The sequence below is a fragment of the Elgaria multicarinata genome, chromosome 2 (assembly GCF_023053635.1).
Source record: "Elgaria multicarinata webbii isolate HBS135686 ecotype San Diego chromosome 2, rElgMul1.1.pri, whole genome shotgun sequence".
In the NCBI taxonomy this organism is placed as follows: Eukaryota; Metazoa; Chordata; class Lepidosauria; order Squamata; family Anguidae; genus Elgaria; species Elgaria multicarinata.
Genome location: NC_086172.1, coordinates 125,375,465 through 125,519,643, shown reverse-complemented (window position 1 = coordinate 125,519,643; position 144,179 = coordinate 125,375,465). Strand labels below are relative to the sequence as shown.

General features: G+C 42.9%; 2 protein-coding genes across 5 annotated transcripts; both read right to left on the bottom strand.

Annotated features, from left to right (window-relative positions):
• Positions 1 to 18,453: 18,453 nt before the first annotated feature.
• SRSF5 (serine and arginine rich splicing factor 5) lies at positions 18,454 to 22,933 on the bottom strand. 2 transcript variants are annotated; one of them, XM_063117593.1, is made up of 8 exons: positions 22,806 to 22,928; positions 21,982 to 22,129; positions 21,218 to 21,288; positions 20,999 to 21,097; positions 20,825 to 20,894; positions 19,610 to 19,683; positions 19,202 to 19,312; positions 18,454 to 19,094 (listed from the first exon to the last, which is right to left on the bottom strand). In XM_063117593.1, exons 2-8 carry the CDS (start codon positions 22,105 to 22,107, stop codon positions 18,845 to 18,847), a joined length of 801 nt encoding a protein of 266 aa, XP_062973663.1. In that variant the 5' UTR covers positions 22,108 to 22,129; positions 22,806 to 22,928; the 3' UTR covers positions 18,454 to 18,844. The 2 variants fall into 2 exon arrangements, with proteins under 2 accessions (XP_062973663.1, XP_062973664.1); XM_063117594.1 differs by lacking the exons at positions 18,454 to 19,094; positions 19,202 to 19,312 and having other exon boundaries at positions 19,668 to 20,593; positions 22,806 to 22,933.
• Positions 22,934 to 53,195: 30,262 nt separating this feature from the next.
• SUSD6 (sushi domain containing 6) lies at positions 53,196 to 122,781 on the bottom strand. Of its 3 annotated transcripts, none has more exons than XM_063117590.1 (6): positions 122,652 to 122,781; positions 86,103 to 86,300; positions 66,419 to 66,616; positions 64,916 to 65,054; positions 60,767 to 61,197; positions 53,196 to 59,315 (listed from the first exon to the last, which is right to left on the bottom strand). In XM_063117590.1, the coding sequence occupies exons 2-6, from the start codon at positions 86,221 to 86,223 to the stop codon at positions 59,290 to 59,292; spliced, it is 915 nt and encodes a 304-aa protein (XP_062973660.1). In that variant the 5' UTR covers positions 86,224 to 86,300; positions 122,652 to 122,781; the 3' UTR covers positions 53,196 to 59,289. The 3 variants fall into 3 exon arrangements, with proteins under 3 accessions (XP_062973660.1, XP_062973662.1, XP_062973661.1); XM_063117592.1 differs by lacking the exon at positions 122,652 to 122,781 and adding an exon at positions 88,645 to 88,675; XM_063117591.1 differs by lacking the exon at positions 122,652 to 122,781 and adding an exon at positions 86,864 to 86,883.
• Positions 122,782 to 144,179: the final 21,398 nt, after the last annotated feature.

Sequence of the window (144,179 nt, the reverse complement as noted above, 5' to 3'; positions counted from 1 at the left end):
TGTTTGAGGATAACTGGCACTGGAGGACAAAGGTAATTACAGCCACTCCATGTGTGGGGAAGGAAGGTTTGTATTTTGAAGTGTGAACCAGGACATCAAGGGCCGGGAGAAGGGGGGAGAGATCTTTCTTGGGTTGCTGCCCTGAATTTAAGGACAAAAACTGAGTTGGAGGAGTGGAAGAAAGGAGCAATGTAGCCAGGCAGGAAGGCAGCTGCACAGAGGATAAGGAAGCACTTTGCACATGCCCCTGATGATACGTGATGTTGTCCCCTTATGGTGACATTTTGTAACTGGATGGATTTTATTTATTATGAGTAATTTACAGATTGGTTATATGCATCTATATCCCACTTTATAACCCTCAGGAGTCCCAGAGCAGCTGACATTTGACACTTAAAACATCCACTTGCCAAAAATAAAATACTGAAATAGCATAACATAGCAAAAAGAGATAAAGGAACAATTGCAAGCACATAGCACCAGGGCCAGTAAGATAAAAGCACACCATAGCAGCTAACAGTTCTGGACAGGTTTTTGGTGCAGAAAACCTCAGAGGCAGTGCTAGAAGAGCCTCTCTGGGGAGGATATTCCAAAGACGGGGCAATACCTGTCTCGGAGCATCACCTGCCTGATTTCAGATGACAAGGGGACCAGAACAAAGGTCGTCAGAGATTATCTAAGGCTTGGGCATTGTCTTGTGGGAGTAAGTGGTCCCTGAGGGCCATTGATCCCAAGCCACTGAGGGTCAAGCCAGCACTTTGATTTGTCCCCAGAAATGGACCGGAAGCCAATGCAGTTATTTCAAAGTTAGGGAGATATGATCAAAATGCTCAGATATGTGAACTATTCTTTCTTTATTTGTTTGCGTACTTACTTACTAGCTCAATGCCCATCAGTATGGCTGAAGAGTGAAGGGCTCATGGCTCTTCAAGCCATGAGCAAGGTGCTCTTTAGGGTGCAGTTCTTTTCCTTGACTCACACTCCCATAAAGCAGAGGTGAGGAACTTGTTTACGGAATTGCTCCCACTGGGTTCACAGAGTTCCGTGAGTCTCTCAGCTTGGGGAAAGGGACTTGCTCTAAATGTGCTAAAGTGGTTCCTCCAGACACCGACCATGTCCCCAGCTTCACACATTTCTCATCGTCCCCATGGCGATCCAGAAACAAAACAAATTATGACAAGTAGCATAGCCAGTTTATAGAGGTTCATAGACCTTTAAAAAAATCTAAAATTTAAAAGTTATAGCTTACTTTTTAAACACATGCACGCAAAGCAGCAACTGAATGTCTGACTCCAGGCACCAGCCAAGGAGCAATGCACAGGCACTGCCTCCATTCTCCGAACCCAGACCCACCTTTGGGCCTAGACTATAAGCCAGGCCTATGTCCCCATCTCCCTCACCCATGCAGCAGACATTTAGGACCTGTAGGGAGAGGAAACATGCACTACTGAGTAGAGCCAGGCCCAGTACTCGGAATACAAATATCAAGCCCAACATCACCACTATTCTGCCATGTGATCCTGGCAGCCTCCTGTCTTGATCTGTCCAAGTCTTGACACAGGACACCATTAAACCAGGTAGGCCAGATGCTGCAGCACCAAGGACAGTTCCAAGTGGGCAACTTGCTCCAACAATGCCTGGGACCAGACTGCAGCCTTTTATGCCTTGAAGTCCAAATCCCCCCTCTCAGGCTCCAACCCCTCACTGAAAGGTGGAAGGTCTTAAAGTGGCAGGCCTCTGGCCTGAAGACTAGCATGCCGTCATCTCTCCGTGGACTCATGCTAGGCATGCTGCTTATGTTGGCATTTGGAACCCTTGAAAGCAACTATGCTGGCCTTGTTGGAATTGGGTCCAAGGACTGCTGTACCTGGTCCAGGCTCAGGGATCTCCAGCTTGGCAATCTCCAGCATCTTGCTGGGGGGTCTCTGGTGTGTTCTATTGGAGGATTTTTTGACTCTGGGTTCTCTGGCATCTTGGGCTTGGGGATAGCTGTAGTTCAGTAGTGCCTCTTGTCTCCCTTGTCACATCAGCCTCTGTGTCTGGGTCACACCTAAACTGCAGGGTCATGAGACCTGCAAGAGCATAGAATGCAGAGTCAATGTATACACAGTGCCGGTCAACAGGTCCTCAGTTTCCCTGGAGGAGACACCTTCCTTCCTTACTTGAGGCTTGGTTTGGCCTGTCTCTTTGCAACCAACTTATCCAAGTAGATGGAAACAAGATGGACACTGGGTGTAGACAATTATTATTATTATTATTATTATTATTATTATTATTATTTACATTTATATACTGCCCCATAGCCGAAGCTCTCTGGGGGGTTTATATTGATTCTTCCCTCCCCTTGCATGAGCTTGCAGGTGGCTGGTTCCACAGGATGAGAAAACAACAGGGCTAGGCCCAGAATGAGAACGAGGCCAGACACTGGTCCACCCTCTTTAGAGGGGTGAGCAATGAATATGCATTTCTGGCCAATCCCAGCAGAGAGTGAAGACTGATTGCCTCCATCATTCATTGCTCACACAGGGGTTCTGATGTGCATGCCTACCCTAAAGGACAGGTGGACACCTCACACCAGAAGCCCATGTGACAGAGGGGCAGCAGCTAGCAATTGCCTTTTCTATATATGATTATATTTCTAGCCTGCTCAATCCTAGAAAGTAGATCTCCAGATGTTTTGAACTTCAACCCCCAGCATTCCTAATCATTTGCCGTGCTGGTAGGGGCTTCTGGGAGCTGAAGTCCAAAACACCTGGAGATCTACCTTTTGCCCCGCCCATTGTAGAGGTTCAAGGAGGTTGAGATGTTATACAATACAAAGTTAGCTGAGTTTCTGTCACTGCAATATATCTGGAGATGGTTCATCAAGTCAACCTTGAAAATACTACCCCACTCACCAAGGATGCCTTCTGGTGTACCCACCTATATAATAAGTAAAACAGCAAGTTTTCTGCTTTGGTATCATGTGAACATAAAAACATCATAATCAAATAACATTTAAAAGAATAATCAAGTAACATTTGCTACTAGCATACACTGAGTTTTTAAATTTGGAAACTGTAACATTAAAAGCCGGACTTCTTTAAAACACCATTTAAAAAAATAAATAGATGTCTTTCTTTCCCTTTCAAGCAATGCAGTGGGGAATGGGGAATGAGAGCCCTTCCTTACCTCAAAGGGGCAAGGGGCAGTGGGATGGTAGACACTCAGAGTGCTTCCACATGTCCCAGGTACCACAGGTCAAAGATCCTGGTGTGGGAGGATGGGAGGACTCATGAGGACACAGGTTTTCCTGAGTAACATGAAGAATAACGATTTGTTCCAGCTTTAATAACAGGAAACTAAAACCAGATTGCCATAATTTGAGGCCAGTGCTCACACCAATTGGTTCGCCCTTCGCCCTTCAGTTCCAGAATATTTGTACTATTATCTCTAGCAGGTTAGATACATTTGGCCATGATTCATCCTGAGAATTTTTGTTTTAAAATTATCACTATGGTATATGCAGTCATCCAATTTTCAAGCAATGAATAGATTTTTAAAAAAAGAAAAGAAAAGTTAGTTCATTTGTTTCAACTCAGAGGATGCAGAGTCAATGTACACACAGTCCTGGTCAACAGGTGCCAGGTTTAAATGGAAGAGGCACCTTCCTTCCCCCAGACTTGGTTTGGCCTGTGCTGTGCTCTTTGCTGTAGCGTGTTATTTACATTTGTATTGTATTTTACTCTTTTAACCATTTGTAATCCACCCAGAGAACAATTGTTATTGGGTAGATTAAAAATGCAATCAATCAATCAAATATTTCTCTCTCACTTGCTCCCACCACCGTCAATGCTTTTGGTCCAGGTTGCTTCTCGGAGGCCTTAGAATAAGAAATTAGGACAACAAACTTTGTTCCTAAATCCACAGATCCTCACACACAGCAGTGGCTTCTACCATCCTCCAAGAGGGAGCAACATGTGGGTGAAGGAGCAGAATCTAAATGCAAAGGTAAACTCGTTTTCTTGGACCAGTTTAAGGAAGTTTTCCTCACAACACAAGGCAATATGCTTTGAACAGCAAGATGAAAACACCATCACTATTGTGTTTTGTCTGAATACCAAAAGCATGTGTTTGCTTTTTTAAACTGTCTGGAAGTTAAACCATCTCATAATGTAACACAAGATGGATTCAGACCATTAGTTCTTTCCCAGCGCATAATGGACTCAATCGTCACTAACGTTACAGCATGTTCCATCCAAAATGTGATTGGTAAGATTGTTTGATGATTGTTTCTCTACTGGCACACTCAATCTGGGCTGACAACAAAAAATCACTGCTACAGACATGAAGGAACTCCACCAGTTTATTTTTTATTTATTTTATTTATTTATTACATTTTTATACCGCCCAATAGCCGAAGCTCTCTGGGTGGTTCACAAAAAGTTGTATGAATCATGCACACACACAGTTGTATGAATCATGCACACACACACCAGACACACTAGTTCTACTGCATCCCACCACCCGTGAACTTTCAAAGGACCAGTTCACACATCCACGCACAACACTTAAAGTACCCCGGATTACTGGTAGCTGAATGTGTTTACTAACTCCAATGAAAAATATTATCTTTGAAGCAATGTGTGAGATAAGATGAAGTCTCCATCTTTGGTGTAAGTTCTGTGATGAACCATTCACACACGGTAAGTCATCACTTGATGTCACATTTGTCAAGTGAAGAACATGTGTATCAAACTAGCCCAAAGCTAATGTGTATATAATATTGCATTGGTTGGAGAACTGTTAAAAAAAAGGGAAAAAAAAGAAATCCACATGGAGGCTTCCCTTGTGATTTTCTTCTCCTGCATACATGTTAGAAGGAAGGTTGATTAAGTGAAAGTGATAGACACCCAGCTGGATGCTTTCTCCATCACTTTTTTTTTAAAAAAAAAAATTACTTCCATGCCTCCACACCTATTTCCTGATTCATTTCAGCTCCTGCCCTCCAGCTGCAGAGGGTAAGAAGTGGCTCAGTAGGGTGCTACAGTGAGTCTAGCCTACAGATCACCACATGATTTCTCCTAACAAGGAAGGAAAGACTTTTAAATCATCCACTGTCTCTCCCACCCATGCCCGGGTCAGCACTCCCATTAAAATACTCCGGAAGTGTGAGAATGTGTGGCTCTATTTTACTTTGAAGTGCACTAAAGTCATTAAATTTGGGTCCCATTGTGTCAGGGTGTTAGAAGACACCTGGTGTAATTTCATTCTCAACAGCTGGCATGCCACCTGCAACACCTAGGGGAGCAGCACCTGCGGGACCTCATTGCAAATATATTCTGTTTTGGAATGAAATGCAGTCAGGCTTGGCTCCTTTGTGTATATATGTACTGTTTCAGCTCCAAAGGGCTTAATTGGCACCAAGGCTGGCAAAGCACCTTGGATTGTGCCTTTAGAGTTCCGGCTGGTTCTGACTGAAATGCAGAGTGGATTCACCGCCCCACAGACATTGGAGCCACCAGTCTCCACTGAGCATACCTAGTATCCTGTTCTTACATGCTGATATGCAATGTTTTCTTTGCTACTGCAGTTTTCATTAACACCACTGTTATGTTAGACTTTTTCTTAATAGATGACTTACCATAGATAAATGTATTTATTTATTTTAGATTTCTCCGACTGGGTGCCCTCCAGAGATGTTGGACTACAACTCCCATAATTGGGTGAGGGTCATTTATTGACTAGAGGCCAACGTAGCTTGTCACCCCAATGTTAGGGACCACAACAGGTAGAACTTAGAAATCTCAGCTCTGTATGCAACTATCCCATTAAGACACCAGAACTAATATTAATATTAATTACTACTGCTTAAGAGATTTTAACCCACCTTTCTGGAAACACAGCCTGCACATGGAGGCTTACAATATTACAAAACGTGAACATATAATTACAATTAAACAAACATACACAATAGTAGCTGCAGCAGCTAATGATTTTTAAACAAGAAGTATAGACTGGAACAAGTGAGTCTTCGGGGTTACTGGGGGTGGGGGGGTTAAACAGCCAGCAGTAACAAAGCCATATGTATCTCCCTGAGGAGGGAGTTCCATAGATGTGGGGCCACCACTAAGAAGCTCTATCCCTTGTAAACCCAGCCTAAAGACACTTGCTCTTAGGTCAAAGCGCAGAGCCTCTGATGCTAACCATAATGCTTGGGCAGGCTTCTACAGGCATAGGTAGTACTTTACATGTGAAGAAACTTTACATTGGAGCGCCTTCCTGGGTGATGATGTCCAGACTCTAGACTGGCTATACCCATCCAGGTTGGCAATTGGGCCCTGCTAGACAGAAAGGCCTCTAAAAAACTTCCAGTTTGGCTGGAATTTTGCCTGAACAATAATAGTTTTCCTGGCTCTGTCTAGCGTGTTTCAGTATGTTACTTGGCTCTAAGTGCTAGCTTCATCTCCAACTCCCTGGCACAACTCCTGGCTCCTTTCTGAAAACTGCCTGCACCTCCCATCAAACCAAATGCAGCCCACACCAGTCCCATGTCATGGACTGCCAGGTGTTCGACAACCCCTCCTAGTGGGGCAGCAATACCTGGTGGTTTACTGAGCCTCCATTCGTCATTCATGCCTAGTGGGCTACATTCAGCTTAGTTAGCTGAAAGTTTATTTATATATTTATTTATTTATTACATTTCTATACCACCCAATAGCTGGAGCTCTCTGGGCGGTTCACAAAAATTAAAAACATTCAAAGTATAAAACAACAGTATAAAACCATAATATAAAATACAATATAAAAGCTCAACCAGATAAAAACAGCAGCAATGCAAAATTACAAATTTAAAATTTAAAATTTGGGCAAAAGTTGGGCAGGTTTTCTTTACCAAAATTGTCCACACCTCTGCGTGCTCTCAGCATCCACACAGAAATGCCCAAAATATTGGTCCATGGAATCTGCACAGTAGGAATGGCATCTGAGCTGCCCTTGAAGACAGTGGGGCTGCCCTTGAAGATGGTTCAAAACCTACAGCTTGTTCAAAGAGTGGCGGCCAGATTGATAACAAAGAATGTCTTCACACAGGGGGAAATCATGTTTGCTTACCATCACCTCTCTGCCCGTGCATTTGTCCCTCATTACTTCCTCTTTTGAAAGAGGAAGTAAACAATGTGCTTGTGGCCCATTCAGCAGGCCGTTTTGATCGAGCTGCTTCTCCAGCACACAGCAGGAGATAGCAGCAACTTCCGTCTTTAAAAATAAGTCAGACTTACTGGGTGGGTTTTTTGTCATGCAAAGAAGGCCGGGAGGTGAGCGGGAGGCAGACGTGAGAGGGACCCACGAAAATTCCGTGAGTGCCCAGTAATGAGCATGCAATAAAATGGCTCAAGGGCAAGAAGGTCTGGACATATAACACGTATGTTGCCCCCCTTGCACTGGCTGCCTGTATGTTTCTAAGCCCAATTCAAGGTGCTGGTTATGACCTTTAAAGCCTTACATAGCTCAAGACTGCAATTCCTGATGGAGCACCTCTCCTGGCATGAACCTACTCATACACTACACTCACTGTCTAAGCTCTTCTCCAGAGAGACGTGGCGTACGGAAAAAGGGAGAGAGCCTTTTTTGTGGTGACTGCCAAATTATGGAATGAACTCCCCAGCAAAGCTCACCTAGCCCCAATATTGTTATCTTTTCAGTACCAGGTTAAAACCTTCCTCTACTCCCAGGCATTTGGCAGCATATGATAGATTTTTAATCAGGCCATGGGATATTGTTTGGATAGGTGTGTGAGTGTGTTTTCTCTGGCTATATGTTTGTAGTGAAATTGTTTTTCTATAATGCATAGAACTGTATTTTTAAGGTACTTAATCTCTGTAAACTGCCCAGAGAGATTTGACTACTGGGCAGTATAGAAATTTAATAATTGAAATGAAATGAGCTGTGGGATCTTCAGTGCTGGTACAAGTGCTGTTTCTCCCATGCCAAACCATGCCTAGTTTGTGCCTGGCCTGTTCCTTGCTTCTTGCTGTTTGGCCGTAGGAATACAGACACCAAGAAACTCTTGCCATTTCTAATTAATGGGACTGAAGCCTTTTGGACACCCTATCCTGGCCCTGTATCATTGTCTTTTTACACCATAATGTGTGATGTATGAGGGAATTGGTTTCCTTAAGCCAGATGGGCAGCCGGCAGCCCTCAACCTCATTTCAAAAGCCCTCTGCGAGCAATCAGGTAAGAGCAATCACGTAAGAGCAAACTGTCCCCACCCTGGCAGCCTTCTAGGGAGGAAGGAAGAGAGAGAAGGGGTGGCAAGAAGGGAAAGAAAGAGAGAGAGAGAGAGAGAGAGAGAAAGAGAGAGAGAGAGAGAGAGAGAGAGAGAGAGAGAGAGAGAGAGAGAGAGAAAGAAAGAAAGAAAGAAAGAAAGAAAGAAAGAAAGAAAGAAAGAAAGAAAGAAAGAAAGAAGCCCTGCATAATTTTGGTTCTGGCCTAGGTTAGCCAGGACCATCCTCTATTTGAAGGGCTGTCTTGTCCAATTCTGGTTTAAAGATAAAGGACCATCAGAACTGTTGCCCATCAACAGCACCAGAACAGGTAGGCACGCAGGTCACCGTCTTCCATACTGTGGTGAGATGAACTGTATTTCTATTTCAGTTATAATAATCATTGCTCATTTTGCATCTACAAAACAAATTAGCACATGCCAAAGTTATGTACAAATCACTCTCCTCTCTTTTGGTGATGCATTCCCTCTTTTTTGGTGGTTCATAAGTGGCACCCTACACCAGCATGCAGCCCCCAACAAATGTCTCCCGAGGAATTGTGGCCTTCAACAACAACAAAAAGCAGGAGTGGGTTTTGTTTAGAAAGAAGGTAGAAAAGGACTGGTTACACAGGGTGAGAATATCATCTGCAGTACCCCCTATGAGAGCATTCACTTGCAGTTCTTGTGGTTTCTGAACCAAGCCAGAAACCATTCTATAACTCTCAAATCTCCTAATCCAGTTTGGCCATCTACTTGAATTTTGAAAATCAAGTTTTTGAAAAGGAGCCAATTGTATTACAAGATCCATAGCTGTGTCTTCTAACTCTCACTTGGCACTTTGATAATTCCAAGTTCCCTTTCCTTTACTAGGAATGTTCTCTCTCTCTCTCTCTCTCTCTCTCTCTCTCTCTCTCTCTCTCTGACTGGGTTCCGATGACATAAGAAACAATTTAAATAGCCGACAGTTGGTTATTTAACTCAGCATAGGTTATCATGTGAGGGAGTTTTTTACACAAAGGTTGTTAGTTTGATCAAAATAAACAACACAATTAATGAATGCTAGGCAGAGTTGGCTATTTGAACTACTGTTGATAATTGTGTCATGTAGGAGGCACCGTTGGTTATTTCCTCAGCCACCATTGGTTATTTCATCAGCCACAGAGTTGCAAGAAAAGAGAAGTCAACGAAGTGGCTGCCACTCTAGTCCAACCAGCAGAATACATTTTCAGCAGCAATGACTGATGGGATACTAGCAGGAGGACTGAGGGGGAAGAGAGGGCAGAGGATGAGTGAGTCAACTCAGCATGGACTAATAGTTAACTCAATAGTGATCTTAATCCACACCACAGTTATTATCATTTCATGTGGGGAATACGCCCTAGATAAACAACTGTCAGGTTGATTATTACCCCACCATTGACTATCATGCTGTCCAAATGCTCCCTCCCTCCCTCTCTCTTGTACTTTCTTTATTATGTTGCAATGGTTCTTCCTTGCTCTGGTGCAGTTGTTTTTAATACCTTGCGTCCTTAGTTTTCTGCTCACCCCTCTTGCATCCTAGAGTTCCCCTGGTCAACACAATTCTCCTCTGCTGGTCAAGAAATCATCCCTCTCTAACACCATGTAGACAGTATGAAAAAAAAGACATGTTGGAAGGAGAACCAAAGTGCCTCTCCCTGAGACGATCGACCTTCCTTTATTGAACTTCACCTCTTTTTCCTATTCTCCCTTTAAACCATAAAAGACAAAACAAAAACAAAACAAAACACCATTAACACTATCCTGCTGTACAGGCCTCTGGGAAATGAGGGCTGGAGTAGGGGAGATGCATTTTGAAGTTTTAAAGAGAGAAACGGAGCTGCATTAGTCTTTGAGAGAATTTATTTCAGCTGCTCTCAGGAAGGAGGACAATGGAGAAAGCTTGCTGTCCACCATGATGAAAACAGCAATTTGGAGGATTGTATGTTTAGTCCTAAATAGAATGAAGCAAATTACTGCTGCTTAGGAGAAGCAAGTCAGAGTGTTGGGGCGAGCCGTCATTTTGTTTTGACTGCATTAAGGATTTTGGGAACTTTCCAGTGTTGGATTTGGGTAGCAATTTAAGTATAATTTTGAAGTTCTTTGCCAGCCATAGAAAACATAGTTGCCATGGAATACAGGGCAATTCATTAAGAGTCTCCACTATAAACAAATCCTGCATGCTTCAAGGCACAAGCCTGAAGGCACCTGAGCCCAGCCATTGTGAACCAGATGCCTTTCGCCCCTTCCACTGTGTTTAAGGGTGAGGATGGAGTGCTCACTGTTCCACCTGTAACCAGATCATTACAGCAATGTGGATCCATATCGTCCCGGGGCTCAAGGAATCAAGGAAATAAGACAAGCAGGAGTTCCAATGGATGTTGACGCCTGTCCCCTTATTGCGTTCTTCATGTACCAGAATATTTACACATCTGCATGCACACGCACACACACAAAAATGACTTGATTGCTCCTGTTAGTCAACTTACCCACCTTCTTGTATTAACATTTTTGGCCACTCAGGAAGCTCAAGGCTGGGAAGGTGGCTCTTCCTGTCTTACCTCCAAATGAGAATGTCAGACACTATCTGTGGATATTAATCAGTGGAGGCTGGTGACTCTGACTTTGGTGGGGCTGTGAATCCATTCTGGGTTTCAGTCAGAACCAGCCAAAACTTGAAAGGAGGTGTCCATGTTTCTGAGCCTATTCTGGGAATAGGGTTCAGGATCCTGGATAGTTCCTTTAGAGTTCTGACTGAAACCCAGAATGGATTCCCAGCTCCACCAAAATCTGAGCCACCAGCCTCCACTGATAAGCTGCACCATACAGGTGCAGCTTTGTGCATAATCGGTCTACCCTCACCCAGTTTGGTGGTTCTGAAAAAACCCATAGCAGCAGGTGCTTTTTCTCCCTTTCCAAAGCACCCAATGATTTCATTCATTGCCCCCTCCCCTTCCTGCAAATTTTGCCCCATAATGAAACCCTAGATTGCAACTGTGACACAGCTGAGATGTTGTGCAGATTTGACTCCTAGTAGACGTCTATGTACTGGGGACTGAAGTGCTCCCTGTACAGTTTCTAGATCAGTTTGTAAGGATTTTTCCCCTAATCACCATAAGATAAAAGCCCTTTATAAATGTAATCTTGCTATAATTTCACTCTGAAGCCCCCTAATTGGTTTAGAGACTTATTATTGATCCCTGCAGCTGACAGAATGTGCCACCCCCCATTTGCGCTAATCTCGTTAGTTCTGTTTATAGCAAAACTTCCCGAAGTACCCCCTTGAACAGATAATGACTTCCTTTGTACTAAGCTGCCCTTTGTTTGCTGTCAGAATGAGCAGATGGGAATTAAAACATGTCTCTAACAATGATGGCCTTCCAGTGTAATTAAAACAAGACGAATTTTTCAAAAAATACAGCCCCTTTTGCAGGGGGTGGGGCGGTGGGGAATGCATAGATGGGGTTTTTTGTGGATGCTTCAACTGTTCCTACTTCAGGGCGTACTTCTCAAAGGCTCCCCGTTTTGCTGAGCCCTTGGTTGGTTTAAATTAGGGTTTCCCTCCCACCTACCCTGCACCCTACAATTCTACAGAGCTCTGAGGTTTCTACCTGTTCAGCTGCTGACAATTGTGAGATATTCTATAGATACAATCATAGAGTTGGAAGAGGCCTACAAGGCCATCGAGTCCAATCCCCTGCTCAATGCAGGAATCAATGTACACGGAGTTCCCAGGTAGTCGCCCTTCCAGAAACTGAGCAGGCCTAGACCTGCTCAGCTTCATCAAGGCTGCAGATTTGATCCCCCTGCCCTGTCTTCTTGACATGTTTCGTGGCTGAAATGCACTTGCCTGTGTTCAGATGTAAGGAAACGATAAGATGCAAAATATGCTTCTGGGGACATTGTTGGTCCAGACGACTAATCTTATTGTTGCCATACATGGGCTTGGAGTCATGTCTGCATTTTTTAGACTTCGGACTAGAAACAGAATCATTTTAATGGAACATTTTCTACATGGTAGATGCATCATCCTTCCCAATATAGTTTTAAGGTAAGGAACTTATCCGTTCCATCCACCTTCCTTCTCTGCTTGTTTGCACTTAATGCAGTTAATCATTTGTGAACTTTGACCTCTCTAAAAAAATTCATTCGTTTCCAACTTTTCAACATATCTCAGGAATCTTGATAAGGAGAAGTTTTTGTTGTTGTTTTAAAATGAAAATATTTGGGGAAGAATCGTCATTTTAGCTGTTCCAGAGCAAGATAGTGAATATGGAGCCCAGTTATCCATATTATGTAAGGGAACTGCAATTATATTTTCAGATGATTTCTTCAGTATTCTGGTCTTTAGTTGTTTTGGGTTCCGGAAACATCTTCAAAACTTTACGCCTGTCCCACCAGCATATAGGTGGTCAGTGCCGTTCTCTCAGCATAGGTGTAAGATGCTGCCAATTAGGGCTGTGCAGGGACCTCCCGATCGACTCTGGATCCTGATCCGGACCTTCTACATTGGGTCCAAACCACTCTGGATCGATTCAGTCCTCTTCCGAACCGATTCAGAGGTCAGGATTTCCCCCCCATAAACTTGCATTGGAAAAGAAAAATGCCTATAACTTTGTTACTTTTTAAGATACACACATGTAACTGGGCACCATGATAGCTTCCACATAGGACCTTAGGCATGGCCACTTTGAAAGAAATCGGATCATGCCCTGATTTTTAGGAAATTTTTAAAGTTAAACCTCAACCACAATATCCTTCAGAAATAAAGTGTATTGAAAAGGAGATAGTGAAAGTGCATCTCAGGACAATATTAGCACTTCAAAGGGAACACAGTGCAAAGGGAACACCAATTGGGTTCCATGGCACTAGAGAGAGCCCTCCAGAGTGATCATTTGATGGCCTATTTCATCTCGCCATTCCAAGATGAAACTAAGGCCTCAGCAGGATGACTGAGTCTATCTACTGGAAAATCCTCCAGAGCATTCAGGAAGCCATTGGATTCATAGAATCATAGAACTGATTCAATTTGTCTCCAGGAGCAGACCATCCTAATTAGTTCTCCCACACACTCCTGCAGTGGGGAAAAGGAGCTGCAAGTCCCAATGTCACCAGGAAGTGCTTTGACCATGATAACAGGGTTATTCCAAACCCTTCTACTTCAAGACTATACAACTCTCTGCTCAAGGGAAGACTCAGTTGAGGGCATGTCCTGCTCTGTATATTGGGCCAATGGCAAGTTGGTTGCCCTGGAGGCCATAATGTCCTCAGCTAGAACTTCGCAAAGGCACTCAGTATAAATGCTGATGTCACCCAGGACCACAGCCCAAGGATTCTCCAACACCATGTTTGATGCCAGCTCAGTCAGGGAAGCTGATGGATAGTAGGGTGGATAGTATATCAGCAGCATCTCCAATTTGTCTCTATGGCCCAACACTGAAGGCCCAATACCCAAATGTCAAACTGAGGGAGATGGAAGTCCTATAAACCACAATGCTCCCACCTCCACTCCAAACCTTCTGGCAGATAGGGCTGGGTCAGTTCAACACCAGCCAATTTGCCCACCCAAGTCTCAGTGATACATGCCATGTCACCCCACCCCATCCACGATTGTGAAATGACCAGGCACTGAAGAGCAGTTTAATTAGTGTGTTAGCTCCTGTTATTAAAACTGGCCTTATGTTGCCATACAGACAGGTTGAGTGCTCCTTGTTACAAAGTTGTTATTATTATTATTATTATTATTATTATTATTATTATTATTATTATTATTATTATTTATTGACATGTATTTTTTTTAAAAGAATTGTTTGCTTGAAATGGAAAGAAACTAATGTGAAAAAAAATAGTGCCGCATTGCCATCTAGTGGTGTTCATGCACCATTCAGAGTCTGGAGTTGAAAAAACTCTCAGTTGGGTGGGGATGACAAACAGCAGGTTTGAACTCCAGAAGGTAATTTGAAGCTGGGGCTTGCAACCCTCCCTCCCTAACCCCTAAAAAAATTCCAATCAAAAAATCACAAATATATAGTTTTCAAGATAGGCTGAAATGGTACTGTATGGTGTTATAAACATTAATCTCACTTGACGAGGGGTCTGTCTTGACGACAGCACATTGGCACCGCGAGCCCCCAAAACCCCACGCTTGCAGTCCTGTGGGGTTGTCCCCATGCCAAGGAGTGAGTGCGGGCTTTGCATCCATCAATAGGAGGAGGAGCCACCACTGCCCTGTGCACCACTGCTCCACACTCCGCCGAGCCACCATGTGTTGCTGCACGAGTACCACTGTGCGTTCCTCCCCAGGTTTTTTCCACCTTACCTTGTGGGGCTTTTACCACCAAGCGTTTCCTTCTCCCCATGCTGGAGGAAGCGTGGAGTCATTCTAGCAGCCATTCAGCTCACTGGTCCACCCCTGTCCAGGCAGATGGCAACCAATTCGGGGTCACCATCTGCCCAGCCACGCCTCTGTCATGACTCCGGAGCAGTGACAGATGGCAGATGCACCATCGTTGCCTTGCTCCAGAGAAAAAAATTGGGGGTAAGTCCCGCCTTTTTTATTTTGGAGCTTGGGGGGAAGCCCTGGGGTGGCTTCGCAGTGGCTTCCGCTTCGTATAAACAACACAGCGCCACTGCGGAGCCACACTGGGCACTCCCCATACAAACACTATTCCAGTACCTTCGAAATAGGTTGCATTTTAAGAAAGAAAAATGTTTGAAGCATATGCTCATTTCTTTTATGGACCAATTCTGTCAATTTTTCCATAAGAGCCAATTCTAGTACAACATCCATTCACCGGGAACTTGGCACAGTTACTGATTTCCAAACATTTTTCCAACATACTCTTTGCAGCCACCCAAAGGTAAACCATCAAGTCATCAATCCCCAGACGAAGTTGAGCGGAAGCCCTTTTGAATCATTTGTGTCACAGTATTTGAGGCCATTCAAGTGGCTTCTCACAGAGTTTCAGGCCAAACTACACGGGATGGTGGTGGTGGGAGCCAGATCAGGAGCAGTGGCATGGCGGAGGGCAATTGAATCTTTTGCCCCTGACCAGTCAGGGAGCTGGTCAGTTTCGGGAGAGCCCTCATTGGCACCAAGCCAAGGGAAGTGCAGACCTACAACAGCTGTGGCCAGCCTGCCCAGCACAGAAAGACAACTATGCAGAGGCCCAGGCAGCAGGGATGGGGGCAGCTTACTTGGGGGAAGAATGCAGGGGGGTTAATATAAAACGAAGGCAGTGAGTAGGGACACTCATCTTTGCCCCAGGGTGGCTACAAATCCGCTCTGCGTCAGTTATATGATGCAGCCACTGATTCAGAGCCACCCCAGGGCAAAGAGCCGAAGATCCACAGCTGAAAAGTTGGGTATTTACCCCAACTTTTTCTGCCTGAGGTCAGCGTGGCTCCTCTGTTGTCTGTCCTCCTGATGTTTTGGATCTCAACTCCTATCAGCCCCAGGCAGAATAGCCAGTGTTCAGGAATGCGGAGGGTTGTAATCCAAAACACCTGGTTGGCACTTATTGGGGGAAGGCTATCCTAAGGATTTCAGGGCCTGGGTTGCTGCTCTATAGCACTGCTCCCATTCACTTAGTGTTGGATCCAGGATCTGCCTTCAGTGAAAGGGAGGGCTGTTCACAGAAGGTCCCTCCACCCAATTTAGGGATCCCTCGCACACACACCACAGCTCATCCCATTTAGCAGGATCTCCTGAATCTCTATTTAACATTTTCAGGGGGCTAAAGGGGCTGTTGTGGGAAGGAGTGAGCAGTGAAGTCCATCCCACCAGTGCAATTGATCCAGTACAAAACTAGATTCAACCCTTAGCCTTGATTAAAAGGAACAGCTACTTGTGAATGTTATTGGTGAGATGTTGAAGCGCTATGCATATAAATACAGCCCTACAAGTTTCCTGCCCAGGCGCAGTTGCCAAAATATGCAGCTTTTACCATCCTTAAGATAGCCTTGACCCTGAAGTCACTTGGCTGCTATTCTTCACTTATCTGTACCTGCTGTTCCAGTTAAGAGGGCCTTTCTCCTAGTGATCTTCAGTTGTTATGAAAAAATTAAATCAAAGGGCAAGTACCACCTGCAAGCACCTCCTTCGCACACGTGGTGGACAAGTTTTGGCTCAAATGCCACATGTAGTGACTGGGGTAGGGAGGGAGGCCAGAGGCAACATCACGCACATGCATATTCTTAATACACACACCTCAGGAGGGCAGGACTGGGAAGCTCAAACTGATGGAGATAAATGGGAAGGAAACCCTTGGGCTCACAACAGGGAAGAATAGGCCACACCTGAAAAAGGATATTGTCCAGTTGGGAAAAGTGCAGAAAAGAGCAACTCAAAAGATCAAGGGGCTGGAGCAACTCCCCCATAAAGGTTAAATCAGGGACTGTTTTAACTTAAGAGAAAAGGCAAGTGAGGGGAGACGTGTACAAAATTATGCATGGTGTGGAGGAAAGGGATAGGGAGAGGTTTTTCTCCCTCAAGAATCATCCCATGAAGCTAAATGGTGAGACTCAGGAGAGAAGTGCATAAACTATGCCATTTTTTACTGCAACGTATAGGGATGGCTACCAAATTAAAAAGCTTTAAAGGGGTGTCAAAAGATATACACTGGAAGGTATACATTAGTGGCATATAAATAAAATCTAGAGAAATTAAGGGAATAAAGCTTCCAACTGCTACTTGTCATAATGGTTGTCTACAACTTCCACTATAAAGACTGCCTCTCCCAATGCCAGTTCCTGGGGAATATAAGAGGGCTGCTATTAAACTCATGTCCTGCTTGTTCCTCCCAACTCTGGCTACTGTGGGAACTAAATGTTTGACTAGAAGTCTTTGATCTGATCTAGCACATCTCATTTGTTTGTATTCTGCAAGCTGCCCTGGAAATGTTTCTGGAATTGTTAGATGTGCACTTCTAATTAAAAAAACAAGCCCATCCCTCAGTAATGGGTTGCCATATGTTTATAAAGTTCTTAAAGATACTTTTACATTAGTTGTTTCATAAAACATGTTTTTTTAAGGACATGCCAGAGCCCCTTAAGTAGCAGCAGGTAAACAAGGGGATGGTGGGGGGAAAAGGCTACATCACCATCCTAAGTCAAAACTGCACACGACAGCACTGCATAATATACATGTTAACTTCTTGGTTGTGAATGGCAAGGAAAATTTACCATGAACTGCATGTAACCAGAGATTGCAGAACTGAAGGGAAGCACTCTGGCCACATCCATCAACCAGAAGACTATTGGGGGTGCCTTGATTGCTTAATTGTAAGCCTCCCCAAGAATCATTTGATTGAAAGGCAGGGTATAAGTCTTCAAAATAAAATAATCCATAAATAAAATGGCAGGCACAAGTCCCAACATTTCCACATACCCTGATATTGCCATACTAAGAACACCTACCCAGCTATCCAATTTCTACATGTCATGCTTGTTACAGGCACTACTATAGACATTTTCGTTGCTAACCTTAAGCCAATATACTCTACATATAGTCAAAGGTGTTGTCTTTATTTTGGGGTAGCTCAACTTCAGTACATCAAAACCTGCACCCTATCTTGCAACTACAGCTTAGCCTTCCCTAACCTGGTGCGCCCTCCAGATGTGGTAGACTAGTTCTCGCCAGCCTGTCCGCATAACTGGTGTCTTGGATGGAGTTGTAATCTAAAGCAATCTGAAGTGTTAAGTGAATGTTAATGTTGTGGCATGAAATATGGTCACCAGTGTAGAGACCTACGGTACCTTTTCTAGCTTTCCCCCTTTTTGCAAATGTATTTTAAGATGCTACTTCATAGAGCTGCAATTTTAAATGTATTAAGTATGAGTAGAAACATAATGCTTCCCCTATCCAACATTGGCTTTTTAGTTTATAATTTTAATGCTGAAATATTGAAGAAACTGAAACTCACTTGAGAATACCGAGTGTATAAGATCAAGCTTGAAGCAAACCATGGTTTAGAAGTTGCCTTTTTGGAAGGCTTACCTGATTCCTTGGCCCAACACTTGCAAGATAGTAGAAAGTACAGCTCAATCATGTTAGAGCAATTAATGTAATTATAAACTAACTACAACTTTTAAGGAAAGTACACAGTTTTAAACATAATTTTTATTATCAGTTTTCACTAGTATGGTTGAGAAACCTGGCCAAAGAAGGCAAATGATTGGATGCAATAAAAATCTGAAATAAAGCTTTATTTACAGCTGGTGTAGAGCTCTATTGCCAATTTAAACATTTAACACCCTGAAATGCCAGTTACTAGAGTACACTGAGAACAAAAGTGTTCAAAAGTAGGGGTTTCTTTTAAATACAAAAAAAATTAAAAGTTTCTTCAAAGAGCTCTAGCAATATACATAAAGCTATGCACTTCTGACTTAATGAAGTGAGCAGGAAAAGGATTATCAAAAAGACAATACAATTAGTTCAATAACTTCTTGGTGGTCCACATATACAAAGCTGTTAAACCCCTCCCTCCCCCTGTTCAGTCCCTCTTTCCCAGAAGTCACATACTTACCACAACTATTAGCAAGTATGGTTTAGAGTCCCCAGGGCAATCTATTTATAGATCAGTTGCCACTGTCAACAGATCTTGACCTTGAGCGTGATCTCTGGCGATCCACAGAAGCTGGAGACTTTGATCTACTTGAGGAAGCACGTTTTTGGCTTTTTTCAGGTACAGGCGATCTACTAACTGAACGTGACTTGCTACGGCTCCTGCTCCTGGATCTGGTGTAAGATTTGCGGCTTCTGGAGCGAGAACGGCTGCGAGACCTTGAAGAACTCCTGCTACGGGACCGAGACCTACTTCTGGACCTACTAATAAAATTAAGTGCCCATTTTAGGTTGCCAAGTATAGAGAACACGTACAAGCTTATGCTGAATGGCAATATGCAAACCTAACATTTCTCAATTAGAGTTCTTACCTGTGCCTTTTGCTGCCTTCAATTAGTTTAATTTTCCTTCCATTAATTTCTTTACCAGAAAGCTTTTCAATAGCATTCTTTAGATCACTGTAAGAGGCAAACTCAACCACCCTAAAAATAAAACATGGTATACAAGTCATGTATCAAACTTGTACATTGATGGTCATGTATCAAACTTGTACATTGATGGTGCTATATAATGTACATTGATGGTGCTATATAAATAAATAAATAATAATAACTTCATTCCAAGCACTTTTTAAAACAGTCATCTCTTCTACTAGACTCTTCCCCACCAACATACTATATATCACAGTATATTATGATTACTCTTTAAGGTATTTTTGTGAACTGCTCAGAGAGCTTTGGCTATTGGGTGGTCTAAAAATGCAATAAATAAATATTTACCCTTCATTTAGTTTGGGCCTATGTGCATCTGCAAAGGTTACTTCCCCAGCTTGTCTCATGAAGTCTTTGAGATCCTAACACAAGATCAAACTTGTTAGACATAGAAGCAGACAATATTTATGAATAATATTTTAAAAATTACTACTGCAAGAAAAGATGTTAAAAATTAAAATGTGGCAGATGCCACACTTGTAGATAATTCTATTATTTGAAAGAATACATCAGGGCACGAAATAAATGAAAAACGCATTATTGCTTTAAGCAAAATGCTCAATGCTCAACTTTTAACATTAAGTTATTTGTATATACAACTTTACTGAACTGAATGCAAAGACATTTATTCATAGCAAAAGGATTCTGAAATGTTTTATGATTAAACAGTACATTTACAAAAAACACCAGTTATTTTGTGCCCCATATGTCATTAAAAATATAGTTTACTTTACCTTCATTAACATTTCCCTAGGCTAGCCAAGCAGCAAACTGCATTAAGCGATCGAAGATACCGTCATGGTACATGCCCGACTGGCTCTTCGCCAACCATTTGAAGAATACTACCCAGTCGATGGAAGCCTTTAATCGCACAGCCCTCCCTATTAGCAGACTACTGACGGATCCAGACATTCTCTAATCTTGTGCAGTTACACCAAGGACCACTTTACTGCGATCAGGATTCCAACGACCACCTAATGCGTATCTTTCAACTCTCTCGATCACGATCTCTTATTTCGAAGCGTTACAGGAGGAACAGTTCTCAACTTAGGAATCAGATCTCGTTAACTTTCGGGGATCGCTGCAACCCGGCACTTTAAGGAAGTGCATCGATTACGTCTAGACCGGCAAACACAGATCTAGAGGTGGCCAACTGATACACTGGAGGAGCTGACTGGAAAAGTCAACCAGGCCCAACCAAGAGTGACCAAGACAGAACGATTAGGATAACCCACAGGCACTCCTCGTCATAAGGCCAACGACACAGATAGGCTGGCAAATAAAATGGATTTTTAAAGTGGTTAAAATGGATTTTGAAAACAAGGTAAAATTACATTAAAATACTACTATTAATCTACTTTTGAAAAATGTATTTAAACATTAAGTATTAATAATTTTGATAATGTTTTAAACTTAAGATAAAAATTAGTTTTAGTATAAAAACATTTTACATATTACATTCCCATTTAATGAAGTCTAAGAGATAATCATGTTTTAACAAACCTGCCAGCTGACTCGGGACGACAAGTTTTCTACAATGAGACGGTTTTCCGTTCTTACAGGGGGAGCATTTCTGGTGGGGGCAGAATTTAGTTCGTTAGTTATGCCTACTAAAGACTGAATTAAGCACCAACCAATTCCTCTAGACAGCATTTAGCTCTAGTCACAGGTACATACCTTCTATCATTTCGTGGACGGCGGCTACTAAAACGGTCAGAGTAACGTCCTCTGCCTCTTCCACCTCTAGACCTGGCCCTTGCATGTTCAATTGTAACCCTGGAGAGGAAAACAGTTAAGTCAAACCACTGTATTCAATTACTCAGATTGACATAAACACTCAGATCAGAAAGGTATTTACAGTACTAAGTGTTAAGTAAACCTATCATAAAAATGTACCTCTCACTACAAAGCTCTTTTCCATCCAATTCATAGACTGCATCATCAGCATCTCTTGGATCTTCAAACTCCTGTTAAAAACAAAAACCTACAGCATCAGAAACTTACTGTGCTGACTCCATATACAACTTTGTAATAACCTATTTCTTAGATTCTAAGACGCACATTTTCCCCATATAAACATCTCTAAAAACAGGGTACATCTTAGAATCGTAGGTGTGTCTTTTTTTTCTTTTGGTGGTACTGAAATTAGTGTGCGTCTTACAATTGATGGCGTCCTATGATCGAAGAAATACAGTATATACCAAAATGATTTTAAGAGCTAGTCAATTTACAGACAGGCTGTAATCCTATGCATTTATTCTCAAATCGCAACTCAATTGGACTTATTTTTAAACGAACATGCATGGAATCACACTGAAAGTTGCATTATCTGGCATCGCATATAGTACTTCAGATAGAACATTTTACTTGTCTTTCCTTTCATTCTTTCCTTTCTCTTCTGCTGCTCCCAGACTGTGGAATGGTCTGCCGGAGGAGACGCGTCAACTTAACAGTTTATTAGCATTCAAGAAAGCTATAAAGACTGATCTCTTCCAGCAGGCCTATCCGGTGGAATTTTAGGATGTTTTTAGAATATCTTAACAATGTATATTATGTTTTAATTGTTTACTGTTGTTCTCCACCTCGATCAAGGTGGAGAGGCGGATAATAAGTTGTTGTTATTATTCCTGGTTGTGCAAGGGCAATTCACTTCCACTTACCACAAATCCAAAGCCCCTTTTGAGATCAATATCTCGGATGCGTCCATATCCCTTGAAAAATCGCTCCACATCCTTCTCCCTGGCTGCTGGATTCAGCCTTCCGATGAATACGCGACAGCCACTCATGGTATCACTGAAGATGGACCAGCTGTAGAAGGGACAAGAGCGATAAAGAGGCAAACCATAAACCGAGACGCTCAAAACCCGTGGACAAGCGAAGGCGTGCGGGAAGATGGCGGCCACAAATATAGGTCAGCGGCTGGCACCGCCCGCTCGCCCGATTGACTCTGCCGCAGTCCCGGCTCCGCCCTTCGCTGCCGCAGTGTGACATCTGGGAGCCAAGCAAGCTCCGCTCCAATGCCGACTGCTCGTTCGAGTTCGCGGCCAAGCACCGCCTCTCGCCAGTCCAATCAGAAAACGCCACATCTGCTCCGCCTTTTTGTGACATCGCGCCAACAGCCGGGCCTCGGTGAAGTCACCGACAAGCCGCGCATGCGCTCTCCTGTGGCTCGAGCCTGGCGATATTAAGTCGACGCCATCGCTTTCACAAAATGGCGGCCGGGCCGCACCTACCATTTCGGCCGCAGTCCCGACAATACGGCTTTTACCCCCTGTACGTAAGGAAGTAAGGCCCCACCCGCCCTGCCTCCCCCCCCCATAAAAATCAAGATTGAGCTCTGCCTCTTTCCTCCCACGCTTAAGAGCTCGAAAACGAGCTCTGCGCTTAGTCGCACGGGGGGGATTTTTCTTTCTCACGGTGATGCTACCATTGCGCTTCCCAAACTCGCCCTCTCCCCCGAAAGATCTGATAATTCATCACAAACCTGCACTTATGATCGTCTGCTCTTGGTAAATGGGACGCCGATGTCGAACAAGACTGAGAGTCAAAACAACCCAACCCTTTCCGCTCGACGTACGATTCGCGACTGGCCGACTCGATCACTAACTGCGCCACAAAATGGAACCCCTGCCACCACGTGACCCAGAAGGCACGTGACGCCCTTGCGACTCAAGGATTGGTGGAAAGTGGCGGAAGAATCTAGGTCAGCCGTGGGGGAAGCTTTTGGCTTGGCTGAGTCATGGGAGGAAAGGAGGCCGAACAGGTTAAATGGGTCTTTGCGGATGCGCAGTTCCGCCTCTCTTCCCCTCCCCCTACAGTTTGATATGTTTATTATTTCCCAGCCAGACAAAAGGGGGTCGAGAGAGGCGGTCGTCTCGCCGTCTAGAATGTGTGCTTAAGCTTTGTAAAGACTCGTTGGCAGGGGAGGGAGGTGTAACTCAGAGGCAGCTAGTCCAGACCCAGCGATGGTGACAATATTGCATAAGTAGCGAGCTGAGGAGGAGAGGGGGGCGTCTCCCTGTTCCGAGGTGCTAGCCACCCCCCCCCCAGCATCGTTTGGCACGTAAACCTGAGGTCGCTTGCTCTAAGCCCGTCGAGCGCAACTGTATGTATGAAGAGTTCAGCGGGGTTTCAACCCCGGTGGTAAATGCGCCTGTGATTGCAGCCTTCTCCGTCCCCCCGTCACGACAGGGAACCCATATTCGGAGCCAGGGTGCCAGTTTTGTGTGGCATCAAACGATGTGGGAGCTTTAGCGCCTTCCCTCTCGCACCCTTTTGCCCGCCCGGTTTGGCACAGCTGCAAAGCGGCCGCCTTCCTCCGTGCTAGACCGCACCGCCACAAACAACAGTAAAGCCAAGGTGCAGCTTTTCGCAGGCTTCAAGAACACGCCACTTTCCCGCCTGGCTCCCAATATCTTTTGTTTTATTGCCCTGACTTCTCCAACCCCTTCCCATAATCTCAACTCTTTGTTTCAATTTACACTTGGTTGCGAAATCTTGCCCAAGTGTTACAGGATGAGAAGACTGCAGCCTGAAGCTTCAGTTACAGCAAGGAGTTAACATTTAATTCCTTATTTAAGGCTTTGCTTCTCGATCTAAGATGTGAAGCTTTATAAAAGTCTAAGGCAATGATTAAAAAGGATTCTGAGTAAATTTATCAGTCCCAAGCTAAAAGCAATAAAATAAAACAAGATGCATAGGCATGAATGCAAACTGAAATAATCCAGAAGTCATTACAAACTTCGTGCTAATTTTAGCTGCATTTGTAGCAATATTCACATGGATAAAGGAGCTTCTGGCCAAGAAAGTGTCCCGCTTATAGAGGTTGACTGAGAAATTGAACGTGTCCAAAGAGCTATACAGTACAACAGACTAAAGTAGGCTTCAGATTATATTCGTTCAGTATAATGATGTGCAGCTCTTTAACTTAATTGGTCTTTAGAGTGGAGAAGTTCCCATTTTTTCACCATATAAACCAGCAATCATTGAACTAATATTTTGACCTCTAATGTGGTAATACTGCTTTGAGAAAAACATATTTCCAAGTATCTGAATATTTTATTAAATTGAATGTGTTTCAGTATACCACAAACTGTATAATTTGATGCTCAATGGTCAAATATTTCCTAGTTTCATTCTAATAAATACCCGGGAGGTATTTCTCATAATAGCTTACATTATCTTTTGAAAGATAGTTCTGAAGTAGAACCTAACAACATCCATATTCTTAAGAGAGTGATTGCACCACTTTACACTATTGGTGTTGCACTTTACACTATTGGTGTTACACTACCACTACGTTAATTGTGCTGTTGGATATTGCCCTAAAAATGATCTCCAGATTATTCAGCTGCTATATTATTTGTTCCAAAATACCGTATTTCTTCGATTGTAAAACGCACACTAATTTCAGTACCACCAACAGAAAAAAAAAACCTAAGACACACCCGCGATTCTAAGACGCACCCCATTTTTAGAGATGCTTATATGGGGGAAAAAGTGTGTCTTGGAATCGAAGAAATAGGGTAATAGAAAAAGAGCCAGTTCACCCACTTACTCTCCTTTTTCATATATGCTTCAGGATCCTTAGGAGTTATTTCTCTAGTGCCACTGATGTACATGGTGTTTTACAGAGTAACATAAAACAGTCTAAGTTTACATAGCATGAGAGATAGATGAGGGTAAAAAAAGGAAAAGGCAATTACAGCTGATTTCCTGCTAGCTCTGACTTGTCATATATGTTACTTCCAAGTGCAGGAGATTAGAAATCAAATTGAACGTGTTTTCATACAATCTTTCAGACCACTATGTTTTGTCATATCCCTCATTATTTGAATGGCTTAAGCTTTTGCCTCCATGAGTATTTCTGATTCAGGCAGCAGTAAAGCAAATATAGGCTTTGGGGGGAAATGGAATACAGTCCATTAGTTTGTATCTTTTAAAGATAGTGCTTTGGAAATAAGCACTACTTGGGAATGTAGAGGAGATCTGTATGCTTAGAAAGGAGAAGGGCAGAAGAAGCTGACATGAACTCTAGCACAAGCATGAAACTCCTGTATACAGCACAAAGCACGGTGGCCAGGTGCACAGTGGATCCTCTTATGCAAAGCAGACCCCAGAAAAACAGCTGATTCAGTTGCATTTAGTTTTCTACCAAGGGCATCAGAGCTGTTTCACTCAATAAGGGCACAATCCCTCCAGTTAAGCAATCTAAGTTGTAATCCTATAGTGGAGTGCAGAACCTATTTCACCCGAAGGCCAAATTCCATTTCGGAGAAGCTTTCTGAGATTGCATTTCAGTAGTAGGCAGAGCTGAATGCAAAAGAGAGAGGCCAGAAATACCAGCATATATAATCTTAAAGCTCTTACTGCTAGTAACTGAGCCTTAGAGGAATTTCAACTTTTTAGAATGGGGGAAAATCTGAGAAGCCACAAAACAGTTGAGGGAAGGGGGCCTGGCCATCAAGGGAACCCCAGAAGGCTTGATTGGGAACACCAGGTGGATCAGATTTGGCCCCGGCCCTGAGGTTCTACACTGCAATCCTGTACCCACTTACCTGGGAGCAAGCCCAATTGGTTTCACTGGGACTTAATTGGAGTAGATATGTATAGGATAAGAACTCCCATTTATTTCAGTAGGAAAGTTAAGCAAATGCTTAAATCTAAAGTAATGGGACATTGATATATTTCGTTTTGGCTTCTACAGTAAACCACAAAATATTTTATGTACATCTGCATTCTGCAAATGCATGGCTGCCTCCAGCCACATGTATCATAAGATACATATGCCATGGAACTGAGGTTAGCAATAAGTCTTCGCAATTTTTATTTACAGAGGCAAACACCAATATGCCATTGTATAGTATAAGAAATGGTTTGCAGTCCTTTTTAAATAAGATTATTTTATTTTATTTTTATTTTTTTATTTAAGGATTTTTATGCCGCCATTCAGCCAAAAAAGGCTCTCACAGCGGCTTACAAAAGTATTTCTTGACAGTCCCTGCCCACAGGCTTACAATCTAATAGATATGACACAAAAGGAAAGGGGACTGGGAGGGAGGAGGCGGAGGAGGAAAAGGAAAGCAAATTCAGGCACTGCAATCTTAGTTGTAAAGTTCAGCAGTTACAGATGACAGCAGGAGGGAGGGGGCTCTCAGCTGGAGCTGGACCCAGGCACGGTGGAGAGGTGCCTGGCTGCTGCTTCCTCCCTCACTGGTGGCCTCTGCAGAGAGTTGATAGCAGGAGGGATGGGGCTCTCAGCTGGAGCTGGACCCAGGCACGGTGGAGAGGTGCCTGGCTGCTGCTTCCTCCCTCACTGGTGGCCTCTCCAGAGACAGTTGGTAGCAGGAGGGAGGGGGCTCTCAGCTGGAGCAGGACCCAGGTACGGTGGAGAGGTGCCTGGCTGCTGCTTCCTCCCTCCTGATTAATGTGAATGTATTTAGGACTGGGCTTTAATGTAATTTGGGGGGCATTTTTCAATTCTTCTTAAAATGTCTTCAGGGCTTCTGCATCTGCAAAAAATGCTTGCAAGGGAGAATTCCACCAGCAATGTAGTAGGAAAAACTGCAGCGGGAAAAATAGTCTTCCTATCCAAATCACAGGGACTTTCTAGATACTTTTTTTTTTTTTAGTATAGCGTTCACTTCTGTTGTGAAGGAAAACTAAAATTTCTTAGCAATAAACTGTATTATTTTGTTGGTGGGCAAATAGGGTTTCCCAGAGCAAGCAACTGCAGAGGTATAGCAATGTTTGTTTCTTGCAGAAATACAACCAAAGGTCTTTTGACACTTGAAACACAAAGGGCGCAATCTATGCATGTTCAGAAAAAAGTCCTACAACGCCCAGCATGGGGAATTGTAGGACTTTGTGTCTGTGTAAAGGGCGCAATCCTATCCAGATAGTCTCCAGCCTCCAAAATCAGATGCTGCTGACTATCCTATGCATGACTGCTGGAGTATGGATGGGTTCCTCTCCTTCATGCTTTGGCCGCCCTGCATTTTTGCCTAGATGGGCAACTTCATCTGCCCGTGTGTGGCTTCAGGGAGGGGAGGGAAGGGGCCTGGAAACCCAATAGGAAACTGGCTAAAGCAGCTTCTGTGGTCTTTTCCCTTCCACGCCCCTGAGACCACCCTCCTTATTCCCTTCTCTGTGCTCTGCTGAGCGCCGACACATAGCTGATGTGTCAAGAACTGCCGGCTACAAGAGAAATGGGAGGGAGAGCAGTTTCTGGTCACCGAGGTTGGAACCCTGGTTCTGACCTCAGTTCCCAGAAACCAAAGAATCCTATTATTATTATTATTATTATTATTATTATTATTATTATTATTATTATTATATTTATTTGTATCCCGCCTTTTGCCCAATGCTGGGCCTTACAAAGTTTAAAATATACATGGGGGGGTGGGAGGGAAACAAAACCATAAACAATTAAAAATACACAACAAAATTATAAAACATTAACATAGATGGAGGGCTGGATTATTCTCCAAAGGCCTGCTTGAACAAAAAAGTTTTAGCCTGCTTCCGAAAGCCCATCAAGGAGGGAGCCAGCCTAGCTTCCCCAGGAAGAGAGTTCCAGAGCACCGGAGCAGCCACCGAGAAGGCCCTCTCCCATGTTCCCACCAAGCGTGCCTGTGAAGAAGGTGGGACTAAAAGAAGGGCCTCTCCAGAAGATCTCAAAGCACGGGCAGGCTCATAAGGGAGAATACATTCTTTCAAATAACCTGGACCCGAACCATATAGAGCTTTATATAGGTCATAACCAGCACTTTGAATTGTGCCCGGAAACAGACTGGAAGCCAGTGGAGCTGTTTTAACAGGGGAGTTGTGTGCTCCCTGTAACCAGCCCCGGTCAACAATCTGGCTGCAGCTCTTTGAACCAGCTGGAGTTTCCGAACACTCTTCAAAGGCAGCCCCACGTAGAGCGCGTTACAGTAATCCAATCGGGATGCAACTAAGGCATGTGTCACCGTGGCCAGGCCCGACACCTCTAGGAACGGGCGCAGCTGGCGCACTAGCTTTAACTGTGCAAATGAACTCCTGGCCACCGCTGAAACCTGGGTATCCAGGCTCAGGGCTGAATCCAGAAGTACACCCAAGCTGCGGACCTGCGTCTTCAGGGGGAGTGTAACCCCATCCAACACAAGCTGAATCCCTATTCCCTGATCTGCCTTTCGACTGACCAGGAGCACCTCTGTCTTATCTGGATTAAGCTTCAATTTGTTCGCCCTCATCCAATCCATTACTGCCAACAAACAGCGGTTTAGCACAGAAACTGCTTCCTTGGAATTGGGTGGAAAGGAGTAGTAGAGTTGGGTGTCATCAGCGTACTGGTGGCACCGCACCCCACAACTCCGGATAACCTCTCCCAACGGTTTCATGTATATGTTAAATAGCATGGGGGTCAAAACAGAGCCCTGAGGCACTCCACAGGCCAATGGCCAAGGAGTCGAACAGGAGTCCCCCAGTACCACCTTCTGGGTCCATCCATCCAGGAAGGAATGGAGCCACTGTAAAACAGTGCCTCCAAGACCCATCCCAGCAAGGCAGCCCAGAAGGATACCATGGTCAATGGTATCGAACGCTGCTGAGAGGTCCAGCAGGGACACACTCCCCTTGTCCAGTTCCCGGCGAAGATCATCCACCAAGGCAACCAAAGCTGTTTCTGTCCCATAACCAGGCCTGAAACCAGATTGAAATGGATCTAGATAATCCGTCTCATCCAGGAATCCCTGGAGTTGGGAGGCCACCACACGCTCCAATACCTTGCCCAAAAATGGGATGTTGGAGACTGGCCGGTAGTTATCCAGTACAGTGGGGGCCAAGGAGGGCTTTTTCAGTGTGGGTCTTACCACTGCCTCCTTCAAACAGGCTGGGACCCTTCCTTGGCGAAGGGAGGCATTGACCACTCCACTTACCCACTCAGCCAGTCCCCCTCTGGCAGCTTTTATAAGCCAGGAAGGGCAAGGATCTAGTATACACGTGGTGGCTCTCACCAATCCAAGGACCCTGTCCACATCATCGGACTGTGCAAATTGAAAGGTATCCAATAATACTGGACAAGCAGGTGCCAAAGTTACATCCACTGGATCTGCATCAACAATAGCATCCAAGTCAGAGCGGATCTGAGCGATTTTGTCTGCAAAGTGCTGGGCAAATTGGTCACAACAAGGCTGTTGAAAGGTCTGAAATCACTTTTTGGGGGCCAGAGTGTAGAAGGCCCCTGACCACCCGAAACAGCTCTGCTGGATGGCTCTTTGCAGACGCAATAGTGGCAGAGAGTAGGCCTTCAAATAGGCTCTAGCCTGTGTTCGATCCGATTCACTCCGAGTTTTCCGCCAACGTCGCTCTAGCCTCCGTCTCACTCGTTTCATTGCTGCCAGCTCACTGGAAAACCAGGGGGCTGGTGTGGCTCCACAACGTGAGAGAGGGCGCTCAGGAGCAATCGTGTCCACTGCCCTGGCCATCTCTGTATTCCAGAGATCAGCCAGGGCATCGACAGAATCACCTGCCGAGGCAACAGGAAAATCCCCAAGAGCCATCAGGAAACCATTTGGATCCATCAGCCTCCTGGGGCGGACCATCTTAATCGGTCCTCCACCCCTGCAGAGGTTCTGAGTGCCAGCAAGTCTAAACCCCACCAGGTAGTGATCTGTCCATGACAACGGAACTATATAAAGTTCCTCCACTCTCAGATCCCTGTCATCCCATCCAGCACAGAAAACAAGGTCCAAAGTGTGCCCAGCAACATGGGTGGGGCCAGATATTACTTGGGACAGACCCATAGTTGTCATGGCGGACATGAAGTCCTGAGCTGCTCCCGACAGGGCAGCCTCAGCATGGATATTGAAATCCCCCAGAACAACAAGCCGTGGGGACTCCAACACCAAATTTGAGACTATCCCGGCTAGCTCAGGAAGGGAGACTGTTGAACAGCGGGGTGGACGGTACACCAACAGAATCCCTATTCTATCCCGGGCACCCACCTTCAGATACACACATTCGAACCCTGCAGACTGTGGGACAGGGCACCTGGTCAGGGGGATGGAATCCCGATAGACCACTGCCACTCCACCTCCCCGCCCTCCAGGCCTTGCTTGCTGCTCGACAGAGAACCGTGGTGGGCAAAGCTGAGAGAGATTAACTCCCCCAGCTTCATCCAACCAGGTCTCTGTGATACAGGCCAGGTCGGCATGCTCATCCAGGATCAAGTCCTGGATAGCAGTTGTTTTCCCATTAACCGACCTGGCGTTCACCAGCAGCAATTTCAACCCAGGGTGTGGATGGGAGGTCTGTTGCCAGGGCCATCCAAATTATTTGAATTGGGGGGAAGTTTGGGGACAACCAACACCCTGTCATTGCTCTCTCTCTCTTATGACAGTGCAGCTGTCTCCCCGCCCTGTATCTCCCTCTGCCCTGTATAACTGTGATGGCTGCTCCCGGATTCCCATCATCTCCTCCACTCCCAGGAAAGCAGATGTTCATGACAGCCTGGCAGAACCCTCACACGACGGAAGCAGGCCGAAAGTAGGGGGGGGGGAGAGGAGAAAAGAAACAAAACAAAACAAGGGGACAGGCCCTCGCCCTTGTGTACTGCCCTGAAGTGGCTTCCCCAAATTGGCAAACCCCTTTGGAGTCCCCCTTTCGGCGGTGAGCCCGCCCCCAAAGGAGCCTGCCTCTTAAGCTCCCAGTCCCCCAAAGTTGTTGCAGCTGGGGGTGAGATGTTTCTTTGCTGGGAGCCTGAGTCTGCTAGGAGGCAGTTGAAGGTTCCGCAGACTAGGCAGGACAACAGCAGCCGCTGATTGGTCCCTTGCTCTGCAGGCCTTCCTCTCCTGGCTGGATCAGATGGTCAAAAACCCAGGTAGTAGGAGCCTGCCTCTTAAGCTCCCAGTCCCCCAAAGATGTTGCAGCTGGGGGTGAGATGTTTCTTTGCTGGGAGCCTGAGTCTGCTAGGAGGCAGTTGGCAGTTGACAGGGTCTAGTGGCCATAGGATTGCTCTCTCAGTGACTTACAGATTTATGCAACCACAAGACTGCTCCCCCCCCTTCCAGCTACCATTTCCATTGCAGTCATGAATGCTGCATGAATTTTGATTGTATAACTCTTTGGTACTTGTCAGATAGTGTCTCTCACTTCACTATTACCAGTGCAGGTCCACTCCCAAGTTTGTGCAATTTTATGGACCTACTAAAAGCTTTAATGTTAATCTTTAAAGACTGAGTCCTCCTCCACTTTGTCATTTTGATAAGGAGGGCTCACCTAGTTCTTTAGTAAAACACGAGCAAAACCATATCCCAGGAACCAAATTCTTACAATACGTGATAAATAACGCTGAATGACACATGTGATTATATATATATATATATATATATATATATATATATATAGATAGATATATATATATAGATATATATATCCATCAATGTACATGGTGCTGTACAGAGTAAAACAGTAAATAGCAAGACCCTGCCGCATAGGCTTACATTCCAATAAAATCATAATAAAACAATAAGGAGGGGAAGAGAATGCAAACAGGCACAGGGTAGGGTAAACAGGCACAGGGTAGGGTAAAACTAACAGTATAAAGTCAGAACAAAATCAAGTTTTAAAAGCTTTAGGAAAAAGAAAAGTTTTTAGCTGAGCTTTAAAAGCTGCTTGTGTGTGCACACGCAAGGTCTAAACTTCAATAAATGCAAAATAGGTGGTACCAATGGCAGCATGTGGCCAATTTGACTGGTGAGGTGGGAAACAGGTCAGCAGAGGAGGAGCCAAGGGGACACTGGAGGCAAGGGTCAACATTGTGCAGAGGAGTTTTTAAAGTTGTGAACATTAGCCAGGGTTTTTAAAACGTTGTTGTGCAAATCCATTATAAGCCAGTTAGATCCAGGAGTATGAGCTCCATGCCCCCACTCCCTTGCACCCAATGCGGAGGGAACTGCACCTGCTGCTTCTACAAGAGGAGAGAAAGGGAATGGTTCTGTGGGTGTGGATGGGAGGAAAACGGGGCAGTCAGCTTACAAAGAATTCTTGGCCTACCCCAGCCTCCTTCCCTCCCTCTCCGTGGAGCCCCAGCTAGATGAACAAACTCGCCTGCCTAGAGAAAATGGAGGGGGGCGAGGGAGGGCAGAGGCAAAGAGCTCCCATTCTGCATAGGATCCCCTGTCAGCCTCTGAGTTTGGAGGCTAAGAGTAATCCTGATAGGATTGCACTCTCACTCTCTTTCTCCTTTTCCACTTCTTTCCTCCACAAATTCAGTAATGAGCCAGCCAGCAATTCCTTCATGTGTGATGCACAAAAGACCCCTCTCCTTTCCTGAGGGAATAGGTCTACTATCATGAAATTTTATTTTGTTTTTGTTTTAAATGTACAAAATAAATCAAAATAACTAAAGGAACAAAGAAATTCATTAATTATAAATCTTAGTCTATAACTGATATGCTTATGGAACATCCACAGTAAAACAGCCTAAGTAAGAGCTCAATATCTAATGAAAGCATAAAAATACATATAAAAGGAGCATGTGTATCATTTTTGGGTGTCAAAAAAATATAGGCAACTGTACTTGGTTAGAATTTTATCAAAAGTTTAAAGAGCTTCAACATGAGAGATAAATGGAAACCATGGTGTCATGATATTCTTTGAGTTAGAATTCCTTGCTCTCTGCACATGCGGAGTATGTTTATACATACTCGTAGTCTCCAATATTTTATCAATCCATTACTCTTTAGTTAGTTGCTTTGGAGACTTCCAGTTACATGCTATACACAACTTTGCAGCTTATACAATTGATTAAGAAGTTCTTTAGGTTGGAATGGGTCTTCTCCAATAAGCCATTTTTTACCATTAAAAAGAAGAAGAAAATTACCCTGAGGCGGGAGTAGGCCCTGCCGCTGGGCAGCCTCTGTGATAAATAATGCTGAAAGAGTCCTGCAAATGATGCTGTCATGCCAGACCAGGAGTTCCTGGTCACAGTGTGGCAGTGCAGCAGATAGAACAGCAGCTACCCATTGCAAAGGTGGCACAGCAATTTTTCAAAAAACTAATACAGGCAGATGTGGGGTTGAGGCAGCACGCCCCTAGCCCCACAATTTGATCTGGTACAATTCTTGGTATAAACCTTACCAGAAAGCATGTTCAGCAATATTCATTGCATATGGTAAGGATTTTGAAGTTATTGTACCTCTTCCCAGGGCAATGCTCCCATATTTTCTTTCTTCCCCACCCTATTTTTAGTTTTTGAAGGTTGTGCCATGTGGTCCCCTTGTCCAGCACTGCAGAACGCATCCTTCCTGAATGTGGGAAGAAATCTCTTGTCAGTCTCACTCCCACACTTTTGAGAGGAAATGAAATTAACAAAGACCCAAAGCAGGCCATTCCCTCTTCCCCATCTATATCTTGTCTAATGAGGATTGTATCCAATCCTATGAGGAATTTGTGGGAGAATCACACACAAAATGAAAATCTAGTTGGTGCCACTGTGATGGTCACACTGATTAATCTGTAAAAGGTTCAGGAGTCCTTTCCTGGTCTGCACCTGGCAATCTTATGTTAATTTCATTATTTTAATTTTGTGGTTAATTAGTGCATGTTAAACAGCTAGAGGCAGGTCCCTGGAAATTTGTCAGGCTTACACAAAAGATGGAATTATGTCTGGTCTCTCTCCCGCCCCCTCCATTTTCACTAGGCATTACCAGTGCAATCCTATGCATGTCTACTCTGAAATAAGTCCCATTTACTTACTCCCAGGTAAGTCAGTATAGGTTTTCAGCCTAAGATAAAGTTTTGATGCCACATCTGAAATTATTATTTACTCCTCTTTTCCCCCCAAACTTATTATTCATCTTGCAATGAACGCACCTACTCACAGCCATACAAGAACAGTAGGAAAACCAGAGGCAAATAGATTCAGTCAAAGGAAGAAAAGAAAAAAAAGGGAGAAATATATAAAATTGTTTTTAACCTTTATTTACTAGCATTTAGAATGAAGTATGTAACAAATATTTTTACTTGGTATGACTCCTCAACCATTCATTTGTAGATTGTTCTGAATTCTTGAGCAGCTACACTGGCCTTTTATGAATAGCTAGTTAGGTCAATATTAAAATACCCTCAATGTTTGATGGCAGGTTACTGTTTATAGTCACATTCACATTCACATGCAGTCAAGAATATCTAGTTGCAGGAGGAAGAAGAAGAAAAAACCTCTGTTTCTTTCCTTATATGTAACATTGGGTTAGCAGTGCATCACAAGTGGCTGTTGCAAAACGTAATCTATTATTTTTTGTGAAATACTGGGAGCTCATTAGATGTAGAAAATTCTATGAACTGTTTAACAACAAGAGTTGGTACTGTTATTAGCTGTACTTGTGCATTATCTAAATTTCTGAATAGACTATCACTGCCTTTGTAGCTTTCTTTTTCATTCCTGTTGGTTAGCTGATTTGCTCATTTAATACCCCTCTTGCCTCTGTGTTAATTTCCCTCCTGCATCTGTATTAATATTGGGAAGCAAATACATTCCAGGATTGCCTTGTAAAGTATTCTGCCTGTAAACTGCCTTCGAGACTTCTTATGGGGGCATCTGATAACTGTTAATTGGAGGAGAGCATTCTGACCAATGTAAGTTTTACATTACATACCTGGATGTAAGCCACATGTGTGAAAACACACAAGAGGCTTCGATAAAGGCTGCTGATATGCAAAACAATCCTATACATATCTACTCAGAAGTAAGCCCCCCATTGAGTTCAGTTGGACGTACTCCTGAATGAGTGTGTATAAGATTGCAGCCAAAGATACATTATATCTGGGTACAAACGCTCTACACCTTGTGCCTGTTGTGAATGACACAGGCTCTCAAGCAGCTATTGGGAAAGGACTGGGTCCAAGCTTCTGTGTATTTTGCCAAGAGAAGTGGCAACTTAAGTGTGCAGGTGAGAGGTCTTACAACCAAGACTTAAAAGAATTGCAAGAAGCAGGCCCTCAAATCTGCATTGCTCCAACTCAGTTACCAGTCTGCGCCAAAAGTAGAATGTGTCATCACATGATGGGGATACCAAATGAGGTTCTGACCTGCTAATGGTGGGAGCCATCCCCAGGCAAAAGCATGTAAAAGCAGAGCACAAACAATCTTCTTAGACATGACAAATTTACTGACTGAGTTTACTTTTAAAAGTTTTAAAATATAATTATAATTTTATAAGTAAACGAAGTTAAACATAAAATAACTTTAGGAACAGAGAGTCTGCTTTATGTTTTTAAAGAAGCCCTCTCCAACCTGGTGCCGCCTGATGTTTTGGACTACAGTGCCCAGCATTCCTAACTACTGGCCATGCCTCAGTCTGATGGGAGCTGAAATTTAAAATATATGGAGGGCACTAAGTTGGGGAAGTCTGATTGAAAGCAACAAAGTGACTTTAGATCTGAAAGAGTGCTGAAAATTAAAATAATATTGCTTATTTTTCAATTTTTCCAAAATGTTTTTTTTTGGGGGGGGGGGGAATGGAAAAGCTGTTTCCTTTCCCCACCCCTAAGGCCTCAAAATTTCTGGAAATTTTACATCTCTAGTGACTTTATTTTGGGTTACTGCCAAAAAGCCAGAATGGTGCAGGAATGGGTTTGAGAGCAATCAGTAGATCAAGCAATTCACTTTCTAATGGACTTCCTAAAATCCATTCCCCAAAGGCGGGGGTAAACATTGAGCAAAACATGGTTAAGCTGGCTAGCAAAGGTGAAATCACATAAAGTACCTGCAATGTGCTCCTATTGTTGCACTCCAGCCTTAACACATGTTGTTAAGACAGTCATTAGTATGTAAGATCAACTTTTATTTACAGAATGTAGATAGTAAGAAGGACCTAGTAGGACTTTTGTTTCCAGCAAGTGCAGCCATCATCATCCCCAAGCACCCTCCAGCTAGGCCTTTATCCCATAAGAAGTATCACTATTTCCAGTGCCTATGAGCGTTGTCTGGTTCATCAACATTGATGTCACAGCCTTTCTCTGAACTGTATGAGAACCCTTAGATTTGAGCAGTCAAAGTTCCTCTTCCCAGAGGCATGGGGCCATGCTGTTGAAATCGCCCAGAGTCTCTCCTTCCAGAGAAAAGGCTCCATGCTGTTATCACTGAAGGAGCTTCCCACTGACATCACTAGGCTCCTTGCTTGCCCCAGAGCAAGGCGGCATTGTTGGGCACCTTGCTTCCCATAATCAAGGCTCCCTGCTTGCCTTCCTCTTCACCTGAGATCAGGAATTGCAATGTACACTGGCCTGCAGGAAAGGGCTTCAGCCCAAGGAAAGGAATATTGCTCTTGGAGGTTCTTAGTACAATTGTAGCACACACACACGTGTGTGTGTGTGTGTGTGTGTGTGTGTGTATGCTCCAAGCCTTAGGAAGACTCCTTCCTGCAGTCTCAAAAACTACTTTTGAGCCTGGAGCTCATCTCCACCAAGAATGCAGCTAATTTCCCCATCAAGGCATAACGTGGTGAAGGCTGGAGCATCTCCATTTGTAAACCTCAATAAACATGCCATTGTGGCATTATCCTCTACAATAGTGTCTTGAGCATGGATCTCTGGGTGGGAATCACCATTTTAGTCATAGATGCTCTATTTGCCAATGTCTAAAGATTCCTTATAAGCAGGTATGTAAGTCTCATTCAAATGTGTGCGACTTGGTATACGGGTCTAACAAGAGCACATCATGCAACATGGGGGATGAGTGGGTGGGACTAAAGTACATTCATCAGCTTTCCCCAATACATGTCCTCCAGGTGCTTTGGACTACAACTCCCATCAACCCCATCCAGCTTGGCCAATGATGGGAGTTGTAGTCCAAGGGATGCTGGTAATTGGAGGCCAGAACATTTGGAGCCACCACTTTGGGGGAAGACCAGCATATATGCATATCTTTGTTTACTCTAGGTTACGCAGAGCTGATAGGAAGAGGACGGAGTGTTTGTTAGGTAACCTTGTTTCCTCTATATCTTCCTTCTTGTGTTAGAGGCCCTCCCACCCCAGTGCACCATGTGAGGGGAGGTATCTTAGGTAATATGTTCTTGTGTCAGGGCTAACTTTGTTTTTACTACCATTTCACATTTATTCAGTGCCAACACAATCCAAGGGTTTTCATTGTTGATGAGATAAAGATGTTCCTTCCCTCCTCGTAACAGCATACATCAGGAGCCTTTTGTGAGCTGCCTGGAGCTCTTGACTCTGATTTCAGGTTCACCGTCACTGTGTACAAAGGCCAGGGAAAGTTTTTCCATGCATCTCTTGCTCAGATGATTTGATTAAAACAAAGGTGCAGCCTGTGTACAAGTTGTAAACATTGAGCTTGGGATCACTCCAAGAGATTTATGTTGGCATTTATGCAGCTGAGCTTATTGGTTCCCATAGTTACATTACCCAGAAGGAGACAAAATGTTTTCTCCCGAAGCTTTTCAGAGAAATCTTTTATCCAACAGGCCAAGAGTGATTTCACACATTCACATGTCTTGGTTTTGTGGGGTTCCTTTTTTGAAATTTACCCATTCATGTATCCATACAATTGAGACTGGAGAGTGACATCCCTAGGAATAAATGTATACATTAGCAATGCGAGTGAGTGAAATGTAACCTGTGGTGTGTTTGCATAAGGTAAGGTTATTTAGGAGGGGGGTGTTTTTCAAAATATTCAATCCTTATAAGCCACACTGTGACCAGACTGACACCTTTTGCAGCTAATGGCATCAAACTGTGGTTTAGTTCACTCACGATTTCTCGAGTTGCATGCCACTGTCTCTTGAAATATGCAAGCGCTGACTGGCCTGATTGTAGGTTGCTGTGTGGCATGCAAACCCGGAAGGGGAATGACTCTGTCCCGGGGGAGCTAATTAAGGCCAACCCAGAATGGTGGTCCACCATACTAGCATCACTGTCTACTTACATAGATAGAACAACATACATCCCCAAAGACTGGGCAGAGGCAATTAGAATTCCAATCTATAAAAAAGGGGCTAGGAATGACCCAGCAAACTATAGACCTATTAGTCTCCTGAATACCATTAGTAAATTATATGCGAGACATCTGTGTACAAAACTGTGCGATTGGATGGAGGAAGAAAGCATACTTGAGGATGAACAAGCAGGATTTAGGACAGGCAGATCTACTTTAGATCACTGCCTAATTCTGCAACATTTAGCAGAAAAATACTCCCATAGCAGTAGCTCCCGGCTATATGCAGCCTTTGTAGATTTTAAAGTGGTGGTCGACTCGATCCCAAGATTCAATTTATGGGGAAAACTTAAAAACACCACAATTGATAAACGCCTACTACAGTTGATGGCTAAATTGTATAGTAACACAAGCCTTAGAGTAAGATTTAACAGAGAAGGTCAGCTCTCCAACCCAATTGCAGCAAATAGGGGGGTCAAGCAAGGATGTGTTCTGGCCCCACATCTGTTTAACATATATATAAACTCCCTGATCCAACGGCTCCAAGCTTTAGATATACATGCCCCAAAAATAGCAACTAAGAGACTACCCATACTGCTGTATGCAGATGATGCAGTCATTCTCTCCTTGTCTCAAATAGGCCTTAGAAGAGCCCTAAAGGCCCTTGCCCTACATTGTAAGGAGGACCGATTACAAATCAATTACTCTAAATCAAAGATTATGATGTTTGCCAATAGCAACAAGATCCACAGATGGTATATAGATAACAGTGAGATAGAACAAGTCTCTTGTTTTAAATATCTAGGTGTCGTTTTCCAAGCATCTAGAAGGGAAACGGCACAGATCAATTATATTTCCTCACTTGCCAAGAAAAGTTCAGCAGCCATTCTGAGGTTCTTTCGTACACGAGGAGGAAATTTTATTCCAGCCGCAATTAAACTGTTTGTGGCAAAATCAAGAGCACAGCTCTTGTATGGAGCACAATTGGGACCATTTTCCAACTTAGCCATATATGAGAAAATACAATCGGGCTTCTTAAGGTCATTATTTCTGACACCAAGAAGTGTCTCCAATGCAACATTACGAATGGAGAGTGGATTAATTAGAATTGAAGCTAATGTGTGGCAAATTACTATATTTACCTGGCTTAGACTTAAGCTGACCCCAGCGGGACTGCTTCCCCTAATTTTACAAGACAAATATCAGATGAAATGGTGGAACATTATCAAAGAGAAATTATGCACATATGGGCTCTCTACGGAACATCTACTAGCCATAGGCTTAGAAAAAGCCAAAGACCTTGTTAAGCAGCATATTTGGGATATTGAACTGCAGAACGATCTAAGCCAAAACCTATATATTTACTGTTCTCCTCAAGATATACAGGGTGGTGGCCCCGCGGCCTATCTGAGCTCCCTAACATATAAATACAAGTGGGCGTTTACTAGGGCTCTCGATAATGTGATCCCTTCCAAGTTCACAGAAGGAAGATATCAAGGAATTCCAGTCTCCCAAAGGTTATGCCCATGTGATTCAGGTGAGATAGAGACATCATCTCATGTGCTTTTACACTGCTCGTTCTACTCAGAGGCCCGGTCAGGCTTAATCCGTCCTCTACTACAGGACTTTCCAGGTAACACCGAAGAATTTTATACCAAGTTCCTCCTTGCCGATAGAAACCCCTCAGTTACCTATAAGGTTGCTAAATTCTGCCACTTGGCTATGAGGACACGTCATAACCTATTAACCTCAGAGGACTGTTAAATCTCTGAGAGATGGAAACTAAGGCTCTATACTACTTTGTATGGTTGCTGTTGCTGAATTAAAGTTGTGCTGGTCTCGGAGCGTAATAAAGTGATTGATTGATTGATGCAAACCTGGAAACTGGGTAAAACAATCCCAAAGTTAACCTATAGTTAGTTGTTAGTTTAACTTTGGGATGTTTAACCCACGAAGAACCACCAAACTTCTCCATGTGGAGTGGATACTGACTGACATCCTCATTGCAATGTTCCCCTGAGCTCCACTGAGCTGGGTGGGTGTAACAGGTGATGTGGACAGGAATGTGTCTATTCAAGTGTTTCAAAGAACTCTACAGTGCAGGTGAGTCCCTCTTTAATGAAGCACTCGCTCTGTTGCAGTATGCCCAGAAATGGATTCCAAATGAGGGATAGAGGCAAAAGTGGGAGATAAATGAGGCTGCTTCTGGGGGAGAAATGCTGGACCATCAAGGGTGAGCTATTCCACCGGCTCCCCTCTCCCCCACCCAACCTGGAGACTTTAAAGCAAGGCTGGAGCTGAAGGCTTTCCCCCCCCTTACCTGGTTTGTTTTGCTGTACACATGTATTTAGTATATTTTGAATATTATTGTGATATTGTTGATTTGTACATTGTTAAATATTGTTGTAGTTTTTAATTTTTGTAATCCGCCCAGAGAGCTTCAGCTATTGGGCGGTATAAAAATACAATAAATGAAATGAATGAATGAAAATTAAGCAGAATATGAATGCTGGATAGCAAGAGTGATATCTAGTAATGCAGTGCAGTCAATAATGCTTGCTGTGTTCTTTGGAGGTATGGTCGAATCTTTCTTTTTGTGGGACAATGAAAAACCATGGGCCTACATTTCCCATCTGGCCCGGGCCTATTACCAGCTTTGCCCGGACCTGGCCAGGGGGCAAAGGGAGGAAACACAGAGGCCCTGATCCAGCTCAAGTTAGTTGTGACACAGGCTAAAATCCTGTATCCACTTACCTGAGAGTAGTCCCCATTGAAATTACTGGGACTTACTTCTGAGTTTACTTGTATAGAATTGTGCTGTATGTCTCATTGAAACAAGTGAGTCATGATTAGTTCATTTGCTTTCAATGCGACTTTGTCCTAACTAATTGTAGCTGGATAAAAAACAGCATATTTCATGCATTTATTTTTTTATTGTCTGCAGTTCATCCTTGAAACTATTGCCATCAAGAGCAATGTTCCTTTTTCTTTATTTTAATTAAAGATTACTGCAAAATTGAAAGGTGAGGACAGAAACCAGGAAATAGACAAACAATCTTGACTCCCGCAGCTTGACAAACCTGTCTCCTCTTGTCATGAATTATAGTGCAGAGGTAAAGCAGATATTTTGCAAATCAGAGGGCGGGATTTGCTCTGCGAGACAGAATTTGCTTGAAGCCTATAGAAGTCATGGCCCATAAGATGTAGATCAGCATTCCTGAGCCTGGTGATGCCTTCCAGATGTTTTGGACATCAACTCCCAGGATTTCAGACCATTGGAAGGACACTCTTGATTAGGGTGACCATATGGAAAGGAGGACAGGGCTCCTGTATCTTTAACCGTTGCATAGAAAAGGAAATTTCAGGAGGTGTTATTTGTATGCATGCAGCACCTGGTGAAATTCCCTCTTCATCACAGCCGTTAAAGCTGTAGGAGCCCTGCCCTCCTTTGTATCTGGCCATTCTAGTATAGCTCCTGTTTATGGCACAGCCATGCCTGCTAAGGCCTACAGTACTACACACCTTGCAAATACAACCAGCAGGGGGAGCACAACATCCTCGGTAATGCAGAAGACATGAAGTAGCCTTCCCTGACCTGGTGCCCTCCAGATACGTTGGACAGCAACGCCTATCATACTAGCTAGGAAAAGAAGAGTTGCAGTCCAAACACATATGGAGGGCACGGGGCTGGGGCTGGTTAATATTAAGGGTAGTGTAGTATGAACCTATAAGAGAGAGTGTCTTATTTATCCATTTATTTATCTGCAATGTTTACCTGCCATCTAAGAATGAAGACTCGCTGGTTTAAGGGGAGCCTGCAATCTGGCCATGGTTTTGGTTGTGTCAGGTTCAGTCATTGCAGGATGCAGCTTATTGGCATCATAAGAAGAGCCCTAGTAGAGCAGACTTTCAGGCCAATCTCCTTCAGCATTCTGTTTCTCAAGTTGGCTGGAAGACCAAATGCTCCTTGGCCATGGCCTTCTAAGGCATCAGCCACAGCTCCATTCCATGGCACTGAATTTCATCGATTAATTATGTGTTGTCTGGCAAAATATTTTCATTGTGTCATTTCTCTCAAGCAGATGGACCATTTGCAAATCTCAACCATGATCCCAGCCTCATTTTCTTCCTGTCCTTTTTTTTTTCTTGGCTTGGCCAGCCTCCACGCCACCACCACCACCCCCACCCGTAGATTTTTACCAACAAGAGCCTGGACAGCAGATGGTTCACTGCCTGTTGGTCACCTGACTGATCCATCAAATAAAGCTGCATGTATAAAACCCTGTCCCTTCTCTCTTGATACAGGTAATATTCCTTTTCAACACTAGATGGTGATATTTAATCACAGTTGCCTTGATGTCTATCCTCATCTGTGCATAGATATGTCCACATGGTGTGCTATGTGCTTCTGACTAAGGAACATCACATACTGCTGTAGCTACTCCATCTGTGCCCAGAGCTTGCATGCAGTCACAGTGGGCGCATGCATGTTTGCCTAGAGTCAATGTTCACACACCACAGCATGCCTTATTATAAGGTGATTGCTGCAATTATGATAATTCAAGAGGAAGAGATGAACCTTAAAAGAGAGTTTTAAGTATAGCAAGCCAACTATTGGTAAGAGACCACTTATTCCAGGAGAGTGAAAAAAGACACAACCTAAAAGCTACCCGACACAACCACTTCCTGAAATTCACTCTGTCTCAAACTAGGTCCATGGAAGCCATCTTTGGCTTTCTTAGCTATCCTTCCTTTACTTGAGTATACTATCTTAAGGTGTCTGTGCTAGCTGTGCCACTCTTATTTTCAAGCAAAATCCCCATGGCAGGTCCATATGGCTTTCTTCCCAAATAAGCTCAGTTACATTGCCTTTGGAGCTTCTTACATAATGAATCGGACCAACTGCACAAATGTTTCTCAAGCTGACTTCATTTGTAGGGTCCAAAGCATTCCTCGAAGAAGAAGGAGGAGGAGGAGGAAGCACAAGCCTAACCCTAACCCTTTCTTGGCAATAAGGTTTCCAGCACATTCCATAGAAATGCAAATAGGCTGGCTTTGGGCAGGTCACTCCCTCTCAACTGCACCAATCTAAAGGGATATGTGAGGATATACAATGGCCTTGTTTGCACATAACAACAACCCAGGGTACAGGCTGAACATGGGTTGAGTGTGGGTTGTTGTTGAATCCCAAGGTTGAATCATGGGTTCTTACATGTGAACTCTGCACTATGGTTTAACTGTGGGTTCATAACCACAAACAATCAGGAAGAGAACCCATGTTGGTTCTTGGGTTGTTGGGTTGTGAACTCTGGGCTGTTTGTGGCTTGCATTGCCTCGAGCTCCTCAGATATAAAGCAGGATACAAATGTGAAAAAGAGAAAATAAAGACATGAAATAGGGACCCAGAGAAATAATGTGTGATAGAGGCACAAAGCCGAAGGCAGAGGACCAAAGAGTTAGTGGAATTGGGGGAGAAACTTACCTAGGGCTGTGTGCTATTGACAGGAAGGTGGCAGGCAAGACAGCTTTGGAGGCTCTGGTTAGAAAGCTAGTCCTAAACTACATGTAGACCCCAACACTGGCCTGAAGTCCTGTACATTGAAGAGTTACATGGAAAGAAGATTTTTGCCAAATACTGTATTTCTTCGATTCTAATCGAAGAAATACAGTATTATTTCTTGTAAGACGCACACTAATTTCAGTACCACCAACAGAAAAAAAAGCTTTGATTCTATGAAATAATAAACACACCCGCGATTCTAAGACACACCCCATTTTTAGAGATGTGTATATGGGGGGGGGGGAAGTGTGACTTAGAATCGAAGAAATATGGTAGAACGCATTGGGAACATTGTGTAAGAGGCAACAGAGCAGCCTTCTGCAAGCTGGTGCCCTCCAAATGTGCTGGACTACAAGTTCCCTAATCCCCAGTCAGTGGGATGTGCTGGTTGGGGATGATTGGATTTTTAATCCAATAAATCTGCAGGGCACCAGTTTTGGGAAGACTGATGGAAACCAACCAATCCATTCTTTGATTGCTGTACGTTGTTGAGCAAGCAAACTTGTAAGCACTCGGAGTCGAAGATACCTGCCTCCCACATCACCAATGCTCTCACCATCATTCCCACATTCTTTATTAGGATTTTATGCATCTGGAAAATAGATCAGTTTCCCTGCCATCACACTTTGAACAGGCCTTTTAAAATATAGGATCCTTTAATTTGAAAGCTTTTTGGGCTGACCAACTGTGTCAAGCACTGAAAGAATTCTTACCTGCTGGACCTAAATAATGGCCTGCCCACAAACTATTATTTACCTCTCATTTGACCTTGGCAAGAATTTGGCAGTTATTCTAACTCTGTGTGTCACAGCTATTATGCAATTTCTTCTGCAAGATCTATTATTTCTGGATGCCAACAGTTTCATGTTGATGGGTGATGTACACTGGCAATTCAGGAAGCTTCCTTTGTGCTTTATAATTATTTATTATAATGTACAAGAGGAAGCATGCTTGCACGGTTAAGACACAAAGAGCACTGGGTGTCAAAAATGGGGTGAGTCAGTGCCTCTATCCCGTGCACGACGGTGATCTCAGAATGCCACGGGCTTCAGTTTCAGTGGCATGTCATCTGTAGTTTAGTGGCCCAGCCTTGGCTGCTATTTTGTTGTTCATTCTTATGATGAATGGGAGGGTGGTTTCAGGTGGTCTTTTGCAGAGACACCTTTAGTAAATGTATATGGTTTTAATGAATATGCCAATATATGTTGCTTTTTTCATTTTATTATTTTTGTAGATCACTTTGGGACTCTCTCTGGTTGTGCAAAAGTGATATTTAAATTTAACAAACAAACAGTGCAATCCTATATTTGTCTATTTGGATTTAAGTTCTGTTGAGTTCAATGGGGCTTACTCCTAAGTAAGTGGATTACTAGGATTGCAGCCTAAACTAACTAAACTTCGATATGGATCACAGTCAAGTGTATGCTCCAATGTCAGTGAGAGGTGAATCTGGGTTTCAGTCAGAACTCTAAAGGAGCTACCCAAGATGCTTGGACAGCTCCTTTAGAGTTCTGACTGAAACCCGGAGTGGATTCACCTCTCACTGACATTGGAGCCACCAGCTTCCACTGATCATGGTGATAACCTTAGGACATGTGGCTTCCATACAAACCACCTTGGCTTTGGAGGAGGAAGGTGTTCCCATTAAAACAAAACCGCCCTCTGCAAGCTCGTCAACGAATCTGTGGGGCTGAACTGGGACCCCCTCATTAAGGGGTGTTCTTTCCCATCAGGTGCTTTTTTATAATCTCCTGATGACACATGAAAGGAAGATTCCAGCAACCTCACGGCCTTCTTCACCCAATTTTCAAAGCCACCCCAGGAATCAGAGCCAGCTGCAAAAAAAGAGGAAAAATAATACATTTAGGATTAAACCATTCTGACCCCAGGGATTTGTTTTGAGTATCAGAACTGAATGCAACCGTTCACTGTCCTAACACACAGAAAAATCCACTCCTGGTTAACCCAACTTGTCTTCTTTTCAGCAGTATAATTTAGGAGTCCAGGGTGAGGGAGCCTTTTTGTTGCTGCTATTGTTAAATAGTTGGGAGGCAGAATTCCTTGCCAGTCTGCTGCAAATCAGCCAGAGTTCTGCCCACCCCCTCAATAACTGAAGACAACACTTGTGCTCCTCAGCAACACATTGGCCCCCTTTGTGCAGGCAGAATGTGGCCCTTTTGTGATTCACAGTATTCTGCTTGTTTGGCACAGAGCACTCCTTTTCATGCTCCCCTGGGATAGGAGTGGGGAAGAGGTCATGTCTGTCCTTCAGGGCACAACTGCTGGGTGCTTGGCCCCAGTGGCAGGATGGAAGCTTGTATTTCAGCCTCCCCCAGCCTGGTGCCCTCCAGATGGGCTGGACTACAACTCCCATAATCCCACAGCCCCTGGCTGTGGGATTATGGGAGTTGAAGTCCAGCCCATCTGGAGGGCACCAGGCTGGGGGAGGCCACTGCATTTTGTGGGCAGGCTCCCGGCATGTCAAGAAGTCTTTGCTCCTGCCTCCTTTCCTCCCTTGTGCTTTTAAGCGTCACCACGAAATGAAGTACTCTGTGGAAGGGGAGCTGCCAAGTAAAATACAGCGGAGGCTGGTGGCTCCGATTCGGTGGACTCTAAAGGAGCAATCCAAGATGCTAAACCCCATCTCTAACATAGATTCGGCACTGTGGATAGCTCCTTTTGAGTCCTGTCTGAAACCCAGAATGGATTCGTAGCCCTCCTGAAATCAGAGCCACTAGTCTCCACTGGTAAACTGCAAGGAAGGTGAAAGAGGCCTGTGTGTCTCCACAACGAGGCACATTGACTGGTCCTGGAAGTGCTACGTGGCTGGATTGGTAGCAGGCTATTTTGGTGGGAACCATCTGCAGCACTGACTGGTTGATGATGGGGTACATCAGCGACAGAACCAGGCTCTGTTCTCTGCTGATAAGCAACACTCTTTCCTCCCTCTCTCTTAAACAGATGCATTTCACTTTATCCTGAGCAGATCCCTGTATTCTTCCTTCCAGCCCTTTGAAAATCTGAACGAAACAGAAATATCAATTCTAGCAAAGCCACAAAAGTCATGTTTGGGGGTGGGGGGGGAGTTTGTTAAAAGGGTTTTCTCTGCCGTGACTGCCTTGTACGTAAAGAGCGAGGGCAGAAGAACATGCTCTTCCTTGTTCAGTGCTAATCTATAACCCTGATTAACAGCTGCCCTCCTGGCCTGTTCCATGGGGCTGCTGCAAACTCACTAACCATTTATTGGAGATTCATCCCTCCCCACCCCACTGAAGAATTTTACAGCGCTCAAACTTCAACAGCATTAGGGAGGAAGGGACAAGGGCAAATGAAAGCAAGTGCAGCCACATATAGTGACATATTTAGGTTTGGGATGAAAACAAAAGGGTTTCCTGCCTTTCATAATCACAGTTTTTAAGTGTATTATATGATTTTTTTTATTTCACTAATCTTAATTACAGATCAGCCTTCCCTAACCTAGTGCCCTCCAAATGTGTTGGACTACAACTTCCATCATCCCCATCCAAGTATGGGCTGCCCTAGATGAGAAGAGGTTTTTTAAATTTGTATTTGTCCTCCCTTCACCCAACCACAATAAGTAACTGAGCATTCAGTTTATAAATTTTAGAAGTTGTTGTTATAAACACATAGATTTCAAAAGGTGAAACATATCAGCATCAAATGCCAACTTCGGTCTTCAGTGACTTGATACCGAAATGTTTCACGTTTTAAAATCTGTTCATTAAAAAAATATCTTGTAGAATTTGATAACTGGATGGTCAATTGCTGGTTGCTTATTGTGGTTTGGAGAGACGTCTCATCCGAAAAGCACTGAGTTGAGGCTGCTTACCCTCAAAAAAAATGGAGGGTATTTTTTGGGGTTTTTTTTTTTGCATTTCCTAAGTTTCAGTTATCGCACTTTTGGAAACACTCCCACATGATGCAGGCGAGGCTGGTAGCTCCAGTGTCGGTGGGGTGAAGAATCCTCTCTAGGTTTCAGACAGAACCCTAAAGGAGCTTTCCAAGATTCACCTTTAGAGTTCTGACTGGCTCTGACTGAAATCCAGAGAGATTCACCACCTCACTGACTTCGGAGCCCCCAGCCTCCACTGAAGAGATAGGAAATGAAGGCTTTAGTGGAGGGAGGCCAAAGAGGCGAATGTGAGCAGCAAACCAAAGGCACCACAAATCATCCCTAAAACGTTTACCAAAGTCCAGGCCAAAGGCTTGCATGTAATGAGTGCCGATTGGATCATTAATATAATGCCCCGGTGCGCTCCTGTGGCTTGGAAGCAATTGCTGGGCCAAGGGCTGGGTGAGTGAAGGCAGCAGTGGTCTTCTCCTTGGCTTCCTTTCCTCTAGGCAAGCTCAGGGAGGAGAGGCAGACCCTCCTCTTAGCCTGGCTGATGCCTCTGGCTGCATGGGATGCCCCTGTACCCAGAAGCCCCCATTCTGGTTCCAGAAACATAACCACCACTCCTTATCTGAGACACAGATACTTCCTTCCTTCCCGTCAGCTCAGTCATGTAGTTCCCCGCCTCCCTGTTACAGGCATGAAACCGAAGTGACGGATTCTTTCCAATGCATGATTTGGCAGATAAAAACACCAGAGAAAACATTCCCAGCTGCAAGTGAAGCAGGAAAGCCTGGACTTGTGCAAACAAAGGGCAATAAAAATGATTTTAAAAATCAGTTTCCCTGAAGCTGCTGTCACCACCCACACACCGTTCATGAAAGCCGCCTACATAGGAAAAAGGGCCTAAGAGCCTCTGTTTGGTTGCCAGACTTAACTGTATGATGGACAAGCAGCAGCAGCACCTGAAGATAGCTTTCGGGGTGAGACGGGGAAAGGGAGGTGAAAGACAACCAAGGTCAAATTCCTGACTAGCCCTTGCAAGAGGTCTTCTTCAGGCCGTGCATAAATAAACTATGAATTCGCTACCACAAGAGGTAGAAGCAGTCACTAATTGGGATGGTTTTAAAAGTGGATGAGACAAATTCGTGGAAGAGAAAGCGATCAATGGGTATTAGTCCTGATGGCTGTATGACTCCTCCAGTATCAGAGGCAGTCAACTTATGTACACCAGTTGCTGCAGAGGCTGCTACTGCACTCATGTCCTACTCATGGGTTCACACAGTGACCTACTTGGTCACTGTGTGAATGGAGTGCTGGACTAGGCAGACTTGGTCTGATCCAGCATTATGTTTTATTATTGATAATACTTATATGCCACTTAATATAATAAAAGCTCTAAGCGGTTTACCAAAAAAATCATTTAAACACACTATTAAAAACTATTCAGCCACAATATTTCAACCTGCCTGTTTGAAAAGGCGGGTTGTCTGTCAGAGCTGCTTCATAAGTTACTGTTTAATCAGCCTTCCCCAACCTGGTGCTCTCCAGATGTATTGGATTGCAACTTGCATTATAATAGGGATAATAGGACTTTCAGTCCAATTCGTTCAGAGGGTAACAGGTTGGGGATGGCTGATTTAAGTGTGTGTGTTTTCAGCAGCAGAAGTCACCTTCTGAGGTAGATAAGTAGCACTCCTCTTCAGGAATGCCCTCTCTATAGAAGCTTGTCCCATTCCTTCACTGCTATCTTTTTGGTGTCAGAAAAATACATTTTTGTTGTCCATAAGCACCCTGTTCCTCTTGTTACTATTAGCACTGTGGCAATGTTTATTTATTTATTTTAGCATTTTTATCCTGCCCTTTAGCCAAAAAGGCTCTCAAAGCGGCTTACAAAAATATTGCTTAAGACAGTCCCTTGCCCACACGCTTACAATCTAAATGTTTTCAATCTATTTATTTTTGACCATTTGTTGAGGGAGGGGGGCAAAAAGAATTTGCACCCAAAAATTTTGGTGAAAGGCCAAGAATTTCAGAGACATTTCTCAGGGTGCAGGGTTTCTTTCTTCCTCTTCTTTTATCATCAACAAAACCAAACCGGAAATGCCTCTCTCAGCTTTCAAGTCCTCAGCAGGCAGCAACACGGGAAAGCGCTGAGGGAAGAAGTCCTGGTTAAGTGCTCTGGGGAGGCGGAGGGGGGTGTTTCCCAGAAAGCGTGAACAGTTGGAGGGGCTGCAAGGACAGAAGGGGATAAATACAGTAAAATAAAGAGCCCCACACCACCATCACCACCCCTGAGCCACCACCTTACAGTAAGGCCCCACACAGAGAAATTTCTCAGAAATTCTCAAAATCCCTGCTAAAGAGGCATAAAAACGAAGAGGTTGTGAGAAGGCGGAGGATTTTGGCACAGCACTAATTATTATTAAGCAGCTTCTCCAACCTGGTGCCCACGGAATGTTCTGGATTTCAACTCACTTCAGCAAGGGGAATTGCAGTTTTAAACCCTTGGGGGCCATTAGGGTGGGCAAGGCACTTAAAAAGGCAAAGGAGCGCCTCATGCTCAAGGCAGGGGGAAATTAAACAGCATCTGGCCATTATAATGCCTCAGCCTTCTGACCTTCGGGAAATCAAGATGAGTTGTCCCAACTGTCTGAAATTTGACATGCATGCAGGAGTACCCAGACTAAGCTCAGGAAGGTAGCCAGACTGCAGAAGAGCCTGCTTAGAACCGCCAAAGATACCGCAGTTTAAAGACTTCTCCTTGAACTGCAAGTATCTCCTACATGCAGTAATGTGTTATGCATTCTCTCCAAAATTCAAGGAAATTGCAGGGGTCTAGCCCTTCTTGATTTGGTGAACATCCATTGTGTATTTGGGGGGGGGGACATGAGATGGGGTTTTTTGGTGGGTTTTTAAAGTTCTCGTTTACTCTATCATAGGGCAAGTCATATTGTAATGGATGCCCTGCGCTGATTAAACCAGTAGGCTGGGGAAGGAGGGGCAGCAGTAGCATGTATGCCAAAGGCTTAGAGAGCTGTTTGTGGGGAAAGTTTGTACATGTGCCAGTAGATTTATAAAACAGACTTCTCCAAACCAAGTACCCTCCAGAGGTGTGCACTAAACTCCCATAACTCCCAGCCAGCTCTAGGAATTGCAGTCCACACCTCTGGAGGGCACCAGATTGGGTAAGAGGTTAGCCCAGGGGTTGGGCCCACAGTCACCAATGTGCTTCTGTAAACCTTTCATGGCACCCACCAAGGTGCCTACCCCCCTTCCCAGTTTATTTAGGGTGGGGTTATTTTACACATTTTCTTATTGGAAGTTGGGATTGCTCTGAAATAGGTTCCTGTTGTTTCTGAAGACTCTGGGATCAAAGTCTGTTTTATAAATCCACTGGCACAGGTTGAGGCTCAGATGCCACCTTTGCCTTGTACTCAGTCTTACGAGTAGGTCATTTGTCCTTTGCCCCTCCTCCCATGGCAGCCATATTGTGCTTTCTCAAATTAACAAATGTGCCCACGGACTAAAAATATTGCCAACTCCTTGGCCTGAATCATTTGGGAGAAATTCTCCAAATGTTTCTCAAGGATAGGGCTCATTATTTGTAGCACAGAGTTGTAGCATAACTTTTTTTGGGGGGGGGGGGTACTACCCTTTAAGTGGCAACAGCATCAACTGTGTTGGCAGCCTGGCCCCCATTTTGCATGCTTCACAATTTATTTTATTTTATTCATTTATTACATATTTATACTGCCCAACAGCCTAGGCTCTCTGAGCAGTTTACAAATAAAACCATAATATCATAATCGAGATTAAAACCTTAAAAATCACATAAAACCAGAATAAGTTAAAATATTTAGCATTGTTCTGGGGCATTGTGGGGCAGGGGGAGAGGAACCAGCACCAAAAACATGGTGAAAAAAATTCTGCAAAGTGGCCTCTTATTTTATAAGGGTTACGGGGGGAAAGTATCTCAGAACTTTTCTGAAAAATATGTGTGTGTGTTTTTGTTTGTTTTGGCTGAGCTATAGTTGAGCTCAGCTATAGTTGTCATTCTTAAGGGTCCAGCACCTTCCCTAGTCTTCCAAATGTTAACTTTCTGTGGGCTGATTGTGGATAAATCTCATCTCTAACCCAGATGTTTGTAATTCCACTACTTTCCTGAAAGCCTTGTAGCAGGTGTGAGGGGGAAAGTGTTGTGTTCAGCTCTAGGGAAGAGGTGGAGCTAGTGCTGTGCCAAAATCTCTCCTCCCAATTTTCTTCCCCATGAAAGAGATGTTTTTGTTTTGTTTTTAAGATCTCATTCTCAGGGAATTTTTAATTTATTTTGATGGTGTTATTGAGCTTATTGATGCACAGACATTCATAGAAGGTACTCTGTGTGTGTGTTTTCTTTCTATTACACATTCCCTATTATTCTGCAGCATCCCATACTGCCTGCACTTCCTGAAAAAGCCCTACGGGAGAGTTATCTCATTCTCCTAGGCTTCAGTTGAAATGTGGGAAGCCAAGGAAGCTACCGGCTGCTGGAGAAATGATTGTACAATGAAAGAAAGGGCAATTGTGTGCATTTGTCATCCACATCATAAGTAGGGTAAATACAAGAACCACAAACCCAACCCATGAGAACTTCTCCAAAATTTTTGTCTACATTGGATTTCTTTTCAAAAGCAGTTCCTTTTCTATCACATTGAATGAGAACAGTGGAAAAAAAATTTGGGGAATTTTTCAGCACATAACTACTGATATACATCAAAATTTTCAATGGGGAGCAGTATATAAATATTGTAAATAAATACATCCAGCATATCACACACTGATGAATGCCATTAGAGACTCAATGTAATAGTAACTGTTGCTGGTTTCTGTGGTTAATATCTATGGCATACTTCAATCTATAAATGTGTTGTGATTTTTGTTCAACTCAAAATTTGGGAGATTGCTTTTCATTGAATGCCAGCCAGAGAGCTTGACGGCTCAACATGGAGCTGAACTTGAGTCTGCCATGTCTGAATCTGCACTCCCTTCTGTGTTTTGTTCGAACTATTTATAAAGCCACAATATAAAGTTAATTTTGCCTCTGCTCTTTCCTGAAAGGGCATGTGAAATTCAGTGATTTCCCTTTTCAGTTAAGAATGGCCATGTTCAGAAGACACCTTAAACCATGGCTTTAACCACGGAGAATAAGGCTTTTTGCTTTATTCACTGTGGTTAAAGCCATGGTTTAAAGTGTGTTCTGAACACAGCCCATGTATATAGGCAGCCAAGGACAATGAATACTTCCATGCTCTGTATGCAGAACTTTCAAAGTTGCTCATACATACAAACTCCAGTTCACAAAAAGATCCTGAGCAAGTTATATTACAAAGAGATGTCAGTAGCAGATTGACACTTTGCTACCAAGAAATGTATGAACTCAGTAAAACGGCCATTACTCTCAGCTCTGTGCTCTCAGGAATGAGAGCAACAGGTTTAAGTCAAAATACTTGTACTCCAACAGACAAAAACAAACAAAGGCAAACAATCACTTCAAAAGATTTTTTTAATTTAGAAATGCAGTTATATACATAGAACAATTGAAATTAAATTAAACTTTGTACAAATATTAAAATACTATCTTCACACCCACTGCAATGTACAGGATACCAGAAAAATATATATATTTATAAAATAAAGCAAAATAAAACTGATTGACATCCTGCACAGCATTTTTTTTTAAATCCCACATATATATGAGTACCATTCTGCAAATAAATTCCATAGTGGTGCAACTCAGATTACAAACAAATAAAAAGCACTGAAGGCAACCAGGTTCTCCCCATATGTTTGCATTTCCAACTACCTGCAGCTTGCCCACTGGGTAACAGTGTGGTGTGTGTGTGTGTGTGTGTGTGTGAGAGAGAGAGAGAGAGAGAGAGAGAGAGAGAGAGAGAGAGAATGTTCTAACCTGTGTGAGTTTCTATCCCAAAGCAAAGGTAACAGTGACATTATCAGCAGAAATGGACAGCCACTCTCAGGGGCTCACCTATTGGGAAGAATCAGAAGCCGGTATCTCAAGATTTACATCAATACAGAAGTGTTTCTTCATTCAATACACATCTCCTCTGATGCAAGCACTGGAATCTTGATAACGTGACACAGGTGGTCAAGTTCAAAAGAAATATTTAAGAAACAAACCTGACATGAAGGACTGAGGCACTGAGAGTGTGTGTGTGTGTGTGTGTGCATGCGAGCATGAGAGAGAGAGAGAGAGAATATCAATAAAAAACTACATATGAATGAAGCTAAAGAAAATTTTCCTACCAAGAAAAAAAATACTCTGTCCTGTGTGTGCATGTGTGCCAGGGTACTAAAAAGTGAATAATAAGGAAAACCAAAGGTTGATTCACACTTTAACACGGACATTGTGCCTGCTGGGTGTTCAGCAATGCCTGCTGCAGATACAGTGAACATGTAAAATACGAAGGACATGCACACCTCCCTCTTCAGGAGCATGCACACAACCTCTCAGACCTATTGCTGATCACAGATCACCAGCATACGTCAATGTGTTTACAGGCACGCTATGCGGTGTCACCGCAAACAGAGGCATCTGGCACATAAAGTGAGCTAGGCCTGCCTCGTAGCCCAATTTCAGTTCTTCTGAACAATGTGCAAATGCGTTATGGGTACTCCATATTCAAAACTATGACAGAGTTAATATAATGCATCCAGAAAAAAGTATCTGCTTCAAGAAGAGTGTTATCTCCTGCTGAAAACACAGTAGTAAGACTACAGCTAATGCTTTTTAGTGCAGACACTCTTCCTCACGAGTATTAAGATACAGATAACACACATCAGTTGCGTATGTGCTATTACTCTAGCACAGAAAACAGGAGCATCTTTGGCTTTGGAAACCCTGTCAACATGCACAACAGTAGTTTTAACTACTTGGATAAGTATTGTGGTATAGTCATGTATTTGTACACCTGACGTGAGTAAAAAGAAAAACCTCTGTATCACCAAGTAAAAAGAAAAATCTCTGTATCATCATATGATCAAAGATTAAAGATTATTCATCATAGAGTGTATAAGCAGCTTTTACAAGCCCTAGGTCTGGCAGCCTATAGATATCCAGTGTCAGAGGATTGCTTCTCATATAACATTTTTACAAGAGCGAGCGGCCCTAGAAATCTCTCATTTACCCCCAAACGGCATACAGTGATTAATGCAGGCTATTTCCTTTTTTTAAAAAAGGAAAATAATAATAAAAAGCAAACAGGAACTAGGCCAGGCTGCACAGAAAACACCATATAAAATGTGTGGAAAGTCATCGTTCAGTTCCTCTTCCTTTCCAATCTTTGAATGGTGCATCAAAGCCTATTGTATTCTTGTCTTAAGGAACAATACAACTTCAAATAAGAAAAAAGCCAAGCAATCTTGTCCTCAAACAGGTCACTCTTTGCCAAGTGGTAGCTTATCACAGTATGCATCTAACTACTTGGTAAGTAGTCATCTGTATTCATCCAGGAAAAGCAGCTCTGCATTTTAGTTTAAGCAAATGCAATCTTGTTTATAGCACTAGATGTGTGAAAGAAAAGTAAAGGGCCATTGCTCAACTGTGTATGCAGAAGGTCCCACGTTCGGTCCCTGGGATCTTCATAAACACCACCCACCCCCACCCCAAGTTTCAGAGTCGGAAAAGTTCTCTGCTGGTCAGAGTAAATATTACTGAGTTAGATGGACCAACAGCCTAACTCAGTATAAGGCAGCTTCATATGATCAACCAATATTCTGGACAAAATGGAGGATGGCATGGGAACCACTCATTCGTCAGGTGTATTACATTCCAGCATTTAAAGGGCAAGGCCGGCTTGGAGAATCAAACTCCAGGGAAGGCCCACATTTTCCAAAACAGATAAACACCACTTAAGCCAGGATTTTATTACTGCCAGGCATGAATTGTGCCCTTACAGCATCTGGCTCTCTGTGTACAAGCTGGAAGAAGTAAATTGGATTTGTAACAGCCACACAGTGTTGGGCTAGTGGTCCTACCAATTGAATAACTCCTCTTGGATGTTTCAGAATGTTTTAAAATATGTCAAGTTTTGTTGTTTTTAGCAGAATCCTATTTGTTTCCTGCTTATGCATCAGAACAGGTGCCCTGAGCCTTATACTCAACAGCTATCGCTATCCCTGCCTTTTGTGAAAATATAAGACCCCTACAAAAACTCAGTTTTTATTGAAATGAAAAACTGCTTTACAGTTGACCCCAAATACACAAGATTTCAGCCATGAAGTTATTTAGTGTCCCATTCTTTAAACTATTCAAGTGAAATACCAGTTGTAGGATTATGACCCCCAAGCTGAAGCTAGGAGACTCTTCACATATCTGCACAATGGTAAAGTTGTCCAGGGATTTAATAAAAAATGTAAGACAAGTTCACTTACATACTAAATGATAGATCTAGCTTCTACCTGCTGGAGTGAAGCTATGCTACAGAAGCAGGCAAACCGCTACCTCAAGGATGTTATATAGAACACAAAAGTTTATGAACAGTCCGCAGGTGAGGAAGGAATGGGAAATATGAGAACTGTTACACTGGTCCAAATATTTTATATAAATAAATACTTTAAAAAAGAGACCAGCAGCTTCCTTTGGGCTAGGTGCCATCCAAAGGTTTGGCACACTCCCGTCCTATGCAAAACCTTTAGTACTGCTGTTGTCACTGTGTCCCAAGCTAATAGATATAGCCACTGCTAAATCTTTCTGCATGAACTGTGCTCTGTAACTGTTGAAATTAGACAGGGGAGGTTACAAGGCTCCATATATAGCAGGCAGCAATAGATGTCACTGTGTGTTCACATTGTTCTCTTATAAGGAGATGGGATGCAGAAATCTAGGACTATGCTAAGGTTTGAATGAGGCAAGGGCCAGCTCCACACCTAGGGCTCTCAAAGAATGAGCCAGGCTTCCCTAAGTTCAGGGGGTATGGGGGTATTCTGCGGTAAGAATTATTCATCTCACATACTAAGGCCATCCAAATTTCTGTGTCCTGGTCTCATTAAAAGCAAGCAAATTGGCATCGACTAGCTCAGTGCAAATGATTCTGCTTCTGCTAATCATGAAGAAGTCGAAGGAGCTATGCAAGCACTGAAGCCCTGCCCTCATAGGAAAACCTACTACGCACCTTTGAGCTTCTAAGTTTTCAGCAGATGCATGACCCACACACATTTGCAAGGCTATCTACACAAAGGAGCTAGAGCCCTGCTAGACACCTTGTTTTTATTCTAAAAATGCAAGCTGATTTTTTTGGATGCTTCATTCTATATTCAGTGCCAAATGGGTGTGCTTGTGTGTCGAATGAGCACCGCTCCAAAGCGAGGGGGACATGGGTAGTTGTCCAGGGAGGAATAAGTTGTTCCCAAGTCAGATTTTAAGTTTGGGAAAATAAAAGTACTGATGGAGCCACATTGCTGCAGCTGGCCCATAAATGTTCCATATGAAGCAGGTAGCACATTGTTACCACCATTCTTTCTGCTTCCCTCAGTATTTTAAAGCATACTGTGGCTCTGTTTGCATGTAAAAGCAGGACAGTGGGATTAATTAACCCATAATTTGCCATGGCACATGCCCAGTGCATGCAGCTGCCATGGCGGTTTTGAATATAGAACCACCAATCGGTTACATGTCAACTGGGACTCTATGTGTTAATTGAGGATTAAGCAACCCATCGTTAACCAAAGAATCAACTGTGCCTGGGTTCACGTCATGGAATAACCTTCAACTGGAGGTTGCTTATTCAAAATGGTGCCGGCATGCAACCCCAGCAAATTGTGTGTTAACTAACCCATGACTTGCCACCATTACATTCAAACTGGGTCTGTCATTCTATATGGATTTGCTCCCAACTTATTCCTTTGATGTCCCTGTCACTAGGACAAGAATAAGAACTGGCAATTAAGACAACCTGCTTTTGTTGTAGAAATCTTTGGGAAGCTCAGAGAATGTCTTGAGTTTGGGAGGCTCACTAGAGGAAAGTCTAGGAATCTATATTTCCACAGTGTTATCAATAAACTACATTGCTTTGTCCACAGAGGGCCAGATAAACAAAAGCAAAAGCGTATTTATTTAAGAGGTGGAGGTATGCAAACATGTCCCCTGCATAGTAAGGGTTTCCAAGTGGAAGCAGCATGCAATGCAAAAAAAATAGAGGGGGAGGGATCTTCCATCAGGACAAATCAGCAGCATGGCTCTTTCCATTCAAAAATTTTAAGGCAGGCTTATCACTGTAATTCATTCAAGGCAAATTGGGCATGCCGGTTACAAAAAAAACCCTAGATACTTGCTAAATAGTGATCTTTTTTAAAATGACTAGTTTACCAGAACAAGGAAGACATAAGAAATGCAGGCTAAACACTACATGCCCTGGCATTGCCTCCACAAGGGTGGGGACCAACAAAAGCAACAAAATAAAAGAGCAATGCTAAAATTACTCTCCCATTCTGGTAGGTCAAAGCAGAGGCGCGATAACCCCCCACCCAAGCACAGCGCACCCGACACTCTGCAGCCATTCCAAAGAGAACGATTTCTCAACACACTGGAAAACGGAAGGCTTTGGAACAACTATGGCAGAGCCATAGAGCATAGAGCATGGCTGATCGGGTGGCTCCTCTAAGAGGAAGGGCACTCACTCGCCACGTGGGCTGGCCCAGGGGCCCACGCAGGCCTTCTTAAACTTGTCTGCGTACAAATGAATTGCTCAAAGCCCTTTACAAGACAGCCTTAATAGTAACCCACACTAAGTTCAGAGAAGAATGTCTTTGATGAACCAAGAAAGTGGAGGGGGACAGATTTTTTCTTAAAGTGGAAGCTTACAGAGGTTCAGACTCTCCATCCCAGCAAAGGTGCTCTTTCCCCCTCTCTTTGGGAAATGAAGAAAGCAAGTAGCAGCCCTATGCTTGCCATTAGGCTTTCTGTTTGTTTGTTTGTTTATTTAGACAGCCAGTTGCGATTGCCTTTAACATAGCCAGCATTGCCTAATGTGCTCACATGCAGCTACATTAAACAGCATATATGACTTTGAAAACTTGAGAGCTGCAGTAGGTGATGTGTGTGACTCCCACTGGACTGACTCCCAGTGAGCCCATCCACAAGAGCTCTGTCTTGCCTTCATAACACAGTAAACGAATGGAAGGAAACGCTCTGCACCCAACAAAGCAAGCTGCGTTTTGGCCCTATGTTCTGAGCTGACGTCCAGAAGCTAGTAAGGCTCGTGAGAAGCTGCAACAAGCCGGTGTGAGAAGGAGCAAGGCACAAGTAAATAGCAGCTCTCCAGAGACCACACTCAAAAACATCTGGCTGGGGAAGAGGAGAGGTAGGAGGAGCTCAAGTCCATTAACATCACTGAAGCCCCCCCTTAATGCAGATAGAATGGGGAGACAGCTGGCACCCTGTTCACCCTACTGATGCATCAAGGAGGCATCCTGGCGGCATCCTTTGGATCTTCAGCTATAGGGTGTTTGCTTGGAGGTATTCAGGGCACAGCGTGTGAGGGTGAGGGAAGTTCTGCATGGAGTGCTCACCATCCCGAGAAGAAGGAAAATGGAGAGAGAAGGCTAGATAAATGCAGCAAGCCTCATGCTTCTTTCAGCAATGGAATATCTGGGTTGAGAGAAAGAGAAAAGGGGGGGGGGGGAGGACAAGTTAGGCAATCTTTCAAGTTTACCTTCCAGGTTTCAAAAGCCACACAGTACAGACTTGATGTGAGTCTGGGCTGCCTATAAAGCCCGTTCCATTTATAAAGTTCTTATTTAACCTGGTCAAGCTTCTATAACAGGGTGACCATATGAAAAGGAGGACAGTGCTCCTGTATCTTTAACAGTTGCATAGAAAAGGAAATTTCAGCAGGCGTCATTTCTATATATGGAGAACCTGGTGAAATTCCCTCTTCATCACAACTGTTAAAGGTGCAGAAGCTATATTAGAGTGACCAGATTTAAAAGAGGGCAGGGCACCTGCACCTTTAACAGTTGTGATGAAGAGGGAATTTCACCAGGTTCCCCATATATATAAATGACACCTGCTGAAATTTCCTTTTCAATACAACTGTTAAAGATACAGGAGCCCTGTCCTCCTTTTCATATGGTCACCCTATCTATAAGAGCAAGGCACTCTTTGACCTTCATCAGTTATGGTTTTGCAAATCCCTTCCCACAGCAAAACCCAAAAAGATTTTCCTGCTTTGGTCTGCACAAGAAATTAAAGCTTCTGTAACTTGTGGCACCTTTCTCTTCTCCCAGAACATTTAACACCATTTAACAACATGAGCTTAGTATGTTTGTTTTTAACGGACCCCAGAATAGCTGTTTTTATAAGGATACTGTTGTTTTTATGCTTTTTATGTTTTTAAACTTTGTATATTTGTTTTTAATGTTTACTGATTTTAACTTTTATAAACTGCTCTGAGAGCTTCAGCTATGAGGCGGTATATAAATGCAATAAATAAATAAATACTTGGTCAGTTTTTACAATTCATGAATATCTACCATGTAGATTCACACCACAGGTAACACCATGATTCTATCCTTTAATGGGCCCCCAGTGTCACTGTTGGGGACTTTGCATGCGCATGTTGGAGAAGGTGAAGGGGGTCCTAATACTTTTACCTGTATACAGTGTTAGTTCTTATAGGTCTGTGGTGGGGAACCTCTTTCAGCCCAAGGGCCAAATTAAATTTTGGAGCTCTTGGGGGCTGCATTCCAATGGTGGGTGGGGCCGAAGGCAGAGAGGGCAGGGGCAAGTGTGTGTGTGCATCTCTCTCTAAATGAATAAATAAATAAATAAATAAAACCAACCCACCAGCCTATTGCAAGCTCTTGCTACTGGAAACTGCATAAAAGCCAGGAAGTCTCCCAATGATTGGTGGTTGGGGGAAAGGGGTGTGGCCCTCTGGGAAATCTCAAGAGGCCCAACTTGGGACCCCAGGAAGGCCAGTTTTGGCCCCTAGATCTGAGGTTCCACTGAAGGAGTGAGCGAAAATCTTCAGTTTTATGAATGCTTTAATTCTAGCTAGCATAAGTTCAGGTGCAACATTTCTTTTTCAGATTGCTTACCATCAGTATACTCCTCTGAGGAAGCGAGTGATAGAAGGCTTTGTACATCACTGCTTTCTGAGTCTGGGGCCTCTTTGGGCCCAGGTCTTCTACTAGATGTGCCAGCCACCCAGGAGGAGGTGGTGGCCTGATGCACTAGAACAGCCTCAGAGTGGCGAGAGCTGCCGGCTTCACACAGTCCGGAGTGTCCAGGGACTTCATCTTCCCCAGCAGAGCAGTTGCGCCTTTCTTGGTCTGCTGGTGGCTGTTGCATCTCCCCCACTGCTCCACTCTGCCCAGCTCCTTCTGAAAGGACAATCTGTACCCGTGAATCCGAGGGAGGTATGCAGTTTCCAGCACTGCCGTAGACAGCTTCTTCGTACGATGGCAACGCCACCTGAACTCCATCCACCATGATGGAAACCTGGTCTCCAGAAACACCTTGATCACGCCTGGGTTTGGATTGTAAAGAAACACATTATGTTCTAGTGTAATGAAGCACACAAAAGCTTTTCACAAAACACTACATTACAGAGTTCCTAGATTCAACGTCCCTTTAGGTATTCAGGCCTCCACACAGCCAGGTTTCCCTTTAACTCAATTGACAACAGCCATACAGATCTGATTATATCTATCATGTACTGCCCTGCCATGTGACTTGAATTCTCTTGTAGTAGCAATAAGCAGAGTGTGTGGCGAAGGTAGATCTCTGGGTGTTCTACTAGGGTACCCACCCCACTCCAACCACTACTTTGTACCTGGCTCCTTTTGGTGGACCTCAACATTCTAATTATAAAATAATGGGAAAACCCATTTCCCCCTCTGCTTAATTTCCTGGAGGGAAAAAAAGAAGTATACAAGGTATGCAAGTGTCTGAAAGTCCTTTCCCTAACGTGGTGATTCATTCCCTCACTACTAAATGAGTTATAAATGGACTCTACCCACCTTAGGAGCACATTATCTATTCCTCATATCTTCCAGGATTTTGCCCCAACATTGAAAAGAGATTCCAGGGCTGAGCCCTGCTTTGTCCAGCCACAAATTTTATTAACTCACCTGCTAGCTTTTGACCTGGCTCAAGGTTCACAGTTGCCAATAATTAATATTGTGCAATTCTGATCTTGCTGAATGCTCAGAATGACCAAGTCTATAGAAAGATATCCCTATCATGTGGCTCTGATTGAGTGCCCCTTGCGCAGATTAAGGCATTTACATTTCATTGTTCAATGTTAATCTAAATTTGATCAAGGGACTATTTTAGAACTTTAAATTCCCATTATTTCATTACAGTTTCCACTTACAATCAGGCAACGTAATCAGGCCTCAACACTGTCACTTGTCTTGGCAAACGTGCCGCCACAGACTGGTGAATAGGAGGAACCCCGGCCTCTTTCCCAGCCTTGAAACTGAAGAGGTGGGCAGGGACCGTTGCGGTGATCCCCATCCCTTCCCATGTGCCAGGAAGTCTGGGAGTGGTTTGGCTGCTATGCTGCTCTTGATGGAACAGGGGGGGGTGGGGGGTGGCAGTGCTGGGCCAAGTCATACTGGAGGAGGGAAAGGAGGCAGGGAGCTTCCTTAGCTGTTGTGGCCTTGCAGCAGCCAGACAGGCAAGCTCCAGGACTCCCTTTCCTGGGGGAAAGGAAAGGTAACAACAACAACTAACAAAATACTGAATGCTTCTCCTCTTAAAGGCACTTCATTTCTCAATAGTTCTTACTACAGCAGTGTAAGCTAGGCCAGTATTTTTCTCCCAAAGTGTGCTGCAGATTGAGGTGAGGGAAGAGATTGAACAACAATGTAAGGCCACCCAGTGAGTTCATGACTGAGCTGAGATTTGAACTAGGAGACTTCAGGCCCATAGCTCAGCACTTAGAATTACTGCGCTATACTAGTTCTATAAGTTATACATTTTTAAAAAAAAATGAAGAAAATAATAATAATTTATTTATTTATTTATTACATTTCTATACCGCCCAATAGCCGAAGCTCTCTAACAATATTTGTTGGGCTTCCATGAACCATCAGACTGCCTCTGTAGTCACAGCAATGGTCTACCTTGACAAATGGTGGCTTTCAGGATAAACTCTCCAACCCAGCTCTGTTAAATAAGAGTTCTCAACTAGAAATGTCTGGGATTGAACCCTATATCCAGGCTGTATGCTGAGCAGCCAAAGAGCAGCTGGACTGACTAGGAGTAATGACTAAGCACAGCTCCCAGTTTTTGTTGGACACTGAAGAGAAAAACCCCAGTATCTTCCCACCACATATCCTTAACACACATATGGCCCCTCCACCCCTCTATCTCCCTGCAAGGCTCGAGAATTGAATAGGATTTTAAAATCCCCAACTCAAGTAGGGATATCAGCTTCTGTGATACTGTAGTTCTTAGTTTAGGGTAACTATGTCAGAATTATTAGTAAATGCCCAGAACCCAAAGCAGAGTACATCACAGTGGGTAATGCACATAGGCTTGCTCTCCTTTTCTTTTCTTTTTCTGTCATTATCCAAGACAGAGGTAAAAGAAAGCGTCTACATGGTCTGAGCATAAGTTTCGGATCTCTGTTTCCATGCAAGACAGGAGGGCGCTAAAGGTAGCACAGCAGATGGAACAGCACTGCCATAGGAATTAGCCGTGAAGAAGCAAAGCAGTGCCTGTTACCATGGGCCTCACTGCCTACATGCACTCCAAAAGAGCACACCACAGATGTTTCTAGCACTCTCCGTCTCTACGAGTAATTTCTGTGTGTGGCATGATGAACATTCAGCTCTGGATCCATTACCTCGTTAAGAGGCAGACTCCCTCCCCCGCCCTGACTTCTCCCAGCCCCAGACCTCCCCCTGATTCAGATATGGCTGTAGGAGGGGAAATTTTTATGCCCTATATTCCGTATTTGAGATTTCAACTGTTTATTTGAATATACAGACTGGTAGGATGGCAGGGAATTAGTCTCTTCTCGTTCCCAAATGAACATGCCTTTCCTCTGTCTCACTGACTAATATGTCCTATATGAAATGAGCCAACCCAGAGCCCCCAGACACCAGTGCCTGTGTTACAGGAATAGCTACTTTACTACTGCCAACTGATCCTTTTAAACAGCCATCTCAGTAGGAACTCTGAAGACTAACTAAGCCCGTATGCTCTCATCTCTCCCAATACAGAATTTTGCTTGCCGCAACAAATGCACCACCATGGTCCTGTGAGCATAGCAGCCCCAGCCCTCCTCCCAACCTGGGAACTACTGAAGTCATCCGGACGGTTGCACTGAGATCCCTCCCTCCCCACCAGAGGTTCAAGGGTGGGAGCAAGACTGGGGGTTGTTCGGCGGCTTCAGTGTTGAGGTGCCCAGAGTGCCTTAGAATCATGGAATAGTAGAGTTGGAAGGGGCCCATAAGGCCACCGAGTCCAACCCTCTGCTCAATGCAGGTTTCCCACTTAATTGCACAGGGGGAAACCAATGAACTCCACACCTCCTTTTCCTGTAGGAAAAGGCAATGAGGGGCTTCCTCGACCTTGCAGTGGCCAAACCAGCAAGTGGAGGTACAGGGTGGTTGCAACCACCATTTTTGGTTGTCTAGATTGGTCCCCTGCCAAAGTCTATCAGTAACAGTTGAGCCTGGGAATGCTTCCTCAAGAACGATGAGGGCTGAACCTTGCCCCATGGGTGGCAAGAATGCAGTCAACCTAAAGAGGCCTAAACAGCTTGAGATCCATCAGGTCCAATACAGGTTCAACGGCTCCCCCTGCCCTGCCTCTGCTCTCATGCTTGAAATTCCTTGCAGACAATAACAACTTTTTTTAAAAGTGCAGTTTTGTGGGGAAAGCCCATCGTGGCTGGAAGCTGGCGGCTGCATCATATAAACCATGCAGTGCCACTGCGCAGCCACAATGGGATAAATAGGGTGTGTATAAACCAGCTAGATCTGCTCCAGGATCAGCAGCCTGATAGCAACTTTTTGCCAGGGAATGTAAATGGATACTTTGTCTAACAGAATCAAATTTAGAGAAGGGTTCCAGAAGAATGACGATTCAGAGACTGAAAGAGAAACTGAGGACAGAACAGGAAAAGTAAGCATGGTTGTAGAATAAGCAAGAGATATGCCAGATCTCCTCCAAGCATTTACATGCACAAGTATCTGCCCTGCAGTGGAAGGTCATCCCCACAAACTCACCTGCTGTGATGAAAAGACTTCAGCTTTGGCTGTAGCAAAACAAACAGTACAACTAGGAGAAGGATGAGAGCTACAGAGCTTGCTGTGGAAGCCACTATGGATAGGGTGGGTACTCCTACACTTGGAGGAGAACCTTTATCTGTAAAGCAAAAGCAAAAGGTTTTTTAAAATGGTTTCTTCTCAGGAAGCAGCTGTTTCCCATCACCAAACCAGACTCGTTAACAAACTGGCCAGGGACAGCAAGCAGGATTACTAGGATGCTCCTGCCTTCAAATGGCCAACTTTGTTCTCAATGCCAGATGGAATTGTCCTGGGGTGAGGCCTGCTCCAAACACACACAAACAGATGGGACAGGGCTGCACTCGGTGGTCACAGCACACTCAGTCCAACATGATTCCCAGACAACCTTTGCTGCCATCTGGCCACCAGGAGCTTTTCCTACATTGAACCAATTTGGTCACATGAACGCAAGCTAAAACTACATTTTTTAAAAAAAAACAACAACAACCCCAAAACACCTTTTGAAGTTTATTTTATCCCACGGGAACAAGGCGTTGAATTTTCTCTTTGCCTGTGTTTGTGTGATTGAGTCACCATCTCATGGAGCATATTGGCAAAATGAGTTGGGAAAGTTCTAACAGACTCCAAAAATCAAGTCTGAGCTTGAAAGAGAAAAGTCTGCTGCATTTTCTATCTGATTAATCCACTTTTCGTTCATAAGAAAAACAGCAGAACCCCTCGCCCCACCCTAAAAATCTTTAAAATGTATACATTACTTTGAGCGTATCCTCCAGTTGCAGGGAATTTGTTTTATTTCCACAAATTTCTGTTCAATTACACACACTCCCCTCCTTCCCCTGCTCAATACCTCATGGTCAATTAAAGCTACAAGACAAACATTTTCCTGCAGACTTCTTGGCTTTCTATCGTGGGAATGGAATTCTTATCCAACTGGTGAAAAACCTTGCAAGTCACAACTGTCAAGTTCCTTTTAGAAAAAATTCTTTTCAAGACAGGCTGGGCTAGGCAGAGAACGCTCTGTGCTGGAACAGGGTAGGATTAAGCAGCATCAAAACCCCACCCCTATCCCCCACCCCTGTCCCCCACCCTCACACAACTAAGTATCTGTGTGCTTTAGATCTGGGGAGAACATGTTTTAGTCTCTAAAGGGTTATACCATTACTGGGTAAAAAAAGAGGGGGGAAGTATTCGGAGTTATACATGATAACCTATTTCAGAGGGAACTCTAGAAATAGTGTGTGTGCATGGAGATTTCTGACAATTTGCTGCATCTCACCAAGTTCCTGGATTCTATTGGGAAAGACACGATAAACTGGTATAACACAAATTTGCAGTGAATTTATTCCTTTAGAGCAGATTAACTCAACACATTTCTTGAAATCTAATCATACACTGGTTTATATGCTGGTACTTGAAAAGCACTGGGCAAGGCCAATGACATGGAAATAAAAATGAGCATATTCACACGGAGACATAACAAACCTTGGCTGAGCCTACAGGTAACCTCCATGTCTGGATTCCACTTTCCATTCTTGCAAGTCAAATATTTGTAGTCTCCCTTCAGCAGGTAGCCTTCCTCACATAAATACTCTATGACACTGTCAGATGTCAGTGGGACTTTACAGGGGGCTGGATGGCATCTGTAGCCTCCATTCTCAGGCTCTGGTGGCTGTGGACAGACTGAAAAGGGGAAAAAGATGCTGTGAAAGAGTATTATGTAACTTTGAAAGGAAACAGGAAATAAATTAGTTACCCTCTACCCACTTGTCAGAAATAAATGCTATTGAGACATGTAGCAAAACAGGCAGAGATCTCTGCTGCACTTCAACAGATAGTGAAAAACTAGCAAGGCAAATCTGTGCACTTCTCCAGGCTGAAGAGAGGGGCACGAAACATGGATAGTGGTCCAGTGTCTCAATCCCCTTAAACTCTAAGGCCTAGGGCACACATACATATATATTCTGCAGGTTGTAAGGCTTACAGTGTTCTGCTCATACGTTCAGCTGCACAGGTACCAATTCTTGCTCCTAGAGTGACAATGGAGGAGCCAGGCAGCATCCTTAAAGGTCTTCCAGTTGACAACTCCTAGTGTGCAATCAATGCTCCTGATCATTTTTGTGACCTCTTGAAGAAGGGCTTAATTTTTTTTAACTGGATATTGTTTGTTTTTATGCTTTTAAAACGTGTATACTTGTTTTTAATGTTCAATGTTTTAATCTTTGTAAAACACCCAGAGAGCTTTGGCTATGGGGCAGTATATAAATGTAATAAATAAAATAAAATAATAAATCACCACCGTAATATTCTCAACTCATTGTAATTGCATGGAATTCCCTTGGTGTATTCCAGTAACAACATTGCCATTTTCAAAGGCGTGAGAAAGCAGAGGGCAAAAGAAATTGATGTTAACTGTCAAGAGGGCAAGAGGTGGTAGGAAGACAAGGACGGCACAAAAAGGTCTTCGCTTCTATATTCAGCTAAGTGCAGGTCTGAGCTGTCAACCAATTTTATATGCTGCCATTCAAAGTAAAAGGCCATTAAGTCATAGAATCATAGAACAGCAGAGTTGGAAGGGGCCTACAAGGCCATCGAGTCCAACCCCCTGCTCAATGCAGGAATCCACCCTAAAGCATCCCTGACAGATGGTTGTCCAGCTGCCTCTTGAAGGCCTCTAGTGTGGGAGAGCCCACAACCTCCCTAGGTAACTGATTCCATTGTCGCACTGCTCTAACAGTCAGGAAGTTTTTCCTGATGTCCAGCTGGAATCTGGCTTCCTTTAACTTGAGTCCATTATTCCGTGTCCTGCACTCTGGGAGGATCGAGAAGAGATCCTGCCCCCCCTCTGTGTGACATCCTCTCCCTAAAACAAGCACCAGCGATCAGATTTAATTCATCTATGCATCACCTCGTCTCTCTTCACTGAAGAGAACAGAGACAGTTCTATTAGAGCACAATCAGGATTGTATTTTATTGCTACAGAGACAGAAACAGCTAACCAACCAACAGTGAATGTAACTGTTCATAAATCTAGTCACCTCTATCTCTTCATCCTAATCTTTGCCACTCAGCCTCAACTATTCCATTCAATAAGCCACAAGCAAAGAAAGTCAGTGAAATTTAACAGCATATTGGCATGCATTAGTTCTATCCCTACAGAAGCGCTAACATACTGCACCACTGATGACTTTTAGAAAGTGACTTTTCGGACCCAAATAACTGGCTTCAGCCACATCTGTGCAATAAAGTTCCATTAATAATTAACCTATATATACTACGAGAGTATGGCCTCTTATTCTTCCTAAAGAACAAACCCAACATTCCCATATCACGTTATCCCGAAAGAAATCCTATCTCAGATAAATAACAGATACCATTACTAATCTCCCTACTATTGCCCTTTTACAATGTGCCAGTCGAGGTAATCTGGGAGCCAGAAAAGAAAATAGATGGTGCTGCTCACAGAATGTCCAAACCCATCTGTTATAAATTACTGGAAAGGTAGCCACGTTAGGCTATTGCAGCAAAAAGCAACAAAGAGTCTTGGTGTATCATAAGGCCTAACACATTTATTAAGGCATAAGCTGCTATGGACGACGGCTTGTCTCATCAGAAGTCACGAAGAGGTATTGAGCTGCAGTTATACCAACCTTAACCTGTGCATGTGCTTGTGTGTGTACAGACACCTCTGAAGCTTGGGACAACAATTTATAGCTGAATTATAAAGTGGGCTACAGCCCACAAGAGCTTATGCCATAGTATATTAACCAGTCTTTAAGGTGCCACATGACTCTGTTGTTTTTATTATAGATTAGTGTGTCCTCATCTCATTTTCCACAATATGTAAAGTATTAGCTGGAGGAATATAGGTTCAACAGCCTGAACCTTGAACAGTATGTGGACTTCATATTCCACCTGCCCCCAAGCCCTCAAATCTTCATCTCTGTAGAAAACCAGGTGTCTCCTGTATGCAGGCAAAGGGCTTGTGATTTCCCAGGGGGCAAATTTCAGAAGGAGCATCTGCTCAAACTTGTCACTTATAGTTGGAGTTGAAAAAGCTCAGACTACTTTGTAGATGAGTTCAAAGATGTATTTATTCACATACACTTACATTTTCTGTGGACAGTATGAGTTTTAAATATAAAACCAAGTTTAGTCCACGTTACACTTTTAAAGGAATGTTTTATTTCAACTGATTCATTTTTTTTTAACTTCACAGAATTCACAATAAAGAAACAAGTAGTGGTTGCTCCATTCTAGTTTTCTTTATATTAAGTTATTATTGGGAAATTACTGTTTCCCTACATTTTAAAGAGGAGTCTACTTTTTATAAAATGAAGTGGATAAATAAGATCACTCTCAAGAAAAAGGATTTGCCAATGTAATCATAGCTACACATTTATATAATTAGATGCAAGCACTTCACAGTGTAAAATATGCCCAGTAATTTCAGACTTTCCAAAAGCTTTTTAAATAAGAGATACCAAAAAGGGGAATAAAGACTAATTACAGTCTTGCACCAATGCAGTCACCAGCTGGTGATTCACAAGCAGCACAGAGCTGAATTATCTTAATTAACATGCAGCAACACTAGAAATATCACGTGCTTATTAACCCTCTGCTACAATCAACAAACCATGGCAGAAGCCTGCCAGTACCACCATGATTAGGAACATTTAGCAGCTTTCCATGGAAAATATTGTTTTGTTGTATATTCTAACTTCTCAGATAAATCCATGGAGGGTCAAATCGGGATTCTTGGTGGGCAGGATTTGCTTTCCAGGGCTGAGGTTCTGCACCCCTGATGTAAATTCACTGGATCATCGCCTAATTTATTACAGTAGTGGGCAGTATCCCATTGGACACCAGCTCTAACAGCAATTGCATTGTGCTAGTGTAAGGGACTCAGGGAATCCTATCATGCCAGCTAACATTGCTAGCAGCATTGTGCTAAAGATCCTTTACACTAGTGCAATGTAATTTACATCAGCGCTAGTGTCTGAATGGATACTGCGACATTACACCTATACTAGGCTCGCCGCATAAACCCTTCTCAGGCGAAGCACCACCACTTGAAAACCTGAGGGAGGGTTAAATAAAACCTTTCCCCTAGCTATGAGGGAAACAGGTTAAATATAGGATCTGTTTTTAAATGTACTGTGGGTATATGATAACTGTGAGGCAGGTAAATAATGCCAAGCTGACACGTGGTATTTAGTAGCTTAGCAAAATAATAAGTTTATTGTCATGTTAAAAGCTTTAAATGAAAATATAATGCTTCTAATGCTGCTTAATCCAAACTCCCCACACACCAACCATCTCTCTCTCTCTCTCTCTCTCTCTCTCCACACCAATCTGAAATCCCTAGCAATTAATCTCCTCTCATTCCACAAACAATCCCAATCTCCACTCCCAATAACAACATAACATACTCCTCCCCTCAGTCACTCTTTATATACTCATTTTCCGACTCTACCTATTACATCACAAACCACACCCACTCAGTTCTAACATTCCATACTCACCAGACATACTAATCTAGATGTATACCAGATACTCAATTGTGGGGTAACACCACAGATACTACCTAACATCTGTGGGCATTTCCGTGTGTACGCCAAAGTTTTCCAATTCTGCATGGCATTTCCAACAAAAACAAAACCAGTGAGTTTTTGCAGGCCTCTGTCCGAGACCCTAGAGAACTGCTCCAAGTTAGACACACAATACTAGGCTACATGGACAAATGGTTTAATTTAGTATAAGGCAGCTTTACAGGTAGAGTTAGGGCACAACAGCTGTAAGTCTCCAAACTTGGAGGCCTACGGACATCTAATACAGAACGGGAGGAGCAGCAGAAGTGATTTTCATTTATGCGCTTCTCCCACGCTGCATTTCAGCACACAGGCTTTTTCGGCCATCTAGCTAAGGTGTTGGGAAGGCTGGAGGATTCCTTGTACATATGTATCCGCACATGTCAAAGAGATTAATCTTGCCAGCTCTGGTCACCTGCTTGGCAGCACTGGGAACCTGAACCTAGGACTTCTGGGCTATATGTTACTTGTTTAGTGTTGTTGCTGATGCTTATTGGTCTTATTACTTTGATTTTCTATAGTTTTAAAATGTGTTCTTTATATATTGCAAAATTATATGTTCAAAGTTGCCGGGTTGCTGCTGCTGCTTGCCCTAAATGAATGTATGAGTATTAGTAAAAGTATTAGTATTAATAATACCATCATCATTATCATCACCACTCCTTCCTATTGCACCCCCCCCTACAACTGTGGCAGAGAAAGAACGGGGGCCTAGCCTTAGGCTAAGTACTGCACCCTTTCCAAACAGGTATAACCAGTGCTGTCAAAGTCAGCAGTATTGATTATCTGTTAGGCACTGTACGCTTGATACCCAAACCAGCTCACATAACCCCAAGTGTTTGTTGCAGAGGTGGAGCTACAGGAACTGCATCTGCAGCACCCTTTCTAATAAGCCACTCCCAAGTCAACAAAAGTTGCCTCCTTCCCCATGAGTGATCCTTCACTAGGTCAAGAGTCAAGATTTAGAAAACATTTATTTTATTAAAGTCCCAATACACCTCTAAGGCCAGTACAAAGCCATGACAAGGTGCATCACAGGCAAATATAGCAGGTGGGGAATAATTGTCTCCTCAGTAATTATTCGCAAGGCAGAAAGCATTGCATTTAATGTATATCCTTCACAATGATTAAAGAGCATGTGTACATTTTCAGAGATCCAATTTATTAAAAACAAGTTCAACTTGAATCAGAATTAGTTCCGGCTGGAAGAAAGCTTTTACATTGCAAATTTGTACTGACTTAAAGTTAATTAGTTAATTTTGGTGCAAACTTGTGCAAACAAGAGCTTACAAGGCTTTTTATCAGTTCTTATAGGCTTATAGTAGTTGAGTAAACTATTATGTCCATAAAATGCTAAGACACAATAAATTAAAGGATGAAGGTCTTTTTCATTTCCCAACCTTACTTCGTGGGCAATTTCTACAAATTTTAAAAACTGAGCACAGTAATGCACCTTATTATACCCATGGACAGGGGGAGAGAAAGAGTCATACTGCCATAAAATGTTGAGAGAATGCTCCAATCCTGATCATAAATAATATTTGAGACCTCTATTGCTGCTCAGACGACAAGTGGAAGTAATGCAAAATGAAGCAGGCTCTTATCTTTAAAGCAACTCAGGAAAAAAATTACTCATAATAGAGATGACGGGGCCAAAGTTATTTCAAGAACAGTGGGGAGGACTATTTTTGCCAACATGCTGCTTTCCTGGAACACGCCAATTCTCTCCTATATTTCCAGTCAGTACATGCTCCGACATGGGGCATTGTTTTCAAAACACTGAGATTAAGGATGTAGCAGAAAGTGATTATACAATCTCCTCCTGTTCTTTACAGGGACCATAATGATGCCAGTTCAAAAGAGGCTTCCCAATGATACTCCGTGTGAGTGTGTAAATGAGAAGAGTTCAAAACCAAACAACTAGTTCTTTAAATCTGCTCAAAGTGAGCAAGCAGCAAAAGGGGGTGAGTGAGTAGGTGGGTGGGACCTTTGCTGCAATCTTATGTTTCACATTTACACATTCAGAATCAGACAAAACATGAAAAGCTTCAGTCAACCCTTGAAAAGTCTGAATTAGGGCTTTTCAAAACAAAACATGCGTTTTTCCAATTTGCTATTCCGCTTAGACTTGTTTTTGCAACCACACGCTACCACTTAATCCCAGCTTTTAAAAGTTACTAACATGCTAGAGCAAATATACTAAGGTGAGGGCATGCAAAGGGAAAATAGTGTGGTAAAAAAAAACACATTTTTAGAAGTATATTTATATTTCAAATTTTAAGCTATTTTTCCACCAGAGCCCCACCCTTACCATCAAAGTGACTTATGCTGTGTTCTTCACGGTGGCAGATAAAGACATTTTCATTTTCCCAGGCATTTTAATCTGAGAATCACTTCAGCCTGGTGTATGTTTTAGTTACTGCTTAATTTTATCATTGATGTTATAGTTTTACAGTACATTTTAATGTTTTATGATGTGTTTGCCCTGAGATCTATCAAATGAAGAGTGGTATACACTTGTTTTAAATGAAGTAACTAACTAACTAACTAAAATCTCTTATAATGGGAGGATCAAGTGAAAGACCGCAGAAACAGATCTTAATGCACAAATGCAAAAGCAGGCTTGGGTGGGAGAAAGGAATCCTAAGCAATTTTGTGAGGGATGTTGTCTCCCAAAAGTTCGCAGCTTGAAGTGGCAGCACTTGCTTCCTGCAGATAAAACGCCCTGACATGCCATTTAGAGCAGCACGGTGAAGTGTCCACTTCACCACAGTGGATCTTCTTGTGAGAAGGAGGTAGCTTAAAGCGTTAGTTTAAAGTAAGCACCTCACTATTACTTTACAAATGTGATGCTACTGCTTGCACATTTGGTTTGTGCGTAAGAATCTAAGCCCAGTTAGTTGAAAATGGAAATTACTACTTCTGCTATCCTCTTCACAACTACGATGAAGATGGGAGGAGAAAAGCACCACGTCAGGGAAGGCTGGAGTAGAAAAAGAAGCAGCTTACACTGGAGAGGATGGAGGTTTGGAAGTTTACATCATTTCTCCATGGAGGCAGCTGGATGAGCAGAATGAAGTGATGAATCAGAGGTAGAGCCCCAGGTGACATGGGAGGACTTGGATGGTGAGGCAGATGCAGGGAGCACACCCTGAGATATGATTTCAATAACTTCCAATGCACATTTGCACATAATAGTTAGGAGCTGTTGCACCCTAAGTTCTATGGCTGCCTTGGTAAGCCTCGAGCAATGTATACAGATCTCAACAATAAACTTCACTAAGCCAAATGAGACAAAGACAGTGACAGTCGGATTCAGGGATTTTGCTACCAAAAGATACAACACTTCTTGAGAAGTGCTCTAATTACCATCTATACTCGACACCATGCTTCTAACATACCAGAGCTTTTCAGAATGCCTTGTAGTGGGTGCCGGTGTCCTCCCAACACAGGATTTCACAGAACCATGAAGAACAAGCTACCTTTTAGTTTCAGATCATTTTAGGGGTATATTTCCAACATACCTTTAGTGTTTTCACTACGAAACACTCCCTTCCATAGAATCCATTCACACCACACCACACCACACCACCCCTGATATCTAAGCCTCCAAAGTGAGGTCAGCCGGTAAACATGAAGGCACAATGGACACCATATTCCACTTTTCAAGATGACATGAGAAACTAAATTTAACAAGGAAATAGGATCAATGGTGATACATTGTAGGAAAGGAAGATTTTTATAATCTCTGTGTAATTTACATTTATGTAGCAGAGCACTAATAGTCACACTCTGAAACAGCTGAAGTCATGGCAGAGCTGTGAGTGGGCTCCTTACAATGCAGTACATTGATGAACCCTCAGATCCATCAAATTACATCATACTCTCGCTGTCTGCTAGAAATCCCACTCAGAGCATTCTTGTTTAAAGATTTAACAAGCTTCCCACAAGATTCTATACTGTTCTTTCCAGCCAAGACAACTAAATGCTTCACTCATTCAATGAAAGTCAGATTCTCAAGATGCCACAGGAGCCATTCTAGATTATGTTTAAACATTAAAAGATGCCAAAGACTATCAGCACAATAGTTCACAAGGTTCGTGTCCTAAGACAACCCCCTCTGCATCAATCTATAGACTAGGCCAGGGGTAAGCAACCTTGTGCCTTCCCAGTGTTTTGGACTACAGCTCCTATTAACCCCAGCCAGCATAGCCAGTGGTCAGAAATTATGGGAGCTGTGGTCCAAAATATCTGGAAGGCACAAGTTGCTTACTCCTAGACTAGGAATTCCAGAGTGTTTCAGCAAGACAAATTTGTTCCATATCATTCATAAATCATCCATTATAAAACTCCAGAGATTATCCTATTCCATTCCATGATCATTTAAACTAGCTTCACAAGAAGGAAACAACCTAAAATCCTAACAACGTGCCAAATATTACCATTAAGCCATTTTGATATATCACCTTAACATATTCTGAACTCTGGAAACTATGGTTTGAAAAAGACAAGAATAGGAACCACAGTTTTACCATGGCTTGTTCTGATCAGCTATATACATTTATAGAAATAATTTCTGAAGATTAGGACTTTCAGATCCAAGGTGCTGAACCAAGGTTGAGTATTGGGTTCACTTGGACAGTTCCTTTAGAGTTCTGACTGAAACTCAGAGCCGATTCACAGTCCCATTGACATTGGAGCCACCAGCCTCCACTGGTATGGGAGATGGGACTGGGTATAGCTAGTCTTAACTGTCTATAGCCAGGAATTGGAATTTGTTCCACTTAAAAATAAAAAAACCTGTGATTGCAGATTCTCACGTCTTCAAAGGATCTGCAAAAATAAGAAGCCTTGCTTAAAAGTACTATTTTGATAATTTACATGGTTATGTAGTAGGGCATTCTTGGTAATATCTTAATACTATGGAATGCACATTTCTTATGAGTTTAAAGATGGTCTTGTCTTAAACTATGTTTGGCTTATTCTGTGAGTTACTTACCTGTAGTGTTTCATTATTAGATTATTTTAGAGCTTTTTATGTCTTTATTACGACCTGCGCTCCTTAATTTGAAACACAATTCATTTGGATAAAATAGAATATTTGTTTTTAAAAACCTTCATATCCACATTCTCCTAATAGAATGCAAGATAAATTCAAGCTAATCTAGGTGAGTTGAATTAGTTACTCTTAATGGAAACTGAATTCTTGATTAAGAACAGTACACTTGAAGAATTATGTTGCTGATTACTCTACTCCTACCTGTCCCTCCTTTAAAACATTTCCTGGAAAAATCCTTTTATGTTCAATGGTGTTCAAAGAGCTTTAATGCAAACTGTTCAGTATTTTAAAAATAGCCAATATTTCAGTGTCAAGTGTAGCATAAAAATACAGAAGTAAACCCAGAGAAAGGAGATACAGTCGTGTGAAAAAGAAAGTACACCCTCTTGGAATTGTATGATTTTACATATCAGGACATAATAACAATCATCTGTTCCTTAGCAGGTCTAAAAATTAGGTAAATACAACGTTAGATGAACAACAACACATGACATATTACACCATGTCATGATTTATTTAACAGAAATAAAGCCAAAACGGAGAAGCCATGTGTGAAAAAGTAAGTACACCTTATGATTCAATAGCTTGTGGTAATTGTTTTCTGTATGACTTTATCAGTCTCTCACATCGTTGTGGAGGTATTTTGGCCCACCCTTCTTTACAACGTTGCTTCAGTTCATTGAGGTTTGAGGGCATTTGTTTATGCACAGCTCTCTTAAGGTCCCATCACAGCATTTCAATTGGGTTGAGGTCTGGACTTTGACTGGGCAATTGCAATACCTTGATTCTTTTCTTTTTCAGCCATTCTGTTGTAGATTTGCTGGTGTGCTTGGGACATTGTCCTGTTGCATGACCCAATTTCGTCCAAGCTTTAGCTGTCGGACAGATGGCCTCACATTTGACTCTAGAATACTTTGGTATACAGAGGAGTTCATGGTCGACTCAATGACTGTAAGGTTCCCAGGTCCTGTGGCTGCAAAACAAGCCCAAATCATCATCCCTCCACCACCATGCTTGACAGTTGGTATGAGGTGTTTGTGCTGATATGCTGTGTTTGGTTTTCGCCAAACGTGGCGCTGTGCATTATGGCCAAACATCTCCACTTTGGTCTCGTCTGTCCAAAGGACATTGTTCCAGAAGTCTTGTGGTTTGTTCAGATGCAACTTTGCAAACCTAAGCCATGCTGCCACGTTCTTTTTAGAGAGAAGAGGCTTTCTCCTGGCAGCCCTTCCAAACAAACCATACTTGTTCAGTCTTTTTCTAATTGTACTGTCATGAACTTTAACATTTAACATGCTCACTGGGGCCTATAGAATCTGAGATGTAACTCTAGGTTTTTTTGCAATTTCTCTGAGCATTGCACGGTCTGACCTTGGGGTGATTTTGCTGGGACGTCCTCTCCTGGAAAGATTGGCAACAGTCTTGAATGTTTTCCACTTTTGAATCATCTTTCTCACTGTACAATGATGGACTTTAAATTGTTTGGAAATGGCCCTATAACCCTTCCCAGATTGATGGGCAGCAGCAATTGCTTCTCTAAGATCATGGCTGATGTCTTTCCTCCTTGGCATTGTGTTAACACACACCTGGATGCTCCAGACCAGCAAACTGAAAAAACTTTGGCTTTTATAGAGGTGGTCATACTTGCTGATGATCAATTAATCACGGGCATTTGATTAGCAGCACCCGCCTGCTACTTAGCATCTTAATTCCTATGGAAGCAGTAAGGGTGTACTTACTTTTTCACACATGGCTTCTCCATTTTGGCTTTATTTCTGTTAAATAAATCATGACACGGTGTAATATGTCATGTGTTACTGTTCATCTGAGGTTGTATTTACCTAATTACAGATGATTGTTATTATATCCTGATATGTAAAATCATACAATTCCAAGAGGGTGTACTTTCTTTTTCACACGACTGTACTTCCACTACACTAACAAAGCTTTGATTTAGACTATGTTTTCCATCCTCTCCAATAATCTTCTCCGGCAGCTCATTCCAATATTTATATGAACTATTGATAAATTCCATATGCGTTTTAAAATGGATAGATCGCTCAATTTGTAGATATTTCAGATGTTAGGGCCTATGGAAACCTTCACTTTAAAAAAAAAAACACCTCACAAACCTTTCACTTTTATATCTGCTATGCATGTCAATCACTCACAAAGCAGCCTTTCAATTAAGAAACAGACCCTCTTTGATCACAACCTGGGGGTTATGGTAATTCCCCTTTTGAAATGTTAATGTCATTATAAGCACAGCATCAGAAGAAAAGTGGCAGAGCCTGGATGACAGAAGTTCTGGCTGTGCCCTTATACAGATGGTTTAATCAGGGCCCTTTGTAAACCATCTATACTCCCAGCCTCTAACAGCATCCCCTCTGGGTCATGCTTAACAGGCTCTGCAGCTGTGGTCCAGAAAAGTAAGGTTTGGGGAGCAGTGAAAAAAGTTCTTCAGTGATAAAAGAATAGAACAGTGGAGGCTGGTGGCTCTGATGTCAGTGGTGCTACGAATCACCACTCTGAGTTTCAGTCAGAACTCTAAAGGAACTATCTAAGGTGCTGGACCCAACCCCCCAAATTGATTCAGCACCTTGGACAGCTCATTTAGAATTCTGATGGATTCAAAACCCCACTGACATCAGAGCCACCAGCCTCCACTGGTATAGAAGGAGTGTCAATAGTCAGTAGTATTGGAACAGCTTCATTCTCAGCCATGCTTCAAACTGACCTAAGGCTACCTTACCTTCATAGCTGAGAGAATATTTGAACTGAGAACTTAGTTCATACTTTTAGGTGCAATCCTATGCATATTTAGACAGAAAAAAGTCCTACAACTCCCAGGATGCTGGCTGGTGGGCGCTGGGAACTGTAGGACCTTTTTCTGTCTAAATATGCATAGGATTGCACCCATAGCCGCTATATCAGAAATTGCCCTGAAATAAGGGAGAGTGCAAGCCCATGAAGGAGCTCACTGGTACCATCCTTTCCCTCATAAAATGTGGGACACCAGAATGTTTTATTTATTTATTTATTTATTACATTTCTATACCGCCCAATAGCTGGAGCTCTCTGGGTTGTTCACAAAAATTAAAAACATTCAAAGTATAAAACAACAGTATAAAACCATAGTATAAAATACAATATAAAAGCTCAACCAGATAAAAACAGCAGCAATGCAAAATTACAAATTTAAAACACCAAGTTAAAATTTATTTATAGACTGTTAAAGCACAAAGTCAAGGATATTCCTGAAACGTTTTCAGAAAAGGATGTGCTTCAAGTTATAAGCCTTGGCCTGATCCAACACAAAAAAGGAAGCAAGTTCCCTAATGGGGAAAAAAACTATTTACACACACACACACACAGCGAGAGAGAGAGAGAGAGAGAGAGAGAGAGAGAGAGAGAGAGAGAGAGAGAGAGAGAGCAAGTTACAAAGCTGCCACTGGCACACACTGCCACTAACCACCTCAGGACCATACAAAACAGCATTTACACTGACATCAAGCAAGAACTGTTCATGGTGCCTTTTTCCAAATAGTGTCTAAGATTATGTTAAAAGTGGACTCAAAAGAACCACAACACCCATCAGAGTATTTGTCCTTTGGGGGCGGAATCCCACCTTTTCTCACCTCCAGTTTGTAGTTATTTCAATAAGACTCCAAGCAGACCACACACAGAGCCTCAAGCTGAGCCTGCAGTGAAGTAGAAGCTAGGCTAACATTTAAACAGGTGAAAAAACACATTATCTGGCTGAGTACACTGCTGATCAAGCTACTGTATCTAGTGGATGAATATTCCAGTGTTCAGAAGTTGTTTCCATTCCACTGCTTTACCCTGGCTGGGTTTGTAAAAAGATCATCTTGCCAAGAGCAGAAGCAGTAAACTTGAAAAATCATATAAAGAAATCATTTGATCACATTTTGACACTACAGCAATATTTGCTCTCTACATACAAACTGCCACAGCAAGAGAGAGAATAAACAGTTCATTTGAATAAACATTCAAATAAACAGTTAAGTGGAAGATCCTGAAGGACAGTCATCCCATTAGTATTATTTCTATAGCATTTTTAGAATTAACATCTTGTTTGGCTTCTTATATAAAGACAGTGTGCTAGGGGGTTCCAATTCATATTTTACAAGGCCAACAATTTTGTCCACTGTATGTAAAGATGAGAAGGCCCCTAAAAAAGAGAGAAAACATTAAAAAAATAGTTTCCCTGTTTCCCCCCTGAAGACCATTTTTGCTTTGTTTTTCTGAAAAATTGGGAAAAATTGGATTATGAAATATTTTCTATTAGAATTTAAGAAAAAGTATTAATATATTGTTACCCAGCTTTTACTCCCCTCAAAAGAATTCTAAAAACTATGAAATAAGAACACTTTTATTGAAAGTCCACTATGTAAAATGCCTGGAAATAATGAAGTCATGGGGAAGATGTTTTTTAATCCTCTCGGTAAAATTCCCAGCATAGTCAATTCTTTAATTCCTTATTAAAATTATTAATCTAAAGTATATTTTACTGATAGAATTTATGTTCAGTTTCCCAACATGTGAATAGAGTCACCATTGTGTATTGCTGACAGCAAATACATCCTTGACAGTTCGGGTTTTGTTCTATAGTATCCTGTTTCTGATGCTATAGCAGTTATTTAATTCGGACAATAATTACAAATTCACTGAGTTTGCTTTTAAAATATAATTATAATTTTACAAGCAAACTAAGTTATACATAAACTAACTTTAGGAACAGAAAGGCTGCTTTATGTTCCTAAAAAAGCTCTCACCAACCTGATGCCCTCCAGATGTTTTGGACTACTTTGTCCAGCATTCTTGACCATTGGCCATGCTGCCTGAGGCTGATGGGAGCTGAAGTCCAAAATATCTGGAGGGCATCAGGCTCGGGAAGGCTGTCTTAAAGCAACAAAGTTACTTTAGATCTGTAAAGAGCACTAAAAAGTTAAATACTGCTTATTATACCAGAATTTCCATCCCTCCCCCCCCAAAAAAAAACCCTCAAAGATTTTACATCTCTAACTCTATGTCCCTTGGTGAAGAGAGGTAACATTTTAAGGGGTTAAGGTTAGGTACTCCAGATCCAACCCCATAGTGTATATGTTTTTGCTACATGTAAATCTGCATCCGCTCTTATGAAGAAACAGAAGTACACTCCATGGCCTCCATTTCAAGCAACTCAAAATTTGGCTTCATGTTTATTACTGCTGGGTACTATGCACTGCAGCTGCAAGCCAAGTGTTCCCACTAGGACACAGGAAAAGAACCTGGGTAGGCTGACCATATGAAAGGGAGGACAGGGCTCCTCTATCTTTAACAGTTGCACAGAAAAGGGAATTTCAGCAGGTGTCATTTCTATGCATGCAGCACCTGGTGACATTCCCTCTTCATCACAACAGTTAAAGCTGCAGGAGCCCAGCTCTCTTTTGTATCTGGTCAAGAGGGCAGGGCTCCTGCAGCTTTAACTATTGTAATGAAGAGGGAATGTCACCAGGTGCTGCTTGCATACAAATGACACCTGCTGAAATCCCCTTTTCTATGCAACTGTTAAAGATACAGGCGCCTTGTCCTTCCTTTTCATATGGTCACCCTAAAAGTGGGTATTCACAAAGAAAACTGTTTCCAACAAGAAAGTGAAGAAATAGGGGTGGGGGAGAAATGCCTGAAGTTCTTTCTAAAGCTATATCCCGCAGTTCCTACTCTGCACACGCCAGCATTAATTCCACAGTGCACACTGGAACGTGTTAATGCCTGCCTTTTCTAAAACCAATCAGCATTTCAAATATACCATTCTGCCACATTATTACACAGTTCAGCAGAAAAAAGGCTGGATGGCATCAGCAGTTTAACCCACTGTTCTCGGTGGAATGGCCATCAGCCCAGTGCACAGCCCCTCCAGGCGAGTATCACAAAGCGGATAAAGCAAACAGTCCTTTCCATCCAGCGCAATATTAGGGGCAACTCCTTGCATGCAAGGAAGATGTGTACACAGTGCTGCTCCTGTCACTGCACTGAATGGTGAAATGATCCAGGAGGCTGCAACTCTCCAGGGCCATGGACAGGAGGTCTTTCACAGCAACTACAACCTGATCCATTTAATTAGGATCACGCAAAATTGAACCTGGAACATTTTGCATGCAAAGAACGTGTTCTACCACTGAGCTATGGGATGATATCCAACTTTGCTCAATAGACTTCCACTATAGAATTTTCCCTTCCTCTCCTCGCATCTGCAACTCCCAGCATCCTCCCCAACCTATTCTAGAGGGGCACCAACCCTCCAGAGCATATACTAGGGGAAGGGGAATCTGTTCTGCTGAAGTCGTCAAGGGAAGATGTTATCTGGTAACCACCCATAGTCAAATGCTTCAAATTACAATCTTATAGGTGTTCTGGTGTGGGGCCCCAATCTAAATATGATATTTCAAATCATATTTCAACAATTCCCTTCTGCCTCCTGACAGCTTGATATACAGACTGTGCATAATATGCCTTTTTCTTCTCTCCAGGCGATACCTCTCCTCTACTTTAGATTATGAGGTAGCTCCCCCCACAATCCCCAAATCCAGCTACACATATTTTAATGGAGACAAGAAATGTTACACTCTGCTAGGGAGAAATAAAGACTATCAGCATGGCTCTTTGGAAGGAGCTTATTTGCAGATGTGATACTGTACAACCAGTACAGAAACTCCATAGTTCTTGCCACCACAAGTTCTTTCCTAGATTACAAATTCAGCTTTCGCAAAGTAAGCTGGGAGAGCAATCTTTTTCTTGGTAATGCATTGGGGCGAAAGTCTCAGAAAGACTAAACCTGTTGTGAATTTGAAAAGCCTTGGAATGAAGTGGCAGCTCTTTGGGGAAATCATCACAGTTCTCCAAAGCAGTGCAGTTACTCGAGGGATAATGTTGACAATAATATTACTTTGCAGAAGTGATTGACCATGACATTTGGAGGGAAACTCCATGTAAACACAAATATAATTGTATTGCCTCTGACTACCAGGTGTTGGAGACAAAATAGAGGAAGGTTGCTGCATGCATGTTGACGACTACATTTGCCAGGTAGCCCCATCCATGCAAACATAATTTGATTTGGGCTATATCCATACAAAGGCAAACAATGGTTACTTTTGTTGGCTAAATTCAGGAGGAAATTCCATTTCTGTATTCATACATGCTTTATGTGAGTACAGCTGCCACATGGAAGGTCGTATTCGATGAAAAGGGGGGAGCGAGAGTGTTTAAATTCCCATGTGTCCGTCTCATTTTGGGGGACAGCTGCTAACAAATCTTTGGGTATTAGACTTTCTACAGGATTTTGCATCACTATCAAAGTTTTAAAACGTGGTCATCCAAGCAGTTATTTTTCTAATCCAGAATGCATTAGGGGGATATCTACAAGTTCTTCTGTACATGTTTCTAATGAGAAAGTAATCCTCTATGGTGGACTGAGGAACCTTAGAACAGCCCTACTTTGGTAAGAAATACTTCATGAATAGGTTTGTGTTCCTATTGAAAGCAGAGGAAGTAAGCATGTTCCAATACCTTTTCAATTTTAACCCATTTTCAGTGATAATAATACAGAGTGTGTCTGTTCAGACAACATGCTAAGCCATGATTAGGCCACTAATCCTTTTGCAGCAAATGATTAGTGGGTGTGTTTAAACCATGGTTATGTAGTCACCATGGTTAGAAATGGTCCACACAACACACTTAAGTCATGGTTCACATGATACGCTAAACCATAATGTTTAGTTCAAAGTGCTTAACGACCACGGCTTAATGTTCAAGGTTTATTAAATCGAAATAATGTTCCATGTGAATTTGACTTTGTGTCACTCATAAAGGCATACGGACAATGTTAAAGAACTGGGTTTACATAAAATAAGTAGAGTTGGACTCACCATATATGCCTTAGCACATCTTTAATCTTTTATTAAAGAAATGTCTCATATTATGGTCACTGACAAGTACTGTTGGGTCTTTTCTGAAACGAATTTATGCCAACAGTGACTCACTAAAAAACCCAAACTTCTTATGCCACATAACATTTACATCGTTCAAAGGAACATCTGGCTAGAAGCTTCATGAATATTTCAGGCATCACAGTCTGATCTTCCGAACAACTCATTACTGTTTATTATGATATGCCAGAAATAGAGCTGCTGGACACATCATGTCTGACCCTGCCTATCAAAGCCTTGTGTCTGTATCCCATTCTAAATATTCACACTAAGAGGACTCTGAACAGCAGCAGAACAAGGACTTCTTGTCCTTGCACACATATTACCTCCCTACATTCACCCACCCACCCACCCAGAAATATATCCAGTAGCTTTAATTTCGAAAACTTGAAAAAGGAAACTGTGTTTCAGAGAAAAGAACAGAACAAAGTTGCCTGAACCAGGTATTTATCTGAATCTCAAATTCTCAGCAGACTTGCTTTGTGGGTTACACAAAAGACTAAGACACTGCTGCAAGGGATCTTTGTCGGTTGCATGCCTAGAATTTTTACTCTCTCCTTGTAGGCTATCAACTAATTCCTGACAGAAAACAGCTGTACTTGAAAACAGTCACTTCTCCTCTAGGAGAAGGCTATATCTCCAGTCTGTGTCAAGAAATATTCCTAAAACTCATTTCCTTCCCCACAAACAGACCTTTTATACTTTGATATAGGCTTTAGCTAGACCTAAGGATTATCCCAGGCAAATGGAGCGGTCGTCCCTGCCTGCTCCTGGGATCCCCTGTGTGTCATTTGGATGCACAGGAACGATCCCGGGGATATAGGCTTGATTTAGCTATGGCCATAGTCATCTACCTGCCTGGTGTAATGCCTTTACCCATTTCAAACCCCAAAATAAGGAATGAATGCAATGTAGGAGGCAAGTAGCCCCTCTCTAAAAATAAGGCACAAGTTTCTGATGGTGTTATCTCACTTCTTGCCATGGCAAGCTAAGGCTGCTTCATGCAATATACCCAACATGCATGAAAACTGCACTAAAAAACTCTTGTGCGACTAATCTCTCTTCAGATGGGCTGTCCATTACTGACTACTATTGAAAAAAGGAGCAGTCTTCTTTGCATACATTTTAGCAACTAATTGAGAGTTTGAAGGACGGGGCATTTCAGTCACTTATCTTAGGGTGTACCCAACAGGCTTGTGGCCAAAGAAGCTATACTACATTGGATAGTAAGGCCACAAAGTATGGTAGGACTAGTATTTTAAGAACAGGCCTTTTTCATTCTCTAGTTATTGGAATCTTTTTATTCAATAAAAGTTACCCGACATCATCAATCTGACCAGACCCCAGACCCATGGGGTAGAGAGACACAAATATTCCTCACACCTGAATTGCAATCACCAAGCCTGTCCATTCTCACCTCCTGCTCTCTGCTCCCAGTATGCACAGCCAGGAGGACAAGCATGAAAAGTCTCTGAAACTCTTCTTTTTGTCAATGCCACATATTTAGTATACTTTAGCTGGGGAGGGCATATGAAGGGTCAGGCCTACATGCCTCCTCCCCATCTCAATTCTGCATGTGTGCCAGGTGGGGTGGGGATGAGTTAAGGGGCCTGAGCTCCTGTGGTGGACCGCAGTCAAGCCTCCGAGGGCTGCATGAGACCTGTGGGATGCCAACTTGTGTGCTAGTTTTTGTTACAAGTTGCGAGCCAGAAGGGCTTCTATATTGCAGGGATACACTGTGCCTTTCCATGGGTTCCCCCCCTCTCTGGAAGACAGGGTAAAAGAGCATAACTCAAGGTCAAGAGCAGACCAATATCCCCCAGAATAGTAATTTACTTTATCCCCTGCCCAGAGTAAATGGCAGCAATTAACTTATAGGAGAAAATATAGAGATGTCTTCAGCAGCATTGCTTGAAAGGAGGTTAATATTTGCCCCATGCTCCTACTGACTCCAGCTTCTGAGGCAGGAAAGGAGGGCAGGTTTTACCTCTCCCATAATCATGATTGTAGCCAATTTACTTGCCTAGTGGAACTTAATGGTCATCACTGAAAATTAAGTTCAGTCTTAACTACTATCTATATAGTTCTGCTTTTCATTCTAACCCTTGGTCATGCTAGAAAATGACAAAGAGAACCAAAAGCTACCTTTGCAATATACAGAACAAGATGTCATTTAGATAACAGCATCTGAAAAGGATTTCCTTTTACTTTCTACAAAACTGATGGTGCACTAACTGCACTACCTACACAAAGCAGTTACCCCTGTCCAAGTTTCATACTTCACCAGAATGTCCATTTCACTCACAAGCATGCAATGAAGGAGTGGGAACCTCCCGCTCTATGTATGAGTTCACCAAGATCCTTAAAAGAATAAGCAAGCTGCCTTAAGTGATTTTTAGATAAGACGTTTATGATTTTTTTTTTAGAGACAAGAGCCCATCTTTTGATAGAATTATTGTTATTTGCCTGAGCCATCACAGAGAGGGCTAGACAGCTAAATAAAGTAGACTTGCAAGAGCTTTACTTACATGAGTCCAATCCTTCCACCATGCGTGTACTGAAAACAAAGAATGGAAAAAATATCCCATGACTGATCAAGGCAAGCAGCGATGTTGTGGTGCTCTTTGTTGCTACCATTCCATGGCACATCTTTTAGACACCAAAAGCCTTTGATCTTTTCTTCCCCTCCAACGTTTTAAAGTTTTGTTGCTTGAGATCAATGATATCTATAAGAGGAAGAAGAAAAATAAGAAAAATAAAAGTTAGATAAACATCCAAACCAAAGAAAAGGATAATCAGAATATTTGGAGAGCTTCTATATGAACATACCCCTAGGCTTGAGTTACATTTGTGGGTGGGTGGGTGGGGAGGAAGAAACAAGATACAAAAAGCCTCTTTTAAAAACCGAGAAGACATTAAGGGGGTCAGGCATCCACAAAACAAAGGCACCTATCTTTCCTGAACTGACTACTGTTCAGGCATATTTTGTACTAAAGCAACATACAATTAAATTTGTATATATTGGGAGGGCTGCTTTTGTTTTGAGACAAGCAACCTGGCAGACTGCCTCATCTGGAGATTTCACTCGAGAGACTTCAGGTAAACCAGTTTTGCTAGACAGATGCTTCTGCCTTTAAAAAAAAAAGGCTCACACAGAAGTAGCAGTCAGACTAGACTAGACAGCTAGGATAAATAAATCGAAATCCTTCATTAGCCACCTGGAGGGAAAGAATGAGAGACAGAAAGACCACAAACCCCCAAGAGAAAGACGTCTGTAGACATACATTACCTAAAAGGAACTGCAGAATAAGAGGAAGCCAGATAGAAAAGCAAGTTGCAATGCCAAAACGTCATAACTCTGAATTACAAAAGACGGTAGCTATTTAAATTCAGGGAAGTGACATCATTCATTCCTAGCTGTGGGCTACTAGATTCAAGCCAAAGGTATATGTCACCTTCTATATTCAGAACCTAAGCCAAATATCTAGCAAAACCTGTCCTATGGCAAGAAGCCTCAGGAAGTCAATAATAATGTATTCAATGCAGCCATAAGTAGAATCCAGTGCTATTAATCTCTCATACCACTCAGTCTCCCTGATGTCAGCTACTTGGAACTGAATTTCAAAATATATAAATGAAAAGGGTACAACTATTATTATTTATTGCATTTTTATACCGCCCAACAGCCGAAGCTCCCTGGGCAGTTCACAAAAACGAAAACCATTCAAAGTATAAAACAAACAGTATAAAAACATGATATAAAATACACATTAAAAACTGATTAAAAACATACCATTCATGATTAAAACATCTTTAAAAGATTCTAAAATTTCACTGGATAGCCCTGAGGGAATAGATCAGTCTTTATTGCTTTTTTAAATTTGGGATGTTCTTAAAGAATGTTTAGGAGTATTCATCTACATAGAAATCGTTAATAGGAAATATTTCTATTAAATGAAACTATTTTACTTAAGTTGTTGTGTGGACTACTAACTAATGTCAAATGGTAAGACACTAAATAAGTATCTGATATAATATATTTAAATCGAGAAAATTCACAGAGATGGTACATACTACCATGGATCTAGATGACTGCTAGCAATAATAGTCTGGTATGCAAAAAATGAACTGCTCTAATAAAATTGCTTTAGCTCAAGTTCTTTTGTACCACTGCATAAATACAGAGGACTGCCCTGTTTATCAAATGAGTGAAGTAATACAGATAACTTGGCTGGTTTGAACTATTCTATAATTGCTGTTGCTCCACCCCTAGATACCGATTACTTCTGTTGCTATGGAGTTAAGACATTGCTTCTAACTATTCCTCTAGATACACTGCTGCAGTGTAGTAGTCATTTGTTTACCAATGTATATGGCCAATCCATCCTCACCATCTTCAAGCTTATTCATACTGATAACGTTATTATTTCAAAGAGGTCAGTAACAATTTCCCTCTCCTTGGAATTATTATCAATGGAAGAAATTCCAGCTATCACTAGAGTTTTTCATTTAAAAAAAAATCCTCAAAAATACAACAACCTCATAACAACTGCAAATATTTTAAACTTTCAAAATATATAAATATTTAAAATAGAAATCTGAACTTTAACTGAAATATATGGAAAAGCAGCAGGAAAGACAACCTGCTCCTTAAAAGAGGAATTTATTCACAAAAGCTTTCTAGTGCTCTCTCGCTCAATCTCGTCAGTCATGAATTATTTGGTTCATTTATTCTGGTGTCAAAGAGAATCATATAGCTACCATTGTTATGACAGTGTAAGCTTAAATAAATGTTGAGCCTATATTTATTTCCTTTAACCTATATTTATCAAACACCAGGTCTAGTATCAACAAGCATCATAGTTTTTAGTGTTAACGGAACAGCACACACTTTAATCAGGAACTAGAGAGTGAGGCCCTGACCTGGAAGTCTCTCCTTTTATTAGGTTCTTCTTGCAACGGACTATGAACTATTAATGGACAGAACTCTATGATCACTCCATATCTCCCTTTTACAACCAAAACCAATACGTGCAATTACAAAATACAAAACCCACAGTTGGGCAATACCTTTATTAGGATCAACCAAACTGCCACAATAGTGTGAGCAAGCTTTCGAGTTGTCTTCCATCAGCTGAGATGATAGGTACCAAAAACAGGGGAAAGAAGAAATGGGTTGGTGGTGGTTGTTTTCAAACTGTTAACTATGCACATTAAAGTCTGATGAATTATATGTTTGTACAATCATCTTTGAACAGGTTTGAGGACCTGCTGAGGCCCATGCACCAACCGGAGGCCTAGAGCTGCCCAGAACTGGCTTCTGAGATTGAGCCTAAGGGAGGGTTACTGGTTTGTGGGGGACAGGAATCTCTGACAAAGCTCCTTAAACTGGTCAGCATCAACTCCTCCTGGGCTCAGAGAACAGCTGCCTAGAAGCCCCCACCCCTCTCCTTCTCTCTCAATACTCTCCTTGCCCTTGCTGTAACAGGGACGTGGGCAAGAGGCAAGAACAGGCCTTCTAAGCAAGCATCATTGCGAGGAGATGAGACAGAGAGGATTCCAGGAAAGCAAGGAGGATAAAGCTGTCTCCACTACTGCTGTTGCTGCCATTGTTGCTAACCTCCATGCAGAGGTATCCATTTTCATCAGGACAGCAGCTGAGGAGAGAAGCCTCCGCATGCGCCACAGACTCCTCCACCCTGCACCATACCTGGTATTAGAATGTTTTAAAACCCAGATGTAGTAGCTAACCATGCTATTCAATGTCATGTCTAGTTTGGCTCTGGGATAACTATGTAAAAACAGGGAAGTATAAAAATGAGCAATCATCAGTTACAATCCTTGCATTTCAATCCCATCCTGAAGGTTTTCTTGGGGGAGGGGGGGTTTGCAACTGTGTTTGATGCTGCATGTGGTCACACAATAGTTAGATATTCCCAGTGGATGCAGATTTAAAAGGTATGAACTATTTTAAATTAAAGTATTAGAATTAAACTGAGCAGTTTTCAGTTCAAGACAGTTGCCCTTCCATGATGTTTCCCACTTCCACCCCACTTTTACTTCTTCACTCAGCTGGTTTAACTGCATTTCACAGAAAACCTCTCTCCCATAGGAGACCATTCAAATACTTGTATTCATACTCAGCTCACAACCACCTAATTTGAAAGTCTGCCCTTTAACAACATAAAGTGTGTGTGTGTGTGTGTGTGTGTGTGTGTGTGTGTGTGTGTGTGAGAGAGAGAGAGAGAGAGAGAGAGAGAGAATGAGAATGTATTTAAATTTTCAGGTAGAGCCTGCTATTCCTACCCACCCCCCACCCCATCACACATTCTTTTCCCAAGCAATTACTATCTAAAATGCTATCAAATGTATTTTGAAACCACATATTTTCAGAACATGGCTCTATCTCTGATTCTCTATATCTATATCTATATCTCTATATCTGATTCTATACTATTAGCTTCACCCTTCCCGGTGCCTGTTTACACTTCCCTGTGCCTGTTTGCATTCTCTTTCCCTCCTTATTGTTTACTACAACTTTATTAGATTGTAAGCCTATGCGGCAGGGTCTTGCTATTTACTGTGTTATCTGTACAGCACCATGTACATCAATGGTGCTATATAAATAAATAATAATAATAATAATAATAATAATAATAATAATATGTTTTTTCTCTTTTCACTTGATGCTGATAATCACTGTTGTGCTGACCAGCTCAATACTGAGCTTGTGCACAAGCAGCATTAAGAGAGGCCTATTGCCCTCATGTCCTGCTTCAGGGCATCCCATGGGCATCTGGCTGGCAAAACAAGGATGCTAGACTAAACGGGCTTTTGGTCTGATCAAGCAGGGCTCTTCTGTTTTTGCATTTTTCATCAGTGATTTAAGAGGATACAAGTGAGGAATTACAAATGACAGTACTTTACAGAATCTTTCCTACCAGTATTATCTTTGCTTAATTCTGCTCTAAAAGAAAAAAAAAACAGTTTCCATTGGTGTTTCACATCTACTTTTACCAGAGGCTTCTCACCACGGATCTTATTGTGTACTAAGAAGTGTATGGACCTGGCTTACAGCATAAACGTAACTGGTTCTTTTTCTCACTAATCATTTGCTGATCTCAGCAACTCACATGGGCAGAACTTCCAGATTCCAAGCCAAAGAGCACTTCCCCATGAAGTCCAAGGGCATGAGAAAGACTCAGCATGAAGTAGACATGTGCCAGTGTTTTAAGGACACAACAAGGCAAGGCAGACTCCACAGTCAGGCAAGTTTTCTCAAGAAGACTGTTTGTTCGCTTTTACATACCACGCAGGAGACTCACTAGATCTCATGCACTTGGTTTTTAACAGGCCAGAATCCTTTAGATAAATATTTATAACTTAATCATGGTGCCTTGTACAATGTTTCTAAGAGCAAAGCATCCTGAACAAAATCTTAAATCAACTTAACATGAGTAAGCTAAGGTCCTTTTGCAGATGGCACGTTACATTAAAGCACAGCTACAGTTCGCTTGTGTATGCACAAAAGGTTCCTGTGACAAAATTCTATACGTTATTGTTTATATGTGTATATTTAAGTGTGTAGTTTAAGGTTTGGATTTGCTGTGGACAATTCTTTTCTTTTCATGAAATGGAAAGAAAGTGCGAGTGGGGAGCTAGAATGGTGAGCAGTGTGAATGGTGAGGTCTGATTGATTGGTTGATTTGAAATGGAATGGAGGGGGGAGTGAAGCAGCAGTCTGGGAGTTCAAGAGTTAGTCAGGGTTAGGAGTTAGTGAGGGTAGAAGTCAGTTGGGTTCAGTAGAGGCTTGCATCAGGATAGGATTAGGAAAGTGGGGTTATAGGATTAGGAGGTGGTTAGTATTCCCTGGGGGGTGAAGGGAGATAGATTTATGTGTACAGTTTAGAACAAACTTAAAGTGTCTTTTAAAATCTTTTACCTTATGAATAAAGTATATTTTTATTTTGACATTTCAACCACATCTGCTCAGTCATATGCATTTCTTCAGTTGGACAATACACATGCACGCACATTCACACACAAATAATTATTTAAAAGAAGATTTATTGTTCCCTCATTCTTTTAGTGGATAAAGAACAGGGTGGCGGCAGCGAAGGAGAGGTTTAAGTAGATGTCACAGAGGCTGGTGACGCCACAGTTCCTTCTTGCAATAGCTAAAGAAAAGGTTTGAGGAAGAAAGAAACCTGTAGTGTGGCACAATAATAGTTTTTAACCAGTGATAGGTACAGGAATGCCCAAATGGAGCTCTGCTCAATTAAAAAAGACAGCTATGGCTTTCAGATTTTATTTCAGAGCACATGCATGCTTCAGAAACTTATCTGGGTTTCTCAAGGAAAAGTATAGCAACAGGAAAGAAGCTTCTGCAAAAGAATGTTTAACCAGCACCACCAACATTTTCCATCAATGCTCAGCCACAGGAGGATGTTGGATGTGCTCTAGACTTCTGATTCATGCAGGCCAACAATCTGACTCCATAACCAAGATTCATCCCTGGCTTCATAAATAATGGTTTAAGAAGCTGGGGACAAGTGCCATGGCTGCACTCTCCATCCTCCTCTACAACCCCTCCCAATGACATACTGGCCTGGGTGGAAACTTCCTATCTTCCATTAAGCCAAAGTTCCCTGCTGAGTGCGAAATCCAGCATAAAGTCAATTAACAAACCAATATAGTAAACCACTATCTGATCCTGACTTCGTTTCCTGGTTTGTTAAGTGATCGTAAGCAGAGTTTCGCAGTTTGGACAAATCAGGAACTCTGGCTTAATGCAAGTCGGGGTCCCAAAGCCTGTGTACAAAGGGAAGGGGACAGAAGCAAGGAAGGGGTATGTGGTCAATGCTCTCACCCCTACTTTGAATGTCCAAACCCAGATGGACAGGGCCATGAGGACTATGCTCCTTACAACATGCCAAAAATCTTCACACAAAACTTCCATGTCTGACAGACAATTTGATGCAAAGCCGCCCTCCACCCCCACACACCCAAAAATGGAGGTAAAATGCCTGAAACTACAAGGCTACATCATTTCCATGACAGAGAAAGCTTCGTGCACTCAAACCTTCTTGAATTTGGTACCCTCCACTACGATGGCTGAGAATGATGGGAATTGTAGTCCAACACATCTGGAGAGCACCAGCTTGAAGCAGCCTGCAGCTAACTAAAGTCAGTGAAGCAACTCCTTCTTCTGGTACACATCCAAGCCCCTACAGAGCATTGGACATTGCCAATTCTGTCGAATTAGTTTTTTTTTAATGGAATTAAGTTTAACAACTACTCAACCCAAATAAGATTAAAGACGCAGTCAGCTTAGCATATTCAAGAGGCCAATGAGATTTTTAAAATCCTTTTGTGAGCCCAATGGGAGAAAGACTAGTTCAAAGCATCCAAATTGCTTTTTTGGTGTGTGGTTTATTCAGCAGTTTTGATCAACTGAATTTAGTTCAAAGCCTTTTGAACACAGAGTTGTTTTAGAACTTATACCCTTAATTGTTAACTCTATAAATAATATTTCAATGTGGATATTTTAAGAAATATATTTGAAACACCCAGACCATTCTCTCGTAAGATTCATGGAAAAATAATAATTTACTGTTTTTTGAAATCCTTAGCATAGAGCTCCCGTGGATGGCACTGCCTTCCAACCATTGGAAGGAGTTTCAGAGGAAAAGGGAAACGAAAGAGAACCGGTACAAAAGAACCCAGGCCTTGAAGCCTAGGCTAAAAAATTCAGCTCAGCCACTGGTCCTTCTCCACGCACTCAACTGGCACATTACATGTATGACAAGTTACCTTTATCATAATGTGTGCAGGCAGGAGAAGTGGTACAACCACTGGTTGCTGCTAGAGCAAGGTTGGAAAGTAAACATGACACACTATGTGGGAACGCAGCAACAAGTTATGCTGTACTAGAGCTAACCGAGATACGGGCATCTGGGGAGAATAGGCTCTCAGTTGCAGTTTCTGGTAGCCTGGCCCCAAGTCTTTTAAAAACTCTATCCCTCACTCTTTCAGAGCTGCAGCAACAGAGCAATGGCAATTTAATGAAAGTATTCTGTAACAAAACTAATAAGGCTACAGTGCCAACTGCATGAAAGTCTTGGAGGTTGGGAGGGAACAACTTCAGAATGTATAGGCATCAGCATCAAGTTCTGAGGTGAAATTTTTCCAGCTGAGAACAATACATCACAAACTTGCTAAGTACTTTTATGCCAGCCAGGTCTGACTCATCATTAGGTAATCCTGGGCAGTAATGTATAAGAGAGATACGACTGCTATAGCATTCCTTTCCTTCCACCATTTTGAAACATGCACTTCCATTATTTGCTATTTGTTCTGAGCACTAGATGGAAAGCCTGATGCTATCAGAAACCAAGTAGAGACTTGGTAATAAGCAAGGGTCCCCAGAGTTTGTAGGCACATAGAAATATAGAGTGTTTAAACCTTAAGCCAGCAAAACATGAGCGGAGTGAAAAATGTCTGCTCCACCATCAGCATCTTTAAAGAGATTTTACTAACAAAGAAAATCTGCTGCCATACAACTTTGCTTTGTGGTGTGTGTGTGTGTGTGTGTGTGTGTAAGGAATTGCACCCCAATCTTTCCTCTTGGGGACCTCATTAAGGGGCAACAAAACTGGCCATGTCAGGTCCAACAAACAAGCAAAGCAGGAAGGGTTAGGACGGGTTCAGCTATTGGCACTGTTTCAAAGCTGTCTTATCTTATTATGCAGCCAGCAAGAGCAACTTTAAAACTGCTGCCTTCAGAGACCATTTCAGTAATTCTATCATTGCCTTTCAAAGTAGCAAGGGATCAACCCCTTCCTTTTGGTTTGAAAATATTGATGCTTTTTACTCTCAAATAAATCTGACAGTGTGCCTGGTTAAGCAGGTATTGCTACTAAAGTTTGCCCCATTACTCAATAACGTATTTCAGTCTCTTGGCAACAAATAATACTGGTAGATGCACCATCATTCTAATTATGTAGCGAGAAAAGATTTACAAAGTATCTTATGCATTTTGCTTTGCTAGGTTGACAAGGTTGTATTTAGAAGGGGGACAATGGGAAAGAAAAGAGAATATTCAAATTAACATAAAGGCCTACAGGCTTCATACCTGCAGGCAATAAAATTCTGCTGAATGGAGTCAAAGAAGGTCCACCTTTGAAAAGCATGCAGGGAGCAGCTCAAGTGTCAAACATTCAGTTACCAGCTGCATAAAATCTAAGTAGAAGCTTCAGGGCAAATTCTACCTGTACTGACTTCAAAGGCTAGGGTTGAACCCACCTTTTGATCACAAGTCACAAGATAAGCTTTGTTTAATTGCCTTAAACCTCCAGGGTCTGATACTTCTGTTATTTCCCTCGTTTATTCCTCACCTTTCTCAACCCAGGGTATTTAAAGATTGCAAAGTGTTCAGCATCTGCTTTTCCCATAATTACCACTAACTCTCACTCCTGTACAGCTTCTGTTTGCACTAATTCTCCAACAGAGTACATTCTGAATTGGACAACAGAATACTCTGCACATGTGCAAGAGATTATTGAGGGCTCAGGCTCACAGGCACCAAGAGAAACAAAATCCAAGCACCTAACAGAGAGCACCATTCCTTAGTGAAATTTCAAATCAGTTTCACTAGACCCGGAGCGCTGGCCAAACATGTGTGCACCAAAGGTTTTTTGTCACTTATGAGAAGTGAGGGGCAGAAGCCATAAAGGGTGAGGAAAAGGAGAACAGCAGGAGACCAAGTTCAAAAGGTAAAGCCCATCTTTAACAAGGCCTCTAATCTGCATCTGAATGGAGCACTCAGCAATTTTATGCTGGGTTCATCACCCCTCACCTGCTTAAAAAGATCACATTATGCAGTTTTCAAAAAGAAAAACCCCCTCTACACAGGCTATGTTCTGTGGGAAATGTAACTGCCCTGCCAGTGGGTGGAAGATTTCAGAATGAACACAGGCATACTCATGGACTACAGCAGCAAGCAAGCTCAAACCAATTAAGAGGAAAGGGGAAGAAAACACACACACCAAGGAATAATGAATTCTAAGACTGGAAAACTAGTATTACAAAGAAGCCCACAAAGGTCGGCCTTCAGTACAAAGTATGAAGCAAGGGTGGGGAAACTGTTGGACACCAACTCCAATTATTGAACGCTAACTCCAATCAGCCACAGCCAGCATGACCAATGATCAGGGACGATGAGGCTGTAGTCCAACAATATCTGGAGGACCACAGGCGCATCACTCCTGGTATAAAGACACCAACCCCACCCTGAACAAGAAAGCAATCAAAGCACATTGCTTTAGAGTATTTTAGACCAAGACAAATGGACTAGTTTGCATTGGTAGTGCAGTCATTCCCAAATTAAGCTCTGCAATCAAATAACTTAATGATGAAACTGCCACCAACATTCAGGGAGACGAGATTAACTACCCCCTTCCTAGAAATATTCAAGTTAGGAAACTATCCTCATGCTGCAAGGTAGGGAAAATCCTGCTGTCTATACACATCCTGAGCATCTGGGAAACTACCAAGTAAAATATGGGAAGTACATTCAATTGTGGCACCTTTCGGGTGTGTGTGTGATATGATCATTGTAGCTTTTATGTCCCTTACTTGCAGTCTTTTTAGATGATGGGGATAGTAGTCCAACACATCTGGAGGACACCAGGTTGTGGAAGGCTGCCCTAAACAGCCAACATGACACTTCTGGATGTGGAACACAGAATCTGGCAGAAATTCAGAGCAACTGACACTTTTACCCAACCTGCTCTTGGTAAAAAATGTATTAGAACTGGGGAAATAATCATTATTATTTTAGATGTGTGTTTTTCTTGATACTGTACTTTTTTTCTTTCTACAAACTGCCCTGGGAACACCAACTGACATTGGAGGCATAGGACATAAATCCAGGGGGAGGGGGGACAAATGCCCCCCTAAAATTATGACTGGCTACTAAAATTTGTGACCGCTGCACCTCTGCTGTTTGTGTTGTGCCAGCAACACCCGCCACTAATGCAACAGGAAACTAGCACTTTCTACAGTAACCCCAGAAACAAGCCAGAATGCTCATTTCCAGAATGAAAAGGTGGGAGTAGCTCCATTCTGCAAGGTCTGCTGATCTGTTCCAGTCCAGAAACTACCATTGCAGAAGTCAAGCTGAGCCTCGAGGTTACCAGCCATGCACTACTGTCTTCAGGTCTTCCAACTCTAGGAAAGGGTGCAAGCTGGTCAGTTTCTGTAAAATCTGGCTGGCCACAGCAGGAGGCAGAATGCTGGACTAGATATGATCCACCAGGGCAACTCTTAGGTAGTGCTGGGGAAATAGTACACATTTTCCCAGTGCTTTCCTCCTTTAACATTACATATATTAAGAAAACACAGTTAAGAGAGTCAGCATGTGGGTTAGATCCAGACTAAGTTTGTCATGTTTTAGTCTCATCAAAATCAATTGGACTGTTTAGTCATGACTATCTGAAATCCCAGTAATTTTAGTGGGACTAAAGCATAACTGATCTGGTTGGATGTGGGCCCTAGTCACAAGGGGCTAGAGAAGATATTTAAGAGATTGCATATCTGGAAAGTGAGCTGGATGTGAACACAACTTAGTATAATTTGTGAAGTACTGATTTAGAATGCAACAAGTGAACTTTATTTATTTATTTATCATATTTATACCCCGCTCCTCAGCCAAAAAAGGCTCTCCCAAAACATTCTCTAGGCTAGAAAGATTTTTTATCCTAGACAAAAGCACTGGACAGTCAAGCCTCCTGAAAACAGAAATCTATTCCATTCATTACAATTCTGTATTAAACTAGAGGTTCAGCAGCAGCCTGTATCAGAGAACCAGTCTTCAAGCAACATCTTGTTGGAGCATTAACCACAAACAAGAACTCTCCATTTCCTTCGTTTGTTTTATGCTTCATTGTTCCCACACTAAATCTTCTTAAAATGTGCTCATGAGCAAGGTCTCCAAGCAGCCCTTGCCCCCAAACAACTGTCCTATTGCTCCTATTACAAGTTGGTCTTGGAGGCTTTCATGGAAGCAGCACTGCACAAAGTGCTTTAAAAAGCACCACAGATAGTGATAATTATACTTAAGGGCATACAATAGGAAAACCTTTCTACAAGTTTAGCTTCCAAAATCTACTTATATTTTTCAAAAGCATCCTGTTAACTGGAGCTGCTTAAAATGAAGGGTGGGATCCAATTATGATCGCATTACCACCAACTACCGAGAGCTACTCTACGGGGCCTTAGTTCTATTAGGATTTTCTATTAGGATTACAGAGGACTTCTAGAACAATAATATGTACAGGGACATCAAGAAAGTCCCCACCTCTCTAGAAGGTAGAAGCTGGAAAGAGCTATTAAGATCCAGCAGATCCATGTGCAAGGCCTCTTCTAATGTCCCTAAACATTACCTGCTTGTTACATAATTCTTTCAGGAGGTACTCAATAGCAAGTCTTGCAGGGGAGGGGAAAGGGAATAACACCAAACATCCACTGCATGAAGCAAGAGCATCAATACCAATTTCCTCCCCTGAAAAGGAAGATTCTCTTTTGCAATTAATCCAGAATAAACACCCTGACCTTGGGATGGGAAGGAAGCACTTCCCAGTTGAATGATCTCTGGAAGAGAAACTGGCGAACATCTTGCATCTGAGACCTTGAAAAGCTACTGCCAGTCACAATCAACAATATTGCATTTGGTGAGCAAAGTCTGACTCACTGTCATTATTCAAACAAAACAAAAAGGTATAAAACACATCTGTGATACAAGGGAACTGGAGGGACCATAGCTAGATGGCAAAACTCATGCTTTGTAGGCAGAAGATGCCATGTTCAATCCTCAGCAATCCAGTTTAAATAATCTTGGGGAAGGGCTGAGGAAGACCTCTGCCAGAGACTTTTGAGAGCTACTGCCAGAGTAGACCAGACTTCCTCAATCTAATGTCCTCCAAATAGGCAGGACTACAACTCTCATCATCCTCAGCTGATGTGGTCTACAATACCCAGGCTAGATGGACCAACATTCTGACTCAGTAAATCAGACACAAACATTTAAATGATCATCCAAAGGATCATTCTTCTTTGTCCAGTTGTTGATCATTCATCACACTAATTAATGATACTGGAGTTTTTTGTTTGAGTCATGCTCCTAATAAATATTCCACTAGAGATGGGGGAAAGGAGTTTTGGACTGGTTTACCCTTGTGGGTTTGATGACAAAATGATGTCTGGACTGTGAATTTGTATGCCTCTGACTCAAACTGATTGCATAGTCTTTGCTGAGCATCTGACTGTACTATTTTTAAAAAAATTGTACGCAATCTATAGTATGATATTCTGTCTTTAATTGATAGCAACCTCTTTGTTTACTCTGGCCATCGTGTATAGCTGCTCTTTAAAAAGAATTTTGTTTCCAAGCATCTGAACCCTAGCCTTTTAACACAATTGTTTCTTATTCATCAAAATGAGAATTGCTTTGTATAATAATTCTAGAATCCATATTCAGACCATATCTTTACAAGACCAACTAAAATGTCACATAAGAGTGTGCGTGCTTTTGAGTTCTCCGGAATGCTTCATCTTCTCATAAGAGATTGCACACTATTTTGCAACATCTCGCTTGGCCTATTAAAGGTATTGTCCCAATATGGGTTTGAGATTTATTTTTTCTTATATCAACATAGCAAGGTTTGCTTTGTGCATATTCAAGGGTTATTTGCCAGGAACAAAGAGAAACTGTGTACAGAATTAGAGATGATCAACTTAGTAAAGTTGCCCTCAAAAACAGAACACATTTACTCACTCAAAATATAAAACCACACTGCAAATTATGAAACTTCTGATGATACTTCCTTTAAGTGAATAGCCATCTAGTACTAAACTAAATTAGAACTCTGTTATAACTCCCTGTGGGATATGGAAACTTTCTTTTTTCTTCATCATCAAGGTGTTTTTGTTTGTTTGTTTATTTGTTTGTTTGCCAAAAAAGGGAAATCCGGACAAGGATATAAAATAATCTTCATGATTGCTCAAGTCTTGAATGACTTCCAGTATCTATCTGCTCAGCATTTGGGGCTCAGAGCAAAACACCACTTTAACACCCTTTGATGCTGTGCTTCATTCTAAGAATCTACAAACCCACTTCTATGGTGAAAGCTTCAAAGTTAGTTTTCTACATGTGAGGATCTAACCAGAGGTAATTGCAGCCTGCCTCTACTATAATGTAATGCCAGACATCAGCAACTTTGGGAAATAAGTGTTGCCTTGCCCCTTCAAGATACTAGAGTTATAGGCCCACAAATTAAAATGAAATATTTGGGAGTGAACATATCAAGTGCAAACACATGTATGCGAATTTCAAAAATGCCATGTCTCAAGTTCCCTTTGTTCGCAGTATTTTAAATATTAGCACACAGACTTGGGAACACAACAGTAATTTGGGAAATCCACTATTTCAGAGAACAAAGCTCTTACGACTATATTCTCTACTTCTTTCATGTCAGATGTCTGGGAGATGTGGCATCACATATCTGGATATTTGCAAATGCCTCTTTACAACAGTCTATTGTCTATCAACATTTTCCAATATTAGACTAGAAGCTTATCAGTAGATACAAGTCAGACAATGAGACTGGCAGAGTGAAAACCCACACACAATTGATTCCGCTAAGTTCATTTGTTCTCTCTGTCTCTTTCTCTCTCACTCACACACACGCACACGCACGGACACACACACACACAATAAAAGCAACACAAATATGTACAGAGGGTAGGCTCACTCACCACAAATGCAAGCAGCAATTGGGGAAATTCAGCTTTCTATTAAGAAATCCAGTTGATTCTGAAGAGCAGCAGTCAGTACACAAGGGGGGGGGGATTCTGCTAAGAGTGATGACTGAGAAGCCAGGATCCAGTTACTAAACTCTTTGAAAAGGCAGGCTTCATTGCGAGCAGCTCCTTTGTCCATGAATTTTTGTATTATAAAATCCACGCCAATAACTTGACACACAGCAACAATTGCTGCCTGCGTTACTGGTTCACAGCCCTCTGCAGACAGGACATGTGGGAACAAAAGAAGATCAGGCAGCAACACAGAAAAGGACACAGAGCAAGAGAAACATCTGCTGGTTTCGCTAGAAATGCCATATGGCCTATATCAGATACACACAGAGATTGACTTAATTCAGGTTTAGTGCAAACGTAAACCTATCGTTTCTTTAGGAATTAAAAAAAGTTTCATTTCATTTCTCTACCCACCTCTGCCATTTGATGTCATGATGTCTGAAAATAGGCAAATTAGCTACTGAAAGATTAGCAACGTTACTCAGAACCAAGACTGTAACATCGACAATATTTATCTCTGGGTAGATTTAGGTCTAATCAACACCAAGCAGGATATTGCACTATGAAAGCGATCTATAAAAAGCAGGAGCCACACCAAGCAGGATATAGCACTATGAAAGCAGTACATGGTATGTGCCCCAACAGTTGTCAGTTCACTTCAATACTGCTATAAAGCAGTAGTGTGGCTCCTGCCTTTTATATACCACTTTCATAGTGCAATATTTTGCTTGGTGTAGATTAGGCCAGAATCATCCTGTGGACTTTACGCTTGGCAGACCAGTATGGTATTAACTGCCCAGACTAAGAAGCTACTCTTTCCACATTTGGAAATTCTTCCAGACATTGTAAGAATGATTCAGAGCCAACATGTTATCTAACTTAGACAGATTTTGAAATATCCAAAGAACTTCCCCCAGCTGAGTAAAGATATACAACTGTCTGTGACAAAATGTGTTCCATGATGGTATCAGCTAGCTGGGTGGGGAACAACCACTACGTAAAGCAGCAGGAAAGCTTAAAGTACGAACGAGCAAGACACCTGCTATCCCACTTCCCTTAAAGTACAGCTTTTTGCCCGCAATCTGATTTTACTGAGGAGTGAAAGCAATGAGCTCGCTCACCCGCCCCGCCCCGCCCTCACCTCTCAACCACTATGACAGAAACTAAGAGCTTTTCTGTAATTGTGGTGAGTGTACATAGCCTCTTTATAAAATCCTAACCCACTGGGTGATTAATGGCACTGGGGATCAATCAGTTTGCAGTTCATTACAGCAATTCCTTTGCAGCTCTTAAAGTATATTAAGGGCCCATGCATTTGCAGGTCTGGCTTCATAGGCTTCTACTAACTGTGAAGAGGCATTTTCCTTTTTAAGAATACACATGACCCTTCAGTGCTGCTGTACTAAAAGCCAATTCGACTGCATCACCAGCACAATTGACGTCATGCAGCTATTCAGAACAAGCTGGAGAGATGACTCAAGAAATAGAAAGCTATTTTTTTCCCTTTCAAATCAGACTGTAGTTGCTCCAGAAATTCAGAAATCTCGGAGGTGTTCACCCAAGTTCAATAATTTGAAACTCAGACACAAGCTTGCAGTGTTTTGCATCCAAATTCAGAACACTAGACCACCCCTGAAGTCAGCACTTTAAGCAGATGCATATTTTAAAAAGTTGAATGCATTACCAAATACAACTTTTACAAGTGAATGGATTACTTGTAAAAGTTGTATTTAAAAATAAACATGTAATTTTATTTTTAATTACAACTTCGACAAGTAATTCATTTTTTGCCAGTTCTTTACAATGAGTTGGATTCACATTAAAGTAGCTGAACTGGAGTTCCCACTGAACTCAATGGAGTTAACTTTAGCCTAGATCCACCTCAATGCTATCTTAAGCAGCAACAGTGCTCTGTTACATAAGTGATAGCAAACCATCCCTCTCTCTTTGTATATGTTCCAAATGTTCTTACGTAAATAAACTATGCAACACAGGCTTAACTGAAAGCAAAACAGAAAGAATCAAATCTTTGGTAGATTTTTATTAATGACATTTGTATGCCATACCATAACAAAGTTCTCTAGGCACCTTATAATAAAATAAGCATTAAAAGCAATTTAAGTACAAAATAAGACATACAAACATAAAATAAAAATACAAGAGAAAACAAAACTAACAGCAATCTCAGAGTTAAAACTCAGATTTTAAAACTGAGAGGCCCAGACTACAGAAGTTATTGAAAAGACTAGATAAATGAAAAGGGCTTCACCTGGTGCCAAAGAAACAAGAATGGCAGAAGGCAAACCTCTGTGGGAAGGGTGTTCAGATGTCGCTACCAAAAAGGCCCTCTCCCTAATGGCCAACTGCCTCAGGAGCTCTCTGAGCATGACCTCCGGAAGAAGAACCTGTGGTTCAAATCCATATGGGAGAAGGTGATCTTTCAGGTAATCTGGTTCCAGTTTAGGGTTTAAAACGTTAGAACCAGAATTTTAGATTAGTGCACGCATGCACCAGTTGGAGTAGCCCACTGGTTACAATCAGGACTTGTTCAGAGTATAGCTAGCATCGTTCAAAAAGAACAGACCATGCTGCTCATAGGGCTTATAACACTTTGGAACTGGATGGCTTACCTCTTAAACTACGGCTGAATTATAAGCAGGCCCTGAGCTCACGCATTAGTGAACTGTGCCCAAAGTATCGGCTTCATTTATGTTTTTTTCTTCCTCCACCCTTTCAGTGAAGGATTGATTAACCCAGTCTCCCTAGACAGCCACATTTAACAGTGCAGAACTGCACAGAATTCACAGATGTGTACCTGCAAGTCAGGGTTACTGCACCAAATCAGAAAGCCTCATGCAATCTCTCTGCTGCTGGATTGTACCACTTCAGACTGCAGGCAAAGAGATCAAATATTGAATGCATCGTGCAACACACACACACACCCCAAAAAACCCAAAATCTCCATGCACAAGGCTCCATGCACCTTCTTGACAGTATTAGTTCAGGGCGGGGTGTTTTTGTTTTTTAATGTCAATGACTACTTTATCTTCCCTCTCACCTGCATTCTGAAGTAGTACCACCCAGCAACACACGTGCACAATCACATGGGCCCCTTTCCTATGACAAAACTGTTAACACTGGAAGAACACACACCAGTTTTTACTCAATGGCCAGAAACAAATATTACTCCTGAGGAACATATGACTTGCCAGCTTCTATGAAGAGTACTGGTGTTGTTGTTAGAAGCAGCCCACAGAACAACTGTTTTATCAGCGTCCCGTACTTTGTGTACGCATCATATCAAGATTGCAAAATACTGGAAGTGCAGATTTGACTTAATCATTTCCCTTTTCTACTGAACACAGACAGAAGAGAAGGAAAATGATTAAGGGAGCTTCAGCTATTGCGTGGTATAAAAATGCAATAAATAAATAATACACACTCAAGTTTTCTAATCCAGTCAGAGTTTATTGCCAAGGGTAGAAAGAAAAACACCAGGGAAGTTTTTGGGGGGATTTGTTTTGTTTCGTTTTTAACAATCATTACATCTTTAGTAGCAGAAAGCAGCAAGTAAGAGGAAGTGAACATTTTAGCAGCTTCCTTTTGAAGTTTTAAGAAACACATAACTGACAGGGCACATATGTTTCCTTTAACACAAGGATGGGAATAGGTTTTTTTTGGGGGGGGGGAATTGCCCCGGTCCCTCCATGAACCTAATGACATCACCCTGCTGTGCAGTGGGCTCATCATCCCAACAGTTTAACCCTTGCCACCAGTTTGCTTTTCTTCAAGCTCTTCACCATCTTTTTATTATCCACTTACAGTTTCTAACATTACTTGTCAGACAGACAGCATGCTTCTACACACGACTCAAGTGAACAAGTCTAAAATCTCTCTCATCTAGAGGCCCTCGTTTCACTATACAATAGTCACTAACTTCTGTATACTGCAAATCTGGATTCTACAACTCTCTTTCAGGCATCTCTATGATGCAATATGCCTTTGACATGCATTGTGAGTCTCCTTCTTACAGGAGAAACTGATTATTTCTTTTATACAAGTTGAAGTGGGTAGATCCAGGTTCAGGATTCTGTTCAGCCACAAAGCTCTGAGTAGCCTTGATCAAGTCAGTCCAAAGTACCTCAGTTTCCCATCGCTGGTTGTGACAACTTCAAAGAAAAACATGATACAATTGAAAAATATTGCCTGGGTGCTTCCCACAGAGAAGATGTGTTACTACCGTTTTTCCATCTCACAACCTCTGTACAGGGCAAATGTCAAATCTGAAAGCCCACTTGGTTCCACAGCACATTAGAATAAGAAGGAGATTAATGTAATAATCAACATAGTTCTGGTATCTGTAGAAGACACAGCTGAGAACCTGTGGAGCCTGAGTTATCATGCTTAAAATCATTCTGGAATTAAGATAGAGCTATCTATATTGCTTCAAATTAGGTCCATGCATATTGTACTAATTTACAAGTATGTGGCATTAGGCAGACATGCAACAAATGCACTTAATATGAGTTACCAGCCTACTTAATCATACCCAAACTTACATGTCTTTGTCCCCTAGCTATCTCTGTTCCTTTTCCCGGGACATAAAATGATTAACAACTCTTGACAAGCCTCTTTTCCAGCTGGTTCATAGCCTTTTTAAAAAACATAAACCCAGTCTTAATTATTCACTGCTTAACTCATTTGTTCCAGTAAATGTACAATATTCACACAAGTTTTTTGAACCAGTCATCTAAAATGACAACTGAAACTAGCAATGCACAACACAAGAACTCATGACCCCATGCACGCTGTCACAGCAAAAGGAAGTACTCTATAAATAGCTGCACAGCAAGAAGTAGATGATGCAAATGAAGCATGCAGTCTACTATGCAAACCTGCAAAAAATATCACCAGGCCATTCTGAAGCAAGCTACGCTCCACCCAAAGACCCATGGAGACTTTTGGAGACAGTACTTCTCATGTCAACTCCAGGTGGATGTACTTCCTAAATACAGACCTCATGAAGAGGAAGCTCTTGTGAAGAAATAAACAAATATGACACACACAACTAATTGAACTGTGCATGGTATATTCTTGGGTATTCAACCTATTCAAAAGACATCATCTAAAAAAAAAACCTGAGCAATTTCTGGAAAATAAATGTAAATAGCAGTTTTAGGGCTGCTATTGATCATTTCAGCATTTTGTTTAAGCAGTTAACAGTAGCTAAAGGGAAGGTACGGCTGGAGACTGGCAGAGTAGAAGAGCCTAATGTGCATGTGTGTGGCTGGGTTCAGAGAAGATGAGTAGGATAAATGATAGAGACATGGGAGGATTTTCAGAAGAATAACAGCAGTAAAAGTTCAAATATTGTTGCTCTAAAACCTCTCCAATACCATACCATGAAAAAAAAATACCACAGAATATTTGCTTTGAACTTTTAGCTAATATTTCTTTTAAGCATATGTTTTGGCAATGCCCAGCAGTTGCTCCTTTTTGGAGGAGGTCATTATATGGATAGATTTTGTATTGGAACACTCCTTAATATTTACTTATGTACATACTCTTGCAAATTATCTATCTGTTTCCTGGAAGTTAACACATGGTCAGTGCAAAAATAAATAAATAAATAAATAAATATTGTAAATATATAAATGGATTCTCTGACAGCTAAAAGAGTGACATTACAACACTGGAAGGATAAGCACTCATTCCTGCAGTGCAATAGATTGAAGACCTTATAACTTCCAATATTTGAATGGATGGTATGTAGATGCCACATGCAAATAGATACTTATTTGGATATTTGGTCTGTATTTAAAGTTTATGTATAGTTCTTAGGAATCTGTGTGTTCATAGACACACACACATGCACTTCATATGTATGCACTGAAATTGAAATACTCAAATCTATGTACCCACATTTCCCCTTTCTTTTGTTAACATTTTACAATGAAAAATAAGTTTTAAAAAAACTTTTAGCAATAGTATAGATTTTGAACAACTGAGGGCGAAGAATAGAGAATATCCTGAAGGTAACTTCCAGCCAACACAAAACATCAGCTTCAGCCACAATTATATGGAAAGTTCCTGTTACTTTCTGACTGACTTACAACAGCACTGGTACTAGTAGGATTAATGGTTTAGTTATACTAGACCCATCTAAAGGTTCTCAAGTCTTTCATACAACAGCACTGGTACTATTAGTATTAATGGTTTAGTCGTACTACACCCATCTAAAAGTTCTCAAGTCTTCCAAGATCTAAATTTTACTCCATGCTGTTAAATCTAGGCATGCCTAGCAGCAGCCCTGCCTACCACAATAGCCTTTTTTCTGCCTGACCAGCACTACCACTATGGGACAACCAACTGACTTCTTCCAAAAATCCTACTGTACATCTTCAAACCCTTCCAGGGAAGGCTATTTCTTTTAAACTAAAATGTTCTGAATTTTTTCTGCCAGAATGTTAACATACAACACCTATACTTTATTCTTTGGGATTCTTCAAACTTTTGAACCACCCATGTGCTTGATATTGGCACACCTTAAGACAATTTATGCTTTTCCAAATCACCCATAAATTTAAGGATACTGGACAACCAGAAAACCCACCACTAATTTAAAGTACTTGTGTCTGCACCAATATAATTCTACATGGATCATTGGTCTCTTTTCCTACCCACAAGTAGGAAAGTAGACTTTCTCTGATAGTACTAATCCATGATTGCCCAATTAAGTGTTTTGAATGCTATATTGAAATATACACTGGAGAGAACTAAGAAAGACAGCAATGTCATTTTGAACATGCCATTAGTCATAGCAGGAATGAGCAGGAATTTTTGTGAACTGCCCAGAGAGCTTCAGCTAATGGGCAGTATAAAAATATAATAAATAAATAAATATATAAAATATGCTAAGGGCAAGAGAGCAATGGTCTAATGTTGTAAATCCTAACAACAGATCTTTATGGTTCTTTCCATTGTTACTGACACTAGCCTTTATATCCTAGAAGACAAAAAGGGCATTCATTCCTTACAGTCACGTCTGCCTAATAACCAGACTTTTAAAAGAAGAGTACCAATAAACCAAGCACCCTCAGGAAAAAAATACTGGTGCTTTTGAGAAAGCAAATTTGACACTTGGACCAATACTCCGTTAACTGCCATCTAGAATGTAGTAGCAGGACAGCACGTGAGTGTGGCTTGCTTTGTTACTTGAGCTGGACCACGAAGCTGGCAAATCAAGACTGTGCCCTGTACCCAAAGGCATCTAGACTTTCCACTTTGTAAGAAGGGAAGGAATCTATCACAAAGATTATTGGTCATCAAGGAAGCTTGAAGAAGAGAAGACCAATGTAGGCTGAAATGTTCTCTGTGCTGTAATCAAGTATCGGAAGATCACAAGCAGCATTTATCAGTGTCCAAGAGACGTTTCTGTTAAGAACAGTGCTTTGATGAAATTATCCAAAGACATCATCATGGGGCTGCTGGACACCATGTTTGGAGGATAAGTACACAATATATTGGCCTTGAGCACTATTTTTGGCAGAAAGGCAGGATATAAATTTAATAAATAAAAGTAGTTGCAAATGCTGACTAACATAGTTAGACATGGTAGATAAAACTCTTGATTATTAACACACTTGCAAGTCAAAAAGAACCACAATCTCAACAGATTTCAGTTGCACCAGTTACACTTTTTAGTTCAGAAAATCAATACATGACTATATATGACATTAGATCACCACTACATCTATTTAGGGCCATCACGCAAGGCAAAAGGAGACAAACAGAGAAGACTGTAAGAGAATGCAAGGTTCCTGGACATTTTAATAGGACTACAGCTGCATCAAAGGTTAAAATGTTTTCAATGTGACAAAATTAGCAATGGGAAAGTTAGATCAGTAGGCAAATTTCAAGGACTTTTTTCAGCTCTCAAAACCTGCTCTCAGGCAGCTGCACTCCGAAACATTATCCCAGTGTAGCACTGCATATAATCTCCCAGGGATCTCACTAAAGCCACCTCCACTTCCCATCTATTCACCTTTTGGGGGGCCAAAGAGAACCATGCAGGGCCAGGGATTCAGTATTTCACCATGGACTCTAAAGGACAGTATCAAGGTGGCAGCCGTGCACTAGAAAGCAGAGAGATAGCTGCAGGAGTTGGGCTGGGCTGCTAGACTCTACATATTTCTTCAAGAGGAAAATGTAGAGTTAGTTGCCAGAAAGGCCCTGCCACACGCCCCAGCTGGGTAAACACATACTTGTTCCAGTGGCAGCTATCTTTGATTAATGCCACTGTATTAGGCTGTTACATGATGTTTAGACCCGTGTACAAACTTGCACACGTTCTAATGAGACCTACACACCCGCTTATAAGGAATCTTTAGACATTGGCAATAGACTACAATGTCTTTAGACTACAATACCTGGTATTCCCAGGCAGTCTCCTAGCCAAATAGTAACTGGAACTGCCCCTGGCTTAGTTTCCAAGATCAGGATTTGGCCCTGTGTTTCTATCAAGCTGCTAGCCTGTGCATATTGAACAGTTCCAGTACACAAAAGCCACTTCAAACAATTTCAGTTACTGAGGCTTAAAAGCTTGCCACTATGCAGCCTATATTCAAGTGTAACTTGAATCCAAAACAGCCCTCGCCGTCTCTTATCCGCAGCTTGCATAAGCATTTTATCTTAAAGCATCTACAGTGCCAAGAAAAACAAAAGGCCTACACAATTATAAAGAGAAATACAATTTGCCCTAATATGAAGTCTGACTTCTTCTAACTTACGATATGGTTACAGAGGAAGATTTACAGATAACACACAAATGAATGCGACTTTCGAATGCATAGGAGATCAGTCAGCTAAAGTCATCCCAGATGCATTTGCAGACATACCATTTTTATCTTTCATTATAATCTCCTCCTCCCCCATATATATACAGAGGTCCTTCGTACCTTTTAGGATTCACAATTGCACCACTTCAGTTGAGAAAAGGTATAATTGCTTGAGATCTCAATCCTATAAGATGACTCCAAGTGGAAAATTGCAGCTTGTGGCCTTTCTTCCCACATAGCTATTCTCTTTCCTGTTCCAACACACCTCATAATTAGATATAGAACAGCCACGCAAAATAAGAATGGCTTCCAATTATAAAAGCATAAGGTAACATTAAGAAGCTTACATTTGAACACCTAGATTCTAGGACATTAATTCACGGGTACTAGGACTCTGTATACTTCAGTTGACAACTGAAAAGATAATTCAACCCTACCCCTAGAATTTTCTTGTTTCCTATGATCAAGAACAATCATTATGCCAAGGTGGGCCATTTTCTGATTTTTTAAATCACTGCCCAAGTTAACAATCCAAGATAAAGGATGCAACATATAGCCTATCATTTAATCAATATTAAATGCAATGATCTTTCATTATTAGCAACAGGCTAACAAGCAGGAACTAGCCAGATGTCAGCAGAAGCAAAGTTGAAAATAAAAGTGACTTAAGCGTGCTCTTTTTAGCATAGCTCTTGAATTCCTTCCTCCTCATCATAAGCTAGCTTTGTTGGCAGAACTCTATTAGGAAGCCTTTCCAGGGTATATAAGCTCACTTACAAAATAAAACAGGAAAGAGAGCTCCATTAAATTATTCAGGAATAAGGAACCATATGCAAACACTAAATATGAAGCATCTTGAGACACTTTTGTAAATAAAAGAACATGTATTCAGCTGCTTAGGGTTCACTCCCTCCAATTCTCTGCTCTGAAATTGAGAAGCATTCCAGCTATGTTAACAGTCCACATCACCAGCCTTTCACTACTATGCTTCATTTTGTCTTAAAACTGCTTCCATAAACCTCTTTTAGGAAAGTAACAGCATGGTTTAAGCTGAAGCAGTTCTTTGGATTTTAAGTATAGCCATTAAAAGAACATATCAGAGCCAATTCAGAAGTTAACATTAATAGCACAATCCACAGTTGGGATAATCTCCTGCTCCTCTGCTTCCAGATCCCTGATCCACATATCACCTGTGGTAACATTCATTCTTCCAACATGAACTCCTTTGAGCACATTAATAGGACCACAGATTACATCTGTGTCAGCAATTCAAACATTACCTTAGCAGCGTAACAGAGGCACAAAGTTATTCATACATTCATTATTTATACTACTATCTGAAACAGCTCTCACTTTACCACCTCACAATGGACTGGCTCTTAGTACATGTCTATTTACTCCCTAAAGCAGCCTTCGCCACCCTTGTCACCCCCAGATGTGTTCCAATGCAATTCCCTAATTCTCAACCAGCATGGCCAATGGCAGGAATCCTGGAGGTTATAGTCCAAAAGATCTGGAGGGAAAGCTAGGGAAAGCTGCCCTATATGAAGTATTTCTAGGTTTACTTCAGAATTTACAAGAAAAGTAGGTGCTCATTTGTACAATGAAATTATGTGCAGTGTTCCTTATGTAGAAAAAACAAGTTTATCTTCCCACATATCTATGCCCACATGCACCCACTCACACAGAAGCTACAATTAGCCCTAGTCCCTTCAGTATGTAAGAAACTCACCTTATATGCTAACCTTCCCCCAAGCTAACCTTCAGCTGTTTTGGAGTCCAACTTCCAACGCTCCTGGCCATTGGCCATGGTTGACTGAAGGCAATAGACACTGAAGTCCAAAACCTCAGGTTGGGGAAGGCTGATGTATGCATTACTGGAAACAAAGGAACACACAGCATGCAGACATATGCTTGCCAATACTCAAAGTGCAAAGCAGCTATCAGAATTGGCAACAATGGTTACAGAAGGACCTCAAAGTTTTCTTTGAGATATATCTCCTCTATTTGCTCAAATTTACCTTCTCTTATCATCCTACAGCAAGCATGCATCTGGAACCACATGTGGGGAAGAAAACATTTGAAGCAGAGAAACAGAATGAGGATTAGGATATCACCCCTTCCTTGTCATGTTTCCTCTCCAAGTTCCCTTTCTCCTGAAGGTGCTTTTCAGCATCCAGTTAGCCCCCACGAGATTTGGTTCAGGGGGCTAACTTGGAAGCCAAAATGTTGTAATTAATATTTTCCTCATTACACATTTTGCTTGTATATGTCTCCATCACTGATTTATGCCATTTAATCACAGCAGAAACTTCAAAAATCTATTCTGCTGTGTCTATTCTCCAGAGACCTACCTTGAATGTGTCAAAAAGAATCAAGCTGCTGGTAGTTAGAAATATTGAGATCAAACTGTCATAAGAAAAAAGAGGAAGTTACCTTTGTTTTGTCCTATTGCCTTATACAAATTATTCTTGGTTACATGCTGCAGCAGGCAAGAGGCACCAGAATTTCAGGTTTAGTTTGTCTTTTTACTTGGTAATCATGTATTTATTATTAATATTTAATTATTATTATTTATAGACTGCCCAATAGCCATAGCTCTTTGGGTGGTTTATAACAGTTTGCACTATAGCTCCATTTAAGTATTTCAGGCAAAAGTTTCACTGATCTTTGGCAGCAAGCTGAGTAATTATTTTAGGTCTCCTTTACAATTTTACTGTTACTGAGACCCAGCATAATGCAAGTGCTTGAAACATATGATTGATGGTGCTATATAAATAATAATAATAATAATAATAATAATAATAATAATAATAATTTATTTATTTATTACGTTTCTCTACCGCCCAACAGCCGGTAAATAAATTTATTTATTTATTACACTTATATACCGCCCCCCTAGCCAGGGCTCTCTGGGCGTGTTACAGAAATTCTAAAATTAAGATAAAAATGAGTAGATGTAGTAAACTCAGGTTCAGACTCCCCATTCAGCCATGTAACTCATTGGGTGTCCTTGGAAATGTTTGGATTACTTTGAAGTTAAGTGACTTTAAATCCTCAATATGTTTTTAAAGGAAAACAGGAGTCACAGCATAGTGTTAAATCTAACACCATGCTAGTGCAAAGGGACCTTCTCTGTCTCTCCCCCACCCCCCCAGAACCCTCAGTGCCACTCGAAGAAGCGCTCCACACAGTTTCCCAGCCCTCCAGAGCTAAGGCCGTGTGGGATGGGGTGGGATGAATCACCTCCTCCAAGCTCCACTTACTGCAGCAATTCGAGAATAACACTATTGGATCCAACCCACATATTTACAACACCATGCAATACTAATGCTACCTTAATGTAGTGGCATTGCACCTTGTCAGGTCATTCTGCAAGAAGAGTAGTGCTATTGTCTTTCAAGGCAATCAATAGGCTTATAACCATGATCCAGTGAGTAGCTGTCTGCACAGAATGGTGAGGGGCAGTTATATTATTGCTTACAACATCAATTTTGAAATTGTAATGTAACACTCCAACACTAACCCACCAAGGTTTTTATTGAGTTGTTTTTATTTTATTTGTTATGTAACAAATGCTGCCTTTTGATAAGGTAATGTTTATTATGAGCCACTTTGGGTGTAGAAGAGCAGCATAAAAATTAATAGAATAAAAATAATTTCAAGAAAAGGTTCCTTGTAGTTCCGATGCTTTTCAGACTTTGTTTTTTAAATGGCACTGATAAGTGCTCCCATAGCACAGTAAGATCATTTTAAAAGTTCACAATATGCACAAACTAGATGATGGTGGTAGCAATGGGAGGAGTTATTACACTTATCACTAATCAGATTGTAGATGACAGATGAACATTACTGCTGACATTCATGGAACTACATTAACAATGGAAAATATAACCAAGGGAATAATTGCAACTCCTGACGTATAAAATACAGTGCTTCTAATACTCGAAAAATGGGCAAAACAATCCTACCATGGGGGCAGGGAAGAGATCTAAAGTGGAACACCCGCCCTATTCAAAGCTGTGCCTGGCTAATGTTGGCAGGAATGAGGAATGGCATTTTCCTTGGTCCCCCCCTCCTTTTTAGACAATTTCCCACCTGCCTTTTTTGAATTCTACACCACCTTTAAGGATGATGTAGATTTGCTGCCAGCTTGGGGGACACAGCAGGTACATGGGGAGACTTTGGATCCTATGGATCTAAGCCTTTCTACAATTATCCACAGACACCCTTCTGGAATGCTCCTTCCTTTCCTCTACCAACACTGGAGATCTAACATCAGAGATGGAAGGACTGGAGATGTTTCCACAGTCACTGGGGTTAGGTTTGCAAGGGCAGACCACTCTCTCCACCCTCATAAAGGGAGATCTGAAATATCCTGTGGGCCTGATATGTCCTCCTGGGGCCTACAGGACTGCAGCCAAAATGCATTCCTGTAACAGATCTACAACCTTACAGAAACTCACCTGGACTCTGTATCACAAATGAGCAATGTATTTTAATGTGCTAAAGACTGATGAATCGATTTCTGACTTGTAAGGTAATGCTAAATTTGGTTTGTTCCAAATTTCAATTCTTGAGTCACTGGCCCAAGCTCCAAGAAATAGGATTACACTGGCTCAGTTCAGACAACATGGTAGTCAATCAATCAATATGTTTATTGCTCAATCCACAGATCATTGCAACACATACAAACTTGACATTTTGCTAAACTATACATGGTAAAAATTACATATGGTTAAAAATTACAGAGCTATCAAAAACATAACATGCATTACTAAAAGGATAGTAAGATAGGAGCACAGTGGACATACAGAAACCTTTAATTGCTTCTCAATGACATTTCATTTATATCTCTGAATCTTTATAACAACACATACCAATAGTATCTAAAAACTTTGCTCTACATCTATTAGCTTTCACTGCAAATAGTGCAACCCTTTTGGTAGTCAACGCAGTGTGAAAACGCCACTCAACGGTTGAGTTTTTAGGAGGTACTCCCCACACAACTTGGTCTAACTGCACCATTGTGTGACTGTAGACTACCACGGAGTTGAGTAAAATTTATTGTGGTCTGATTAACAGTTCCTCTGCCCTCTCTCCTCCCCCAGTCCTCCCGATGGTATCCCATCAGCCATTGCTGCAAAAAAAAAATCCTGATGGCTCTCCTAGAGCGGCACTCACTCCTTTCACTGCTCTTGCCAGGGAACTCTGTAGCCAGTGAGAAAAGTTAACTCAACACAACGGAAGACTCCACAGAGCCCGCCATACAACATGCAATACAATGGTTGGGCAGGAACTCTCCTCTGCACAGTGTTGATATTCAGCGTGGAGTGTTTTCCCAAAAAAAATTGACCATGGGGTGGCATTTTCCTGCCAGAGAACACATGTTTTAACTTGGATCATGGTTTAATTTGTTTTTAACTGTGTATATTTATTGTTTTATACTGTATGTTTTTATCTGTACACTGCTCTGAGATCTTAATGATATAGGGCGGGATATTAATGTTTTAAATAAATAAATAAATAAATTTCTCAACAGTGGTGTAAAAACTCCACTGTGGAGTTCTAAAACCACCACTGAGAAACAAGTCTGCTGTCTGCTTTTCTAGTGCTAGCTCAGTTTTAGAGAATCATATTTAGGGTCAGACTTTAAGAAACTGAAGTATAATTAGCTAACACACTTTTTTAAAAGGTCGTGCTGCTGTGATTAAGACTCAAGTTATGAAAGGACCAAGCAAAGAGTTAAGCATCTGAATTTGCACACTACGGGAGTAGGATAAAACTGTAAAAGAAAGCCCATGAAGTAACATAATATTGCCAAAAAGGCTGCTATAATGCACTTTGGGCAAATGTTGTGGATTTAAGAACATACTGGCTGATTTTCAAGAAGACTGCTATTTCCTTAAAAATTACCCTCCAGTGACTTGAGTCAAAATTATCTTTTCTTCTGTGAAGATAGATCTCTACACACACACACACACACACACACACACCTGCATTTCGAGGACATCCTCCCTCTGTCCCAACTTTTCACTTTTGTAAGCCATTAAGATGTTATTGGTATAGCAACTGTAATGGACTTTCTAGCTATTGCTCAGTTTTGCCACTACTTCTCCATTTGTGAGTTCTGAACTAACTCAATGACCCCAATGATTACAAGTAAGGAAAGCCAAGCTCCTGTTTGTCATCTGGCCTCTTCCAGTAAAAATACCTTTTAAAAAAATGCAGTTTGGTAAAGTGTGCTAAGTAAAGCTTGGTAAAAATATCAGGCCGTTGCAGGAAAACATAGCTGGTTACCACCCTTACGATAATTTTGAGCTATTTTTGTTCTGTAAAAAATATATCCTGTTTGCAAACCTTAGCACACAGAACAAGTACTCTTAAAACTGTTTCCTGTTGTTTGCGCTGTGTACAACATCTAAAGTTAAACGGTGCCCTTCTATTTGTCGACATGAACTTCCTTCTGGAAGAATTAGGCTTTCAGTAACTCACAGCTCCTATGCAGTAATAACACTGTCACAACTTTGTCACTCTTCGTCCATTCAAAAAGAGAACAGGAGCAGAACAAATTAAGTTAGCAAAAGAATACAGTCAGGTGGAAAGCCTGTGGACCCAAGATAGCAAATTTAAATGACCTGGACTTGAAAGGTGTCTTGTGTGAAGTGTCTTCTGTATGATGGGGGGAAATTTAAGTGACCAATGCTAAAATAACAAGACCCAGGTTTACCTCTTCTTCAAGAACTTTTTCTAACAGAGCAAACTCAGTTTTAATAAACGATAATTAATGTTAAACAACAAACCAGTTGTAGTGGAAGCATCCATTGTGACCTTTCCCCACAACGTTCTCTTTAAATGTCAGTCCTTGCCTCAGTATATGGAGAGAGTTCAGATTCATAAGGCCTGTATTTCTTTCCACAGCCGTATGTACTCACAATGTGACTGATAACTGCTCAAAGATGGGGGAAAGTAAAGAGAAGTAAATGCTTAAATGACCGGTGCCTGGAATTCTTCCAACCCCGGATCTAATAATAAAGGAACAAAGCACAGTACTAATAGTCATGAATGTTCCAATCTGAATGTACAAGTAGAATACATGGGATATTCAGCTAGAATACATGGGATATTCAGCTAGAATACATGGGATATTCAGCATAACTGGGACATCTGTCACCAAAAGCGTAAGAAAAGCTCCTTGCTTAAAATTGTACATATCTAGTTTAGTTCACCACAGCCCTAGGATTCCTAGCAAATTATAAGTCATTTTGTTAGTTCTTTCCACACATTTCACAGGTAACCAATTGGCCTTGTCAATGCCCCTTAAGTACAGGAGGCTAGCATAGTCAGATTTGCCATTCTTGATCTTTCTTTGTTGGTGTTGTTCTATGTTTAAACTTACTTAACAGCTTCATTAGAAATACTTGGAACAGGTAATGGAAGCAAACAAAAAATATGAATGCTCTAAATAATTCTGAATTTACTCATGACTAACCTGGTTCACACGATCTCAGGGGGGGTTAATAAACCACCATGACTTGTTAACCATCCTGCATGTGCTGGTCACATACTGCCGGGGTGGGTGGGTTACCATAATTACCCTCAGCAGCACAGCTTCCTATGTCATATGAACCCGACCAGGGTGGCTTGTTGCCGTGATCAGCAAACCACCCAAAACCCATAGTGTTCTGGGGTGGCTTATTACAACAACAATAAGACAGCCTGGCTGGGTTCACACAACAGGGGAAGCTGTGCTGCCAAGGGTAATAAAGCAAATCCCCCACCCCCGCACACACTGCAGGGGAAATAAGTGACCATGGCTTATTTCCCCCACTACGACCATGAAAACATAGCTTCAGAGGTCAAAGACTTGAGCAGTTTTAACAAGACAAACCTCACACACAATACTAAACCATGTTCGTTGCTCTACCAAGGGTTTGTTTGGCAGACAAACAAACAAACTATGGTTGTTTTCACATTCCCTGGGTTGTTACCCTACTCCTTCACCCACTCCCTCTCTATATCTGAAATGCCTTTTTCGCACTGTAGTACTGGCATGTAGTAGGGCTCTTGCCTATCACCTCTGTACACATGTGAAACCATCCATGGTTTTGGGTTCACATATAACGACAACCCATGGTTTAAACAACCCAAAACCGAAGTATGGGTTCTCTTTCTGCATTGTGGTTAACAAACCATGGTTTGTTAGTATGGCCAATTTACACAACATGAAAAAAACAGAATTCAACAACCTACCACATTGGTAGGCCATTGGACGGAGAGAACAAAAGCAGCACAGAGAAGCCGCAGGTAAAAAATATTGGCCAGCATGCTAGTATTGACTTTGATGCATCAGGAGCAACACATCTACCACCAGGTTTTCCAACAAAATAAAGAAGTTTTAAGCACAATGAGTTGACAATCCGGAGGGAGGGAGGGAGAGGAGAGGAATAGTTTTGGGATTAGTGGTAAACACCTTGTCTCCCCATGTTTTTACAAGGATTATTTTAAAAGTAATATTACATAGATTCTCAATGGGCTTGCAATACCCTTGCAGTGCATCAGTATGAAGATAGTTCAGAAAGCAGAGAAGAAATTTTAAAGGTTATCTATTCAAACCTGAAAAACAAACTTAGCTCATCAAAATTGGTATAAAAGAATGCTCCATGGCCATTTGACCTAGTCCGGTAGCCTATATCTCTTCATGCTTACTTAATACTTGAATATCAGAGCTCTTCACTGATGATTAAAACATAATGTATGATTTTGACTTTTATTAGAAGAAATTTGAATGTATTTTATATAATTCATAGAATGAGTGGGCTAAAAATGTATAGCAGAATTTATTACAAATGCTAATATGCTATGTACTTTGCAGCTATGTCCTAACAACTCCATCAAGAAGATCACTGTTATTTCCATGTTACAGATAGGCAACTGAGGCTGAGAGTGACTTGTCCAAGAAACTCAGTACTTGGTAAAAGATTGAATTACAACCAAGACTCAAGCCTAACTCTGTATTAGTACTGCACCCATAGAGTTTATCTTATTTAGCAATAAATGTACTCTTGGGTCTTATGATTTATATAACCACATATTGAAAGCAAAACCAAAATTTGGCCACAATAACTAAGAGTAGATATTTACGTACAGAAACAGTGGTTTTTAGAACTTTCTACCATCAACCAAGGAACTTTAGTAAATTGCAAAGGTTTCTGGGACCCACTCATGTGACACACCAGTCAGGCCTCATTGTTGCCCTCTTGAACAGAAAGTGACCCAAAACATACCCAAATGCTCACTAGAGGTGAAAATCAATAATAATGGGTAGCTGTCTACCAGGGATGCTTCTTTCCTGTTTCTGCTCTTCTCACTGAGGGAACCCCCAATAAGATTCCAAGGAAGCTCAAGGTTCCTGAGAAGACATTGTAATAGAACAGTGGTTGTAACAACACAGACTCTGCCCCTTACCAGTAGGCACGTAGACTGAAAAAGTTTCAGATGCTCTCCTCTGCTCCCTTCCTACAGAATCCACTTATGGAGCTGCTGCCTGGCATATGCTGCTACCTACAAAGGAAAGAACCAGACAAGAACAAGCCTGGGGATCTGGCCATGCAGTCCAATCCAAAGCATGCTTACTTGTATTAAACAAAACTATGTTCACTGGAACAAAGGCCCCCTTTGGATATTATCATTGTGGTCTAGAAGCCAGAGCCCCATGGCTCAAATAACACGAAGAGGCATGGCCACATGGCTTCTTCCCATACCAGGACCGCTAATTTCTTAGGGCTCTGCATTTATATTTCACTCCTTCCCTAATTCTAGAACAAGCAAGTATATTTTATTACTGAAGTTGACACCAAGTGCCAGTACTGTCCTACTTCTTTTTCAGGACCAAAGCAGCAAGTTTTAGCTATTATAGTTCAAGAAACCACAAATGGTTTAGATGACTATACATGCTGAACACATTAGCAAAACAGCATCCTTCTTAGTTAAAAACATTGGCTTCGATCTTAACTAAAACTTTGTTGGCAGGAGCATCCTTCAGCAGAGTTCTGCTCATGAGATGCTCCAACCAGTGAAAGAGGGGAGAGGGAACTTTCACCAATTCCCCCTTTAGCACTTTGCACACCTAAAAATCTGGAGCATTAGGGGACCTCTGGGACAGCAGGGGAGACAGTAAGGGGCCACAGAGTAGAACAGGCATTGGTAAAAATCACATCCCTTCTCTCTTCTTCCACTGTAAGCCTCTTTCATGGGCACAAGGAGCTCATCTGTTTGCAGAGCATTAGTTATGATCCAAGCCATTCATTGTTCTTTAAGGGAAAAAGACTGTCCTATACAAACTTACTCTTTTAATAAAAACCTGTACATTGACAGAAAGGATCTTGCCAAATAAAGCCTTATTGTATAACAACATTTGCAGGAACACAAAGCAAGCATAAGGAAATAAATTGGCAGCTCTTCTAAGTTGTGAAGAACTTCAAATATTATCAAGGAATTTCCACATCTTTACTTATTCCCAGTTAAGGCCAACACTAGATGCAGGATATACAATCAGATATGAGGCCCTTCAAAACTCCAAAACAAGCATTTCTTAAAAACAGAAGCATGCCAACATAGTGACTGGGTTCATACAACATCATAACCCACACTCAAGAGTTGAGTATGGTCTGAGTGTGGGTTTTCATTGAACCATGAGTTGTTGAAAAGTGGGTTGTCGTGTTATCTAAACCAAGCTGCACTAACAAACCATGATTTGTTAACTATGAAGAGAACTCAGGATAGTAGTTGAGTTGAGAACTGTAAGTTGTTCGTAGTTAAGAAACCATGGTTTGTTATCACAGCTGGGTTCAGACGTGACAACCCATGTTTCAACGACAACCCACACTCAGCCCATATATAACCTTGAGTGTGGGCTATTGGTTTGTGTGAAGCCAGTCAGTGACTATTAAGTGACTCCTCAGCTGGGCCTACATTTCCACCTGCCATGGCAACTGTTTTGCCCTCTAGTGAACCTGACATGATAAAACACAGCTTTCCTCCAAACTTACTTGGTGATGGGACAAGAATCTTGCACTGCACTTCGGAAGCACACAGAAGGCCTCAAAAGCTCAGCACAACTACAGGAAAGGACTCCACCTGCATCTCCAACTTCAAGGTGAAGAAGGCAGCTAGGCTGAATGACAAATTGGAGGTATGATCCCCCACCACCTCCCTACTTCTATACTTAGGATCTGAAGAGTGGAGCAGGTGCTTATGAATGTGCCGTGCAACACACAAAACAAATTCTAACAACCGCAAAAGTGTTGGGTTAGCTAGCAAATTTGTGGATGCCTGCTCAGACATTAATCAAATGTAAATGTCAAATGTACTCAGTTGACTTATAATAGATAACCATTTTGAAAGAATCTCAAGATTCAAGTGCCTCAAAAGTTCTTGCTTTTCCCCAGTCCCCTGATTCTCTCACTACTTTTGATACTGAAGTGGTAACCGCCTACTGGTATGCTTACTTACAGGCCGATTAGTTATACACACTGTTCCAAATAAAAGATCTGGGATTTTATTTAGCAAACAAGAAGCTGAGTATTGGGAATAAATCAAGTCAGTTGTTTGTACATTTGTACAATAGTAGAGTTTTAAAACATAATGCAACCCCAAAGAGGAGGGAAACTAATAGGGACAGATATTGTACCCATACACATGTACTAAGAAGATAAGAATGTGAACTCTATGAAGCAAATTATCAGCATATAGCAACAACAGAAGGCAGCAGGAATCATAACAAATTTTAGCCCTTAGCAAGGCGGCTTTTATATGCAAGCCCAAATTCACTACATCTGAGAAGTTGAACCAGACAGACTAGAATCCTTGTAGGAAAATCCAGCTGTAGCTTACTAATTATCAGAACAGTACCATGTTAAACTAATATTTAGAACAAAAGTATCACAATTAACAAATATTCAAAAGAATTTAAATAGAAACACTTCCAGCAAATAACTTCATGTTGATTTCCCGTATACATTTTCTAAGAAAAGAGAACTAACAAAGAGGAAGATCAGAATACTCAACAGTAAGCTTATGAGTTAACTGCATAGTCCTATGTATGTATACTCAGAAGTAAGTCCCACTAAGTTCAATGGAACTTCCTCCCAGATAAGACAGGTATGTATAGGACTGCAGCCTAAGTTGATTACAAAACATATTCTAGATGCTTGCTAGTAGACTGTCATTAGGACCAAAGAGGATCAGTACACCGGCCATGTTATATACGATTAGCAATTCTTACGTAAAGTTTCACAAAAGAGCATATTAAAGGAAAGTAATGCATGCACTCTCTTAATCTGATAATAGCCTTTTATTCTTGTTCATTGCCATATCCTCTCATGACACTTTAAAACTGAGACAGGCATATAAACTTAATCTAATAATTTATCTTTTAAAGCCCAAGTGATTGCTCTGGTTCTCTCTCACACACTCGCTCTCTTTTTAAATAACACAGCTGCATATAGCCCCAACTTTCCTCGGGAAATCCAGCATTCCCAAAATGTCACCCAAGTTACAGATCAAGACACAAAGAAACTGAGTACTACCAGAGCCCAACAATGTCATTCCACCACACACCCCACCCATCGGGAGAGGGCTTTACATGGTGCAAGTAAAGATCGAGTTCTGTTCAGTCACTAGCCCAAGGTTTCTCTTTAGCTGAAGGCAGCCCCAAACAGTGTCATGTCTGCATTTAGCCTTCCCCAACCAAGCGCCCTCCAGATTTATTGGACTGCATCTCCCACCATCCCCAGCAAGCATGAATCGTGATGGCTGGGGATGGTGGGAGTTGTAGTCTAACTCGTTTGTAGGGCGCCGAATTGGGGGAGGCTGCACGACCTATTCTTGCACATCCTCCAGGAAGTACTAGAGATCTGGTTTTTCTACAGCAACTGCGCCCAGACAAGTTTTCAACTGTCCCAAGCAATGGGATTTCTTCCTTTGCCTTTGAGAATCGTCTAATCCCCTAAGGGGGAGGGGAAACACTGACAGCTTCTTTCCACAGATAGTCCACACAAAACAGGGCTCCAAACATTCCGCCCTTCGCCCCCAGTCCCTCAAATCCATCTTCATCACCGTCTGTATCTAGTGCGCCCTAAATCCCCCGGAGGCACAGCCTCTGCAGACGGGCAGGTGCGCGTGCCAGGGAAGAGGGAAAGACGGAGCAACTCTCTGACAGGCGCCCCCGGCCGTGTCTGCGCCCACAGCAGTCGCCTCCTCCACATTCAGCTAACAAAGAGCCAAAAAGGGAGGGAGGGAGGGAAGACGCGCGTTCACATTTCCCCCTCCTTCTCACAGCCCACTCTCGGGCCACCTACTCACCCAGCAACAGCTCGGCTGGTTCCGGAGGGAAGGCGGCCGGCTCCCCAATTCCCCTCCTAACTCCAAGGCTGGCTGGGCTGCTGCAAGGCCCGCGTGCCCTTGGCTGCTGGCGCTGGGAGCGGCGCGGGAGGGGAGGGGAAGGGAGCCGTCTCCTCCTCTTGTCGCAGGGCTCGGCCAACGCAACATCCGCGGCCCGCCGCGACCAAAGCGAAGCAAAACAGACGCGACGCGGCGGGGGTAGGAGGGGGGGGAGAAAAGTCGAGGCGAGACGCGGAGCAGCGCTGCCTGGCGAGCGGGGCGAGGGCAGCCTTTCCTCCGGTTCGCTCGCGCCTTCGCCGCCGTTCTCTTCCTCCTTCTGCCTGTTCCTGTTCCTGCTGCTGCTTGCTTCAACTCTCTTGCTTCACCGAAGCAACAGCCGCTCGGAGACGGCTCCGCCTGCGCCCTAGCGCGAGCTCGCCTCACGCGCCGGGCCTGGCGAGTAGGAGGGGGAAGAGGCGGCCCTCCGCCAGGATTTAAAGGGGCAGGCGAAGGCCGGGTAGCAGCAGCAGCAGCAGCGAGATTAGAAGGGTTGGCGAGGACGGGAGACCTGACCCGGGCGTGGCTGCAGGACAGAAGGAAGGGGAAAGGGAGGGAAGGAGGAGTCTCGCCAAACAACTAGCCTGCCTGGACGAAGCCAGCGCCTTTCCGCACGTGGACTGCCCCCCCCCGCTGCCCCTCCGTCCCCCCCTCAAGGGAGAGTGCTCTGTGAAGGGGAAAGGAGGAGCAACACTCCCCTCTTCTCCCGTTGGGCGGAGGTTGTAGAAGGAAGATACCGAATAAATAACGCCAAGGTAGATCAGGGGCAACCATCACACCAGTGTTTTATCGCACTCTGGACATGCCTAGGTTGCAGCGTGGTACTCGTAGGATGTCTTCCTCTCCATTTTTCTTGTTTTCCTAGAGCAGGGAAAGTCCCTCTTATTTCCGCCAGGCGGAATTAAAGCGCCGCCAAGTATTGCTGTCCTCCCGCTATGTCCTTTGTTGGGGGAGTGGTGGTTTGCTTTGAAGGGAGGTCTTGCTGACGAAAGAAGAGGGTGAGGTGGTTCTCCCTCGCCAGCATGCTGTGTGGAACAAACAGGCTTGTGCTGAGTTGGTTGACCAGCTTCAACCCCACCCCACCTATGCAAATTAACCAAAATGCTTGCATCTCCATTATTTTTAAAGTTAAAGAGATGAAACTTGGCAGTGTGATAGCTCTTAAGTATGGCTTTAGGCATGCCAGATGCGTTCATCCTTTGATTATTTTTAAGGAATTTTTAAATTTTTCTCCCCTCAAACCATTCCCCGCCCCCATAAATATAAACACACACCTCTTTGATTCTGCATTAATTCACCCCTGCACATATATGGAGGGAACTTTTATCCTTTACTTTGCGGATGCATAGCTGTGCATCCCCAAAATAAAGGATAAAAGCTCCCTCCATAAATGTGCAGGGATGAATTAACACAGAATCAAAGAGGGATGTGTGTGTGTGTATGTTTATGGGGTGGGGGGAGATGGTTTGAGGAGAAAAAAAATTAAAATTCCTTAAAAAAAAGATCAAGGGATGAACTGATCTGCTTCAAACTTGGCATGCCTAAAGCCCTACTTAAGCGCTATTACGGTGCCAAGTTTCATCTCTTTATCTTTAAAAATGACAGAGCTGAAACCTTTTGGTTAATTCCCATAGGCTAAAATAGAGCGGTTATCGGAAAAAAGAACAATTTGGGACAGAGCAGACCTCCTCTGCACACCCCTGCTAGACAACAAAGCCAGAGAAGGGAGAAGGTGGCCGTTCATCAACGACAAGGACCAATGTACTGGAGGTGGAAGGAGAAGGGGTGAGGTGGAGGAGCGAACAAGGTAACACATCAATGAAAGTGACCAATGCTTGCTGCACTAATGAAACAGAGGTCAAAATTGTGGGTGCATATCAAGGAAGAAAAAGAGGTGTGATGGAGCTCCAGTTTTCTGCTCATCATAGAATCATAGAATAGCAGAGTTGGAAGGGGCCTACAAAGCCATCGAGTCCAACCCCCTGCTCAATGCAGGAATCCACCCTAAAGCATCCCTGACAGATGGTTGTCCAGCTGCCTCTTGAAGGCCTCTAGTGTGGGAGATGCCACAACCTCCCTAGGTAACTGATTCCATTGTCGTACTACTCTAACAGTCAGGAAGTTTTTCCTGATGTCCAGCTGGAATCTGGCTTCCTTTAACTTGAGCCCATTATTCCGTGTCCTGCACTCTGGGAGGATCGAGAAGAGATCCTGGCCCTCCTCTGGGTGACAACCTTTCAAGTATTTGAAGAGTGCTATCATGTCTCCCCTCAATCTTCTCTTCTCCAGGCTCAACATGCCCAGTTCTTTCAGTCTCTCTTCATAGGGCTTTGTTTCCAGACCCCTGATCATCCTGGTTGCCCTCCTCTGAACACGCTCCAGCTTGTCTGCGTCCTTCTTGAATTGTGGAGCCCAGAACTGGACGCAATACTCTAGATGACGCCTAACCAGGGCCGAATAGAGAGAAACCAGTACCTCACGTGATTTGGAAGCTATACTTCTATTAATGCAGCCCAAAATAGCATTTGCCTTTCTTGCAGCCATATCGCACTGTTGGCTCATATTCAGCTTGCGATCTACAACAATTCCAAGATCTTTCTCGTTTGTAGTATTGCTGAGCCAAGTATCCCCCATCTTGTAACTGTGCCTTTGGTTTCTATTTCCTAAATGTAGAACTTGGCATTTATCCCTATTAAATTTCATTCTGTTGTTTTCAGCCCAGTACTCCAGCCTATCAAGATCACTTTGAAGTTTGTTTCTGTCTTCCAGGGTATTAGCTATCCCACCCAATTTTGTGTCATCTGCAAATTTGATCAGCGTTCCCTGCACCTCCTCGTCCAAATCATTAATAAAAATGTTGAAGAGCACTGGGCCCAGGACTGAGCCCTGCGGTACCCCACTCAGCATGCCATGCCATGCCTAGTTTGCTTAGGGTCATTTAAAATGGTTCTCATACTTTAATTCTGAGTGCTGTGTTCCCTCCACTCCCCATTTATTTCTTATTTAATAATAATTTAAAATACTTAAGCAAGCATGACCCAAGTGTGTGCTATGCGGGCTTGCAGTGCCCAGAGAGATATTCAAGTAAGTGCAAAATGGAACAAGCTAGCACTTGGGGCTTTTTACCCATTTCCCTTCCAGTCTTTTTCATCCCCATTTTCTCCATTGCCATTTTACATTCCCAACAGAAGGTTCCCTTTTATAGATTAGGAAACTTCCTATGGTACAACTTCCTGAGAAGCAGCCATGTTAGCCAGTTGCAGGAATAACAACAATGAAAGTTGTGGCACGTTATTTGTTAGGCTTTAAGGTGCCAGGAGACATTGTTGCTTTTCCTTTGTATTCCTACTTCATATCCATATCCAAATGTGTTCATGCTTAGCTTATAATGCACTCTTACCCCATGCCTGACTGGAATGTTGTAAGAGTCAAGAGTCTGTTTAGCTGAGGACAAAGGCAATTTCCCCCTGATCTAAAAGAATCTTAATTTTAACAACCCTTGCCCTAACTAAATAAAGCAGTTGTATCCCAAAAACATTGAAGGAGAGAAGGCAAGGTGATAAGGCATAGACCAGGAGCTTTATCACACCAGCGTTATACTGTGCAATCACTGCAAATTGCATGCAAAGAACTCAGAAGTTTTCCACCTTATAATCTGCTTTGATTGTGAAGTACTCCCATGCATCCTGCCTTAATTGTGCAATAAAGCAAAAAGATTCGCCGTATTTAGCCCCTATATTTTGAGCGTATCTTCTGCGCCACCACTGGGGCACAGGAGCAGGATTTTCAAGAAATGCTTACATCTGCATAAGCTTTAAAGATAAAGACACCAAAATTGGCACAGTAATAGATATTGGGGAGAGCTTTACGCACACCAAATTTGAATTGGATTGGGTCATCCGTTGATTTTTTATGATTTTTTACATTTCCCCCCTTAAACTCACTTCCTGGTATGCAAAGGATTGCTGTCTCCCAGTAGCAAAAACAACAACGGTGAAAGCTTAGCGCTACGGGGATAATTCAAAGGAAGCAGGTATGTGGGATGAAGCTCTTAATATCAATATAAATAATTTGTCACTTCTGATTGCTATTTACCATGGACCCACAGTGGTGCAGGATAAAAACATCTAGGGCACATTTTTGTTGAGGTTTTGATCTTATACCTCTCTGGCATTGGCTTGAAAGATTGTATTTTTTTTCCTCCAGTTTGTTTTCCATTTATCTCAAACACAGAGAACTGCTTCAGGCTTGAAAATGTGAAAGTACAGTGGCAACAAGCCCTCTGTGATCTTTTATGTTCTTTTCCAGCTCAAACCAGCCCATGTGGGTGTGTTCAGGAGTTTAATTATGCTTTGATCGTACTTCCTGTTCCCTGAACAATTCAGGTGAAACTGGGAGAAGTGCTAGAAACATGCTGTCATTTCCAACTTCTTTTCTAAAGCCCTGTCCTGTATTTAATTCTTTTTTTTAAGGGGTGGGGTGAGATATCATCTGGGATCCCTATGTATGTCTCAGTGGGTGCATAATAAAATGTAAATACATTTCCTCAGTGGCAAGACAACAATGATGTTGCTGCTATGTTTGAAACTGAACTGCCACCACAAACAAACAGGGCCATTATTTAATAACAAGCCAACAAGCTTTGCCAAGAGAAAAAAGCGTAACATTAGATAGCAGCCCTGGGCAGAGTACTCCTACATTCTACTCACACCTAGACCAGAGATACACTGCTGCTACATCAACAGAGCAGCCACCCTATTCTAGATGTGCTCAGCCTGTCAAGAGTCATGAAAAATGTACAGCCCAACAACACAAAAATGGCAGGCAGGCCTAAAGTGACCCAGGAAACACTGCCAATCAGGAACTATGCTAGTGATGACACTCGTCTGGCATCCACACGTGGAAGAAGCCAATGAACCTGTGGTGACAAGGAGGCGCACACACACCCTGCATCACCACGCACACAAGGCAAAAAACTACCCCATCCACCAGCCCCAGTAGCACAGCCAGCAAAACAAAACACCCACTACTGTCAGTCCCCAGGCTACAATCAGCTGATCCAAACCTCAGAATCCCGTATGGCACCAGCTCCGTGTTAGGAACACTTTCTAACTGATTCCAGAAGGTGGTGCTGGGGGATTATTGCTCTGTGCCGTGGCTCCTAAGCCATGGGGTTCCGCAGGGCTCTATTTTATCCCCTATGCTGTTTAACATATACATGAAGCCGCTGGGGGAGGTTATCCGGAGATGTGGACTGAGGTGTCATCAATATGCGGATGACACCCAGCTCTACCTTTCCTTTTCATCAAACCCAGGTGAGGCAGTGACTGTTCTGAACCAGTGCCTGGGCACGGTAATGGACTGGATGAGGGCTAACAAACTGAGACTCAATCCAGACAAGACGGAGGTACTGTTAGCGGGTGGTTCATTTGTCCGGCGAGGTGATGTTTGCCGTGTCCTGGACGGGGTTGCACTCTCCCTAAAGGATCGGGTCCGTAGTTTGGGGGTGCTCTTCGATCCAGAACTGTCACTTGAGGCACAGGTGAACTCAGTGGCAAAGAGCACCTTTTATCAGCTTAGGCTGATATACCAACTGCGCCCTTATCTGGACAGTGATAGCCTAGCTACAGTTATCCATGCTCTGATAAATGCAGGTTGCTTACCTGTAACTGTAGTTCTTCGAGTGGTCATCTATGCATTCACACATATGGGCTTTGCGCCTGCGCAGAGACCAGACCGGAACCTTCTATAGCTGAGTGGAACGTTTTTGGCAGGAACCCCTCCCCCACGCTACTGCGCATGTCCATGGGGTTCCCGCCCTTCCCTCAGTTTACAGGAGTCCGACATTGTGCCCCCATAAACCTGAGTGTAATTTTAATAAAGTACATTCCACACATAACTGTGTCATTTGTAAGTTTCACACCACCAAGTGGGGATGGTGGGTGGGTTGTGTGAATGCATAGATGACCACTCGAAGAACTACAGTTACAGGTAAGCAACCTGCATTTCTTCTTCGTGGTCTCTATGCATCACACATATGGGCGAGTAGCAAGCTGACATACCTTTGGAGGTGGGTTGGTGCATCATCTGAAGATCTCGGAGAGCACTGTCCTCCCAAACGAGCAGTCCTGCCTCGCACGGGTGTCCAAACTGTAGTGCTTGACAAACGTGGATGGAGTGGACCACGTTGCAGCTCTACAGACTTCAGTCAGTGGAACACCTCTGGTGAAGGCCACCGAAGTTGAAACAGCTCTGGTGGAATGAGCTGTCACAGGTTTCACTAACTCTATTTTAGAAATAGAGTAGGCCAATTCAATTGCCTCCACTATCCAACGTGACAGTCGTTGGCAGGAGACAGGGAGTCCCTTAGAAGGCTCCCCATAACAAATAAACAACTGTTTTGTCTTTCTAAAATTGTCCGTTCTGTCCTTGTAAAAAGCAAGAGCCCTTCTTACATCGAGAGTATGCAAGGAAGACTCAAGAGGTGTAGATGGATTAGGAAAGAAAGCAGGCAAAGTAATGTGCTGGGACAGATGAAAAGTTGACACTACCTTAGGTAGGAAGGCTGGGTCCGTGCGTAGCACAACCTTGTCCTTATGAAAAATAGTATACGGGACATCTATCCTAAGAGCTTTAAGCTCACTTGCACGTCTTGCCGATGTGATGGCTACTAAAAAGACAGTCTTTAAAGTAAGCAGCCTAAGGTCTGTCGAAGCCATGGGCTCGAAGGGCTTGCGTGTCAATGCTTGCAGCACAACTGACAGGCTCCATGGCGGCACGATACTTTTCACAGTCGGTATCGTGTTCTTCAGACCTTTCAGAAATTTCTTGGTTGTTGGATGGGTAAAAGGTGTAAAACCATCCACACCCCGATGAAAAGATGTAATCGCAGCAAGGTGAACCCTGATGGATGCGAGCTTAAGTCCCTGCTGGAAAAGTGTCAATAAATAATTGAGGATGAAGGATAAGTGGCAAGATTCTGGTATTTTGTCCTTTTCCGATGCAAAATTCTGAAATCTCTGCCACTTTGCTGCATAAGATTTTCTTGTGGAAGGCTTTAGTGCTGCCAATATAATGTGGTCCACAGTCAAAACTCTGGTTCCAGAGGAGGAGTGGTTGCTATCCTCCATGCAGTCATCTTGAGGGTCGACAGATCTGAGTGTCGAACCCTGCCCTGATGTCGAGACAGGAGCTTCGGTATCGACGGAAGCCTGATGTAATCCCCTCTCGATAACCGAAGAGCGTGGGAGAACCACGTCTGTCGAGGCCACCACGGCGTGATCAGGATGCAATCGGAGTTGTCCATCTGGATCTTGGCTATCACTCTTGTCAAAAGTGGAAAGGGAGGAAACATGTACAAGAGATTTCCTCTCCAAGTCCTGGTGAAAGCGTCTCCTAGAGAGCGCTTTCCTTTTCCTGCCCTGCTGCAAAACTTGGTACAGACTGCGTTGTCCTCGGTAGCGAAGACATCGACAGCAGGGCGGCCCCAGTACCGAAAAAGGCTTTCCCGCACTTCGACATCGAGCTACCACTCGTGGTCGACATGGAAGGACCTGCTGAGAGAGTCCGCAACGACATTTTCCTTGCCGGCTACATGGATCGCAGTCAGGTAAGTCCTTCTCTTTATGCACCAGTTCCATATTCTGAGTGCAGAACGGTTCAGGGGGTGTGATCTTGTTCCACCCTGTCTGTTGATGTATGCCACCACGGTAGTATTGTCCGTTGCGATCAAGACATTTCGGCCCTCGATCATCTGTGCAAATGCTTTTACTGCATTTTCTACTGCCAGGAGTTCGAGATGGTTGATGTGATGCTCCCTCTGTGATCGAGGCCAACGACCCTGCGAGGTTAAAGAGCTGCAATGGGCTCCCCATCCTTCTAAAGATGCATCCGTCGTGATCGTTACCGAAGGTGCGTCTTGTTGGAATGGAACGCCTTCGAGAAGAGTCGACATCGAGAACCACCAATTCAGAGATGCCCTCACCTGCCTCGGTATCGAAAGGTAAGTTCGTCGAGCATTGTGCCTGAGATCGAAAGTCCTCAAAAACCAAGCTTGCAATATCCTCATTCTGAGTCTTGCAAATCTGATGACTGCCGTAGTAGCTGCCATCAGACCTAATAGTCTCTGAACTGTCCATGCCGAAACTTTTCGGCGGCTCTCGGTATCGATGGCTAACTGTTGAAGGGTTTTTGCCCTGGTAGAAGGTAAGTATGCCCTCCCGTCTCGAGAGGATAGGGTTATTCCTATGAAGTCCAATCTCTGCTGCGGAGTCAAAATGGACTTTTCGTGGTTGATCCACAGCCCCAACGAGTCCAACAGGTTGAGGGTGGTTAATATGTCTGACTGAAGCGCCCCGCTGCTGTCCGCTACGAGGAGCCAATCGTCCAGGTATGGATAAACATAAATGCCTTTCTGCCTTAGGTGGGCGCATACCACCGCCATGACCTTCGTGAAGACTCTCGGTGCCGTGGCCAACCCGAACGGAAGAACGGTGAACTGGTACTGGGATGCACCGATCGAAAACCGCAGGTAAGCTTGATGCGACTTCCTGATGGAGATATGGAAGTACGCATCCTTCAGATCCACCACTGCGAACCAAACTCCTTTTTGTAGAAGCTGCAAAATTGAAGTAACCGTTGTCATACGGAACTTCTTCGGGGTGATGAACTTGTTCAGTTGTCTTAAGTCCATGATCGGTCGAAGACCTCCATCTTTCTTCGGGACCGTGAAGTAACGGGAGAAAAAACCTTGGTTGATTTCCTCTGTAGGTACGGGAGAGATGGCTCCTTTCGATAGCAAGGTCTGTACCTCGAGTAGCAGAGGAGGGGATGGAGTCGTTACTTTCACGCCGGAAAAAGGAGGAAGGGCATCGAGCTCGATGGCATAGCCCGAGTTGATGATAGTGAGCACCCAGGAGTCTGATGTTATTGACTCCCATTGATGGTAATGGGGTGCTAGGCGGTTCGCAAAAGGGAGTGGATCTGGGGCCGAAGAGTCAAACCCGCTGCTTCTTAGAGAAGTCGGGCTGACGTTTTTCCTGTTGGAAACGACTCTGATAAGGCCGTTTCCTTTGAAGTTGTTGCTGCTGCTGCCTTGGTTGCTGGTATTGAGGCCGCTGCTGGTATTGTTGTTGTGGGGGAGGCCTTGTCCATCTTCTAGGTTTGTATTGTACAGGAGGGGCAGAAAAACCCATCTTTTTAGCAGTCGTACGAGCCTTATAGATGGAATCCAAGGTCTCGTCAGTTTTTGAATTAAACAACCCTTCGCCATCGAAGGGCATGCTTTCGATTCTGGCTTTTGTCTCGGTAGGGAGGTTGGCTGATCGTAGCCAGGCATGCCTCCTCAAAGAAATGGCCCCCATCATATTCTTTGAATGGCAATCGACTTGATGCCTCGCAGTTGACAATTGTTGCCTCGCAATCGCCGAAGCCTCCGTTTGGAAAACCCTCGCTAAGTCTCTTTTATCCTCTGGGAGGTAGTCACATAGTGACCCCACTTTCTCCCAGAGGAAGAGCTGGTACCGTGCCATTGTTGCTTCGTACGTTGAAGCTTTGATACCGAGGGAGGATGCCGCGTAGATCTTTCTGCCTGCCAAATCCAACTTCCTACCCTCCTTGTCAACGGGAGCGGCATGAGCTCTTTGAGACTGACCCTGGGCTGATTCAACCACGATGGAATTCGGTTTTGGGTGCTTAATTAAAAATCCAGCATCCCGTTCTTGAATCCTATAAAGAGATTCTAATCTCTTTGAAGCTGGTTGTGTTACCGATGGTGTCTCCCATGCGAGTTGTGCTGTCTGTTTGAGTGCCGGTGGAAAAGGGATCGCAATTGACAGACTAGTCTTTGTTTGAAAGACATCGTAGATGGGATCGACCTCCGGTTCAACCGCTTGTTCCAGGTCTAAGCCGAGTGCACGGGCCATCCTTAACATATGGTCCGAAAACCTCACCATATCATCCGAAGGTGATGAGGGGTCCTCTCCATGTACGTCATCATTAGGTGACGGTACCGATGCTGCTACAGTGTGTATTGAGTCCGAATCAGATGGGTAGTCACCCTCTGGGGATGATACGGTAACCAGTTGCATAGGATCCCGCTCCGTCGGTACCGTGGCAGCTGCAGCAGCTGGTGTCGAAGGGTGGCTTCGACGTCGAGATGGAGATTGATATGCTGATGGAGGCCGTAGCGGCAATTGGCAGACCCTAGTGGTAGGAGGAGGTTGAGGAAAACATTCCTCCTGCGGATAATGATAGGCTTGATCTGTATCATAGTATCTTTGGGTCCGGTATCGATCCCAATCATAGAAACTCTGCCTGTCTTGGGGCTCAGAATATCGGGAGACTCTGTCCCAATCACGCCTCGGTGTTCGTCTAGGCGACACCTGCAGAGGGATTACATTCTGGGATGTTTGAGGTCTTGTAGGCTCCCGAGCCGAAGCTGCTGATGCGGAGTCTCGTAACTCACCCTCTGATAGACTAGGAGGGTGTGTCGGTACCGTCTTCCTCGGTATCGACTGAGGTCTCGGGGTCGAGACATGCCTCGATACCGTAACAGCGGTAGGAGGAGTTGTTTGCCCTCGAGGGGGCTCAGATAGTCTGGGAGAGCCATGAGAGGTTTTCTCCACAGATTTCTTCTTCTTTTTCTTTTTCTTTTCCATTTCAATGGAAGATTTTGGCGTTCTGGCCTTTTTAGCAATCTTTTTGGCTGCAGAACTTGCCAAAGACCGGCCAGGCGTCAGGGGTATCTGTGCCCTATCAATTGCTCTGGCTTGCACATTCGTCCCTGTGCTTCGGTCAGAAACGGACTTATCAGTTGCCGTTTTATCCATTGGAGCTTCTGTAGCTCTGAGGGCTTTCTCCCAAAGTATCGAGCGAAGGCGGTCTGCCCTGTTCTTTCTGGTCTGCTTCGTAAAGGACATGCAATGGTGGCACGCCTGTACAATATGGCCTTCGCCCAAACAAAGGACACAGAGGGAGTGTCCGTCTGTAGGAGGTAGTTTGGCTCCGCACTTGACACACTTGCGGAACGGGGCCTTTACTGCCATGCGGCAGTCGCGACCGTAGTCGCTAAGATAAACTATCTACAAGAATATAATAATAATTTTTTTTTTTTTTTTTTTTTATAGATGAAAAGAGAAAAAGGGCGAAAAAGAAGAAAGCTGAAGAAAGCTGAAGAAAAAGGTAAGTAGAAAATATTTTAAAACAGATTTAAGCAGAGAAACGCTAGAGGTTCAGGCTTTTGGTCTAGGCACGATGGCGGACGACGAAGAACTGAGGGAAGGGCGGGAACCCCATGGACATGCGCAGTAGCGTGGGGGAGGGGTTCCCGCCAAAAACGTTCCACTCAGCTATAGAAGGTTCCGGTCTGGTCTCTGCGCAGGCGCAAAGCCCATATGTGTGATGCATAGAGACCACGAAGAAGAACCTCTCGTTTGGATTACTGCAATGCGTTATACGTGGGGCTGCCTTTGAAAACGGTCCGGAAGCTTCAGCTGGTACAAAACAGGGCAGCCCGTTTACTAACAGGGACTGGCTGGCGAGATCACATTACGCCAGTCCTTTTACAACTTCATTGGCTGCCAGTCCAGGTCCGGGCCCGATTCAAAGTGCTGGTATTGACATTTAAAGCCCTAAACGGTTTGGGGCCAGGTTATTTGAAGGAACGCCTCCTCCCATATGTACCTACCCGGACCTTAAGATCATCTACAGGGGCCCTTCTCCGTGAGCCCCTGCCAAAGGAAGTGAGGCAGGTGGCTACTAGGAGGAGGGCTTTCTCCGCTGTGGCACCCCGGTTGTGGAATGAGCTCCCCAGAGAGGTCCGCCTGGCGCCTACACTGTACTCCTTTCGTCGCCAGCTGAAGACCTTTTTATTCACTCAGTATTTTAACACTTAATTTTAACTTAAATTTAAATTATACTGTTTTAACTCTGTATTTTAACCTTATATCAATTTTGCTGCGTGGTTTTATCCTGGTTGTGCTTTTTATATTGTATTTTGTATTTGTATTTTTAACTTGTTGGTTGTTTTATGATGATTTTAATTTTTGTGAACCGCCCAGAGAGCTTCGGCTATTGGGCGGTATAAAAATGTAATAAATAAATAAATAAATAAATAAATTTCACCTGTTACATAGCTGTCTGCAAGTGACTACCATGGAGCATCTGAGGAAACGGGCCTTCTTGGAGTAAGTGAGCCAACACCCCGCAAAGGAATATCCAGGAGCTCCTGGCCACTGCTGTTTGTCACAGGGCAGGTCTCCCTCCTGGCAGTGGCCTGTACAGAGCAGGGTATGGGATGGATCCTGTACCAGTGCAGGGAAGCCCATGGAAAGCAAGGGCAGACATAGAGAGGGAGTAACAAGCCAGAGTCAGTAGCTGGAACACAAAGTGCCTGAACGTGCGTACATGGTAGGTGTTTGTGAGAGAGCAAGAGGAGCGGTGCCATCTGAGTGCTCAGCCAGTGCTCCTGCTTCATCCTCTCCCCAGGGAAAGGAGAGGGAGGCGGCAGTGACTGTGAACATACATCCCCCTTACAGGCTGCAGTGAAACACTCTGGGTGCTTCCAGGCAAGGCTTTTACTGCATCATTGCCCTGCTTCATTCACGAAATCTGAAGGAGGTCCAGATGTCATTTGTCAGCCACTTGTAATCCCCCTGTGTCTTCCCACACTTCTTCCATCTTCTTTTCTTTCCATGGAAAATCCATTAAGGAAGAAAAGATAGAACAGCTGCACAGGGCCCTCTGAGTGGTAGCCAAGACCCCTCCGTCTGGAAGCACCCTGTGTGTCAGTGTGTGCAGTGACTATTTCATTGGCACCATGTATCCAGAGTGTGATCCTGCAAGGCAGAAGCGTTCATGGGTGCTTGACCAGCAGTGACAATTGCTCATGTGGAGTTCCCGGCTTTTGCCAACAGAGAGCTTCATCTGCATGTGAGGACAAGTGCCTCCCCTGGATGCGGGAGATACTGCTTTCCCCCTGTTGTGTGGGTGGGGATTATTAGAGAAATATTCATCCAAGAAAGAATATTCACATGTTTGAGGCAAAGGGCAAGGGGAGAGACAGGCCAGATCTACACCAAGCAGGATATGACACTTTGAAAACGGGTTGAAAACTGTATGTAGAGTGTGTCCTGGGCCCCAACAGTTGCCACTACTGTTATAAACCATTTTAAAGCAGTAGCGTAGATCCTGCCACTGTCACAGTAGTTAACCTTTCCAGCCAGTTTCCCCCTTCCCTCGCTTATCAGGTGCTCTATCTTGGGGACCCCCAGTTGTTGGAGTGAAATTTAGTGTAGGGTGTTTGTGTCTAGAATCTTGAGGTAAGGTACTTGTCAGGGTTCCAAGCAGAGACATTGTAGTGATGTCCTCCGATTCCTATCTGTGTTCTGAGGTACACCAGTTTTGTTCAGTATGCTCCCTTTGTGTGCAAAGTGCCCTTTCCCCTTGTTATATAAAAGTTCATGTCTACACCAGCCCTATATCCCAGGGTAGTCCCTGGATCATCCTTGTGCGTCCATATGACACACAGAGGATCCTGGGGGCAACCAGGGACAACCCCTAAATTTCCCCAGGATAACTGGTTCCCCAGTTATCCCATTTTTCCCACGGTCCTGGGACTGTCCTGAGACCGCGGGAGGTGTGGGTGCCCATCCCACCTGGTGCCCACTTACTCACAGGTAAGTGCGGCACCAGAAATGGGCAGAGAGCCATGTGGTGCAGCTCTGTGCCCATCAGGGGAGGGGGTGGCAGCAATTTCACCATCCCTGGGATGGCGGGGAGGCGGTTTGGGGGCCACTTTCTGGGGGAAAGCTTTTTCCTCTTAGAGGGGATCTACACTAGTCAAGTTAGAACATGTCTTACCATTTTTAAGTGTGCGTTTACTAGTATTTTGCCACAGGACGTTCAGTTTGTGACGTTTTATTGTTGTCTGTTCTCCGGTTTTTATTTTGAACTTCTCTGAGATAAGTCGTTCTATTTGGCATGATGTGGCCAATTTCATCGTATTAAATGGGTTTCCTGTAGTTCTTAATTAGCCAATCACATTCCTGGGGGGCATGTTTATGTAATTTCCGCGCCCAAAGTTGGAGCCATTTCCCCCCCCCCCCCCTTTCAAGCCTCTTTTTTGCAGACACTTTTAGTTTCACTTTTGGGAGGCTGCATGCTGGATCGTTTGTAAGTGGAGGATTCTTGGAAAGAAGAGGAAGTGGGAGGGGAAACTGGCAGGTGGGGAAAAAGAACAAACGGATTTCTTTTCTTAGTGTGGCCAAAAGGAATGCATTCCCACGGAAAGAGAAAAGTAAGTAAATGTTTTTAAAACTGCTATGTTTTAAATCGTTCAAAAACAAAACGTTCAATGACTGTAAAAACAACATTTCATATACTAGTGTAGACCCCCTCTTACTTCTCATTGGAGTGGGGCCTCGCTCTTGCGCAACCGGCCCCGCTGCTTCCAAAAAACAAAAATGGTGGCCGCGATGTCCTGCTTCCTCCGTGGATGTTGTGCGCTGCATGTGAATCCAGGGGGAGGATATCGCGATCAGCACATCACAAGATCCTCCCCCCTCCCTAGGTGTAGACATGCCCAAAGTGTGGATGACATAAGGCCAGAGAGAAATTGGCCCATCCTGTACACACAGCCGTCTGGGTTTTGCTCTCCATGTGGTGAGTTTCTATATGGGAAGTGGTGTGCTATAGTTGGATGATGAGTAACACAATATCCTACCCTCTGTCATGACGACATGGGCAGAGTGGTCATTCATGTGGAGGTGGCCTTTTAAGAAAGTTAGGTTAAATCCAACATCACATGGGTGGACTTCTGCTCGCACAACAGGACTTCCCGTTGCTCTTCTCTCTCCGCTGTAGCCCCTGCACATCCTCCCCAAATTGTTCTCCCAACACTCTGGAGCAGATTTGGACTTTGGGATGGGGCTGCAAAGGGGAGGGGAAATTGGTTCCACCAGCATCTTCTGTTGCACTGTTGGACAGCCATCATTGGATAAAATCAGTTTCTCTCCCATTGAAGACATTTCTTTTGCAAGGTCCGGTGTAAAGTTGCACCATCAACAGGGCTGTGGCCATGTATTGAAGGTGCAGTGTTAAATGTGCTCCTGCCCTGTGCCACTCACACCTTGACCAAAATTCCACCCCATTTTTGCTTGCTCTGTTTGTGGAGTGTTTCCCTGGCCTTTTGGGATTTTCTCCAGTGCATCTATCATGTCCGTGGTGTGTTTCCACTAGTGTAGGAGGGCGTCCGCCACTTCCTAAAGCCCCATAGCTGGTAGAACTTGAATATAGTATTCCACTCTACGTCTCTTATTTAAAACAAACAAAAAACAGATGGGCATACTTGTCAAGAGTGTGGTGATTTTGAAATGATGAGCCAAGCAAATATATGTCTTTTTGTAGTCCCCTTGTAAAAAAAAACAATGTTGAAAACTAACCACCACCAAAAGAGAGGCTAACTATGACATTTATGTATTCCTTATAATAAAGTTCTCATTGGTTAATACATCCAGCAAAGAACTGTCTACATGAAAGTTATAATCAGTCAACCAATAATCAGCATCTTTCTCCAACCACAACAACCAAACAAGTCTATTTTTAACAGTTTAATCATCGAACACCAACAACACATGAGTATATCCTATCATAGGCTGGCTTATGATAATATATCTGTATCACTTGAATGCCATTTAGTAAATGGGCAAGTCCCACCAAGAGTTCCCCGCCCCCTAAGGTTTATTCCTTAGGAAAGCCACATCAGATGGCAACTTGGCCTAAGTTAAGTTCTCCTTTTCTATATCCTTTTTAGTGAAAATAGTGAGAACTTGGTTTCTCTCTCCCTCTCTCTCTCCCCTCAAACATAGTTTTCATGAGCCAAAAAAAAAGAAAAGAAAAGAAAAGCACTAAAACGGTTCTGAAGAAATGGAAAATTATAGTAAGGAAAACAAATCCTAGTCAGTACAAAGGAGACATATGACATCACGTGCCAAAAATAGCCTAAAAAGCCATGGAGGTTTCAATTCCTATTGCATTATAGTCTCTTAATTTCTGGTACGCTGTACAATGTCGGGAACATAGGAAATGGCCTTGTACTGCATCAGAGTATTGGTCCATCATCTCTGCCTTACTCAGTATTTGTATAGCACACTGACTGAAAGCAGGTCTTCAAGCTTTCAAATGGGATCATTTCCAGCCCTTTTTAAAGATGCTGGGAATTAAGTCTGGGACCTTTTGCGTGCGAAGCATGTGTTCCACAGCTGAGCTTACAGTTCTCCCCAATACGACCATATCTGATCTCATACAGGATGCACGTTTGAAATGAATCTATTCATATCACAATCTGAAAGTGAGAAAACAATAAATTCTCCAGTTCTCCTTTTCATTTTACTTTTTTCAAAAAAAGAAAAAAAAGAAGCAAGATCTTACGAGGTATTGAATTCACAATGATCTTGGGTTTTTCAGTGCCTACTAAAACACCTTTTCCAGCTGGCGTTCCCAGGAAGCTCCTTTGTACATCATTTGGAAATTCCTTTAATGTAAAAGATTCATAAATATCATTAAATAAATATGCTAAAGTAAACCACATACCCGTCAAGACCTCTGTCTGGGTCCCAGGAGAACCGCCGTACAAAAGTTCTGGGCTAAATGGAGCACCAGTCTGACTTGGTATAAGAGCTAAACTAGACAAGATGCCAGAAGATAAACAGTTTCCCAAGAGCATTTTCCATTACTGAAGAACATCTGTGGGGAGAGAGAAGTGGTAAATCTGATCAGCATAGTGCTGGGGCAATTATGCTTAGCAGTCCTTTCCCCTTGAGCCTTTCCTCCAGTCAAAATCTCCACCAGCTTTCCCACACACAGGAAGAAAGTTAGAGCGTCCCTGAATCTAAGGTCAACAACCCTAGTTATATCTCAGCTAAGGCAGCCACCATAGATGCCTTCTGTTGTGTGAAGCTCAGCCCTCTCTTTTCTCCAACAGCATGGATTCCATTTTCCTGAGTCCTGACCAAAAACATTTTTTTCTTTTGAAGCAGAGCAGTAAATGGTGCCCCCCACCCCCAAATCAAGCAGCATAGTATCTAAAGCGAGCCAAGTTATTTTGGTACATGAGGCAGAAAATCTCCCTCTCTCCATCCCTGGCAGTAGAAATGGAACAACAACAAAGTAAATAATTAACAATTTGCTGTCTTTATCACATCCCAAATCTGCTGCCTGAGATCACTGCCTCACTCTGCCTCATAGAATCATAGAATCATAGAATAGCAGAGTTGGAAGGGGCCTACAAGGCCATCTAGTCCAACCCCCTGCTCAATGCAGGAATCCACCCTAAAGCATCCCTGACAGATGGTTGTCCAGCTGCCTCTTGAATGCCTCTAGTGTGGGAGATGCCACAACCTCCCTAGGTAACTGATTCCATTGTCGTACTGCTCTAACAGTCAGGAAGTTTTTCCTGATGTCCAGCTGGAATCTGGCTTCCTTTAACTTGAGCCCGTTATGTCCTGCACTCTGGGAGGATCGAGAAGAGATCCTGGCCCTCCTCTGTGTGACAACCTTTTAAGTATTTGAAGAGTGCTATCATGTCTCCCCTCAATCTTCTCTTCTCCAGGCTAAACATGCCCAGTTCTTTCAGACTCTCTTCATAGGGCTTTGTTTCCAGACCCCTGATCATCCTGGTTGCCCTCCTCTGAACACGCTCCAGCTTGTCTGCATCCTTCTTGAATTGTGGAGCCCAGAACTGGACGCAATACTCTAGATGAGGCCTAACCAGGGCCGAATAGAGAGAAACCAGTACCTCACGTGATTTGGAAGCTATACTTCTATTAATGCAGCCCAAAATATCAGGGCTGGCCCTGCTAGCAGACCAGTTTTGGTTAGAAGGATCTCGTGTCCTAACCAGAACTGGAGTGCATGAAGTTTTAAGAACAGCAGGTACACACAGGGTACTTTCAGACAAGGTTCTTATGGCACTATCACCCTGCCTCATTCCCATAATTTTACTGGGGATGTGGGTGGGTGATCTAGACATATTCTTCCACCTGTAACCCTCCCAAGTTTTCCCATCACTTCCTTTTTTCCTCTTACACAGAAAATCCATTAAGGAGAAGAAGACTGGGGAACATGGGTGGGGAGGTGCTGTTGCACCATGTCATGCTTGTGGGTCCCTGGTTGACAGCTGGTTGGCCACTGTGTGAACAGAGTGCTGTACTAGATGGGCCTTTGGTCTGATCCAGCATGGATCTTATATTCTTATGTTCTTAAGACAGAATAGCTGCATAGTACCTTCTAATTAGTAGTGTTAGGAGACCTCCATCTGAAAGCACCCACAAAGTTCAAGTCTGGTTCATGTTGTTCAGTAAAAGACAAGAGAACTCCTCTTGCTTGTCATCCTGACAGGTATATGCTACTCCCTTGATTATAATAATTCACACTTTGTATGTACTTCAGGAGTCCTTTATAAAGCAGCAGTTCCCTGCAGTTTAGAAGTGGGAACTGCAAACATAAAAATATAGTTAAATTGCCCGCTGTGGGGTGGTTGAGGGACAGAAGGCATAGAATTGCTACCTTCTTCCTAGCAGGGATTATGTGCCTTTCACAGCAAGATGACAGACAGAAGTTCAACAGGTGTAACTTCTAGCATGGAGCTGTAATCATGCGGAATGGTGTTGAATTTCAGCCTGTTACACATCTAAAATAAAAATGACTATTCTTTGTGGAAGGCACCCTGCATATAAACTGTGGACCAAACTGCACAACAGTTTTTGCTTGTACCTCTGTACATCCAAAGGATAAATAGTGCTGACAAGGTAAGCCAGATGAATGGAATGCACAGATGCCTGTATTTGATCCGAAGGCATGACATCACTCTAAGCTATGAACAAAATACTACCTTTTCAAAACACTCCCTGTATAAACAGTGTCTATACAGAGGCAGGAAACAGCTGTATTATCAGCTAGACAATATGCACCAGGACAGAAAGATAAAAGGAGGACCTCGATACAGTGAAAAAGTCCCACAAGATTTCCCCTGCTGGCAGCATATGATATTGTCTGTCTGTCTGTTTGTTTTTTAATCTTTTTTTTGCAGTGAGGATCCTTCCCTATTTTAGTAGAGTGTGTAGCTAGCATGAGAATGTGGTGGGGAGCAAAACATGGGCAAGGCAGGGCAGGCGGTAGGAACTTTCTAGGCACATTTTGGGGTATCAAAAACTACCTCCTGCCTCACCTCCGAAATCAGCAGAGTCATGTATGCTGGCCTCCAGCCGTCAGGGAACCGTGGCGTTGGCAGCAGAGAGATGGGGACAGGCAAAAGCCCTCAGCCAGCTGGTCCTGGGAGTTGTGCAGCAGACCTATGGCCACTTGCCTTCCTTCAGCTGGTGGCCTAAAGGGGAAGAAAGGAACTGCCCTCAGAGCACCTCTTCTCAAAGCCTGAATTCCCAGGCCAAAGGAGACTTTATTGCTTAAATTGTGAGGGGAGGGGGGCTGCCGTTTTCCAGTTTCATGGGCCATAGGAAGAGAGTAGGGAAACTGGCCTTGAGGATCTGAAGGGTGTAAGACAACATTGCCCCTGTGCCCCCATCCCCAATCTGTTCCAGAGACTAGATAGGACTAGATAGACCGGGACTGTTGAACCTCTTTGAGCCCAAGGGCCCAATCCCTTCAGCTCTTGGGGACTGCATTCCAGTGGGCTAAAGGCAAAAAAGAGTGAAGCCAGAGGCAGAAGAGATGAGACCAAAAATACTAGCATGTTTTAGATGAAAGTTCTTATTGCCAGGAACTAAATCTTAGGAGGGGCATTTCAACCTTTTAGAAGAGCGGGGTGGGGGGTCAGGGTCGGACTGCATAAAAGTTGGTAAACCAAAAATGAATTGGGGTGGGGGAAAGGCGTGGGGCCAGGGGGAGGGCACGGCCATCTCAGGAATCCCACAGAGCTGACTCGGGATCCCAGGAAGGATGGATTATTTGGCCCCAAATGAGCCTGAGGTTCTGCACCTCTGAGTAGACAAATCTGGCCTAGTAGAAGGCCGCTTCCTGTGTTCCCTAAAGAGCATCAACCAAATGAAGGTGCACAGTGGAATTTGAACAGTTTGGTCAGCCTGACAGTTTGGTCAGTTCAAAGAAGCCATCATAATAAAACCAGGGCCTATTCCTGAGGCAAAAAAAACAGTCATTGACTGAGTGGTTCTGAGCCTTTGCTTTTATCTTGAATAAGTGCAACTCACACACACAAACACACACAAGAAAGCACGGGCATGATAAATCCAGTAAAAAGGTGGATACATGTTATAATTTGAATCAATTGGACTCAATGTTTCATATTAAAAGCAAATTAATATTTGAGGCATCTTCTTTATGAACTGCTGACCCTGATCCAGGAAGCAATCTTTGTGGGCGTCAGCGGTGCAACATTGCTAGTAAACTGCGGCACTCCCACTTTCACAATGGGCCATCTATTTTTATTTGGGCAGATAGAGACTCATATAAACATTCCCAAAGCAATCCTATACAGCAGTTAGGAACAACTATTTAAATCTCCATGTGGAAGAACGACTTCTTTAAGCAGAGTTTGTTGAACATCCCAAGTGCCTTGGGAGCAATTGGTGTGATTGGCCTGTGAAGACGTAGTTCAACCTTCCCCAACCCGATCCAGAGGTGTTGGACTACAATCCCCAGGCTGGGGATGCTGGGAGTTGTAGTCCAACATCACTGGAGGACACCAGGGGGCTGCCTTTACGTGCTGCGTTCTCCCTAAACCCTGGAGTTTCGCTCCTGCAGGGTTGCCTTGGTTAATCCCCCTGCCAAGGAGGAAGCATGGAGTTTCTACTGGTCATTCAGGTACTGGAGCTGCCCCCCCTCTTCCTGGTCACTATTGCTGGTCACTATCCACCCAGACCACCTCCCTGGATCAACCACGAAGTGAGGTCAGACAGTGGAGAAGCCAAGGTGACCTCGCTCCCAATGAAAAAGTTGGGGTAAGTCTCCAACATTTTAACCATACAGCTTCATGGAAAAGCCCAGTGGTGGCTGCAAATCAGTGGCTGCATCATATAATTGACGCAGCACCAATTTACAGCCACCACGGGGCTTAGAAGAGGTATAGAAAGCCCCCAGGTTGGAGAAGGCTGGCTTAGTTTTCTTGAGCTTCCTTGCTAGAGAAATAGGGTTGCCACCTTCCCCCAACCCACATGCATTGAATGATTGCATAAGAAAAAAGAAAAGCCTTTCTTTTTGGATTCCTGCCTGCCTTCCACCCAGCTTGCAGTATGAACAGCCTGAGAGAGGTTTTGACAGAGGTATTAGTTTATTATGTATTTCACTGCTTACTGTCATTATAAGAGAGTAAGTAACACAGGGAAATGGTAATGCGAATAACCAAGAGGCCTAGAAGGACAGCATGTTAAAAAGCCTGTTGCCTATGACTTGGGTACTGTATAGAGCCAGTGTTGACTTCAG

Excerpts from the sequence above, each read along its gene's own strand:
- SRSF5 (XM_063117593.1), bottom strand. The coding sequence starts at position 22,107 with ATGAGTGGCTGTCGCGTATTCATCGGAAGGCTGAATCCAGCAGCCAGG. Across the intron at positions 21,289-21,981 it reads AAAGGGGCTTTGGATTTGTG|GAGTTTGAAGATCCAAGAGA; the intron begins GTAAGTGGAAGT and ends TGTTTTTAACAG. Across the intron at positions 20,895-20,998 it reads CGTCCACGAAATGATAGAAG|AAATGCTCCCCCTGTAAGAA; the intron begins GTATGTACCTGT and ends TGCCCCCACCAG.
- SUSD6 (XM_063117590.1), bottom strand. The coding sequence starts at position 86,223 with ATGTGCCATGGAATGGTAGCAACAAAGAGCACCACAACATCGCTGCTT. Across the intron at positions 66,617-86,102 it reads GGTGGAAGGATTGGACTCAT|TCTGTCCACAGCCACCAGAG; the intron begins GTAAGTAAAGCT and ends TCCCCTTTTCAG. Across the intron at positions 65,055-66,418 it reads TACCTGTAGGCTCAGCCAAG|ATAAAGGTTCTCCTCCAAGT; the intron begins GTTTGTTATGTC and ends TTTGCTTTACAG.